The 121,896-nt window shown below is 42.7% G+C and overlaps 4 protein-coding genes across 6 annotated transcripts; all 4 read left to right on the top strand.

Annotated features, from left to right (window-relative positions):
* The first annotated feature begins 8,450 nt into the window (after window positions 1-8,450).
* LOC122413516 (uncharacterized) lies at window positions 8,451-23,994 on the top strand. The gene is made up of 4 exons (XM_043423924.1): window positions 8,451-8,515; window positions 13,647-13,724; window positions 19,009-19,278; window positions 19,626-23,994. Exons 1-4 carry the CDS (start codon window positions 8,495-8,497, stop codon window positions 23,706-23,708), a joined length of 4,452 nt encoding a protein of 1,483 aa, XP_043279859.1. The 5' UTR covers window positions 8,451-8,494; the 3' UTR covers window positions 23,709-23,994.
* Window positions 23,995-51,117: 27,123 nt separating this feature from the next.
* LOC122413518 (probable WRKY transcription factor protein 1) lies at window positions 51,118-56,104 on the top strand. Its single transcript, XM_043423927.1, has 4 exons — window positions 51,118-51,274; window positions 52,235-52,471; window positions 54,501-54,912; window positions 55,112-56,104. The coding sequence occupies exons 1-4, from the start codon at window positions 51,254-51,256 to the stop codon at window positions 55,285-55,287; spliced, it is 846 nt and encodes a 281-aa protein (XP_043279862.1). The 5' UTR covers window positions 51,118-51,253; the 3' UTR covers window positions 55,288-56,104.
* An 8,727-nt stretch (window positions 56,105-64,831) lies between these two features.
* Window positions 64,832-70,589, top strand: LOC122413517 (adult-specific cuticular protein ACP-20-like). The gene is made up of 4 exons (XM_043423926.1): window positions 64,832-64,858; window positions 65,838-66,341; window positions 68,476-68,791; window positions 70,231-70,589. The coding sequence occupies exons 1-4, from the start codon at window positions 64,844-64,846 to the stop codon at window positions 70,374-70,376; spliced, it is 981 nt and encodes a 326-aa protein (XP_043279861.1). The 5' UTR covers window positions 64,832-64,843; the 3' UTR covers window positions 70,377-70,589.
* A 36,671-nt stretch (window positions 70,590-107,260) lies between these two features.
* LOC122412997 (pro-resilin-like) lies at window positions 107,261-117,372 on the top strand. 3 transcript variants are annotated; one of them, XM_043423053.1, is made up of 4 exons: window positions 107,261-107,588; window positions 114,217-114,609; window positions 116,878-117,196; window positions 117,279-117,372. In XM_043423053.1, the coding sequence occupies exons 1-3, from the start codon at window positions 107,553-107,555 to the stop codon at window positions 117,151-117,153; spliced, it is 705 nt and encodes a 234-aa protein (XP_043278988.1). In that variant the 5' UTR covers window positions 107,261-107,552; the 3' UTR covers window positions 117,154-117,196; window positions 117,279-117,372. The 3 variants fall into 3 exon arrangements, with proteins under 3 accessions (XP_043278988.1, XP_043278987.1, XP_043278989.1); XM_043423052.1 differs by having other exon boundaries at window positions 107,262-107,588; window positions 116,878-117,372; XM_043423054.1 differs by lacking the exon at window positions 107,261-107,588 and adding an exon at window positions 112,597-113,001 and having other exon boundaries at window positions 116,878-117,372.
* The last annotated feature ends 4,524 nt before the right edge of the window (window positions 117,373-121,896 follow it).

Genomic DNA, 121,896 nt, shown 5'->3' on the forward strand with positions numbered 1-121,896 from the left:
TACGCGACGCAGCGCATGCTTTTGAATATACTTATACACTCTCCCGTGTTATATACTTTCGTCAAGAGAGTTTGAAGAATATCATTACTGTCGAGCCTCTTCTCTCGAGGTGTTGCTGGCTTCGCGCCTTATTTCACCGAAGACGGAATTATAAGCGACTGTAAAGAGATACCGTAGTTATCCGCCCTTTTCTCATCACGATCCTCACGCATCGAAAACACCAGAATATACGTATAGAAAGGCTCGTACACTTTGTGCTTGCACGTGGGATTGTTCGTGTTTCGAAGACAAGCTCTCGCTTATATACTCTTAATAATCGTTCTCCGCGTCTCCCCGTCGTTTTCCATTCTCCCGAACGCCCAAACGAGAGCGCGAAGACTCGGCTGAGTGAGATCGTTTTCGCCCGCGTTTTCTCTCAGCTTTCCACACCCAACCCCGCGCTCCGAGCCGCCCTCGCTCTTTTTCATCCACCGAACAAACTTTCAAAAGGGTTGTTTGCCGAAGGTTATGGAGAGAAAGAATGGCTCGAAAGCGAAAACAACTGAGTCGACAAGTCTTGGTTAAAGACTGATGCGATTACTTCGAGAGTATACGGAATAAGAAAAGCGAGACGCTGCTGGCGAGGAGGCAGAAGTTTGCTTCAGTAAAAACGTCTACGTACAGATCGTGCTATCATTCATTTCCCTGGCACATTCTTGTCTGTTGGTTAGTTCGTTAAGTATTTATGTCCAGGTGTTACATCGCGATAATTAAATAACCCTCGGCGCAATAATGAGCGTTCCCAATCCACAAGACTATCAGTGACTGTACACTGAGAAAAAATTTGGTTGAAAGACTTGAAAAATGTTAGATTTAACTAAAATATTCCGTCTCATACGCATTGTGTGACGAAGAAAAAATCCGACTATCAAAATTATTTATTATTTTGCACAAATCGTGTTGGCCAATACATTTCAAGAAATTTTGGGTCATACCAGTATGACTCGATTCACAAAATATTTGTCATTCATCTCGACAAAATCGTCTAGGTTGCTTCAGTATACTTGATATTCGAATAAGTATATCATAAGAATGGAAATTAAGCCTCAATTTTTTCTGTCAGTGAATCGGAAGGCGAAGACAAACTTCGTGGAATGAAATTTTTGACTGATTATATGTTTGTCAGCGGAGTCGTGTATTGCGCTTCGTCGATGACAAATTCCAAGCTAAGGCTGTAGCTGCTAGACAGCAGCAACGCAGCGGTATTCCGCGATCAATTTTCCTATATTATGGGGAAAATCTACATGGGGTATTACCACGCTGGTAGATCCCGAGCTTAGAGTCCGACGGTAGAACGAACCGTCGCACTTTATGAAGTTTGATGCAAGCTTCGCGCTATTAAATTCACGTTCGGAGGTGCGAAGCGAGCTACTCCGTGCTATTAAGGGTGAAAGAGAAACAAGGGGAAAGTGACGGAAACTGAGTGCACATCATTATTTTCCAACGCTGTGGCAAGCGTCAGCTCAGGTAAGTCCGGCTGATTAATCTGCACCAGAGTGCTGGAGAAATAGCGCGGAACACAAGCCGTTGACTGGGAGCAAGCTCGCATGGAGAAAGACAGTTGGAGCGAGAGAGCGAGAGTGAAATGTGAGAGGATGAAGATAAAGCGCAGAGAAATAAGACAGGGCTCAGGAGTGCGAAGAAGGACAGGGGGATTATATCGTTGTCCACTGTTGTTCGGAAGCCTCGGGGGCGAGTCGGCTGGAGTGTGTGTATATACGAGGTCAAGAACTCCCATCAACCCGACCAATATCGCTGAACGCGATGAATGAGAGTTCTCACAATAGCGTCGTTGAACTTTCGAACTGAGTGACAATTGACAGTATTCTCTTTTCCCAACTCGCTTTGTCGCACTCTACTTTCAATCCCTATTTCCTGTTTCAATTGCGCTCTCTGTATTTCCCGCGGATATTTCCCCCGGTACAAAAGGTACAACAAAATATTTTGCCACTCTTTATGAGCAGATACGTACAGGGGATTAAATATCTATCTCTGATATTTATTCGCCTTTTGTTTCACCGTTGCTGCTCAAAATCGATATTCGTCGAGTTTCTGTTTGCTCCAGGGGGGCTCTTATGTCGTGAAAACGCATCAAGGGCCGGAGATTATCGGGCGACGGGAATAACGGCTCGGTCACTCGAACATCGGGCGATTGCATTGGTTCGATTGTAAAAAAAATTGTGTGGGAGCCTTTAGCACGAAAGCTTGATTATCGAGGTCGATTATATCGCGAGGAGGAAAATGGTCCGTTGGTCAGCTCAGTTTTATAGGAAATACTAGAGATTTCATTGATAATTAAGGTAGCGTACAAAAGGAGGGGGTTGGGCCCCGTCGCTCCTTTTGATCAGGTTTCCTCAATGGCCAGCCCCGATGACAATCGGTTGGCATTATTCCGGCAAACTTGTTGTGTGCCGTTATAATGAAAATGCCTCTGTTTAATCGTCCGTGCCCAGTGGTTTATGAATATTCTCGGAGATTCTTGAGACCGGCATGGACGATTAACTTCGGTACTTGGATCAGCAAATGGTAGAAGAGCAGGCCAGATTCGCGCCTTTCGCTCGAATTACCAGGAGCATATCTGCTGTTGTGGAGGGGAAGATCAGGCCGCAGCTAACAGCGCGCGGTTTGTCGACAATATACCTGACTTGCTCGTGTGTCCAGCGATGTGCAGCAACGGAGATTGCACCAACGGAGCATCAGGCCGTTCCGAGGAAGGCGCGCGGGCGAGAAAGTGCGGCGAAGATAGAGGAGAATTTCTGTACCGTCGAGGTGGGCGCGCGCGCGCGCGCGCGCTACCTCCGTGGTTAAGGACGGAATGCCGAGAGCAATCTGGCGTGTAATCCGAAATCAGAGAAGCTGCGATATCCACGCTTTCCTCTCGTCTAACCGTCCCTTTTACTCCTGTACCAACCTTTACTAACCTCCTTCCTATTCCATGGACTCTCGGCGCTGCTTTCCTCTGAAATCGCTCGAGAGCTTTCCCCCCAACTCTTTGGGGGCACTCTCTGCTCTCTATATCCTCCTACCATCCACTTTTCCTCATCCCCCGGACACTACTGCTTTTCTCAACGATCCACGCCGCCTCAGCCAGCAACACACGCTACGCTGCTCCTTCCAGCGTTTCGGCTTCTCTCTACTCGCTGGTTATCGCGCATTATACCCGAGGCTTTCCGCAAATATCTCCGCTCCCCCTCCTTTCCAAAAAGGACGTTGGATAAGTTCCCCTCTCGCCCTCTCACTTTCTCTCCGCCTCTGCCTCTCTCTCGCTCTCTTGCTTCAACGCTCACTATGTCCGCCGCGGAAGAACGATCCGTCTCAACGCTAGCCTTTCCTGCTGGCTCTCCTCTCTGTTGCTTCTATCCTGGAGAAACTCGTTGGAAGGAATAATCCACTTGGATAGAAGCTCGAAGCTCGGGATGGCACATGGGATTAGGCGCTTTTTGGTCGTAAAACGCTCAACGTTCCACAATACCATTGCGCGCACTGACTTTCCCGTCCAGTTGTATATCTACCCGATGAATTATACGGCGAAGGTATTAATCTTGGAATTAGGCTCCCTCGGTTGGGCTCGCTATTGGGTTTCTCACATCCCTGAGCTCTCGGATTACTTTTCGATGAGCCTTTTTTTCGAAGCTCCTTCATTTTTGCCAAGTTTTTCGACAACGGACGTGTTTTTCGACGACAGCACCTTCGTGAATGATCTGTACACTTTTATTAATTTTCTGCACTCCGAGTTTCTATTTTTTGTTTTTCTTTCTCTTTTATTTATTTCCCCAGTAGCTCTCGATCTCGATTCGCTTTCTGCGAAATTACGAAACTCGTGACTCGTCGACGCTCGCATGTAAATATACTGCGAGACGTAACGGTTTTTACGAGGCTGGACATTCGACATCCTCGAGGCCATCGCTCTGGATACATGACGATGATGCCCCCTCGTCTCCTTCTTCCTATCGTCACGAAACGCTCTTAAACACACTTTCACCCGCAGACGTAGCGCGCTTCGTGCCGCCGGACAATTACGACGATACCTTACGATTCGCCAACGGCTCTCTTTGACCGTCCGCGATTATACTCGCGTCGATATTCGAACTCGGATTCACACGATAACAGGGACGTTCGCTCGGTGTAATCACGCGCGGAGACTGTGGAAACGTCGTGAAAATTTTCAATCAATTTGTCAGTGAGAATAAAGTGAAACTACGTTATCAATTTTCACATATAAATGAGCTGATTGAACAATAAACCACGGAAACGACGGTGAAATATTGATGGAATCGGTACAATTAGCACGGGACAATGTTCGAAAGATAAATTTCCAATGAATCTCTGATGGAGCTCTTGACCTTCATTCGAATACAGCAAGCCCATGAAATTCTTTCGAAACAACAAAAGCAATAATGCCAAGGTGGGCTGGGCACGAAACACGGGCCGATAAATTATGAGGTCGTTGATATTAATCGAGAATGATCGCGTTCTCGAGGCGCTTAACCACGCGGTACAGTTACGAGGAAGTAACCGCGCGCGAAGAGCTGCTCGAATGGACCGAACCCAAATGCTCGAAAATTTCTCACCGGAGGCTTCGGGCTTGTTGTCGACATCAACCTGTCTCGCCGTAGGGTGAAATTGTCTGCCCTGGGGATTCGCCACACGGCTTCACTTTCTCTCGCGGCTCAATCATTTCTCTCTCTCTCTCTCTCTCTTTCTTTCTTCGTCTCTTTCTCCTTTTCCGCTCCTCCACGAAGCAGGATGGCTCGAAAAAAATTGTCAAATTTATGAAAAAAAATGTGCTTTTTTGTTTTGCCAATGAATCGTATCCAACTATAAATAGTCTTGAGCATCAAACTCGTACAGGATTTTATATGGCAAGATGCGTGAACGTATAAGGAGTGAAGTCGCGATCTTCGCGAGACGCGAAAAGTAGATCTGACCGTGATTTCTCGCGTTGTAAATAAGTTGGAAAAAGAGAAGGAAAAAATGGTAAAAAATAGATCACGCGCGGGATCGAGTGCGGTAAGTTCGCAGCGAGTGCAACAAAGGACGAAAAAAGTGAGAGCATATGCGCTTGTAGGTTGTGGGAACCCAATGAGAGCGATTGCTCAACGTCAAACGAGCCGAAGGAATTTTGTTTTTGCCTTCTTCTACTAATTTTAAAATTTTCTATGACACCATTGATTTGTGCTTATGGAAGAGGAGTTTCGCCGGCACCATTACCGTGTTTTTCGACCTCCGATTCATTTATCTGTAATTCAAGGTACCACGTTTATTATAGAGATAACTTTCGGAGAATTTGAAAAAAGGGAACTTCCGAATTGTCAAAGTGAACCCTTTAAGGGGTCTACCCTAACTAGAATTATCAAAAAACCGATTTTTTTACTGCATTTTTTGAAAGTGTACACATTTAAAAGTATCAGACGAAAACTTTATTAAGATTTGAGCAGCCCAAGTGTACTTTTGAGCGACGTTTACTTGGCTGCTGTCTGAGCGCGCTAATACGCACCGCCCAGTGCGGTACCGCGTACCTGTCTTTGTTTAAACGCGTTTTTCTCAAAATTAAATTTTTTTTGCAAAAGACGATGAAAAACGCGCTTTTCGTAGTTTTTGGAAAAACGGCTGCCATTTTGTCATTTTTGAAAAAATAAAAAATCGTATGATATGCGCTATAGCCATTTACCCATTGAATCTAAAACCGCTTTTATTTTTTTTCCGATCATCCGTTCCAGAGATTTTATCAACAGCGCACAGCCATCTTTCTTTTGGATCTGTCTTCTCTCCCATTTTTCTCTACGAAAACTGAGTAAAATAAATATAATAAAAAATTTTCGTGTATTATAACAGTGTATTTTTCAGGCCTAACACTTTTTATATCCATATTTATCATTCATACCGGTCTAAAACATTCGTGAAAATAGTCTTTTTGTGCCCGTTTAATTAGGCTAATTAAAATTCATTCTACCACAGAGAAATGCTTTTCTCCTGAATATTCTATGAAAAACAAGTATCTCAATATACGCTCCCGTCAAGTCAAAATCTTATCGTTAATCATTAATTTTCTGTTCGGTATTCGTACGGCATAGCTGTCGAGTTGTAAGCAACGTCGAACATCCAGCAGAAGCAGAGAAATAAACATTTCTTTTCTCTATGAATTAATACATATACGTAGAGATTATACGAGAAAATTAGACTGCTTCCGTACAAGTACGTCCGTGTATGTATATCCATATAAATCGCGTAGTACGAAAGGAGGAGCAAACAAGTTCTGTTGACCAGTATCAAACCATCGTCGTCGTCGTCGTCGTCGTGGAGGAGCAGCGTGTATGCGTAATTCTTCAATCAATCATTTCGATAAGATCGCCATGAATTTAGGTGAAGGAGAAATAGAGAAAAAGAGTGAGTGACAGGGGGGCGAGGGATCGAAGAAATTCGAAGGATCGAAAACTCAGGATCTCTGGTGTTCTCTCGCGGGACGTGGAAATAAACGAGAGCTCTCGCGGGAGCTGGCTTCTCATTGCTCTCGATCTTTTCTCTCTTCTGACTCGGTTGCGCGCACCATCGAGATCTTCGTCACTTTCTCGGTGTTCGGGATCTCGGCTCTGCGGTGATCCTCATTGTCGATATCTCTGCACACTCCCATACCCGTACAGCCAGCGCGCATACACGCCCGTTCTCTCTTTCTCGTTTCCTTTCTCCACCTGTTAGCAGCGACAAGTGAGCCAACCGGAGCAAAAGATCCTACGTCTGTGTATACTTCTCATTGTCCATGCGCTTCCTTTTTCTTGTTTTTCCTTCTCTTTCAATTTGCACTCGAGGGAGAACTAATGCGCTTGGCTTTGCAGGGGAATGCGACGAGGACGCGAATTACTAGTTCGAGGAAAAGGAGCGTTTCACATTATTCGAACGATCGGTGTACGGAGTTGATCCGCGGCTGATGGACCATTGTTATGAATGCGTGCTGATACTTCGTCGTCATCGCATTTCCGGTGGCGTAGAAAAATGCCTCGTTCACCGATCAGTCTGGACCGAGGAACAAATTTCCAGAAATTGGAGACTCGTTTCCGAAACTCCAAGTTCAAGTCCAAGTTACAGCGTTCAGGGGTTACTACCAACATAATTGAAGATGAAGAATCTTCATTTTGAATATCCCGGCCAGATGGTCCGAGAGTTTAACCCGTAGACACGACACTGGTGCAAATTTGCACCCACGGAAATTTCGAGTGTCTAGAACTTCAAAATTCTTCAATTTGGCCATTTTTCTGTAACAAAATGTTATCTTTCAATTTCTTTAATGATCGTAATTGATTACCAAGGAATTGTTACCCCCAAGAAGTCTCGTCGTAAGATTAATTCCATAAATTCATGGACGAAATAAAAACGTTTTGAAAAGTCCAATTGCAAATTTGCACCTGTGTGGCGAGTCTTAATATTTGAATGATACTCGGATTTTTTGGGCAGCTCTCTCGTCGAATTTCTTCGGAGAATTCAACAGTGGAAGGTTGTTGAAAATTTAATGAACAGTCATGCTCCATTGAGTTTTGGTAGATGGGCACTCACACGTGTGCATATCCGGGAACAGGAGAGAAAAGAGTACCGCAGAGACTTGGCGAGGCTGAATGTTGCTCTCACTTGGTCACCACGGGTAAGAATTTTGCTTGATTCTCCTCTCACCTTAACGCTCTCTTTCTCCTCGAGGTGGGTGCCTCCCCTTCTCTGCTTTACCCCTTTCTTTTGGCGTTTTGGCGGAGGGAGAATAAGCATAGGGCGAGCATGAGTGAGAGGATGTGTTGGTAAGAAATCGTAGCGTTGGCTTGATCTCTGTTTCGCTTGTGTTTTGTCCGATCTTTCTACCTCGCCCCTTTCCCACTTTTATCTTGTTGTAGTGCAGCATCTCTCGTTACCGCAAACGTGGTCGTCGTTGTCGTTGGTCTGCGCCCAAGATGGTCTTCCACACCCGAGCAATCGACGTGATAACTTTGTCTCTCTTTCGCTCTTTCTTTCTCTCGCCGCTGCGTGAAAGTGCGTGTGGGGGATAAACTGGAGCTTCGTAAGAGTTAAGTGAAGTGAATCGTTGTCGGCGAACCAGTGCAATCGTAGCACCGTATCAATACGGTCCGCACTTGAATATATTCGAGAGGCTTAAAGAGTCTGAAAAAGTGTGTTGTCACTGAAATATTCAATCTCTTTCGTACCCAAATGTTATCGAAGGTTCTTCAATTTTTTTCTACCGGAAGTTGATAGTTTTCGAAGTTTCCGAATCACTCTTAAACGCATCGCGGAACAATGTTTTCGTTTTTTTAGCCCTATCAAATTGCGCTTTGTAAATCGTTCGTTCATCATATTTCTGACTATTTTCTCGTCTCTTTGAACGCGCGAGGGTGCTACACTCGACGAGTTTTCTTTCGCAGTTGTCCCCCGGATAAAGAAGGAAGTGAGACGAAGCCGAGACTTCCATGGTTTCAAGATGCAGCTCCTCCTTTATCCTGTAAGTTGAAAAAAAACTGAAATGTATTTCAAACGGGTATTCCCACCTTAAATTATTGAGATTCGAGTCGATGTTTTTCGGCTTGTTGGCAGACAACGAGGCATTTTTCTTGTTTTTTTAGCTTCGCATATTCACTGCTGATGATTCCGTACTCATTGGACAGTGACACGAGCGCGCTTATTTTTTATGTCAATCCTTGAATATAACCCCGCATGTTTCACCGAAATTAGAAATTTCAATAGCGAAATTATGGGATTTTGTTGAATCACAAATGTTCTCGATCCTAAAAGTTTTACGACGACGTAGATGATTTCATTTCTGTTGAAAATTACTTATTCCTTCTATAACATTTTAAGTGCCTTGGCATAAAAAACATGAGAATACTTTTCTCCACGAATGAAGCTTACTTCTGGGAAAAATGATTGGCAACAAAAATGAAGGAAGATTTTTTTATCACGACGATAAAGGATTTGTCGGCCTGGACACATTTTCATTATCTTCTAACGCTTCGAGATTATATGCCCGTGTGTAATGGCTCATCCTAACGTCTGCACCATGGAGAAACGGTTGCGCGAGCCCCACGTGCGAAAAAGGAAAGGAAGTAAGAGAAACCCGGTCTTGGATATCGAGAAAAAATCCCCGCGTGTTTCGTTTTTCCTCGTCACAAGTTTCGTTGCTACCTCTTTATGCGGAGTTTTTCCGACGAGGGAACCGGCTCGTAAACTCCTCCTTCCTGTCCCTCTCTCTCTTTTTCTCATTCTCACACAATGTCTATTCGCTTTTTTCCTCATGTACACGCACATTGATGCTAATTAAGTTGTACTTACACGTTGTCGTTTCTCTTTGTGACTTGAAATTTGTGCACGTGTTAATGCCTGTCTGTGTATCTAATAAAACTGATTATTTATTGCACCTCTGAGTGGTAGCTGTTCGTGTATGCAGCTGGATCAATTTCACGGCCATTCATTTTCACATTCCCACGTTGAATATAATCGAGATAACCAAGTCACCACTTTTGTTGTAGCCTAATTACCTGTAAGAGTCTCGCATATTTGGCGATAGAAATTTCAGTTTGACGCTGTGAAAACGCCACGGTTCCGGAAGCGCGTTAGTCACAACGTCGACGATTCTCGTCTGGCGAACTAGTTCTCAAATTTTGTGCGTATTTTTTCAAGATTTTCAACTCCGATGTCAATGAGCTGCAGACTTTACTTTAGATTTAGTTACTTTTTTCTGACTATTTACACGGCTGAGAAAATTCTAAATAAAACGTTGTCACATACAAAGTTCGAAAATGCCCAATTGTTTTTTGAGCATTTTGTTTTCCATGGTCCATTCTCGACAGAGCAAAAATCGCGTCGTCTATGGCCCCGGAAACGATTCCCTGGAGTCAATTACATTTATCTTCTTCCTCTTTTTTCACCTGGACCGAATTTCTGAATATAAAAGCTCGTGTTATGACGGCCCCGCTCCCCTGCTCTCGCCTCCATTTTCGCTTTTGTTGCCTGTCTCTTCCATCCTCCTTTTTATTTTCTTTATTTTTTTTTGCTCGATTTTCTCCAACGTCGTCCCGATATTCCCGTTCGACTAGCTCGGAATATTGAGATTGATATCAACGGCATACTTATGCATCGTGCAGTTTCCTACTATGGAGGCAAAACACCCGTGTACCGGAGGAACTTCTTGCGAAAAATCTGCAATGTTCTCATCTATACGTACGCGTATACACTGTCGTTAAAAAGTTTCTCCGAGGAGTCTCGCCCCTTTTTCCCACAATTTACGATTTAATTTTGAATAATATATTTGAGGAAACACAGTCGGGCCGTATCAGTTTGAAAATGACTGAAAAACTACTGGAATCTTTTCTTAAACGCGATTATAAAAATGCTCGAGAAAAATGAATAATTCAGGGGGCATACGAGGCGACGCGTATCTTCTAAATGCCACGAGAAAAAATTGCTCGATCTTTTGTTTGTTCCAGTCGTTTGTTGTCCCTGTGTGCATCGATTCTCAATAACAATGAGCAACTTTTCTTCAGCATAGGAGAGAATACTTTGTTGTAGAAAACACGAAAAAGATCTGAAATACCAGATCGATATTCCTCAGCGTTTTGAGTGTGCTGTCTACACGAAAATGGCGATGCTTCCAGACTTTTGCGACGTAGTGTACGTTTTGTACGGGGGTGGCTGTTACACAGAATGAGTTTCACACTAAGGGGAAGAGCCAAAGAATAGGAAATTTAGCGAGGATAGAGAAAAACGTGGAAGATCCGATGGGTTCTTGTATTCTCTCTATAATAATGGATCGTCGAGCATATTTTGCCTGTTTGCTCGTTGTCTTTACGTTTATGTTTACGACTCGAGATTCACTATTGTCCATTCGTTTTTTCGAGTGCTGATAAATAGGCGATTTTGCGTGCTCCTTTCTAGTGTGCTATGCGATGAAGAGGCTTGTTTTACTATTTCATTTCCTTACAATTTTTCTCATTTTCCTTCTGCTCTTCCTTATTCCCAGTAACTACTCTTCCCTTCACAATTTTCTTAGCGCGAGAAGAAAGTTCGTTGGAAACTTGGGATCGCCCAGAGTGTTATTGTTGCTCGGTCCAGCGGGACATTCGCTGCCTTCCTCTTATATTTATATCTAGTTTTACGGACGTGGCTGTGCTCCGAGTGGATACAGCGTGACTAAGATCAGACGAGAAGTTCGGTTTAACTCTTCTTCCGTGTACTCCCGAGTGTCTCTTTCCCGGGGAACCTATGGAGTTCAAATAATCGCAAAGTTTAAACGCCTCGTCGATTTTTATTTCATGACACTCTGAAAATTTATTCTTATCAAATAAATCGTTTCGTACTTTTGTTTCACCCTTTTCGCTTTCGGAGTATTGGAAGCACCGCCCTGGCGGAGCGTTCGATCACCTCGAGCAGGGGCCGCGTTCAGCGACCGAATGACCTTCCGCTCGTTGTCCGTGCACCGGCAAAGCACCTTGTTTGTTCCCCCGAGCTCACCGCAACTCTAGACCACCGGATCGATAGAGAGAGGAAGTGATTTCGATTTTGAAAATATTATGTTCCCGCGCGTTATCGGCGAGTTTAGTTGAAAAAAAAGACCGAAATTTCCTGGCATCTCGTGCATGCACACGATGACAATCGAGAAAGCGGAAGAAACCATAGCCTCGTAAAGCTTGCTTCGCAAGAGGTCAGGACAGTCAAATTAATTTACGAGATGATAAAAAAACAAAGATGAAAAAGAAAGAAAGAAAAAGACAGAAGCGCAGCACGCTCCGGGGCCGCGAGGAGTGACTAAAGTTGTCTTTTTAAGCTGACAACGGTGAGAGTTTGCCCAGATATATTAGGCTATAATTCGCCACGCAACATTAATCCTTACGTCGGGCGGTATATATGTGTACATAATTTATTTGCGTCCAAAGGATTGCGCACGAAGTAGTAAAGGAAGGGGAGCAGGCGACAGCAGAAAGAGGTTATGTACGGAAAGATCCAAAGGAAGAGAGGGAGGGACGAGAGAAAGTGAAGCCTGCATGGATTATGGTTGTAAGAGGGTCTTCGCTATGCAAATCACGGATGGGTTTGGTTCGTGAGAGGACAAACGAAGAGGAGAGGATCCATATAGGCTGAAGACGCCGCGCTGTGCTGGAAGAGACAAGAAAGGAGGCTATTTCCTTGTGTGTGCGGGCGCGTCTGCTGCTGCTTGTGTGTTGTGGCTCGCTCCTGGTCTGTTTGCGTGTTTACGCACGAGCAAATTTTGCTTGCCGAGTAGAGGGTAGAATCTCATTTTAGTCTTGGAGGATGGAAGGAAAGCTCGTGACTTGATGCTTCCCGAGACTCTGCCCTTTACCCTGAGCGCGCGGGTGCCCTGGATATCCTCCCTGGCTATCCACGAATCGACGCTTCCTTCGCTCCAACCGAAAGCCATTATACATACTGGACTTATTCACGGTATGTATGCGGAGTCTCGGCAGAGGTAAATCTATGAAGGGTTCTAGGTGAGATGCTCCAGGAACCTCAACCATTTGGACTCGTCGAATGCTACACGATTCTACCGCCGTTTTTTACCTCCCGTTGAACTCATTTAGCATTCTCGATTTCAAGCTTTCCATTTTTAAAGACGAATCCCTTGCGACTGTCAAGAAGAATTTCGATCTTTCGCCTTTGGGAGCTTTGAAGTACTTTAATCTCGTGCTTCAACGTTTGCTTGGTACTAAAAACTCGAAATTTTCGCACTGTCACTCCAACGTTAACGGCAACAGCTCCCGCCTCAAGCGTCGTGTATGAGAGCGTCGTTAATTCGGTTATTTTGCATTTTTTTGAGGATTATTCATTCGTCGTGATCGTTATTTCGCTATCAACGTTCGAATACACGAAAACGTTTGGAGGATGCGCAAAAATACTTTTTGACGAGCGTTATTTTCGGCTCTCTACTTGAGATTTTATGCACAGGTTGAGCACACTCTGCATGTACGTTTATACGGGAACTGTGAACTATGTGAGCGTGAAACATAATCCTCTAGCATACAATCGACCGTCCTATCGTAATAAGAGTGTAAAATATTCAATATATCTCGTGCAGAGATGCCTTTTTTACTGGCAATTATTAACAATTAAGCTAATGAAAGAATTCTGCGCGAAATTTTGTGAAATAAAATAGGGATTATTCTGCGTATCTCTTCTTCAAATATTTGGTTGATTGCATATTAATGTGCGCGCTCGCAGCTTTTTCTTCGTTTTGTTTTTTATCCAGCGAGTGCTGAGCAAGATTTGAAAAAAGCTTTTAGTGGACGGGAGTGGGCTTCTCCGAGGGTTGGCAAAATCTGTGAGTTGCATTAAATAATAACGTACGAGCGCAGATTAGTTTGGCGTGTTCGTATGGTTTTTACTTAAATTCGTAACTCGAACATTCGTTTCTCGTGAATTATTTCGTTGTTGAAAATTTGTCATCGTACTCGAAGCGACGTCGCTGGGAATAGACGCTTTGCAATACACATCAATGCTATCGCGTGATCATTATTTTCGACAGGAATGATGATCCTGAAAATGTGAAGACCGAGCTAATGCACGAACGAAAGCACGAAGATTTATCGACTCTCGAATGAACGCATAATTTCTCTTGATTACAGGTGAGTCTGATCCTGCTCGTGACCTTTTCCATCGCGACGCCACCGCCCGGCTACGTAAAACCAGCGAACAACGATAAGGTAAAATAATATAAGCTGAGGACGTGAACGACAATGAAATGAAAAAAAATGAATTAAATCCAAGTCATGAAAGTATCGTGTAACACATTAAATTATGAGGAAAGTAGTAAACCTCGTGGAGGTCGAATTGAGGATGAGTCCATTCGGCATTATGGAATTTACATTCGCTAGAGTGTGGGCGATTCGTTAATCTTAACCGCGAGCTCTCAAGATGGTAAACTTCAAAAAATACGTCATAAATCGATGATGAAAAACGTACGCGTTGCAGATATGAATGTATTTCTATGGCGCATGAGGTTCGTCCATGAAAGGAAGACTCGAGGCTGCATCTCGCCCTGACATTCGACGTGTTTACGAGAGAAATGTTTTGCTGGTTTGATAGACCAGTTCTTTGCTTAACTCGTGTACGTTCATCGAACGAGACACGTACATGAGTGTACGAGGCTAGACGTTTTTCACGTGCTCGTGTCACGTGCCACTTGCCTATAAATGTAACGATGCAACATCGACGAGAAAAAAGAAAATTATGAAGACTTAAGAAAAATGAAATCAGACCTCGCGATGTTGGAGCATCTGCTGGGAAACTGCGAGCAAACTGGAGAACTTAAGTTTTGGGTTTTAATAGGTTCGCGTCGGGTCTTTTTCTCGATCGATTCAAAGCGTTTGCTTCTTGATGGAATTCTGACGTACAGTTATAATTCCAGTATGCGTCAGTCAATATGTTTGAGATTGAATTTCTAATCCAATTTTCAATACCAATATCAACGTTCGTTACCTATTTCCCTGTTGAGGAATACGATTATCGAAGTGATGGGGAAAAGTGTCGGGATTATTGAACGGGGTTTCTGCTTTTTCAATTAATGTTGAACACGCTTGTTACCAGCAATTTTTGTTTGTGTACCGAGTTCTTCGCTCCGTTCAAATGTCGACTCGATTCGGTTCAATCGAACACCAACCACGTTCAACAGATTCAATTTCATAATTAACAACGTTGAAAAAAAGGAATTGAGAAACGTATGTTTGTGATCGAAGAAACAAAGAAGGGGGAACCAGGAAAAGCATACGCCGCTGTTGAAAGGTTGCTTTTTGTAACATTCGGTATCCGGTAATGGGGAAAAAAATCATGCCACACCCATTCGACGATTGGCAATGTTCGCAGTAAAGTAGCTTAGGGGGCTTGGTCCCCAATCCCCGCATTTTTTTTTATGGTTTACGTTAGCAGTGCCACCGTGGTTCCACTCTCATCAATATAACCATTCCCTTTAACGGAATGAAAAGAGATTCGCGAGCTCTTGCGATCGCCGGTGAAATGGGAATTGCGAATCCTCTCTCTTTCTCTTGCGCGATTCCCCCGTTTTTCTGTACTTTTTCCTCGTTCGATTCACGGTTTAAAAGCAGTAAACATTCACCGTCTTTTCGATGCTATCGTTTTATGTATCTGCTCTACTTGCAGCCGATAAGCCCATGCGTAAATTACTCTTGAAAGCCAAAATCTTCGAGTTCTCTCTCCAAATCATAATAAAATCATAATTTTATTACAAATTTACGCATCACCACTGTCTCGTTATATTAGTGAAGGGAACATTCCACTCTTAAACGTCTCAAATGAAAGGATTCCAAAGGAAAACCATTTTCACCTGAGACGAATCAACCGCTTTTTATGGACCATTTATTCGTTGAAAATCGAACCTCGAGCGGCAAGGTTGACCAACACATTCTGTGCAATGCACCGATGAACGCGAGCCTGACACAACGCCTCGCCTGTTCCGGTAACTCGAAACGAAACAAACAACAATGGCGAACTTGCTTCGAGTAGATTTTCAAAAGAGTCCTAAAAATTGAAAAGGATTCCTACAAATATATTGGCATTTTATAAATAAATTTGTCCAATTACTGTTGCTCCAGAAAGCAAATCGATTCACCGACCGTTTCTGGGGTTTCGTACTACTTTTTCAATATCCAATTCTCGAGGGGACGGTGGAATATACGTGGACGGAAATTCAGGAATTTTCATTGTTCTCGGAAGTATCGAGAATTTGAAAAAAGACCGGAAATGCAAGAAAAAACGTAAAATTCTGTTCCACTCCGTTATAAATTCCCACGATCTGCTCCGTCCCGTAATATCACTATTTTTGTCAAGTGTATTTCATCTCTTTGAAGCGCTGCGTTACAAACGAGCTCTCAGCTGGAATGATAGACGTGGGCATTTACTCGTACAATTAATTGATGTTCTATCTCCCGTGCAGTATGTAATTAGCTCGGTATACAGGCGCAGGTACATGTGCAAATATCGGGGCTAATACAGCGCAGAGGGACTGCGGTAATGTAGCGTATGGACGTTGTCAACGTCGGTGGTTCCTAAGCCGCTGTGCTAAATCTAGCTCCGGGCGTGTGACATTTACACATGAAGAACTTGCACAAAATCAGCGCCGCTATTTTCCTCGTACAATTTGCATTGAGCTGCGAAATGTATATCAGTTTGTCAGCGCATGGCGGCGAGCACAGCCTCCCAAAACTCTTGATTTTGCTATTACGTTGGAAACCGTCGGATCGTACACCCAAATTCGTGTGATCATAAAACGAGCGAATATCCGAGTGAATTTAATCGTAACAACCGCGTCATTGTCTTAGCTCACAATTAACTCGTAGTGACCACACACTCTCTTTGAGGTCACACACTCACCGGCGCTCACTGGCGCAAATTTGCCTTTCAACTTTTAAAAACGTTTTTATTTCATCCACGAATGCGGGGAATCAATCTTACAAAGAGACTTTTCGCAGGGGTAACAATTCCCCAGTAATCGATTACGATGGTTGAAAAAATTGAAAAATCAAGTTTTATTACAGAAAAATGGGGAAATTGAAGAAAGGGATTTTGAAGTTCTGGACACTCGAAATTTTCGCGGGTGCAAATTTGCACGAGTGTCCTTCGCGAAATGGTTGGACGTCCAAGTTGAATAAAATACAATGCAGCAATCACAGTCATAATTATAATAACAACGTGAACGTTATTCGTACGTGTAATCGTGAAGATCGCTGTTGGATACACGAGTTTAAAGACCGGTACGCGCTCGAGTGCACCTGCATCGTAACTTCAGGAGCTACAAGTTATTCTAGTTGTACATATGCACTCTCTGATACAGATGACTCGCGCGGTCGTAGTTACATATAGAGGAGAGACACGGCTTCTTACTCGCAAGTAGATCTAGGCCAGAGATTTCTATGCCCCGAAGGTCGAGGGCGTACCTATACGGTCATGTATACGCAGGTTTATGTACCGCGTGAATTTATAAGTAGATGTTCATGCAAGACGACTCAAACTGAGAACTCGGGAGACATCTTGTCACGTGAATCCTTCATGAGATATTTCAGAAGAATCTTTTCAGTAGTTCGGGGCGTAGCGGGGCTTGAGAATTCCGAAAATTCACTCGAACGTTGAATGAAGATATTTTTGGTGTGCAGGCAACACTGCAGTAGTTTGGTCCTGGTACCGGAGACGCCTAGAAACACTGACTTTCACGCTCTTTTTCGAGGGACGCGCTCGTTGGAAGGCGACGTTTTGAATAAGTTCGGTTTCGTTGGACGAAGAATGTACTCGTCGATTAGTGCATTCTTGCGTCAATGAATTTCGCTCTTATTCAATATCTTTGAGAGAAATTATGATTTTTTGGTATCCACGTTCGTACTCGCCGATGAATATAATTTTCTCCGACGTCTACGTCACCGGGGGCATAGCGTGCCACGAGATTCCTCCGATCTCGTGTGGGCGCTCGCGGAGCGCTCTTGATCGAACGAGAAAGGGTCAAGGATAACGGAGAGATGGAAGTGAATGCGATCGGACGATCTCGCGGTGGTACGCGGACTGCCGGGCGTGGTAGACGCTCGTTCCCCGCGTCTTTGTGGCAGTCTCTCGATCTTCTTTGCCGGAGAAAATCGAAAGTTGTCCTACTTTTTTATTCTCGTTGCGGGCGCTCCGCGCCGCGATCGCTGTTGCAAGGTCAATGAGGTGTGAAAAAAATATTTCCGAAGGATTATGAGCGTTGTCGGAGATCGCTGGTCGTATTACGGACAATTATCTTCCTGAAATCCCTCAGAGAGCCGTCAAATCGGAAGGAACTATGACGAGAGTCATTTTATCACCAAAAAGAATGTTTACTTTTACTGCTGTTGAGGAACTAACGAAATTGCGAAAACCCTCGGATATTCAGTGAATGAAAAGCACCGACGCACGTCCCAAGTTAAACCGCGTGATTGACTCGACATCGAAAAATGCACGTACAGCGTCTCTTCGTAGTAAAACTATGCCAGGCTTTCAGCGTCGTTCGCACATATTCTACGAGTAAAGACCGCGCATACATAGATTTAGTCTCGGGCAATCGCGATACAAATATATTTTATACGTATAGTGTCGAGCTGGTGGATATAACGCGAGCGATATACACGCGCAGGGAAGTCCACTTTCTCGTGGGAGGCACTCCAGTATAGAATCTTCCGAACTTCCTCCTCGGTTCCCTTTCGAATATCCCTCTCACTGTGACTTCCTTTTTGCCTCTTTCTCGCTTCCAATATCTTCCTCTCTCTCTCTCTCTCTCTCTCCGGCCTCTTGCTCTCTTTGTCTCTTCTCTCGTATATACTTCGAGTTTACTCTCATACTGAGAGAGCCATACTCTTCTCCTCTCTCCAAGTTCGAAATCCGTTCCCATTTCCCATCAGGACGTCCGTGTACTCTCAGCCGCGTCTATACACACGCGCAGCGCTGTATCCACTCGCGTGATAGTGGTTTTACGCGAATGTGCTCTTGTGTCAGACACGTACGTGCATCGGCCTCGCGCTGCGTGCGAATGTGAGCGTTTTGATGGGTAAAGCCCGTCTATGAAGTGTGTAGGTAGCTTGACAGAGCAAAGAGTATCGTTGATTCTTTCTTTTACTCGCGTCGACACAAGAGTTTATATATATAAAATACAGTTAAACCCACGTGTATATACACTTATATGCGCACGTATGACAGATAGTGGTAGAATCTCTAGACTCGAGAGAGCGTATCCCCTCTGTGCGAAGTGATAGAAACTTTTACGAGCAGAGCAAGAAAAGGGACTCTCTTAGTGCGGAATTGAAGAGAAAAATAAGTCACAATGAGCAATAAAATTAAATGAAAATTTTCAAATTAATAACAAGAGATATCAAGAGACTGAAAGATGAAGAAATATCGATGAAATGTTTTATCAATTCCTCTCTTTTATCCTCTCTTCATCGGTTTGCTTAGTTTGCATTGTTCTGATTTCAGGATCCACCGAGATACGAATACGGATACGAGATCGCGGATGACGATGGGAAAGAGAGCCAGGGAAAAAGTGAGACAAGATCTGGGGAAATGGCGAGCGGTCGATACTACGTTAATGGCGAGAAATCCACGACGGACGTCAAGTACTATGCTGACGAGTGGGGTTATCATCCCCTGGTGAAGTACCGAGCTAGCAACGATCATAGCGTTGCTACAACCCATTTCGCTCTGGGCGAACACGTCGTAAAGTCACTTCTCAATGGGAGCCAAGTCGTTAGTATTATTACCGCATTTATATACAAGAGATAGGAGGCCTAAAATTCTCATTTCATGGATACAGTATTATCTTGTCTGTTGACGGGAAAGATTTTCATCCCCCGAAACATAGTTTATGTATTCACTCTTCCGCAATGAAATTGGTAAACTGCGTTTTCGAGTTATTCTATTTAATTCTTCATTGCTATGTGACAAATTCTTCATGACTCCCTCGTTATCGAAGTACCAAAGTTCAGTTGAGAGATTTTCGTTCGCCGTTGAGGTCAGACAAAAATGATGGACATTTGTTGAGAACTGTTGAAATTAACATGCGATTTTCACTTGTCTCTGGTTTCCATCCAAAGGGCGGGGAGGTGAAGCTGCTTCCGCTGAAAGTTCGTCAGGAACAACCTCATCGACACCAGTTTCGTCGTCGTCGTCCTGTACAACTGGTGCAACCGTACACTTCAGAATTGACCGAAGCTGCCAGCAGTAGGACTCCTGAAGATGCTATTTTCTCGAACCTGCCTGATACTCACTCGATCGACGATACGTCCGATGTCAATTCACCGTCAAATTACGACAGTCAACGAACCGGCTCAGCTGGAGATTCGAAGCTCGAACTCGGGATTTCCTCGACGCTAAGCTTCGAGCAAAATTTTCATAATTACGTAACTCTACCAAAACCGAGTTTGGAATCTGTCGAAGAGTCCAGACGATCGACGGCTGACGTGAACGATTATGTCCGTCAAAGGACTCATGCAGGCTCCATAACCCGAACCACTGGTATACCTGATCATCGAACTTTCACCCCGTCGAACATTAACCTGGATCCATCCTCGACGGCGAATCCCTGGTCGACCGAAAAGCTCCATTCCCAGAACGATAATCTCCTACGTGCAAACGAGGATAGCAACGATTTGTTCTCGACTATATCCGATGACGTTCTGCAAGTTGAAAATGCTGGGAGCTTCGGTCGTCGAATAAAACCAACCTTGACCCCGTTCAATGCCGGAAATCTCTCCAGGTCGAAGTCCCATGGGAAAATAGTCTCAAGTTCCCCCGGACCCTCTTACGAGGTCTCCGCGTCAAGGTCGACGCAGCGGTTTTCCGAAACGAGCGTCAAGCACGGAGCTTCTTCGTACGCAGCTCATTCGACGAGCGCTACACCGCCGCACACAAACAGCGTAACTTATTCAACGCTGATTCCCAATGACTCGGAGCTCTTTATTCCCACGCCAAAACCGGAGTTGGGGGATCTTCATAATTCCGTCGGAACAGAAGCTGCGCTGAGCGACTTCGAAAAGATCGTGACCGATGTCCGGCACGGTGACAATGCCGCATCGAGCTCATATTCGAGTGTATTTTCCAAAATCCATCCTAACAGTGGAGATCAAGGTACCGGACAGAGAGTCAATTCTCTCCTAATCAGTAATTCGGAACTGTTGCGATACGAAGGTGAAGATAAAAACGCGAGTTCGCAGCGAGAGATGGGTAGGTCAAGGAGACCGGGACTCTCGAATAATGGGAAACGAGTGGATCATCAGTTGTACGTGACTCTGAGACAATCGTTAGATTCGGAGATAGGAGAGTTGTCACATGTTCCTTCAGCGACACCCCCTACGTTGTCGACCTACAGTTCCAAGCCGATCGTAGTAGCTGAATTGCCGAATTACAAAGCTGACAAGGGTATCGAATACAGCACGACATTCCCGTGTCATCAGGAGGAAAGCACCACGATAATGCCAAGTGTATCGAGCACATTTCCATCAAGGTTTGCCGAAGATTCGGTGGCTCTGTTCGTAACACCGGAGCATCGGGAACATCAAAGCGCTATAACAACATCATCGGTGATTTTGAATCCTATACAAGCCGGTGTATCCTTGGTGAACGCTGATCAAACCGAACTCATAAGGGAGGGGAAGGAGGAAGGCGCATCACCTGCCCCGGTAAACGAAAACGTCGAGGGAGATAGTTCGGCGGAGCCAATGAGAAATGTTCCATCTGGGAATGGTAATGAATTAGGAAAGATCGTGACAGAGGAGACAAGATCAAAATTTTACGGGAGCATAAATCCTGCGTATGTCCAGTCGACATTTCGTAAATCGATGGGAACGAGTGAGACTGGGATAAATTCAGCGAGCAATGTGGCTCCGGTGGATGGAAACACGGAGGATCAGCAAATTGAGATTCAGAAGTCGGTGGAGATATATCACAATGCTCCCGTGCACGAAATACATTATCCGCCTCAAGTGATCACACAGGTATCCGGCATCAATCACCTCCGTGAGCAAGAGGTGAAACAGCATCGGGAGAGCATTGCTGAACTGTTACATCAACGAGATGAGGTGAAGGAGGCCGGGGAGACGAGCAGCAGTTACGTCGAGTTACAGGACGTCGGGAATGCCAAACAGTTTCATAGCCCTGTCCAAGTATATAACGGTGAAGAGAAGGCGAGCCATGAATCTCGCGGTACTCAGTTATCGTCCGAGAACATTCGAGATTCGTCGCTCATCGGGGCATCGGTTTATCACGGTAATCACGTTAGGCAAGACAATGAATTGCTCGATTATCCGATCGAGCAGAATAATGGACTGCCAACATTGCTACCAGGAGGCGAGGATGCTCCTAAGATAATCAAATTGATAAGGGATAGCATACCGGAAGTCAAGTATACACCGGCTAAAACACCGCGTATAAATGTAAAAGTATATCCGGCCGTGCCGGAGGCCATTGAAAATGGACGGACTCATGATTGGCAGCAAGAGGTCGTTCCTGCCCAGGAACAACGAGACCATCCAAAGGCCAATACCGCGGAGCAAGCCAAGAGGCCGCAATCTCAGCTGCAACAAATATTGAGCGAAAACGAGAATGTGCAGCATTACTTCAGTGGCAACGAGTGGAGTAATTATCAGTCTCAGCATGATCGACAAGTACAACAGCAGCAACAACATCAACGGAAACAACAGGCCGGAGAACACCGAGATTTTCACGGAAATTACCAGGTTCAAGAGACCATTGACGAGCCTAAGCAACCTCTTGAACAACAATCGACTGTCCAGCCTTGGCTTCAATTTCACGAGGCGTCGGGGTTGAAAAATATTCATGGCAATACTGGCAACGTCGGTGCAGATGGTTCAACAACGTTTCACAGCCTGCAGCAGCTCCACTCAAGTGGACCGACGCAGGAAAGAATCGTAGAAAAGACGATTCACGTGCCGCAACCGTATCCCGTGGAGGTGCCCCGGATTATCGAGAAAAAGGTTCCCTACCCGGTGGAAAAAATTGTCGAGAAAAAAGTTCCTTATCCGGTTGAAAAGATAATTGAAAAGAAGGTACCAGTCCCGCATCCTTATCCCGTCCACATTCAAGTACCGGTCGATAGGGTTGTCGAAAAACAAGTGCAAATTCTTCAACCTTATCCAGTTCATATTGAGAAAATAATAGAGAAGAAGGTACCGTACCCAGTTCAGAAGCTCGTGCCACAGCCCTATCCCGTTCACATTCTTCAGCCTTACCCGGTAGAAAAAATAATCGAGAAACCAGTTCACATTCCTGTGACAGTTGAAAAAATCGTTGAAAAAAAAGTGCACATTCCGCAACCTTATCCCGTACAGGTACCAATAAAAGTGCCTTATCCGGTTGAAATTACGAAATATGTTGAAAATACGGTTCAAGTGCCTTATGGTGTCCGTTACGGTGTCAGCTATCAACAGATTATGAAGCCACAGTCGTACAAAGGTTTGTACGGGGGTCAGAGTACCGTGTCAGTTCCTTTGTACGGTGTATCCTTAGTGAGTAATCACAATCGTGATCGTGAGCGTCCCAACGTCACCCAAGATTTCCAAGGCTACAATTACAATAAGCCAGCAATACCGTTCATCAGTGGATTAGTAGATCCAACGAACATTGATCTGCAGCGAAGCAACGGTAACGCTTGGGAAAAATATGCTTACGAAAAATCGTCAGCAGGACAGGAGCATCATCAAACTTTTGGCAAGAAATCTTATCTCGGTCACCCCTCGAAGGTTCCGTCCTTGACTTATCCGTTTAGAAATTATTCAGGAACTAATCGAAGGCAAATCTCCCATCGACACAACAATGCACCTGGTCCTGAGCAACCCATCAGCAAAGACGAGTACGTCGGACCTGTTCCTCTGTTGAAATATAACTCGCACCATCAAATCGTAAGATCGCGAAGTTCCACCGATCAACAACAGCAGCATCAGTCATCGTTCAAGCCGCAGCATTCAACTGCCGTCACCCGTGCCTCGTCATCGGCAGCTTTATCCGATTCACCGAGACGAACGAGGCAGCAGGATAGTTCTTTTCATCTGCAAACGGGCCCAGGTGCTTTCAGACAGTCCAAGATCGAGTATGGATTCAAACCCCCGATGGTGCCTTCCGTCCAGTATGACGAGAAGACGGCGACTAAAGTGGAAAAGTGACATTGAAGAAAAAATAGGCCTAAGAGCCCTCATTTGTATATTGCTTCACTCCCTCCCATCGCTCTCCAGCTTGGTCGTCGTTATAATGAAATTTATTTAAATGTTTAATCCCTAAGTTATTTATAACACGAGCAGGTAGGATAAACGAAAGTGCTTTTGTCGGATCTTTGGATCAGTTCGATGTTAAGGTCCGATTTTTCGCAAGTATTGTGTTCACCTCATCGTTAATCATGCTCGTTCGATCATCTTTTTTGTACATTTTTCTGTATCATAAATAGTTAACAAGTTAAGTAGTACGAGTGTGAGAAAATAAAAAGTAATTTTTTTTTACATAATGGTACGAGTTAAGGTAGTAATTCCGCCTTCTCACAGCCTCCCTTAGCTTACTAGCTTCCGTCACAAGCTGGACTATAGCTTCCTATAAGTGTTACGGCGGAGTCTTTTAATTATAGCAAAAGAGAGGAAAAGGAAGACATAAAAAAAGGAGAGAAGAAAGTGTAGGGAAAAGCAAGGTTAGGAGATAAAAGCACGAAGATCGCGCGACTTGTTCGAGGATAACTCGAGAGACGTAAGTGCGTTCGCGTTGGTCAATGGTTTCTGACTCCCTCTCTCTCTCTCTCACACACACACGAGCGAGCGCGTGAGGTTTTACCAAACCATATACTACTGTTTGATCCAGGAGAAGAAGGTGGCCGACCGTCATGAATCACCTGCCGGGTTCGGCTTATAGGAAGTTTACTCCCAACGACATATATCGGACTCGGACATGTATACTTCTAAACCTACACAGAGAGGCCCGTACTCGTGTTCACTATCACAAGAGCGCCTTCTCTCGAGTTCTATCTCACTCTTTTTCTCACTCTTCTGGGCATAAGCCTCCGGATATCCGTACCTTATGGTTCCCCATCGACTTTTACGACATATGGACCAAATGGATTTTATTTAGGTGCCCACGCGTGCTCCGCCGTACTGCTTTTTTATAGCTATAGCATTATAGGACTGACTATATATTTATGGAGGTGTGTGTCTACGTAGGAGAAGGTAACGTCGTACGGAGTAGCCTCGTCGGGCGATGATATCTGTAGCCGGCAGCATCTAGCCCCAAGGGTTTTTCGTGTATTTAGATGGCTAGTGCTAAATTGGACCAACTGGTGAATTTCAGCGTCTAAAATGGATGGCCTTTTTACATCAATTGACGAGAAGGTTGAAATACGTAAAGGGCTCTCCATCCGTCTTGGGTCCTCGACTATTAATGAACGAGAGCAAAGACCCGATAAATTTCAGCCGAAACGCTCCCATATTGAATATTCAAATGGCACTAAAGATTTCAATTATTCGTACGAGTAACGAATTTATCTCCTGCAAAAGCTCCTTTGATCAGGGATCATATTTTTTAGGTACTTTTTTTCGTCGATCCAACTCGGAAAGGCATTGGTCCAACTTTCCACGAATTCCAACGTCTACACATATCTAATAGAAAAGACCCACGTCTCCAATCCCGTTTTCCGCTTTTATTCTCTCTTTCTCCTCTCTCTCTCTCTCTTTCAGCTCGTATGAACCCTCGTAGTGGCAGCTCGAGAAGCTCTTGCGCACCTTAAGCACAGAGTCTTGGTCTGACCCTGCGGGTTTTCGTTCGAGGTTTAGAGCTTCACACCACTACACGCGGCAGAGTTCGAGCGTCCATTAAATCCACGACGACAACGACGAATACGAAGACGAGGAGACACTCGAAACATGCCAGTGCAGCACTACCGGAAACTACAGCAACGGAGCAAAGCACATTCCATCCTCGACTCAAGCCAGTTCCAGTTCAAGAGCCGACAACGCAGCAGCCACAATATCGTGAAATTTTCACGGTCCTCTCTTTCTCTGCTTTTGGCTATATGACCCTTTATATTGATCCTCGAGAACGTCCATGTGCTATTCTACCCTCATTTTTCGAACGTGGCTAAATTGAGCCCCTCATCGTCGCGTCTACATTTTCAACGTCGATACTCATTTTCAATCAATCATCCGGGCTCGGAGCAGCAGTAACCGATTGTTCCCTTACACCCCAATGACATTTCATTAGTATTTTTTTCGTCTCGAAGAAATATTGGAATTGGAGTTCACAATACGATGAGTTGTCTGGAAAAATATCACACTCGAGGCAACCATTTTTTCGTCATCGACTCTGCGAAGGACAAGGGACCAAATACGACGGTTTTCTTACAAAATAATAACACTGCGACGTCTCCCAAGCATGTTTGTATTTCAAGTAAATATTATTTATTGCCAGTTCCAGCGTAGAACCCCCGTCTATGAAGCTAATGGGTACTAATCCGGACAAAGACCCTTGTGAACATCTACATATGCTGGGATACGTTTCCATGACAATGAGTGATCCCGCTCCATCCAAAACATTCATGCTTAATCTCTCCTATAATAGTGGCGATGAATAAAAATTCGGCATATTTTCTATCCAGTTACTAAAACACGATCATCGCTATTTGGGTAAATTATTCGAAAAAAATGTTTGTCCGACAATTAAAAAATCGTCTGATGCGACAGATAATCGTGCTTAATAATCCGGAAATTAAAAGCAAAAATACAGGGAGAAAGGGAGAAGCAGAATTCGCGGATAGGAAAAAAGTTTATACGACAGACGGAATAACGAACGTGGCTTTAGATGGAGAATCGAGAAGAGAGGAAAAAAAATTGTGTTATCAATTGATACTCCAGTTAAATCTTCTCTACTCGCTGCACGGCCGTTTAGTTTATACAAGGGAAATGTTCGTTCGACAGTTTATTTTTGCATTGGAATCTCTTTTTTTATTTCGTTTTGATTCTATTATTCCTTTATTTTGTTCTATTTTGTGTTTTCTTTTACCTTCTCTCTTTTTTCATTTTATCATTTTTTTTAACGTATCGTGACCACCCGCGCCATTGATCCGGGCAATGCCAACCGATCCAGAAACTTTGACGCCCGTATATATTTGATTTATCTCGACACTACGAATTGACTTTCGACTTTATATGCAGTCACTTTTTATTTTCGATGCGCTTTTTTCACTGATCGTTAAGCTTTTTTGTTTAGTTTCTTTTTTATTTTTTGTTGCGTTTCCCGATATAGTTGACGTTTATTTATGATTCGATGGGAGCGGAAAAAATGTGTCCGTCAACGTATAAACTCAGCCGGACAGATGCCTCCGTTTTTGTCCGTATGATTTTACTCTGTTGGTACGATTCGTTGTTCCAGTATCTCTGATTCATCGTGCGATTTTCATTTTTGTCGTTGTTGTTGTTGTTGTTGCTTTTTTTACGAACTGACGAACAAGTATTTCTTCAAAAATATGTCCGTGCGTCGAGTTCGTCAGCTCGGCTCGTTGGTTTATTTACTTTTTACGATATTTTATCCATTTAACCAGATGCGCATTTTTATCGTACGCGTATGTGTTTTGTATTGGAACTCTCTAGCGTTTCTCTGCTGGCACAGGCAGCGCGAGGCTTCGCTGCTACTTTACAATGATATTTTACAGCTGAGTGTCCGCATCGCTGAACTTGACTGCCAATGAAAATAACTCCACATAGTAATGGATTGAAAGGAAACAAAGTATTATAATCGAAAGTTTATCGGGAAAATATATCCGTCTACGAAGTACCCTGGCCTTGGTAAATATCCAGGCGATTCCCATGGTAATGCAGGCTTTATAAGCGTGAATAAATGATCAAATTGAATATGATGGATATGAAAAAGTTGATCCTGCGTATATTGATTTTTGTCCTTTGTTGATATTTGTTTAGCCGCGGGTAAACTTTGGTTTTTTTAATATCGCTCATGCTTGAAGCCCTCTCTCATGATTCCTTCGTACGAGGGTTTTTTCGCCCTTGTGGGTATAAAACCAAGTTTTCAGCTTCAAGGATTCGATCGTTTTTCCTGTCAGCTGCAGCTGAATTTTAAATCAATGATAACAACTCTCCCGACGCCTCTTCTGCTTGTGGCACCCTTGAAACCGACCTGTCCTGGGAAAATAAAAATAATAAAATTTCCACGTTATCGCCGAATGGTGTGTGCTCGCGTGAAAATCATTTTGTCGTATATGAAGCTTGCGAATATTGGCAGGTGATAAAAATGTAGAAATCATTAAGCGAAATATATTCTGATCAATCTTTCGCAAAATAACAGCAATCGAAATTCCTTTCGATCATCCCATTCAATCCTTTCACCGCAATGACAATTCGAACGAGGGATCGTTTTCATCAGCATTTATGCTCAAGGCCCTCGTCGGAAAGCTTCGTTACAAATCGTCCATCCCTCAAATTAATGTGTTTCAATGCACTTGCTTCAATCAGTATTACAAAGCTCGTTAATCAACTACTGCTTTGTACATGCTGATACTGAGCTATAATCCCGTTGTTCGTTCACTAATAACTTGTCAACATCAAACGTAAAATTAATCTGCAAGGGAAAATCTATATTTGACTTTACATCGAATGTCAGTGGTCCCAAAGTTCATCATTCACTGACAGTTTGGATATTTAGGCAAATATAGGATTATCACAAGGTTAAACATATGATTAAACGAATGAAATGGTTTTAGATCAAACTGCAGATTCATTATCTCCGAAAATATTGCAGTTAAATGAAGAAAATTTTTCCAATGACATCAATTGCTATTGAATCAAACATTTTTTTTCCCCAGTGTACAGATTCTAATCTCTTCTTTCAATTTTACCTTCGAATATTCCTCAATGACTTCCTCCTTTGACTTGAATTATCGACCCCAGAAAGAAGTTCTTTCGAGGTTTCGATTACAAGTGATCGAGAGATGCTGCAGCGTTTCGATATTTATTTTCTCAAAAATGATAAAACTTCCGATATCTTCCAAAAATGGTAATTCAAGCCAACGATTTTTTATTCTCTCTCCATAGTCCTTTTAACTGGCGCGATTAAAAGATAAGCGTCTCCGACCGCGAACGCAGGCGAGCGTGTTTTCGTGCGAGCGTGGTAATCTACCAACAGGCTTCTGAACCCGATCGAAGCGAGTGCGATTGAGGAAAGGCACGCTGCTGGGATGCTCGACGAGAATTGGCGAAAATTATAACACTCGAAAGTCCCGCAGTTTACAGGACCAGGAAAATCAACAATATTCGACCTTGAAATGTAAAAGTAAAATTTGTTGACTGCACGTCAGAATTCTGGCTACAATTTAGCGACTCGGTCATGAATTTGCTGTTGTGCTAAAGTAAATAAGAGAAAAAACAAAATATTGTATGATTTGATATAGCTTCGTTGAAGAACAGTAGCAGTCCATCTCGTGTGTACAGTCGGGAGTTCCACGATGCAGTCCTAAGTAAGCACAAGGTGGTTTGGTGGTTGCCTGTTTTTCTTGACCCTAACGGTGGGACGGAGCCGTGAAAGCGGAAGTGCGCAAGAGGATGGAGAAGAATAAGGGAGAAAACGAGGGTTGAAGATGGCAAGGAGAAGCAAAGGTTTTTCGGTGAAAGTACTCCGTTAGGTAAATATCTTTTCCGAGCTAACGTCCGTTGTGTCTCTTTTCATCGTTCTCAACCTCCCCATCCCCCCTCGTTTTCCTGCTTTCTCACTCCGCCATTTCTGCGAACTTTTCAGCTATTGCTATAACTCTCCTGTCGACAAGGAGAAATACGTATATATTACGTGTGGGATCCCTCGGTACAAAACAGAAGGGAGAACAAACCAGAAAAGCTACACTTCACATCCGTTTCTTCCTTTGGGCATTTGTTGAGAAAGGGTGGAAGAGGGAAAAACTCTCTCGGATCTTGCTCTCTCTGTGTGCTCTTCCCTCCCGTGTAATCCTTAGCTTTTACTACCTTGCCAATCCTCTAACAACAGAAGCTAGTTTGTGATTTTGAGAATAAGAAACATCACTCTCTATCTCCATGTCAACTTGTGCCTATTCTATATTTAAGGTTTTTACTCTATCTCTCTTTCACAAATATTGAGATAAGCTTGTCTTCTTTGAGAATACATCGCTTCGGTTGGTTTCTGTAAATAGAAACGTTGAAACGTTACGTCAGTGGGGGTGCGTCATTTGGAAATTGAATGCGGAAGGCAATTCAATCGATGAAAAAAATAACAGTGAGAACTTTCAGTTTTGAAGAAGGCTCCGCAGAGAGAGAATCGGATATGCGAGGCATCGCGTGTTCATAACGCATCGAACCTGAAAAATGTATTTTCCCTTAAAATGTATCAGCTCAAGTTGGAATGTTTGTTTTTGCTAAGGAAATTGTCAATTCAAAAGCTGCTCCACAAGTTTTATTTATCCAGAGAACGCGCGTGTGTTCGGAGCAGCGAAATGTTTTCGAAAGCGTTTTCATCGGAAAAGTGATTGGAAGAATTTTTGTTTCTTTTTTTTTCGTTAACACCAAGCTTTTCTATGCATCGAGGGGGAAAAAAGTGAGTAAATTTGAAATAACGAGAAATGCCGGTCGTTACGAACGGGATGGCAAAGCAGGGACGGCGGCGTCCGTTCGTGGGAAATTTTACGAGGGGGTACGATGTGCAAGAAATTTTCATTGAACGACACAGCGCGGGAGACACGCAGCACTAGCCAGAAATACCTGTTGTCGGAATGAGCTCGTATTTTTCCTTTATTTTTTCGTATTTTTTCTTTTTTCTTTCGATTTTTGTCTTTGTTTTACCGCAAACGAGCATCACGAGAGCGCGAGTGAAGAATGGCAATGAACGCGGGCAAAGGAGAAAGAGGAAGAGGACAGCGGGAACGAATTAACTCTTGGCCGCGTACGCTCGTCTGGATTACGAAAATTTTGCAGGCTGTACCGGACGCTGCTCCTGTTGTCACTCCGAGAGCGCTCTGCAACGTTCGCGCTTTTACATCCGAGATAAACTCCTTGCTTTTTTCTTTCTTTTTCTTTTGTTCATGGACTTTTTAAAATGCGAGCCAAATTGCTAGCGTGCGCGGCTTCTCTGGTCATTTTATATATAAATACTTATCGTCTTTGTACGGTTAGTTGAATATCTGTAAGGTAAAAAGTAATTAAACACGATAAACAGAGCCGGAGCATGCGCTCTTTAACGTTCACCTTTTATGTCATTTTATCCTGAGCATCTTCGGTCCTGCGCTTCGGTTATTTAACAGAAATTTCCATAAAACGAATACCTCATCCAATTTTCTGTCTGATTAAAATTTGATAAAACTTCCTGATTGTGTGCTGAAAACGGCAATTATAAATGAGGAACAGTTTCAATAAACGCGAACACGCGGACTCGTTTGTTCTCAAATTGCGAAATTCACTCGGTTTTTGTGAAATGAGATTTTACGGAAATTCGGGTGCGTGAAAAGTGAACGGGGAACAATGAAAGAGAGAGAAAAAAATTTCATTCCATCCATCGCACGCGAGCGTGCGAATATTTTCATTCGTTTTTATATCTTTCGCAAATATAACCTTCGCGAATCGAGAATCGTTTCGGTGGATTCTGGCCCGGTGGTTTATGCGTAACAAGTGAAATTCGAGACCGGAAGAACGAAAGTAGGTTAGCGCGAACGGGCCCGCACTCTTTGCTTGTATACCGATGCGTTTACTGATCCTCCCGGATAGCGTCAGCCCGAAAACCTCGCGCGGTGAATAATAAACACATCAAGGATGATTAACAAGAGACGATAATATCGTTATGATTGCTGTAATTAATTTCATCGTCATTTTAAATTCTGAAAACACACTCTCGAGCCGCTCGAAAGCTACGAACGCGTTATACGCGCATATAACTTGTTTCAACGATCCCAATATTTTAACTCTGTCATATTAGCACGATCAATTGCAATTGCGATCGAAACACGGCGGTTTCATTGAATAATATTCGTAACCGCAGTTAGATTTTTCGGTAATTATGCTGAAGTGGGGCTCCACCTTAAAACGCTTCCGAACAACTTTTTACGAATTCAGAACTGTACTACGGCATGGGAACTCGTGTTTTATGATGGGGAAGGTGGCGATCATAATCCAAATTTTCATAAATTCGAAATTTATGGAGTTCTGAAAAATACGTCGAATCAAGGCTGCAGTTCAAATCTTCTCTTTTTGGACGTGTGAGCGGAATCTTTGGTAGATTTGGAACATCTTTATCATTTCGTCTTTTGATTTTTTTACCTCCTCTTCGTATTTTTTTTCAGATTCAAAAAGAAAATTTTAAAAAAGTCATGCGCCAACATAATATTGCTAGTTATCATGTTTCTCGTTTATCAAGAACGTGAAAAAAAAAAATCAGCCCAATCATAGATGGAGCCTCACTTCTGCATAATTACCGATTTTTCTAAATCGTTAACCATATCCTCGTTCATTCAATTTCACCACGGTTTTGGCCAGAGCAACTAATTTCAACGCTCGACTCATTTCACAGCGCTCAAAACTACGAACAACGTTTAATTCAATTCGAAGTGGTAGAAATTGAATTTTCAAAATCACAAACATTCCCTTCTCCACTGTAGGAGCTTGGCATAAATTGGTTTACACGTAACTTATTTAATTTCAACCACGTGCATTCGTGTAAATATTTCAAGAACTTCATACTGTGTTTATTATTACGATTATTATCACTACACTGTTGTCGATAATGCAATTATTTTTGTTTGTTTTAAAATAATAATAATAATAATAATAATAATAATAAAAGTTATTGTTTATATTGTTATTATCGTCGTTGCTGCTGTGAATGTCATCTCGACTAAAATGTATGGAATTTATTCGTAGTGTACGAGGTGAACACGAAGCAAGAAAATAATATTCATCAGCGCAAATGAAGCAAAAGAATAAAAGCACAGAAAAGGCTTTTGTCTCTCTCGCTTTTTTTCCTCGGCTTTTTCCCTCATATCTCTCGGATGACTGTGTAACAACGTGCGTGCTCTTCATCTTCTTCTGCTACCCTTTTGAGCAATAGCTAACATGCTAAATTGCTGAAGTGCATTATAACAGCAGACACCCACGAAAATTTACATACACAATTTGTATGGGAAATTCCAGGTGAAGAGAAAATTCGTTTAAACGAAAAAGCTTGAAGGGAAAATAATTGCTACACTCGAAGGTCCAAACACCTGGGATTTGCTCAGTAGGTCATTAAGGTGCTCAGTTGATTTCTTAATGAATGAAGAATTTAGTTAATCCGCTAAATTAATATTCGATTTTGTAATGTTTGAAATAATTTCTCGTAACGATCCACCTGGGTCGAGTCCATGATCATCGTTTACGAATCGAATTTACAGAAATGTCAAGGGCCCTGTCACACGGTTTGAAAAATATTTGATTCCACTTAGAACTCCTCATGTACAAATGTATTTATGTTTAAATATGTATATATATATATAAATACACAAAATAAATACGTTTTCACTCGACACGCCCAATTTTCATGAACAGAAATAGGGAGAAAGGGGGGAAGGAGAGCGAGGCATATATAGAATATTACCATTGCAAATGGCAGTAGTAAACACTGAAAGGTCATAAATATTAATAAAGGTCTGTTTCTACTCTAAGGTCCTTTCGAGATCTCCGGCTCTTCCGTTTCCTCTGGCCCTGTTTCTCCTCCTTTCTCCCTCTTTCTCATTCCCTTCGTCTTGTCTTTGGTGCTCATTGCTCTTCTCTCCACTTTGCTCCTCGTTCTGTTCGTCGTTTCGTCACGAGAGGCCCCTGCCACTGTATGGTCTTCTCTTTTGCTAATATCGCCCAGCATCCTCAACCCTTTTCAAGTACATTGCGGGGCTTCACCTTTCATAGAGATACGTGAGAGACCGCAGTCTGGCTTTCTCGAATGAGTGCTTTTTCCTTTCATCAAATAATCAATTTGTAAAACATTAAATCGACAAACTACTGCAAATAATCATTTCTGCCAAAAATATTCGTTATTAAAATCGCAAGCATCAACTCCGCTCTCGAGAACGTTCGTTTTTGTAATAAATTCCTCCATCTTCTAACTTTCCTTGTAATTTCTCGACTGCAAATTTTATTTAATCAACGTTGCATCATTTTACATGTGAATTATAATCGTGTGTAGAAAAAAATGAGCATCCAATATTACTCAAGTCATTATTACCGTAATATAATAATGTTTTAACGCAGTGTATGCAAAAGTTTATACATTTTTGCATGTAATTCATTTTCTCTTATGCTCATACGTACATGCATACATATAAGTGCTCTTCGAGATCTGTTACTCTTTCCCAATTTAAAACGCACCTGCTGCTTTGGTGCTGTGATACACACGCGAGAATCTTACCGCAAACGCCTCGAGAATCATCAACCGCCAACTCACGAGCTCACGTTCACTTCGTGGATTCCCGCTGCGGTTGGGCTGATCATACTTCGGACGTGTGTTCGGGACTTGAGGTATATTAAGCATAAAAATATGAGAGATACAATATACACGGGGAAACATGGGGAATTCCACATAAAATGGACTCTACTATTCGACTATTCGCTACGATTATCCAATTTTTAACTGTCTTTCATGGCTGAGAAAAATTCAATGTCGAGTCAGTGTTGCTCGATCTTTTTTGCTGATTAGAATCAAGGAAATCTTGGAATCTCTCGTTTCCGAAAAAAAATAACACTCTTCACGACTTTAATGTATTTTATTTTCAGTCGCTGATACGAGACGAGAAAATTTGATGGGAAAAGTTTGCATCCATTTTTCAAAAGTATATTTACTTGTTCATAAACGTCTGCGGGATGAACAAAAATGTTGAATAAAAATGGAAGGTGGTGAGTCGTGTGTTATGTGAATTTGACTCAAGACAGTCCATATAATCATGCAGAACTAAGATGGATTGATCCTCGCTGTCTCAGTCTCTCCGATGGTTCGTGAAAGCGGAAGCGAAAGAGAATCTCTCTGGCTCTCTCAGTTTATGGCCAATAAGCGGAACGGAGGCGAGAGTCTCCGTGGCTTCAAAAAATCCATATTGATGAATCGTCCACATTGGAAGAGTAGTGGAAAAAACGAGGTGTACGAAAAGATTCGTGGAGCGAGAGAGAGAGAGAGGAGAGAGAGAGAGTGAGAGGATTCGGGGAACGCGTGAGAGGCGAAGATGAAAGTCTCCCAAAAATATTGTTCGCAGCAGCGGTCCAAAGAAGTTTGGTCCAGTGCGGGAGTGGTCAAGAGAGGAACGACATTTTAAGCATCGAGCCAGCACTCACTGCTCGATCACTTAGTTCGAGTTCGAGTCCCAAAATGGCAAGATGAGGCTAATACATGAATAGCATTTTTCACTATTATTATTTTAAAACAATCGTTAATTGGTGTGAGAATTCTTCGAATATCGTGACCGCGACGATACCTCGTGGCTGTACAATGTGTCCGTCGATGTAAATCACCAATTAATATTAAACTTGTTAATTAACAGTATTCTTGACACTTTCGTGTGATAATACAACCTGCATAATCGTTAGTGAGTTTGTTTTTACTTCGTCGAAATGGTAACCCTTAATTGCGTGAGTACTGACGAAAAATATAAATATTCTGCGCCAATGAAATTCTGTTCAATTGATTATACTCCGCTCTATCATCACCTCTAATGTAAATCCTGTATTCATGAGTTTACCGCGTGGAGTAACTAATCGCATAATTGACGAGCGCCACCAGCTACGCTTGTACGTATATATGTACATAATTAGAACTGTATCGACAACATCTAGCAGCGAATAACCCCTCCCTTAAATCTCCAGAGATTAAATAACGGGGAGGGAGCAAGAGAGAAAGGAATCCGAGGAGAAAGAGTGAGGAATAAGGACGCTCGTATGTCGAGGGGGGTGGGTAGTTTCGAGGCTGCTTAATTAATAACATTCGTGGATTTGCAATCAGTCAATAATGGCAAATGTCAACAAGCATTGATCACGCGGAGAGTGAGAAATAGTATTGAAATTAATGTGGTCATCTGGCACACACTCACACACACACACGTTAATGTCAATGTTTCATTCAAATACATTGTCCTCTGTATCGCATAATGCATGTATCAAATACAAAACAATAATTGTTCACGATACGCCTGACAACGTATTTGACTCGACATCTCCTCGTCCATATTTATACGACACATATATCAACTCGTGCTGCAGCTCCCAGGCAAGAGATTCTCTCGACCGTTCATCACATTCTCTCCCTTCTTCCATTTCTTCGTTCCTTCGTCTCTCTGTCTTGCTCTCGGCGCCTAGACTATGGTATTTTTCATTTCATATTAATAGGAGAAATAAATAGGACGATTCGACGAATCGAGGTTTTTTTCCGTTTTCCCTTGGACTCCCTTTGGTCGGCTCTCTTTTAAATTCATAGACGAAATAGTCACTTGTTTTGTACGATGCTTAAATTTGGATCGCAATGCATCGGATGTTTCATTAACGAAGTTGCATTGTTTTGAGGATGGTTCGCGCAGACTCTTTCAGCGAACGCGTTATCGAAATTGATTTTCCTCTTTTTTTTTCTCATTGTGCGATTCGATCCGTGGGCCGAATTCATTAGAGCACGACGCACAATGATTCCCGATTCGAAAATTGCTGCGCGCACACCCCTCCAAACATTCGACACGAGCGAAGTGCAGCCTTTTTTCCAACGGAATAAAATTCACGCTATTTATATCTGTTTCAACTTTTACTTTTTGCTCTGCCTGCTAGCCGAAACGTGAAAAACTCCAATTTGTCCGAAACGGAGAATCTCGTTTTGTTTCAGCGCCCCACGTTACAGAAGTTCCTCGTTCAATTATCGTTACAGCGCTAACAACTTGGCTCCTCCGCACAACTCCCATTTCTGATTCGAGACATTTTTTTATCACGGGCTCGATCCCATGCTTGTATGAACCGTGCATTCGTACGAATTTTGTTAAGTATTCAGCATAAAAAAAGCACCATCGTTATTGTTATCACAGAAAACATGGATCAGTCAAAAAAGCAGAATTTATCGTTATTTTCTCCATGTGAAATTCCATTGAGGAAGTAGACATTGAAATTTTTCAGTTGGTAAATTCAACGTCACCCACACTATTGAAAACGATTACGAATGGAGGTAGAACCGGTGCAACGGCTATAGATATAGCCAAAGTATTCGAAGGGGGTGTGGTGGGCGATCCGTTAATTCACCGGACGACATCAGAGTTATCCTGAGTGTTATCTCGACGGGAATAACTATGGTGAATAGGTCCGTTGAGACACCGAGAGAGGAGCAGGAGAAGAGGGAAATTCACAGCTCCACGAAAACTATATAATTGCGCGTCCGTTATCCACACCGTTATTCCGGGGGTGTGTGTTTCCCCGATGATAATGGGCTTCTCCGTGGCATTTTCCGATTGAGCTCATTTGGCCTCATTTCGCTTTGCATCTCGACCACTCGACCATTTTCATTTTCATTGGGAGGTAGAAAAATATTCGTATTTTTCTTCCTCTCTCTCTCTCTCTCTCATTCTCTTTCTCTTTCCTTGATTCTCAATCCTTTTTCACTCCCCCGCAACGTCGAGTTGTCGGGAATCATAAATTCAGAAATCCTTCAAGTGCCAAATGTCTATAGACTGCGTATATCCATATATATAATTCTTAGATAAAAGGGTGTTCCTATTAACGCAGACAATAATTTACGACGACTTTTTCTCACCGGACGATTTATACGATCTTTTCTACTGCAGAATCCTGTTTACTCACTCTCAGTTGCACCGAAATCCAATCTCTTGAATTCTACTTTCCAACGTTATATATTTTTTTCTCCTTGATCAACGTCGTTAGTTAAATTGGAATTGTGATACCGTTTTATACATTTTTCATCCAGTTGCATGCATTTTACTCTCCCGCCATCGACCAGATCCCCCAATTTTCCGTGGGATATCTCTCATTTTTTAATTGCTGTGTTATTAATATAATTGATGACGATCGCGATCCATAGGCACGGAATACTGAATCATCATTTCAGAATTAGTCATATTTCAAGGTGCAAACTTTCATTATGCCCGGGGGGCTAGAACCTAAAATAGAAATTCAAATATCTCGGTGTGAAAGTTCTTAATATCGTGGGCGTAATAAAACGACGCGACGAGATACTGGCTTAGCGCGATACTCGAAAAACGACTTTCTCCTAAACTAAATAATTCGAGAGGAAGAGTTTTTCTCGAGGCGTTGACGAGAAATCACACGAGAATTTGGCCTCCCATTAAACGAACAAACGCTTTATGACGAGTATCAGCATTGTTCCTCCAATTTCTTCCCCTTTTAAGAGCATAGTGAATAAATAATCCACCCGATTCACGCAGTGACTGTGAGAAGGCGCGGCCTAATACAAAGAATCCGAATGTGAGAATTCGCGCAATATTTTAACTTACCAAATGACCGCTTTTTATCCAACCTAATTTCTTCATTTTTCTTCTTCATCGTGCTCTCTTTTATTCTTATCCTTCCGTAGCTCCATCGTCATTAGCGGAATCGGGTTTTCGATTTTTCTTTCTTGCTCGCCCTCATCGTTTTTTTTCCGCATACTAAATATACATAGGCATACGCAGACGTTGAAGCAGAGACACAGATACATAAAAACTTATGTACGTATGGATAGGGGAATGAGGAAACACGCCCCCATCGCCGGTATTTTATGTGTTCACCTCGGTGTGTATCTACGTGGTTTAAACTAACGATGCCCGATTATTCTAGGCAACGCTGTGCCTCCTGATAACGTATCACTGGCACGCCAGTTGGGCCGTTTCAACATGGCCTTCAGGAGGGCCCGGTATCGTGGCTGAAGTGAATGGATCGCCGACGGACGCTCCGCTGAACATACCCGTTGTTAAACGTTCCTCTAATCAGGCAGAGCTCGCTAACGAACTGCCGTTGCCGGGGCGTCCCGTTGGTACGAGCAGCGTCGTCGTCGTCGTCGACGCCGATAGCCTGCCGAGCAAACTCGTGGAATTTCCCGCGGTCGGTTCTTCCGATCGAACGCATCGAGAATACGCAAATCGTACGGCGGAAAATAATTTTAAAGCGATCGTTCCTCCTGGGACTTCGCCCGAGGAAATGATGATTGAGCAACTTCTGCTTGGGGACGACGCGACAAAGTCATCCGAAAGGGAACGAACGAGTTCGAAGCAGAATGCGCCAAAAATTCAGAGACGGAAAGGACGTTTGGCAATCGTGATGAAATCGTTGATTTCAACCAGAGAATTGGCAGCGTTGAATCAACCGATCGCAAGGGTGAACTCACCGAGTTTAATCAAACCCAGGACTTTCCCCACCAGCCGTCGGTTTTACTACGAAGGAGCTTCCGCAGCGACCGAACAGAGTCGACTGAATAATAATGGAGCTCTCGCAGGCGTAACTGGAGCGAAGATTGCCCAGGAAAAAATCAATGCGATTGATCGAATCGCGATCGACCCATCTTCGATAAATTCTATTGGTATCCCTGAGAATGACGCTACACGAAGTCACCATCACCACCACCCTTCGATCTCATTATCAAGAGACAAAAGACAAGCTCAGCTCCCCGATGCTCAAAGTCTCGCTAATTCGGAGGCAAAAGTCCACAGAACCGAGACGAATGACGATAAGATCACGTCGGATTATGACACCCGAAGACTGTCCAACGGAACGCGGCTGTTATCCACTTCGGAATCCTCGGGACGTTTGAGCCTTTACGACGACAGGAACAAACCAAGTGGCACAAGTTCAGGCATTACGAGCTCTCTCGACGTCACGAAACTTTTGGACTCCTCGAGGCTTCATCAACAATCGAGAAACACAAAGCCTCGAACAATCGTACAACATCTGCGTGCTAGTGCTGTCCCCAGGCAAACTCATGGCTATTACAATTCTCCGAGATTACCGAGATCGCACAGCTTTCACGAGCAACAATTCAGACACCCTGAGCCGCGTTTTTCCACGCGTCCGCTCCTCGTAGACCCACGATATCGCAGACCCCCCGTGGCTCACAGATTCGATCATTTTTCCAGATCCAACTCGAATCCTAATCAGCTGAGGTTCGTCCCATTCCACGGAAAAAATACGGAGTCGTTTGAGGCCGCGGGCCCGAACGACGCTGCAGTTAACGAAGTCGTTAATCTCTCCGGAATCGATCGACTGACCCAATCGGACGTCGCCAACTTTTCTCATTTCAATCCCGAACAAATTGACAATTTGCGCCAAAGTTTGAGCGGCGTTTTTGACAAAAGTTTTTCCCCGACTCGAGTCAACGTACTGCCAAATGTCAGACCGATCTCACCGAACCAAGTTTTCGTTGTCCCACCCCGGCTCATCTACGATACGAAAATATTACCAGCTCCATTTTCGTTCCAAAAATTCATCGAAAGTTCCGACAACGCTGTCAATGCCAACGAGGGTAGTCAGCGAAAAGTCAACGATTCATCTTCACCCATCGATAACGGAGTACTTGGCGACCACGAAGTCGACGTCAATTTGGAGGAAAAACATGGTAAGAATAACTCAAGGCTTGTACAAATACTTTTCCAAGTACCAAAAAATCTTTTTCTTTCAATGCAACAGTTTTTCCATTACGAAAAGAATATTTTTTCAAAGTCCCCAGTTTTTGTTTCAATCATTAGTATTCTGTAAACGAACATTTCATTAAAATGCACTGAATTCTGCCAATTTTGAGTGAGAGATTGAGTTATTTTGAATTTTTAGTAATAAATGAACTCTTGAGTTTTTCAGGTAAATATGCATGTTGGGAATTAACAAAAAGCTGATGCAATGGGAAGTTATGTTCTCATAAAAAAAAGTCAGTTGTTTATAGCCGTTTGACTGTCGGAGTCATGAAAGAATTATGTTGGGATAGTTGAGTCTGGATCGATTTAAGAATCGATAATGAATCGATTTTTTTTCGAGTTGATAAATAAAAATCATGCCTAAATACACCTCGAAACCATTGGATATTGGAACAAGATTCTCGGACGTAAAGAAAGTAGAAAAAGACTAAAAAAATGCAAATATTTCCATTGAATTTTGTCATAAATTTTCAATAAACTGATTCGTCAGGCTCGTGAAGCTCTTCGGAGCTCTAATGCTAACGAAATCAAAACGAAAAACTTTGGGATCGATGCTTGGCGACAGAAAAGACGGTTTAAGTTATTCCATCGGTGATTTTTCAGCAATTCCCGTGGGAGAAGATTTGAAAGAGTCAGTCACGAGCTCGGAAAAGTTGGTAACGCCTTTGCCACCGAGGACGAGCCAAGTTTCGTTTGGAGTGAATCAGCCGAAGGTGCCATTGGTTTCAACGGTGTTCCCGGACGAGACATATCGAGTTAGGGGGGCCGAGGAGATGGAAAATCCATCGAGAGTACCCGAGTACGAGACGTTTCAACGTGACACGGATGAACCACGAGTGAATCACAAGTCACCGAGTGAAACGGGTGTGAAGGATCATCCTGGCAACATACGATCGAGTTATGACAACTCTGGGAGCACGTATGCGAGCAAGGACCAAACTGGAACGGGAAATGTCGATCATTCCCCCGTTATCGAGGCCATCAATGATGAATACCCGAATCACCAGACTACGAGACACCCCGATGTGTCGAACATCGAGTCAGATGTGCGAATACCAACCTCCCAATTGCATGCTAGACAAAATGACGATTATTACGAGAGAGGAAGTAACAAGTGGCGAGGAAACGATGATAATGATTACGTGAGTTCTCTTCCACCGTTTCATCTCTCATTGTATTAAAATAACTTTTTTTCCAAACGTCCCACGATAAAGTACGGCGAAGGTCCACTTTTTTGTGGTAAATTATACTTTAAGGTCGCCTGACAACGATAAGCGAAGTTCCGGGACCTCTTACGGGGCAATTTGAATTATTTCAGAAATTTATCACAGATTCCGTTTATTTAAAAAAACATTACATTACAGGGCTTTGAAGAAAGAAAGCATGAAAAAACTTTAGTTTTTGACGTGTGACGAAAGCGGATGTCAGTCATCGCGTTTGGACTGCTGGTAACAGCTGATTGAATTTCGGGCAAATTCGAGAATCGCGGGAATTTTATTAAATTTATTTTTGAGACTGACTCACGTACTTTCATTCGTCTAGTAGCTTCGCTTTTTTAAACGAATTGATCATTCCTTTTTCTCAGTGGCATTACACCGATATAAACTTTCTTTCGCGAAATAAAAATGTTCATCCCTAGGTTATATGTGTATTTAAAATGTCACCGGTACCGACTCGATCATTAACTAGTCAAGTTGAAGTATAAATTCGATCTTTTATGATTACATTCTTGTGATAAAAATATTCTCAATGTAAATGTTTATTAATTTAATGAATAATTTAGACCTGAATTTAATCAACATAAAAAGTAGTTGTGAACTTGACTAGTTATAAAATGGCCGAATTACTTTATATTCTCGAAATCTTTTCGTTTTCCTTATACAATTTCACGTGAAGAAGCAAGCGGGAAACTGACGACGATTCTTTTCCAGCCTCGTTACGTCGCTAAGTACAAGTTCGGCTATCTCGTGAACGACGACGATTCGCGAAACGATTTTGGCCACGAGGAGATGCGAGACGAGGGCATAACGAAGGGACGTTATCACGTCAGACTACCGGACGGTAGAATACAGAAGGTCAATTATCAAGTGGATGACAATGGTTATCGCGCCGTTGTGTCTTATCAAAACGACCGCGTTGAATAACTGAATTTTCGTCTCTTGTCAAAACACACATGATTTCGAGGTCCAATTCTGTTGAACTGTCAGGTTTAACGGTCAGCTGGATAAAAAGAGTGCGAAAATTGTAATTAACTCGTGCCATTTTAAGGAGGATACTCGCGCCATTGAATAACACATTATTAAATCGCAACGTGCCAGGCGGGTATCGACTGAAAAATATGTGAAAAAATAGCAGCATTAAATAAAAACTTATAAATCAAACGAGAAAGCAATGAATCATTGGGACGGATGAGAAACGAATGTCTTGTTTTGTAGCAGCTAATTGCGACTTTGATCTAAAAATTGTTCCTTTCGAAATGGCGCGCGGCACTTGAGCGAGCGCCTTCCAGTAAACAAGATTTTACAGTCTCACGATTTTCAAGACACTTAATACATACATAGCCGTTCGTTTATGTATGTCCTGGGAGTAGGCTTATAAATCTTTCTCTGTTCATCGCACGCGTATGCATTAATGAAGTGCGAATGAGAGGAAAAAAAGCAGCAGCAGCAGCAAGAAAATAGGAGAAAAAAGCGACGAAGAGGAGCTCGGCAATGAGCGCGTTAGGTGAGCGCAAATTTCTTCTCGTAACACGCGGCGCGGTACATTTCGTAATTCACGTAACAACGCGCGAGCGAGCTCCGGGTTTGTCGGAGAATCTCTCGCTCGAGTGCTGTCGTTTACGTCTACTTTTTCGCTTTCCCGTGAGAAGGAACGAGCCGAACCTAGACGAGAAAAATAACGATGCACCTGACGTACACGTATATGTATCAAGACTCGAAGCAATATTTATGCACGTGCGCCCGCGTATACGAACAAGACTCGAAGCAATTTTATCACATTTTTCCGTACACCAATTTTCTTCTCAAAGCCAACGAGATAAAATAAGAAAAGTATATGAGTTTTTTACTGCGTGCAATCTTCCCTCGCTCAAATGATAACAATAAAATCATAACCGTTTCTCATTTCGTCAGACAAAAACTCGGAAGATTCTTCGCGTTGCATTTATTCTGATTGTTACTCTCTAGCGAAAATAACAGTTTACAATTTTCTTTTCCTATCGTCACAACTCACTATTTATTAGTTTTATTTTTTGCTGCCTCGCGCGGGGTTAACGTGACGCGGGTTGGTATTAATTTCCTTCGAGATTGAATTTTCATCGTAATTCCTCATTAAGGAGGAAAATGTGCGTTTTGTTGCTTTATTGTAAATATTTTGAATGTTTGTTTGAATAAAAACATTTACATTGGAACAGTGGAGATTTGAGTATCGCTGAAATATGAGAAGAATGACTTGTCTGCGAAAGAAATTAATGTGAGTGGAGGATGAGTGAGATAAAAGTTCCTTTGGAATTTTTCTCTCTTGCGAATATCTCGATTCGCGAGAAGTCCTTAAAATCAAGTATCATAAATAAAAGATGGTGAAAAAAATTCGGCCTGAAATATCATGGGAAAAAAGCAAAATAAAGTGGAGTTTGTCGATGCCGCAGAACGATCACCGAAGTCGCGGTGTTGCAACCGCGCGCTTCCCCATGTTGAAACATTTCCCAGTCCTTTTTATGCTCCAACTTTGAACTAACTCCGTGAAATCTCATTAAGTTGCCGACATCGTTCCCTCTTATTATCATTACAAAATTAATTACACGATCTATCCTCTGATCCTAGGGCTCGTACGAAACAATCAATTTATTTAGTATAACGTTGAAATTTCTTTGTGAAAGAATAATCGAAAAGACGAGGGATCCGGATTGCAAAAACGAGAGAGAGAGAGCGGGAAAGAGCTAACTACAAAACTCGTGACAAATTAACTAAAACAAACTTTGTACCCGTCTACGTGTTTATCAATATTCCTTTTGGGCGTTTCGCAACAAAGCGACAGAGCGCGTTGGGACGTTTTTCCAAAAATTGAAAATTCATTTCACAAATTTATGGCATCGGTTGGTACGTCGAAATTTCGGAAGAAAAACGAGCACGGGGAATAGAAAACAGGGGGCTGCATATTTTGCTGGAAAAAATTCGTATATTTTTGCATATCTCCACACGCACATGGGCATACAAAAGTGTGTACGAGTCGTGTATATATCATTGCATGATTCGCGAGAGAAAATTACATGTACGCATCTCTGGAGAGGAGAGGAGAGAGAGAGAGAGAGAGAGAGAGAGCAACGTTGGTACGAGGTTTTCATCTGTAACGAATGGAACGTGATGGTGAACCTTCCCCCTCTGCCCCTTCCCCTTTCACCCAGCTAAAAGGATAAGGGAAGTGCGGAGAGGGCACAGAATTGTTATGAAACATAGGGGAACACATACACACTCTTTATTTCATATTATTATACACATACATAAATAAATATCCATATTGTATGTATATAATTCAATGTAGGTACAGACGGTAGGTAGTAGCAAACGTACACGCTACTCTGGCCCGATGTTTCTCGGCTTCGTAACTAGAGAAATTAGTTGGGAGATCCCTCGCGTGAGCTGACGAGCTTCCCTAGATACAAACATACCAGCAACGTAGCTATCCAAGTACTAGAGTCTTCCCCTTCCATTTTCTTGTAGGTTCTTGGCCTCAGCCTCGAGTATGTATACAGTTTCACACAGACACACACGCGCGCGTATATATATATATGAATATAAATTATAAATGGATATAATCTTCATGCAGGTAAGTGTGTACGTGAATATATACATTAACAAACACCCTCACGCACGGTTATAGCTTGCAAATTGTTTAATCTTGAGGATTCGATGGAGGACTTGTCTGAGCGCGAAGGAGGAGCAGGCTCAAGATTACACCAGTACTTGGCCAGTTTACAACAGCTGGAATATTAATGAAGCCCGATAATATCGAGCTCATGAAGATCATTAGGACGATAAATATATTAGGTCGGAGATCTGCCTTAATTACGAATGATTTATTGAGAGCTCTCACCTTGGCCTCTGGTACATCGGATTTAAAAAATACCGAAGCACATTGATGTCGAGAGGGTTTGTACGAATGAGCGAGTGGATTCGATTTTTCTCTACGCTCTCCGGCGTCCTCCGCTCCCCCGATCAATTGTTAGTGTCGTTGTTATTGAATTTTCGTAAGGAGTCTTATAATTCCGTAAGGAAGGGAACAAAGTTTGTGCCAACTCGAAAGACCGCGATATCGGATCGAAGTGTTTCGTGGTAATGGAGCTTAACTCGCGCGCGCGCGCGCGCGCGACACCATTGAAAACGATTTAATTCAAACGCACCGAGGCTCTTCGCGGAGGCAAGATCCTCGAAAAAAGTGCTGTGCACCGCGGCATTAATCGAGCTCGAAGTTATTCCAATCATTGCTCTCCTCGATTATACTCGGTAATGCTTTTTCTCCTTTTTCTATATGGAGGTTAAGAACTCTCATATTATGTATAGAAAAGCGGTAAAAAGTTTACTGAGAACGCGCGAAAGGGGTGGAGCGAAGAAATTCGTCGATTCTCGTGAGGCAAGTGCTGGTCTTGCAGTTGGCAAACTTTTAATGGACTGACATATTTAAGACGAATAGACTCAGCCTCTGAAGACGGAGAAAAGGTAAATTAGAAAGAGAGAGAGAGAGAGAGAGAGAGAGCGAGGGAAAGCAAGGAGCGAGGTTTGTTGTCCAACTTGGAGGTTCGATGGCGGAGTTGAATTGGCGAAATGGGTGAAAATTCCAAGTGGATAATGGATTAGCAATGTGGGAGTACCGAGAGGCAGGGGAAACGCCATTTGAGGATGTGATATCCATGGAATGATAAAGCTTCGATAAATCATGGCGACATCGAGGCGATCGATCTTTCAAACCCCAACCATACTTTTGACCCCAAATTCTCGAAATTTTTTCCCACTACCTTGTTTCAAGAAATTCGTACTTTATAATACAAAGTATATAGATTCACTATTTTGTTTATTGATATTCGTCATTTGACGATGAAAACTCATGAAAATCTGGAAAGAATCGAGCACTCCCGAGTACGAAGTTGTTTTTTTCCAGTCCCCATATAAAACTGTAAAATCTCTCATAGCTTCCGACGAAGCAGCGATGTTGAATAAGATCTTACGAACTTGTGCTGAAATGGCTCGAACGAAAAGGGTGGAAAATGTCTGCGTGTGTCTCCCGAGGAGGTCAAGGGTCATATTTGTGCAGTGCAAGCTAGGGAAAGCGGAATTTTCGAATACTGGGGAGCTCGTAGCGTCATGGATGCACGTGCTTAAGGACATTGGAGTGCGGGATTGGAGGGTGATACGAGTGTAATGTGCACTTAGTTGGAAAGGGCAGGGAAAGGTTTCAGGAGCGTGGACGAAGAGTGTCGTACCAACGTGCTTTTTGAGTACGTATCGTTCGATGACATTCCGAAGGGTCCGCGGCTGGTGGAGGGCGTGCAGAGCCCTTCGCGCCTCAAACTACTGAAACTTACTGCTCGATAATCGCAATGGCAGTTGTAGGGTATTTGGAATGGAAAAATATATTTTTTTCGCCACTTTCATGTCTCTAAAATCGTTTGCTTTTCTGTAAAATTTATTCAAGGATTCGAAAGTTATTGATCAGCCTAGCTCGGTTCCCCTCTCGATGCCTCGCACTCCTGCAGGGATCCAATCTATACGTGTACCGGTCCAAATGGATCAACGTTCGAAATAAATGCAAAATAAACCACACCCGATGTACATACGAATGTACGCGAAATTCGTGTACGCGTATGTACATGTAAATAGCACTTAAGTTTAATAGTATACGAATAAATGGAGTGTTTCCGAGGTGGAAGCCTTAATTGCTTCACACGCAAGCACGGTCGCCTTAGATGGAACGTAAAGATCGAACCGAAAGTCCCTCTAGTTAAACACAGCGGGTAGCAAGAGTGGAGTAGCCTGTCGAGCAATTAATCAGGTACTTGAATGTCTGTGCGGATGTGTATTGCTGTACGTGTGTGTTCCGCAGGACTTTCGCCCTCGAGCCGATTAACAACAGTCGGTATAATGCTATTATATAAATAGCGAGTATACGTTGAACGTTTAGACGAATTAATGTGAAATGCCACGTGAAATTTCGCTGAAACTGTGTCCCATCGATATTTCTATGAGCGAGAAATTGTTCGAAAATTCAATGAAAACTATCGTTTAGGAAATTAAGGACGATTGACCGTTTCCAAAATATACTTTAGCCACATGAGCTTTGTTTCAAATTTACTCGAATCAGCGTCGTCTAACGACCGTTATTACCGTCAGCTTCCAGGGTGACATTTAAACCTGTCATACACTGACGCCGCACTCTCTTGTGCAAGGCGACGTTCGCGCATCGCCCAAAAAATTCACAAGAGTCAAAGAAGACTCGGCGAAATGAATGGCTAATGATCCAGCGCGATCCAGCCGCATTTTATCGCGATATGCGATCGGCTTATTTGTCAAGTCGCTATTAATGTGAGAATATCACGAAAATAAGGAGTAAGAAAAGAGAATTCTTGTTGTACGCTCGCGGAGATGTGCGAGGATAAGAATTAGCGCTAGGCGAATATATACGAACTATTTTTATACGCAGTTATAAAAGCGTAATGTCGTTCTCATCGAGTGTTAAATAATAGGTCAGACTGAAAACTTGGCTCTCTCGTCCGCGGGAGCTTTCGCACGAGGGCCTTTATCGAGGTCTTTATCAGATGCGGATGAGTCACGTCTCAAGATTTCGAGCGCTCGCACAAGCTGCTACACAAATGCACGCGCATGTGCAGCATTCCCGATTAATATGCATGTACGAAGAAATGTGGGTTATTGCATATTTGTATGAAGTTCACGCGCGTTTCAGTCGCGCTTCCCGGTCCTTTTGAGAGCTCGCGATTCGCCGGGATGCGGTAGTGGCTCGTTGCGAGTGCTCCGAGTGACTCGCTCGAGTACAATGGAACCGCGGACGATCGGTAGCGAGCGAAAAGTCATAATTACCACGAACAATCATCCCCGTCGAATCGGAAGTAGCGGCTCGAACCAAGTGACTGTACGCGGCGAATAATTAAGGCAAAAAAACTTCCAAGTGCGGTACTCGAATGTTTCGCTCGCGAGCTCGACCTCGCAGAGCCTTAATATCAACTCTCAATTAGCCAATTAGCCCATTAGCGTTGAACAAATGAAAAAAAAAATAAAAAAATAAATAAATAAATACTTAAATAAAGCTTAAATAAAAGGAAAACAAATTGAAAGAGAAGGAAGCACAGGAAAGAGGCAGGAAGAGGAGCAGGAGGCGAAGAGATATTGCGGGCGATCTCACGACGTGAGGTAATACGAAGAGGAGAGCAGAGCAAGTCAGCTTTCTCCACTGCACCGTGTCTCCATTACTATACCTATGGGACCGACATACATATAAACATAACCAGCAAATGTATGTGTAACATCGTCGCTCTATATTCGTGGGTATACCGATGCAAGAGTATTTGAGCACTTACACACGTTCCGTGTTCATATTTGTACGTGTATTATGTACCGGAGCAGCATTCCCTGGGTCCGAGTTTTCGAGATTCCTCGTACTCCATTTATACAGGGTGTTCTGAAATAAAAAACTTTGGTTTGAGTAAACGGAGCTCGTAAATTGAGGGAGAAATTATGAAAACCACGCTTTTTTGATGCTTTACTAACAGGGACTGGGAGCCCTCAAAATTTGTGGCTTTCTCGCGTGAGACTAAAGGAACGTTGAATGAAAAATGGAGCCTGAAAGTTCGGTTTTAGACGCCCGATATACTCGGCCACAAGCTCGAGAAAAATGCTTATTAGCTCACTTGCACAGCCATACCGTACGCTCAGCAGAGTTCCGAGCAGCCAAAATAACGCGGTTCGCGACGTAGAACAATAGGAAATAAAGCGTACGCTTGCCACACACAGCGAATTTTTCTCGCGCTGCGAGCAAAGACACGCTCTCTCGTCTCGTGTGAATCTCGTAAGCGTGTATGTACTCGAGCATTTTGCTCTGATCACGTGTATTACATTTATGCAGTGTTTGCCAGCGAAGCTTTTCAACCACGTTGATTTTCAGCTCGACGTGTGCTTCCTCGTACGCATTTATACGTGCGCGTTCATACGCTCAGGGATGTACTTGCACTCTTCATTGAAGAATGCTGCTTTTATTGTGCCGAGGATTGATGGCTACGACATTGCCATTCGCAATCAGTCAAATTCTTTCACTGCAATTGTTGCTATGAAATTATTGCTCTTTGGTCGAAAGTCACGATCATTGGATTCTACGATGAGGATCAATCATCACGGCGTGTTAAAACGAACCCCTTTCGGTTCAAGAAAATGTATGATTTCTGAAAGTCAATAGGAATTTTACTAGGATTCAGTGATCAGGAGGAAAAATATGATTTTTTGCTCGGAGCAAGACTGATCTGACACGAGAAGAGAATTTTCACGAGACTCGTGTAAGACGATGATGTACCGTGCCTTACTCCAGTTTGAGAATTCGAGAATTTATTGATGAGACATAACTTTAGAATTGAGGTATCGATGCGATAGGTTTCGAGGATTAACTTCATTGAATTAGAGAAGAAATAAGAGGGAGCAATCGAATAGAGCATTGCGATTATCACACTCAAATACGATATGATTATTCCAATCAAAGTGTAAATTATAAAGACACTTTAAGTTTTAGTAGATTACCTGACGAAATCTTGATTAAGTGCGTAATTCAAGTGAAGGAAAAAATGGATTCCATTAATTCATCTCCAGCACTTGTTTTTTTGATGACACGGATGTAAATTTCATCGCGTTAAGAAATCTTCTTGTTCTCGGGCAACTCGTAATTATAACATAAAATATCGATATTAGATAAACTGGTTGAATATTTCCATGAAATAAACTTTTCATGTCCTTTTTCACCGTCCGTCAAAGACAGCGTGACCATCTTCACTGCCAACACCAGTCGATATATTAATATTCAATTCAAAGAATGAATCATTCATCAAACAACAAGTTTCTTTATTTTATAACCTCTTTTAAAGACGGTGACAACGTAATTTTGTTCATTTTAACTTTTATTTTATAGAATTCGTCAAAACGAGGGTGTTTTTTAATTAAATCTTTTCAAGACTCGATCATCTCACGCATTTCAATGATCGAAGGAAAAACATTTGTGTCGACTCTATACAATCGACTCGGAATTCTAAAGATGCTAAAGAATATGAAAACTAATTTTTTTGTTATTAAGATGGAGCAAGATGAAAAATATTGGACAAAAAACCCGCCAACTTTGAGCTTTTCTTTCGCATTCTTTAATGAATGCACGTAAGATTTACCTGAAAATTCGCAAAGATGGTGAGCGTGTAACGTATTCGATGACTCGTGAAAATATGCTTGCGAATCTGTGACTGTACGTAGTGCAATGCACGTTAGAAAATGATACATTTATTCGCCCATTAGGCGAGTAATTTAGCGGAGTAGCCGAAGGATTATTTTTTCGTGGTTTCGTCACAGTTAGCTCCTCTCTCATTCCGCGGATCCATCCATCTTTCATACTTACGAGCTAATTTGCCTGGCTGGTTTTTCGCTCGTTCGACACTCGAAACTTGTGGTCGCGCGGTGGTATTTTACGAGAGGCTGTAACAGCGGGGCAGGGGGGCTGAGACGGCTGATCGTTGGGGTTCGCGCAAGTAATCTCGTGACGTCACAGGAAGCGCGTGGAAATAAAGTGAGAATTCTTCTCCCTCCCTCGGTCGGTTCTTCCCTCAAATGCGTGTAGATGGAACTAAAACTCGAGCGGCTATATAAGACAGCCTCGAAGCCTGCTCAGCTCCACATTATAACTTTTCCATTTGGCCAACCCGCCGCGTGTGTGTGTGTCGCTTTTGTATTCTTCATTTTCCCGACTGATTAATAATCGCGTCGTAACTGTGCTCGACTTAAAGGAACAAATCTAAATATCATGAAGGTCTTAGTGCGCCAGGTAAATGAATTTTCAATATTTATCTCCACTCTTCATTTATTTCGTCGTTACGATCCGACTGATCAGACTCAATTCGGTGAAGTGGTGCGGGAGATTCGAAGTCAGAAGTGCGAGGAAAATGGTAACTAAACCTCCGGTGGAAATTACAACTCTTTATCATTTTCGAAGAAAATCATTCGCTCGATTGGACCGAAGAATTCATTGAAAATTTGCATATGTCGATACGCAAGAGCGTTACAAATAAATAATGTCTTTTTCGACGTATCCCCGGCTTAGACGTGATCGAAATAGCACCCCGGAATGCCGAAGCTCGAAGTACTCCGCGGTTACGTCCATTTCATTAAATGAAGAATAAGCCTTGAGCCAACTGACGTATTATGCATGATTAATGTAATTCGAGATCGAGCGCGAGTCAACTAAAATAGGACGTACATCCGAGAGAAGGAGCTTATCGGTGTATAATCTCTCTCTCTCTCTCTCTCTCTCTCTCTCTCTCTCTCTCTCTCTCTCTCTCTCTCTCTCTCTCTCTCTCTCTCTCTCGGTAGCATATTAGATAAGCCAATGTATAGATCTTCATCGGGCTCTCTCGTGTGGCGATCCACATGAGTAATGAAGTTCCGCTCCAATGAGACGGATTTATTAATGATAATTACACGCTCGTAAGGCTCCTGCTCGGACAACATATTCGCAGTGTTAAATTTTGTAATCGATCGGTGAAATGGAGCCTTCTGAATCTGGATACGAGAGCAGTGATCGAGCGCTTGATCGAAAATTCGAAGCAGGATTCCTCGTTTGCCCGTTTCTCAGCTCACATTCCGTCGATAAATAAAGTTTGTTTTATCGCGTTGGAATTCACGTTACGAGTTTTATTGTCAGTTGTTTTTCCAAGTCTCGCGATGTGCGCCACGTTTATTGATAACGGCATAATTAATAGGGAACAACCCCCATTGTTTTTATCAGATAACAGCTCTGGCGTTGTGTTTCGGAGTGGTGCACTGCGAACCACCGCTGAACAATCAGTACGGTCCACCGGGTAATTTTCTAGGTGGAGGGGGTGGAAACAACAATAACCATCACGGTGGTTCTGCTCACGGTGGTGGCAGCGGCGGTGGAGGCGGTATAATCAACAGCTATGGAGCTCCGCTCGGCGAGGCTCCGAACGCTCACAATCCCGATCAAGATTACATCGACAGTCAGGTAAAAACGAGTGAATTTTCATTTCAGCGAAAAAATGCGAAAAATGTGGGCATCTTTGGTGGAAATGGCGAAGGAAAAGGGGCTCGGATGATCGTTTACTCGCGTTCGCAGGTTTTCTTCGTCTACGAAAAACTTTCGTTTCCAGACGACGCACTCGTTTATTTAGGAGACCGCGACGCGGGTGGGAACAATTGACATTTATGAAAGTCAAGAAGAAAAATGGCGCTTGTGCGTTACGCGAAATGTAGCTCGCGACTATTACGCGAGCTCACGCGTTCTCGGATAGCGAACGCCCATTGTTCCTACTCGCGTTACATAAAATTTGATTTCTCGATTGTTCAACCAGAGATTAACGAGAAAAGTGAAGAGTGTGTGAGTCAGCGAACGCTGCACAAGTTCTCGTATTCATTGCCACGAAAGGGTCAGTCGCGAATGCACGCTCCGAGGACCGCGATAAGAATGCGAATACAAAAAGCCAAAGTTCAAACCTCCATTGCCCTCGACTCGTTCCAGCGTTAAACAATTCACTTCTGCATATGTAAAGTGCGTGCTTATCTCGTGTATACCGAAGCACAATGAAAAACGAGATCGCTTTTCTTTTCTCATTTCGAAACTAGCTACCTGCACTCGCGAAATAGTATCCGCCGTTTCATTCGCCTGTCCTTCTTCTTTCCCTACGGAGAAAATTCTAGTACGTGCGTACGTGTAGCCAGCACGCGCGCGTGTGGGCGCACGCTTAAGTGGGTGTGACGGGGAGAAATGTTCTATACGGACGCTCTCTTTTGCCCCCGAGGAAAAACGTATATTGGACTCGAACGCTGGGGGTGGCTTTATCCATGAAAAATATAGGATGCTTGTAATGTAGCTAACAAAGCTATAAGATAGAGAGGGAAAATGGAAGAGAGAGCGAGAAAAATAGAAGTGAACGAATGGAAAGGGGCACGAGGGAGGATGGCGGAGAGGGGAGAAGCGGAGGAATCGGGAACTGTACGACATTTATCGCCAGTTGGCTAATCGTACGGGGAAATCTGAATGCCCGCATTACGACGAACGATGTTAAAGGACCTCGAAAGCGAGAGAGAGAGAGAGAGAGAGAAAGAGAAAGCAAATGGTGCACTTGTATGCATGGCGTGCAAGCTACTCCTGGAGAGCCACCCCCTGAAAAGCCTCTTTGGCCACATCGGAGCAGTTTCTCCACAGAGAGGAGGTTAAGGGAGAAAACGACTATTCTCTTTCTCCCATTTTTGCTTCAGGCATCCTTTATAAAATGGAAAGAAAAAAGGGAGAAAAGCAAGGAAGAAAAAATATAGCAACACCCCTCGCAGCACCGGAGCAAGACTCGTCTCAAAGCATCGCTATCGTGATTCTGGTTAAATCGAAATTCCACGAGAACGTGATTCTTTTCCATAATCCGAAGCACGTGTACACGCACTTGAAACAAAAAGATGAAAGTACTGAGGTAGATGGAGACTCTCGAAATGCCCGTATTGTAATGTACGCTTGTATATACGAACGTTTTTACCAGCTCCTCTCGTGTTCCGCATCGACGTGTTTTGTGCCCGAGAAATATTGCATCTCCGCGCGATTCAAGCTAAAGTCAGTAAAAGTGCTTTTATGAGGACGAAATGCAGCGACTAGTTTTGTTAAAATAAAACTCGAGCTTCGAGATTAATTGTTTGAGGAGCGTTTCACGAGTAACTTGAAACCGAGCAGGTCAGCGTTGGAACTGTCAGTTTAATGAGCAAAAAATAAAACTGACTGCTGAAGCGTCAATACGCGATGAATTGTTTGGGAAATTTCACAGAATAAACCGGATAAAAAATACAGCGAGATGTGCGGATCGCGCATATTTGCGAGGACGCGAAAATCGTCCGAACGTCGAAAACCGCTGCTGATAGAAGGCAAAAAATCTAAAGACCGAAAAACCCTGAGAAAAACAGAACAATAAAAAGTATTGGAGCAAAAATGCTCTCGCTCGCAGCGATATTACGTTAGAATTTTATTGTAAATTTGCTTTCCTATTTTCCAGCCAAAATCGTACGAGTTTGGTTACGCGGTAAAGGACACGGCGACGGGAAACGATTTTGGTAGAAGCGAAACGAGCGATGGCGAGACTGTACGAGGAGAGTATCGAGTACAACTTCCGGATGGAAGGACTCAGATAGTTACGTACACGGCCGATTGGAGAACGGGATTTCACGCAGACGTTAGATACGAGGGAGAGGCGACCTTCCCAGATCAATACAACAACAATAATAATAACAATAACAACAACAATAATGGTGGTTACAACAGTAATGGGAATAACAATTATTATAACAACAACAACAATAATAATAATAACAATAATAATGGTTACAACAATAACAACAATTTTGGATACAACGGCAACAATGGCGGCTACAATAATAACCAGGGATTCAATGGCAATTATGATCGAGGTACGATATTCCGATTGAGTGATTCGCTTCAATATGATAAACTGTCGTTTGGTAAAATCGTCAAAAATTGCGTGTTTCGAAATGTAAATCGGATAAACGATGAATAGAACTCTCTGCTCTTACAATAATTGAGATTTTTTTGTTAGATAAATCGATTGGACGAATGGGAAGTAAAATAAGTTGATTTTCATATTTGAAGGTAACCCAGGAGGCTACAATTACAACGGTAATTACAACAGTGGTGGCAACAATTATCAGTACAGCGGTTCGAATTCAATCGACAATTACAACGGCGGTGGTTACACCGGAAGTTCAGGAGGGTCTTTCGGCACGAGTGGACCGAGCTCGAGCTACGGTACACCGAACTTTCACTAGAGTCTCTCGTTCGGCGACGAGTCTCGAGGGAACAGGACCGAGGGATTTCGAGAGAAAGTCCGAGGGAATAAAATCGGGCTTTTTGGGGGAGGGGGTTGGGACGCAGACTCTCGAGAAAGCTCGTGGGTCACCACTAGTAGAGCCATCACGCGCAGAAGGAAAAGACCACACATTGAGAAAATGGAGAGAGAGGGAAAGAGAGAAAAAAATAAAAACTCGGTCTCGTCTCTGCCCATGTGTGCGAGTACGTTTTCCCATGTATGGATATCTCTCAGTGCACGGTGTGGCTGCTTCAGAAAGAGTGAAAAATGAGGAGACGACGACCGGGAAAAGAGTAAAAGCATGTGGTCTCTCGAGCTTGCGAAAAAGATGGAATCAGAAAAAAGAAGAGCAGAGAACGAGAGAGAGAGCGAGATGGCGATGATGTAGCAGGGATATTATATAACGTGCTCGACGAACGATGATCGACGAGCACATTTTATATGAAAAAGAGACAATCGAGAGTGCTCTTTTGGCATGACTATATACATACTTAAATACATAAAATACACGTCCACATATACGTGAGTGTATGTATGAATACATATGACAGCAACGAGGGCCACAAATACATATATTTTTATATACATATACGCTCGTATATACAAATATATAGCGAGGAAGTGCGAGTTTTTTTTCACAGAGATTCTCTCAAAGATGAATGGGTCTAGTAAACCATACTCGTGTGTACAGATTTTTATACTCTTTTGCAAGCCTATATTATGTTTCAATAAAAAAAGATATCTGGAAAAAGAATAGAGTTTAGATTCCGAGATGTTTTTGGTAGGGCCAGTCTATTCGTGGGCTTTTTATCGATCAATCACTGTGCCATTCCTAAGTCGTATTATCTTATGTTCTATCTCGACGAGTTTGAAGGCTTTTCAGATTCGTTTATACAGATCGAAAATATCTATGAAATTGGTGTAACTATACGTTCGATAGTTTTCACAGCCCACTGAGCTTTGGCAAGATTGTGAGAGATTGTGTATACCGTACGTCAAAACTCACTCTCGAAAGTGCTCAGTCACGAGGCCACGATTGCATCCAATTATAGCGGTGATCTTATCAATCTTATTTCCACGATAACTCCGAAAATGTGGGTCAATTGAACATCGCGTTGCCTGATGTCTGATGCTATACAAGCGATAGTTAACGATCGCCGATAATAACTCGTCTGGTTTTACCGATTATTTAAAGGTGCTGTTTTCATCTGAATCACAAAATTAGTATTTGCAACGGTGGCCTGTTCTACAGAAGATTCTTTAATTTGTACTCTCGCCTCCTGCAGCAGCACGTGGGACCCAGCGTCATCGGAAGTTCGATCTCTTTGTAATCAACTCGAAAAATTTGATTAAAATCCAGCCCGTTTTGGGTACCGATCACCCTCCATTGATTCCTGGAGCAAAAGCTCCTCCGAACTGCCAAAAAATCATCACGATCATAAGGATTTTAATCTCAGGAATTTGGGAGCGAACGGCGAAAAAAAGGTTTGCGCGAAGTAATTGTTTGGCAGGTTGGTTATTGCACATTATACACTTCGCAATATATTTCATGGAGCTTTCACTCTCATCAAGGTGTTTTGCAAGAAACGTCATAAGAGAACATCACAGGAGAATTCTTGGCGTGTGTAACTAACGCTCTCATTAATTGCACAATGAAGGAGAGCCTCCGGATGATCTGTGCAATCGTACAACTCTCCGTATATCTGTATAGAATATCGTTCTGTTTCAGCCCACGATCATCTTATGGCATGTGCGCACCTCGCGAGGATTTGCGTTGCAGCACTCTCGAGGCTCTCGCATTAAAGCGAAATTAGCCACGTTAGCTGATCCTCTTTTCAGCTCTCGTTCACTCTCCGGTACATCCACGTATGCATCGCAATCGTCGCACAATAAATATGCATACTTCCACGTGCTTTTGTGTACTAAAACTTGAGACAAAACCGTACGGTACGAGAGTCGAGGCTGCGACCGTACGTACTCGAGCTATTGCAATCAGCACGCGATGAAACAGTGGGAGTGATCGACGGTTGATCGTATCCTGCAACGATTTTTCTCCGCATCATCGAATCTCGCTTGTTTCGTCACGGTAACGAAAAAAAATGCATTTGCGTAAAAAAATCTCGTTTGCATTATTATTTCCTCGATTCACTCATTACCATTCCAAATTCCCATGAAAAATGAGTTCACCGGAGACTCTTATGAAGCGAAACTCTGACGAGACTATATCGTACTTGCGTCGTCGTTGATCAAATGGCACAAAATCTACAACTTATTTTTCTCGACACTGAAAAATCGAGCGAAATCGTTGAATATGAAGAGCCCGAGAGACGACCAGGGAAAAAGGCTGCACAGACCACCAGAGGGGAAGGGAAAAGGGCGGGGGGAAGGGAGCGGTCTCTAATAAGGCAACGACGATCTGTTGATTATGCCTGTGACGACCGCATAATTATGACCTGTGAAAGAAGTACTTGTGGTGTGTGTACGTTACGGGTAAATCCCGAACTATGGATAATGCCAAATTAAGCCGGATAAAGCTGAGTAGTGTATCAAGGGTTTTGGATAAAGTACATTCGAAACATAAAATACGATTAATTTCGGGCCTTGTCCGTCTAAACTTTCATCCAAATCTCTCTGGAAGAAGCTGGAGTTGTAGTAAAAATAAACGAAAAGTGAGCAAAGTTTGGTTTGTTCCAAACAATATATTTTTGTCTGGAAGAATAAATCGATATTTTTATTCGTTGAAGCACGACGTACTGTGGTGACCTTTAACGTTTGTTGTAAATAAGTTTCATATTGTTCTTCGTCCATAAAAAAACTATTAGATTCATTTTGCTTCAACGATTCAACGAAATTGTCGTAAAATCTCTTTTTAAAAATCCAAAATTCATCTTTCCTGTCAACTTTATCCAGCCATTACAAACATTGTGGAATAAAAAAACCTCGTCCCATCGTCCGTTCATTATGCCACCGCTGCGAAACCTCTTCGCTAACAGTTTCGATGATTTTTATACTTTAATTAACACGAGCATACGAGAACGCGGGAACGTAATGTGAGATTTGTTGGTACAAAGCCACGTGGATGAATCGACTAGGTAACGGTAATATAATTGAACGTATCGTTCGTTCCCATAATACCCGTATCATTTCATTAAGCCTCCTGGATTTCGCGGAGTACGTGGCCACCAAAACACGAGATATACCACTTAGCTCTCGGGTATCCGATGTAATTACGATTGAGACTGAATCGTAAATAAATCGGATAATTCGATACAGATTATCCCATGAAAAGCACAAATTGAAAAGATAAAGTAATGACGAGAAGGTTCAATCGGGCAGATTGTAACTTCCTCGTTACTTAATATGCTGACAAATGTCGATTTCCTATTCGTCCTTTCTCGTCTTTCAGTCGAACGTTAACGAACGAATTTTTACGTGTTTATCATACCGTTAATAAGAGAAAAAAATTCAAAGTGAGTTTTTTTGTTACGGAAACGAATAATGAAAAAAACTGAAGGAATCCTCATTACTGAAATACGAAGGTGCATCCCGAATAATGCAACAACGAAATTTCACTTTTTTCCCTCTTCGAGTATGAGAATCGTGAACGAAAGTATGAATTTTTGTTTTTTCAAGTGCACACGCTGCTGGCGACCGCATCGCAGACTAAATTGCTGCGGCTCGGTCACTCGTAGCGAGAGTTTCATTCGAAATTAATAAAGCTCGCGCGACAGTGCTTCCACAGGATTCATGAAAATGCGCGGCGAACTCGACGCTTACATTTTCCATATTTTTCCTGTCCCATTCAACGAGTTATTCGGTCAGAGGAGAAAAATCTCCGGCTCTCGTTCCAGCATTACAGTTGTCTACTGCAAATGTTATTCCCACTGCGATCATCGTCGTTGTTCAATATTCACAATTCGTAAATTTCGTTAAACTTGCGAGATATTGAAAGGCGATAAAAATATTTTGGAATATTGGATTTTCGGGATGCTTGGAGCAGTATTGGAGACGAAACGGATGCGCGACTTTCGTGGGCATTTCGGCGTGAAAATATTTTCACACCTTTGTGAATTCCTTGGATCCCCTCCTCGACGCATATACAGAGGATGAAAATACGAGACGAAATTGAAAATAGCTCGAGGAGCAAAGTGAGCAACGCATGTTTTTCCCATCAATCATTTTTCGTGTTGCGCGCCGCGCCGCACAAAACCGGACACTTTTCGTCATGAATCCACATCGATTGTCCATTCAAGCGGATTTTACGAGATCGAGGAAGAAGCGAGGATAAAACGATTCGCGTTGTCACATCCGTCGTCCGATCCGCTGCACGGGAGGCTCCGACTTTTTTCGCGCTCGCGCATACGCACGCAATTTCAGCGTGGATGCGCGAAGATGGTAAGAGGCAGCTTTGTGCGCGGAGTATTTTCGGGGCTGCTGGGCACATCGAGATTCCACGAAGCTCGAAGAACCGATCGATTGTTAAGGGAAATGAGGATTCGTCGATCGTACATTCTCGCGTTTTGGAAGCTCGGGAAAGCTCGTCAGCAGAGGTCGCTTCGTGTGACTTGAAAAAACAAAATCTTAGATACAACGAGAATGAAAGAGAGACAGCAAAAGCGCAAACAATCCCGGCGTAACCTATTTACGAAGCGTGAAACACAAAACCGTTAATTGCCAAGATTTGAGATATGAGACGGAAGCCAATTCGCTCCAAGTGGAACTTTCCTGCGCGCGGGTGCGACCGAAGCTCCGAACTCTCAAGTCTCGAAATATAATGAATTTATATTCTTGTGCGCGAGAGCGCTCCACTGAGCCAACAACTCTTGGTATACGAGTTTAAATAAACACGTGTAATGATCGCGCGTATGGCGAACGGAACGAAACTGCAAAACGGAGATAATGGATAGGAGTAAATATTCCACACGAGTTTGTGTCTGTGCATGCGCGAATAGTAAAGAAGTCGCGAGGCCGACGATTCAGACGAATGAAACAATGAACATGAATAGGAGTGCACATTAATAGGAGCAGTTAAAACGAAACAAAATAAAAATATTAAGAAAGTGAAAAGTCACATGATCGGTCGCTCGCGAAGCGAATTCGATGCTCTCACGGCTTTGAGAATCTTGATAAAAACGAACAATTAAATTGCCCGAAAAGCTCTCGCTCCGGGTGCGCATCCCTCTGTGAATAATTATATTGGAAGAAGTGATATTTCATTAGCGATGGAAAATAGAGTGGAGGGAGAAAGAGCAGAAGAAACGTGAAGGAGCAGGAGAAATAGAGACGATTAATTGGAAAGGCGAGTGTAGCATATACAGTTAACAACGTAATCGAATGAGATCATAATTGGGGAACTTCATGCTTTATACCCTGCAAAATTGAACGTGCACACACGCACGTGGGTGGCACACGCTCGTGCTGTACACACGTGTGTATCGGCTTATAAGCATATATCACGTACATAATGCAGCGTGTCAATGTATTTCTGGATGCACATAGTAATACGAAAACATCGAGCATAAATCCATATAGAGAGTAGAGTGTAGAATTAACGTTGGAAAAACGAAAAATCACCGAAATCAGAGAGCTATGAATACGTTTGGTATAACTGAAGCAATACCAGGGCCATATTCGTGCCTAGAATGCACTCCAATTTATTATCCAGAGAGCTGGACAATTGCAGTTTCCGTTATACAATGTTTAACTTTGAGCGTGCTAGTGTTCCGGTCGCTCTCCTCGTGTTTGTACATAGAAATGGTTTTCTCTGTGTGCTGGGCGCGGGGGAGGGCTCTGTATATGTTTTTCGTCTCTGTTTCTCTCGGCTCTCTCGTTCCACGTTTTGTCCCGAGCCCATGCACGGACCAGCATGTGTAAAATCCGGGCTGAACAGATTTTATGCGAGCTATAAATTTGTCCGGAACTCTGCCGGTTGTCCGGAGCGTCGGGCTTTCCAACACACGTCCGTATCCACCGTCACACCCGAACATTTGACAAATGTCTATTGAACCCTCTCTCCTCGAACCGCCCCCCCGCTTGCCTCGCTCGGCTGTACACACTTTTGGATCCGGACTCGCGCGCACACGGACTCGCCTGTTTTACGACTATGATTTTTCCGTCCACTCCAGTAATCCTCGTCGTTTTAATTGTGGAATAATTCCATCGGAATTTCCTTCAGTTACGGTTTTAGTTCGGATGAACTTCTCGATTTGAACCTATCACGAGGACGTCGACGGATTTAGGTACGATTGTGAAAACGCTGCTGAAGAATATCGAGACCGCTTTCGCGGCGGGTCGTCTCACGAGAAACCGAGGTCACGCGATTGCCTCACTTTTGCGCTAGCATTCATTTTCACGCCTGTCCAATGCGGAGCCCTTCCACTCAGAGATTCATTTATTAACCACCCTACGATTTATCCACAGCCGGGCAATAATCCAAATTTTCTATTACCCCGAAAGCTTTTGATAAATAAAACATCGAGATCATTTAACGAGCGCGTATACGCGAGCATGTGAAAAATATTCACTCACACAAATAAAGTACTTTTCGCCGAGATTGGACACGCTCGTTGCCCCGAGAGAAACGGGGGAATACATTTTTTCATATAAATGAGTGGATTTTTCGTACGGATTCTCGTGGTATGTCACGTGAGAGAAATTTTCGTGGCGAATAACATTCATTATTATGGTAGTAAAGCAGAGAATTACAACGGATGCACCGCCATTTAAATTGCAGCTGCGGAATCTCTTTTGCTGCAGTTAAACTAACGTCGCTGCTACTTTTTGTTGTTGTTGTTGTTTTTTTTAACTGACGCTTTGTTCATTCGAGGTCGTTGGCAGGACACACGAAATTTTCTATAAAACAAAAATTTTCAGGAAAAACCGATTCGGTTAACTGAAAAATGTTCGTTCTGCAGTCGAGAGATAAATAAGTGTCAGGAAACGATCGATCGGCCTGCTCGCTCAGGGCCGAGTTCTCGCGCATACGTAAATAACCTTATTTCCACTATATACGCGACGAAACTTACTGAAACGCGCGTGGGGTCGCGTACACGCTCCTCTAACTAGCATGACGTTTAACAAGCCCCCGAGCATAGTGCACGGATGAGACGATTCGGGCTATCTTACATAACTGAAAATATATAATGAGAAGGAAGTCGAGAATATCGATTGATCTCGTGCGAGCTCTGGCTTACGCTCACTCACTGCATGCAACTCGAGGCTTCAGAAATCCCTTTCGTCCTCCTCCGCCCCTCGCCTCCCTCCCAAAACCCCTTGTCGTCTGTTGCATTCTGTACAGCATGTGTATCTCCCGAGATATTTATCCGCACGCGACCTCACAGAACTTCTTAGCATCGATCTTCGTGCGCTGCTCTAGCTACAAAACTCCTCCAATCCATGAATAAACGTTTATATACGTATAAACCGGCTATTTTATTTTCCCCAAATTTTTTCTCGTCCACATTTACGTCAGTAAACATAATAACGATAAACTCCTGTAACTAATAGAGATATTATGATTACAAAGAAAGTGGGAGCTAAGGACGCAGCGGAAAAGCGTGTCTGCGGTGAAAACGATGAATAAAATATTTCTGGTATATTAATTATGCAATTTTCGTGCCACGCAAGCGTTTATGCTTTTCATATTGGTTTCACCTGCTCCGTAAATTTGCTGTTTCTCGTTAAATTTACATGCGCAGACTGTTTCCGAGAGCAGCTCTCGATGCTCGTCACACATCTTTTAAATTTGCGGATAGGAAACTACGATGCAGAGCGAATATAACGAGGGTATCGAATTATTCATTATTTATTCTTCGTATTCGATTATTTTTCCACCCGAACTCGGATCAATTCGAGCGAACAATTGCGATAATCGCATAAAAATTCGTGTTACTTCAACAAATGAACAGTGATTTTGGCTTATTATGAATTGAGGCTTTTGAAACAGTGATTTATCAATTTTTGGTTGGCTCGCGGGAAAATCGATGGTATAACGGCGCTCAAATTAATACTGATAGTTTTCCATTCAACCGGGAGTAATTAAAGGGATAACGAGAAATCATAGCGTCGGTCAAGCAGGCGGGGAATTTACGGCGAGTTTTACACACCGAACACTGCTCACACGCGCATTTCACAGCAAATGGAAATGAAACGATACGTTTTTTGTTTTGTTTTGTTTTTGTTTTTGTTTTTTTTTTTTTTTTTTCGTGCCCGAGAATGGAGTTGAGCCCTCGGCGATGCTGCATCGGAGATAAAGTTTTTTAGAGCAAATAATTTTTGTTTAATCTACTCTCATCCGTTGCACGAACAAATGAAACGTAAAGGAAAGTTATCTTGATATACTGCAACTCTGCATTAGTGAAAAAAATATTTTTAATGAGCGCGAGAACTCTGATGGTAAGAACTTTATTTCGTTATTTTAAAAAATTAAACAGACGTTTTTACATTCCATGAATAATAAAGTAGCAGCGACGGGAGTCAGTTTCTCTTATTATTTCACAACCGACACAAATCGGCTCGAAGCATGCTAAAATTTTAACAGCAAAATGGTTTCCTGGGCTGTTTGTTTTTTTTTTCGAGGATTTCGCTTTGTGGAAAAAAATATGGTTTTTCAACAATGAGAAACTGGGAGAGCGACTCCTCTGCGTTCGCTGTACACGAGGGAGCTTAGCAACGAAAAAACCTGTGAAAACTGTGCTCCGTTTTGATTTTTCCATGGATGAATTCTCGTGCCTGTTTCCTCGATTCGTTACGAGATGGTAACCGGAGATTGAAAAATCCCAAAACTTTAAATGAAGGCTCGCATATCAGCCTCCGCGTGCTGGCAAAGAGTCGAAAAATGTAATTTTTTTCATGGTAATAACGCCTCTTGATTGGGTCGAAGCAAAGGAGCGTAACGGGATAAAAATCCGATGAAAAATAGTGGGATCGAAATATTGGCGAATAAAGGAGGATTCGCGATCGGCGTGATCCACCGGGCACGCACGACCGATTAAAATTCATCGTGTATACCGGAGATTTGATGGAGAGTCATCGGCGGCGTGATGCTGCTGTCGGGGCGCCCATAACTCATCCTCTCCCCCTTTATGAATCTTTGTAGAAAACGAGCGAGAAAGAAACGACAGAGAAAAAGAGAGAGAGAGAGAGAGAGAGGATGCGAAGTAAAATAGAGAAAAATCGTGTTGCGAATGGAGAAAGGGAGAAAGATGAAAAAAGAGTGAAGGGAAGATTATTCCGAGCATTTCCTCGCAGCTTCATTTTTCCCTCCTCCTCATCCTCCTCCCCCGAGGATGACTCCCACAGAGTGGCATGACGTATAATACCGATCATCACCGACGGGGGCATCATCGCGTATCCTAATGCACTCCCTAGTTATAACTCCAACACGTTCCTCCATCTTATAACGTAACAGGCCCCTCGTTCACGTGGATAAACTGTAACAAAGAATCGTCCGAGTATATAAGCCGAACGATGGCTCATCTTCTCAGTTCACTCGGACTCTCGGTACAAACAGCAATATGATTCACCTTCAGGTATGAGATTTCATGATCCAGATACTAATTAATAATCGTCTGATAAGCGGCCGACCGAAATCGCGATTACAAAAATCATATTAACTGCAAGAATGATGTCGATGAGAGGGCAAAAAACGTTGTTCAAAATTCATTGGGTATGAGGCTAAACTTGACTACTTATTAATTCAATAATTCTAAGCAGCAGGTAGTTTCGCTCCCACCTTTGCCCCAAATGTTTTCTGACCTTCGAATAAAAAAGAGTCATTAATAACACACGACGAATGTGGCGCTAATAGCGTTGGAATGATCGTGGAAAATATAATAAACTCGAAGAAATCGAAAATCGTTCGTTGGAATGAAAACAGTGTTAATATCCCTAATTATTACCTCGACTATCGACTGATTTTCATTAAAAGCAATAATATAATCACGCAGCATGCGAGAAACGGTTATATTTTTGAAAAACATTAATAATTCACGGATAGCATGCCGAGTTTTCAACGATAGAAGCCCGAAACGTAATTTCGATAGCGCACATGGTCGTAGGAAGATAAATTAAATTTTCAAACGGTGCATCATAGCGAATAATGCATGAATATGATTTAATTTCGTGCCGGAATAATGCACGTGGACTGGATTAAAACAAAAAAATAAACATCATTTCTAAGTGCCAACGAATTAATAATGCTGAACGTACTTATTGGAATTCTATATTGCTGTGCAATAATCGGCCCAAATTCATCGGATTGCAGCTAATGGAATTATGATTTCCAATGTAACGAATACTGAAAGAAAATAAAAATACGAATATATCAAGCAGGATCTTTAATAACAAGTGAAAGAGTAAAAAAAAAATCTGGAGAAAATGCGAGTTTGATAGTTTCTTCGGCTCCGAACTCGACGCGCAGTTAATGAAGCATCGAGAACGATCCGTTTCGAGTGTAATGCATTGAGCGTTGATTGTATTGGTGGAATTCTATTATCTTAAACGTTGCAGTACATCGGGCTTTTATTAGCGTGCATTGGACGCACGGTCGTGGGGGGTCTCTTGCCGGAGGTTGGGCCAAACGGTGGTTATCAGTACAACAGACCGAGCGGTGGTCAGGATTTTGGTAACATCGTCGGTGGCGTTGGGGAGCTCGGTGCTGGCAACAGACGATCAGGTTACTCCGATCGTTTCGGTTCTGGTTTTACGGGTAACGGTTTCGGAACGAGACCCTCGACGGCTTACGGTGTTCCGTCCTCGTCTTCCTCCTTCGGCAACAGCCCTCTCGCTCCTGGCTCGGCAGGCCTTGGTAACTACAATAATAACGCAGCTCCGGGCTTTGGCAATCGACTGACCGGAAGTTACGCTCAATCCGCCGGTGGATTTACCGGTGGACCACAGAGCGGAGGTTATCAGCAGGCAAACGGCGTAGGAGGATTCCCCGGCGGTTATCAGACGACCGGAAGTGATGCGTATTACCAAGGAGCCGGACGATACAATGAGGACGAAGGCAGAGTGAGTAGAATACTCGGATTAGAAGCTGCGAAAAGCTTTTTCATCGGAACCGTTATTGGTTCGTTGATGGGATCGGTCGCGAGGCTTTTATTGACTTGGCTATTCAGGTGACTCATTTTACCGAGTGCTTTTTCACCGGGGCAAAAAAGCTGTTGGAGAACGAATCCGAGAAGCGACTTTGGCTTCATAAGAATCGTCTCAGCCGGTCTATCTGTACACGAGTCATCCATTTCGAGGTGACTCGTCCGACGTAGGAATTCTAACTGTCCTAGCAAAGCTTTTTGCTCCTATTTCCTATTGTTTTCCGGTGCGCGGTTTTGTGACTGTCAGCCCTGTTAACCTTTCTCAAAGTACGGAAATGAAAGGGGAAGAAGCGGATGTGTACCATGCCGCACGGTGATTAAATTTTCTTCTCTCTCCGCGCGACGACGACGACAACGATTTTTTTTTTTTTTTTCTCGAGAAAAAAACGATCACGAGACATTCCTGAATTTCTCGGGATGCAATATTTTTTCGATTACTCAGTGCCGGAATGCACGTGCGAATGATTATTGGGGGGGAAAAAAAAAACAACAAAAAAAACAGAATAAACGAGATAAATGCATTGTAAAATATATGCGGCTGCAATTAAGCCTTCTCAGTTTGCAGACGCGTATCGATATGTTTTCCACCAACGTATCAAAATTCACGTTTTAATGCTCTCGAATGATAATGGAATATTTTGCTCGATCGTGCGTGTAACTCGGGGGAATCCCATGTACCGTGAAAATAATTCATATTAGTCGGCGGAAATTTTCACGATTGTATATACGATTCGTGGCTTGTATAATATATCGCTCGTATAATAATATATCAATAATCCACGAACACATATAGAATCGTATTTTTCAACTTTGCAGGCTTGTTTGGATTTTACCCAAGCAGTTTCGGGCGGTGCGGTATTTCGTCTACGTATTCGGAAAACGTGAAAGCTCCGTGTGCGTTTTGTTATCCGTTAGATATTAAACATTCATCGGAATATTCGCATTTGTTTTTATATCTCCGTGAATCACTTTTCGGACCAACGTTTTTCCTTTTCGTCTGGTTTCGTGACTTAACTTCAGACGGGTTTTTCGAAGCACAGACCCAGGAAGAATCCGTAATGTACTTGTGGGTGATCGATGTCATTGGCTCACTTTTTTCCGGCGTTGCTCCGTCCGCGTATTTTTTGCTTCTTCCTTACAGCCGTTCTCATAATTATTCATTTTTCTCTATCTCCTCTCCGGCTGGAGTATTTTTTTGTTCAATTTTTATTATTTTTTCGCATTCCCTTATCCTCTCGGCAACACCGATGTGCTACGGACACTCGAGCGGAGGCAAAAATAAAATGAAAAACCGATAAAAGAGGGCAACGAAAACGGAGCTACAATTTATCCGGCAGGAATTGCTGAAGATTTTTCAAGTCTGCTCTTCGACCGTTTCAACCGACTTTCTCTCCGTCTCCCCCGCCGCTCTGCATCCCTCTCGCATTCTCCATCTACCCTTATAGCTTTGAACCTTTGAGTCCATAAATTATTCTGCACCCCGATGCCCTTGTTCCGATCGCTATACTCCTACATACAAATCGATCTGACTTTGCTCGTAACAATCACTCTTCTCTAATTAGGATATAACACTTTTTCTTCTGTTCTCTTTTTATTTCGATGCATTTGGGATGTTGCGGAAGGGAATTTTTATTGATCTTCGTTCGAAGAAATTCGAGCGCCGAGAATAAACTGAGAAAAAGTCATTGGAACGACGAAATGTGGGATTACGCGGTGCCAATGAAACATACGATCAGCGCAAGCTTAAACATGGTTGAACGAATCAAACAATTTCAGATCGAACTGCAGATTCAAACTCGGAAAACATTTCAATCATTTTTTGTCCCTCAGTGCATTCGGAAAGGTTTTCTGACGCATCTCGCTTGCGTCCTTTTGTTTCTGGAGTGCCAAAAATAATTGAGCACAAATTCGAGTCCTTTTCAGCAGGCATCGCCTTCCAGTTTTGATTTTCTCACGTTCTCATACACGTGGAAAGCTACCGATCGATAGATCCGCGAGGATGAATGCCCCTACAGATATATAAAGACGCGAATTTACTCGTCTGTCTACAGCCCCGACCGTACAGCTTCCAATACGAAGTACGTGATCCTCCCAGTGGAAACGACTACGCCCAGCAGGAGAGCAGCGACGGTAACGTCGTCCGCGGCGAATATCGGGTACTCCTGCCAGACTCGAGGACTCAGATCGTTAAGTATACGGCCGACGATGCTAACGGGTACAACGCGGACGTACAGTACGAGGGACAGGCACAGTTTCCACGCGGTGGAGCCGGAGGAGGGGGAGCTCAAGGTGGTTATAATCAGTTTGCTCTTGACGGAGGATACCCCAGCACCGGTGGATTTGGTCCGGTCAATAATTATCAAGGAGGTGAGTTCGTAATCCTTACATTTCATGCCCTGAAAGGAGCTTTGTTCCTCCAGGATTCTGGCTCGCGTTGATTAACCCAAAAGCTCAACACTTTTAATCAATTCTCGCTGAAACAAAGTGCAATGTTGAGCTAAATTAAACTGTCTTGGGAGGGAAGCAGAGTTCGATAATTTCCGTCGTCGCAGGCATGACGACAACGTCTTCGACAAGTTTTAATACGAAGGAAGACACTTGGTTCATAGAACTTTCTATTCAAATATATTCCAGGGTGGGAAAAACGTTATTAGATTTTCGTCTGCGAAGCTTTTTTCGCTCCCGTCTGCCACGGTCTTTCACGTCCGGCCGTTTTTCGGCCTGTTGAAACGTTCGAAATATTCTGAAAACATTCACGCCACCGTTCGAAACCTTCGACTTGATATTTCCGTCATAAAATCGTGGAAAAATATATTTTTTCGTATATTTTCTCTCCAATAAATGAGAAGGAACTTCTCAACTTTAAGACTTTTGACTCTGACACGAAAGACCCAGATTCACATACGATTTTCCTCCGAAATATAAAACGTGCATCCTAATTACATGCTGCACAGGAAACGAAGATTGCTCACAACGTTTTTTCAATTTTTTCATCCCAAGTAGAGCTCATCGACATATTCATAGATTACTGAAACTCCAGGAATACGAAGAACGTCGTAGACCAAGATCACTTCGAATCGAGTCACCGGAGTGTGAATACCAGTTGAAATACTTCGGATAAAGGGAAAATTCTTTGTGAAGTATAGTGCAGTGTAGTACGTCCTGAAACCCGTTAATTCCCTGGAGCGGATTCGAGCATTATTTTTCCATACACGAAGCGTTCATTGGTCGCCATATATTCCCGAAGCAGATTGAAATTGCATTGAATCTCGAATTCAATAGCGATTGAGTGCACAATGCTCTGTGTATTTTTCTTATTGGTAGAGCTCACAAATTTTTAATGCCCAGGAATTAAAAATGGTCCCATTGTCAAAAAAAACGTTGCCTCGACATGTGCCTTCGTATCATGCATGAATTGTGGATCGTTGCACGAATATTACGAATGTATCGGAGGGCGGGGGGCGAGTAAACGAGAGAAGCGGAAAAGGAAGGAAAAAAACGGTGCGAGGCGGGTGGGGAGTCTCGAGGGTTGAATACGTGCCTCCAGGAAGCGCAAACTCGACATTTGCACGTTTCTTTTTTCACCTTTCTCGTATTATCCCTCTCTATTTCAGTCACTCAACCTCCCCCGCCCCCCGCCTGCTCCTCCCGGCAACGTTTCCCACCTCGATCTCTCTCGTTCTCTCTCACGCTCTCGGATTTTTTTCACAGATTTGTGACATAACGCGGAGAGGCCGTGAGTGAGAGGAAAAGATAACGGGTTGGCAAAATCATAAATATAAATGAGATTTTCGTGTTGGCGACAGGTAGGGGTGGCTTTGCCGGAGGTCTCGGGCCTGGTGGGATCTTCCCGAGTGGCGGAGGCATAAACCCTGCTGTTGGCGGCAACACCGAACCTGCAAGCAACACCAATCGATACTTACCACCTGGTAACTCTGGTTATGGCAAATGACCGTAAACAATAATCGCGTCCTTTCTCGCATCATCTCTCCTCTCTCTCTTTCTTCCTACAACAATCCAACGCACTCCATAGTTCTGCGTGACACTCAAAATCTTCGACACATTCAAGCATTATACGTGTATCCATATTTAATGATCTCGCCTGTTTTCCCAGCGGGGACTCACCTCCCGATGCTGCGAAAAAATAATAAATAAATGATAATCAAAAATATATTTTCGACGACTTATTTTATTCGCTGTTTATTCACAGAATAAATGAGATTTTAACGAATTATAGGGAACGGATTACTCTGGGTTATTCGTCAGATTTTATTCATTTTTGAACACACAGAGACTGTGTCCACGCACATTGGTTTGGGGCGAAATCATATTTTTAACCGACATTTATCCACCTTGTAAGGAGGAATATTAAAATATTCATTTCTGAATGAGTAATATTAGACTGATGGATCTTCGAACGTTTGCATTTTTCTGAGATGAAAATTTCGTTGACGTTCGTGTTCTGTGAGTGCAGCTGTGATCGTGCAAAGTTTCATGGTGTTTGGCAGCTCCGTCGAGACGTGATTGAGTTACGAGCAAACAGAATTCCACATTCGTAATGTCGGTCGAGCGGTAAGAATAACGTGTGCTGTATTAAGCCTTGTCAAGGTTGTTCGATTTAACATTTTTCTCTCTCTCTCTCTCACTCTTTCCATGATCTCCCTGCTCCAACTCCCTTTCTCTCTCCTTCTTTTCCTTTTTTCTCCGGCTCTATTCCTCTCTTCGGAAAACACATTAAATCCTCCCCTGCACAGAGAAAAAGAAGAGCATGGATAAAGTCGATGCTTCCAACCGCAAGAGAGAAAACAACCCCTCGAAGAGCATCTCACGAACGAGATTAGAGCAAACAGAGTCAAGATACAAACAAGTATTTCAAATACTATTTCATTCGAAATACTCGGAATTATGGACACGAATGAATGGGCATTCGCTGCGTTAACCAGAATTGTCAAGTCATCGGAGTTTCATCACTTTTTTCCTAAAAACCAACAATCTCAATTTTGTTTCGATTTTGTTAGCGCACCTTCCGGAATTCGGGCTATTCCTACCCTTCCACCCTCATTTAAAGAGACCCTAATGGAATATTTAACCACGTGACGAATAAATTGTGCACAATTCAGCATAATTAAGTGGTCACCGAACCAAGTATTGGCTTCGCTCAAAGCTGTGTCCATCGCTTCGCGTATCGAGAGTCGTGAATATCGATGAGAGCAAACAACTTGACTCGTGAAAACTTATTAATTCGCGTGGGGATAATTCAGTGCGATGCTAATGAACCATGAATCTCAATAGAAACATCCTTTGTGCATCCATCATAAGTAAGTGTGTGTGTGTGCGTATAGTACCTACGTACGCATGCTCCCGGACAGATGCATAATGGCGTGAAGCTGAGCGAGGAGAAGTTCGTGACCCGTCTAAGTGCATTAGACACAGGACCAAACCTCCGTAACACTCATTGGGGTGAAGCGCTACCACTCGGACAGGGCAATACATTGCGTCCGCCGTGGGAGCAGTTTCAAATGATGGCCATTTGTCAGAAACGTGTGATAAGCCGAAGACTTCTTGCCCTCTGTGCGCTCCCGTCCACTTCATTTCTATTCTCTCTCTCTCTCTCTCTCTCTCTCTCTCTCTCTCTCTCTCTGCCTCCGCATTTTACTTCACATTCTTAACAAACACATTTATATTTATGGGAATGTCCGAGCTCTGGACTCCCTGCATGGAGCGCGTTTCTTACAAAACGACTCTAACAATAGCTAAATAAATTGCAATAGCGGTAAAACAACGCCCGTACGAGTCCATCGAAAGATCGGGGTCGAATGAGCACTGTTCTCGGCACCAAAGTCCTTAGCGAAGCTGCAGGATCAATACCTACCGCTTCATCCACAGCTCAGTTACGAGTTGGATTTTCGGAATTTTTCACTTTTCGAAAATCCGGATTATACGGGATTGGGGACAATTTCTTGGGGGAATTGTGTGATATTGGCACGAACTTCTTTCTTCTTAGAGCGGCTTTTCAGCCAGATTTTCAAACGATCCCATGGTTGCATGACGATCCTATGAAAAAACGTAGTGAAAAGATTTTTTATTTGGAGCCAAAACACACGTAAAAGGACACGGATCGCTGGATCGTGAGAATCTTCAATTTTTCCCAAGCAGCTTGACGCTGCTCCCTCGCTCGTGGATCTTCATTCCCAATTTTTAAAAGGCGACTTTTCCATGCCAAAATCGATTCGAATAAGCATCCCCGGATCATGAGGATCTCACACGTGTTTACGGACGCGTGCTCGCGCCCGATTGCCAAATCGCTGCCACCGGATACGATCTTCCCCATTTTTTACTCCCCACCATTCTTAATTTTGGCAATCCCCCTAACATTGTTAACGCAAACGAAATGAGCCACGATATTCACGAGCAAAAGTTGCTTGACGAGTCTCTAGTACGAGAATCGAGCATTGCAGCACGTAAATTGTCCCGAGAACACACGCTGAATTCGAGGCTTTATTGTCGGATAAATCGCCGCTCTCGTGTCACGCTTTGAGACTCACAGAAATGTGGTGTTAAACTGTGAGGAAAAAGAAAAAGGAGGCGAGCGAAACAAAGAGGAAAGCAGCAACAAAACAGCAAGGAATCATGCAGCAGGAGCTGCCGCGGTGAGCGGGGGAGTAGGAGAGGCAAAGAAAAAAGTCATAAAACGATTGAGGATTGTACGAGGTTGGATTGGAGCCAGACAAGCGACTCTGTAAGCTCTAGCAGCCCTGCGTGTATCGACGTATACACGCTGCACACTGTTTAATACAGGGTAACTCGAATGTCGATTGAAACTTTTGCAGAATCGGCAGATCAAAATGAACTCGAAGGGTGCGATGATGAGACGGAGCCAAGAGTGAGAGCGTCGGGGATTGAAAGGCGGATGAGTGCCTCACTTTTTTCATCGGAACGTCGTATCAGGAGCGGGGAAATTTGACGGTTACGAGACTTCTTGGTCTGCCGTTTATTCTCGAAGATTAAATTTCCGAAGGTTTTAAAAGCAAGGCATGAGCGAAGGGCATTCGCGCATCGTTCGAAGTACGCGAGAAAGCCCAAGCTTTTGGCACACGTTGTAGATCGCTTCTCCCGATTTTCTCACTGGCTCGTTTTCTCAACCTCGTTGTATACCTGTCTCGTGGTACGACGGGCAACCAATTTAGAGCCGGACTGCTTTCCTCCCCTCCCCCTTGGCCCGAAAACTCGCAGCCCCCTCTCCCGCATTCATGGACTAACCAATTATTGAAAACTAACCAAAGTCTAATTACACAGGAACACGCGAGCTTTACCTGTCCTTTGGTGCTTCCCTACGAACGCCAGTGACCGAATTATACTTGAGTTTTGACACACCGTTAACGATAAATGGACGCGTGGAACGAGCGGGCGAGAGAGAGAGAGGCTCTGAAAGAGGAAGAGAAACGCAGAGAGAAATCGGTGGTGCTCGCGAAAAGGAGGACAAAAGAGGGTAAATGGGTAATGGCTAAAGGGCTATGAACGGGCAAATTTATTTCCTCGCTGTATATTTCTACCGATGAACAAAAGCTTTTGTTCACCACGAGCTTATAATTAACGTGTCAACGCGCTTGTTTCACACAAAAACTTCGTAAACCCCCAGTAAATTTGTGTTTTCACGATCTCGATCCAACGATGAATCCGCATCCTTGCTAAATTTATGATTATTCATGAAAACACTTTTTAGAAAGCTTCTCTCAGTTAGTTATCTCTATATTCCGTAACCCCCACTTTTACGCACTTAAACTCGTGTGATAACCCTATCGATGTTTAGTGTACTCGCATTGTTCGAGGCGTGGAGCGACTTATTTTCTTCGAGTCAAGACCGATCATAAAATTTCGTACATTTTGATCTAATTTTTGCCTGTATACATTAAATTAATGAAGCTACGGGATAAACGGTTTCAATGTTATTCAAAAAATTAATTTAACATCCTTATTCCCTATAAGAGTCATTAAGGCAGTTCAAACTTGGGCTTACCCTAGTGTTTTTTAATTATTAATTAGTATGTGAAATTTCGCAGATTGGGGTAGTTTCGATGAGCTTGTTTGGGGAAATTCCGGACGTTCTGCTCTTATCCCATATCGTTTGATTTTTTTCAAATTCAGTAACGTCGTAAATACATATGAAAAAAAAAAAAAAAAAAAAAAAACACCAACGTACGATATTAAGTGCATAAATGTAGCAGTGAACGATGTGAAAACAAAAAAGTTATTTTTGTTTTGTAAAATATGAAAATTCACCATCCGAAAACTGGATTATGCGAATCGAGGGTGAAATTTGGGCTCACAAAGTTGTACTAGCGAAAGTATCAGTCGAAAATATGTTTTAATGCGATTTAGATTCAGCCCAAAGGCAGTCCGGAATTATCTCGGAGGTTCGGGGTTGTTTTTTGCTAAATACCTACCAATTTTTTCATCTATTTGCTAAAATTTACATCGGAAATCATAATCAAGGAATAAAATGAAAATTTATTTTGTAATTTCACCATGTGCGGTTCCCTTAGGCGGTCGGAATTACCCCAACTTCCGCTGGGACTGGCGAGAATTGATAAAATATGAGTTGAAATATTATTCCAGCTCGTTCGATTTTTCTTTTTATTGTCTCATTTCGTAATAATTTCTATAAAAGTATCTTCGTTAAGTTATTCCAATATTTAATCGTCTCTCTTTCGCTGCACTTGCAACATTCACAGGACAAGACTTTTCCTCTTCCACAAGGTGATTAACCATTTTTTTTCCCCCAAGAAAACTCAATTGAAAAAGGTTACAGGGTGCTTAATTTAATGTAGTGGGCGCCAGTGAGACGGCAACCCGTCGTGCATCGTTGTAACTTTGGTAAAAGGAGGCCAGGCACAGCACACACCACGTATAACCTGCGGCTCATGAGAATCTGTGTGTTTAATCACACTACATCTTTCCCTAATGAGAATGAATTCCATTGAAAAGAAAAGTTTGAAGAAAGAGAATAAAAAGCTTTCCGTTGTACTCGCATGTAACCTTCGGAGCATTTTTTCCATGTTTTTCAGCCCCGAGAAAAAACCTTCGCATCTCTCGACGCTTACAATAAGAGCGAAAATATGTTGCTGTCAAAAAAATGCATGACGAAATTACTCGGAGATAAAAATCGTGGAATTCTAATAATAATTAACAACGAAAATTCGGAGAAGAAAATCGGAACGGAGCGGCTCGGGGAGGGATGTGGAAAAAGATGAAACAGAGTGGACGTCGGATTGGCACAATCAGCTTTCTTCACGGGCCATTATCCCTCTATAATTACAGGACGTAGCTGTTTCCCCTTTGTCCTGCGACTTTGCGCCGGGCTCTTGATCTCCTTTTACATGCACCGCGAGGCTATTCTTACTCGCAGTTGCTGTGTGCAATCTCCTAACTAGAGTTCTCTTATTATTCCCCCATTCTCCTCGTTGTGGTCTAAAAACTTTGACGAAATATGCAACTGTACGCCACGCATGAATATCATTGAGAACAAACGCATTACGACTGTTTTCTTTAGTGCTTATCGAAAAAATCAATAACCTCAAAACCAAATGAAAGTTGAATTTTTTCAACAATTTGCTTCGCAACGGCTCGGAGATTTTTTCTTTGCCGATGAACTTCAACGATTCTTTCGCTGACTTCGTTCCTTCAGTTCCAATTGTTCTATTAAGGCCTTATATACACTTGCAGCGGGCGAAAAAACGTGATTTTCTTGATTTTTTGTTCAACAAGAAAATAAATGTTTATTGAATAACTGCGAACGAGATTCATTAATACATATGTTCAAGTACTTGTATAATTTTTTTAAACGAAAAATTTCTCAAAATGGCGCAACTCCGGCTGTATTTCAGCAACACCTTTTTTTGATCAGTCGCGGTGGACATGATAACCAAAAAAACTATTGATCCGATCCATACCAAATTCATACCGCTTATTTATTATAATAATAGCTTGGGCCTGGACGAAGAATTTGTGAAAAATTTGATTTAAAAAAATGGCGACTGTTTTAACAAAAAATTCATTTTCTGAGGTACTAAATTTTCGGTTTTTTTTTGCTACAATTTTTTCTTCCCAACAAAATACGAAATCCTTCGTCCAGGCCCTAGCTACTATTATAATAAATGAGTGGTATAAATTTCGTATGGGCCGGATTAATAGTTTTTTAGTAATCGTGTCCACCGCAAAGGTATTTTTCAAAAATTTCCTGACATTTTTCAAACACTATACTTAAAGAATATCTAATAAAAAAATATTCGATTTTTCCGCCCATCACAAGTGTACACACGAGGCCTTAATTGTATTTGGGAATTTAGCACCAATCGGAAGCCGAAACCCTCGCAATAAATGCTTGCCGATAATTTATCAATCGAAATTCGTTGCGCGATGGTGAACGCACATTCATCATTCGATTGGCTCCGGGAGCGCGAGCCAGTAGGTGACGGAATTTATCGAATGATTGACGCAAATGTGATCGGATTTCGCGAAGGTATACATGTGTCGATATTTCAATAGACGCCTTGAGCCAAAGGTGGTGGAATTTTGGCTATACATCGACCTCACTATGATCATTGCCGGTATTACTATTATAATTATATATCGTGGTGGTTGCTTATGTACAGAGGAAGGCGCGTGCGCTCGTTGCTCGGTCAGATGCAATTTATTGGTAGCCAGCAGGACGAGGCACAGGGAATCGTGACGCAACAGAGTTGGTTCTGCGTCGAGGTATTTTCGTCTCTGTCTCGCAGCAGTCGTCACTCGGATATTCCGTTTGATTCAAAGCCGCGCGCGCGCGCGCGCGCGCGCATATACTATGGATGTGGATTCTCCGAAAGCTTGATTATGAAGCCTCAAAGGCGTACAAATCGAAATTTAGCCTGAGCGAGTACAAAAGATCGGACCTGCTGCATCGGTTTTTCGAGAGCCAGTTGTCCATAGGCGTGTAAACCAAAATCTCACGTCCATAAGGCTCTATGAATATTAATGAATTCCCACACATAACGCGTGTACCACATGCTTGAATATCTTGTCCCATTCCGCTCGTTTCCTGAATCATGCAAATACAGATGCGAGGCGAGGCGAGGAGCCGGTGGAGCTAGTCTCGAATTTCTATTGAACCAGAATCGATCAGGCATACGATTTGGATTTCGATTTCACATGCTGCTACACCGAATCCCCAAATGCATGAATCTCGTGTTGATGCAAATACGCATATGTTCTGGGTGTAGTTTGTAATGCACGCTTCTCCCGCGATGCAACCTCTCTGATGCCGTTTCGTAACTAAGGCCTCGGATCGTTTACCGGAAGTCCTCCCAGCAGTCCGACTCTCCGTCTCTCTTCCTCCTCCTCCTGCTCTCTTTCTAGCTCTTTCTACTGTTGATCCTAGCAGTTAATGGAGAAATCCAACGGCTTTATGCCGACCGACCGCTCGAGAGCTTTCAGTTTCGACCAACCGCAAAATTGATAGTATCAATACTATATGAACTTGGGATGTATTCATTGCCTCGATATATTGTTACGTGGCCTCTGCCAAAAGATACGTAAATGATCATCCATCAAAAATTCAAGAACAGAAGCCTTCACTGAAATATTTAGCAGAATTCGGGTTCGTTCGAATATCCAAAAATATCGTGTTTCTTTTTTTCATTTTTTAACTTCAGCATTATTCGGCTTTCTCATTAGATTAATCGGCGGAAAATCGAACACGGTATCAGCGTGTTCCCGGAACGTCTCCCACCCCAGTGGGGGTTTTTTTTAACTTTGTTTTTTTTATCGATAGCTATGCACGGTACGAAATAAAAAAACGTATTTCTTTTATCCATTGCCATTCTCCTCCACGATTCTCTTTATCTTCTTTCTTCAGAATGTGCCTCGACAGTTCGGAAATAGATATACACTTTGATAGCCTTTATCATCTTCTCCCTCGCATTTTTCTTCCGAGCCTGCTGCTTCGTCCTATCGCACTATTTTTTCCATCAGGAGGTAAACCTACGTGCAGCACACCGAGTCACACTTTTTATAACATCTTGTCACGGGATCGTGTTAGCGAAACAGATCGCGTCGTCGCCTCTCCTCGTTCTGTTATTCCGACCGATGGATTCTTCCTGTCTCGTGCATTATCAGCGTCACAGCCAGCCTCCACCGACCGCACCACGCGAATACTTCCCTCGTAGATTCTCCCACTCATCACACGCCCTTTTTTCGAGATAACTCGAAACTAAAAATAACTTATAAACATTAACATGGAAGTATGATAATTTTTCAAACGATTTTCCCAAAAAAACAGTGATTTTTGTCACATTTTATGAACAATTACAATTTTTTTGGAAAATAAAACTCGGCTCAGATGATAGATAACAGACTCGGCATACGAAAAATGTGCCATGAAATATTTAGCTTGGAAAATGGAAAAATATTTCATTTCGTGGCCTGAAAACAAACCAAGCAAAAAAACGTTTCTCTCCAGCTTCATCGGAACATTCGAATGAATTCTCTTCACGATTTTAGTATTGAATTTATCGAAGGCAACTGAATTTACATGAGTTAATCTATGTGTATATTTTTGTATTCGTATAATAGATGGGTGTGTAAAAGTGCGTATCAAAAGTGCTTTCATCTCTTGCGTGTTCATTGCAGCAACAATGAGGCATAAATTAATCGAGTATTTCTTTCTCCCTCCCTACACCTTCTCGAGGTAGCGTTACTGCTGGGTTTCACCACTGCACTCGTTCAACTACTTTTATGTTTCATTATTTTCACTGCTCACTTGGAGTTCACGCGGACGAGCCATTGGCTCATAAAATAAACATTTGTTAGCACGGTTATAACCGTGATTCGAAATCATTTTGCTTTTTGTTTAATATAATTTTACTATTTATGGAAAATCCATCAACTTGATCATTTTGACATGCTCTTTTTCTTCTAATTCAATAATCTTGTTAGCGAACCGTGATTTCTCTTGGCCCACGAGATAATCGAATGCTCCAACGGTGCAAATTCATCCAAAAATATTTATCTGCAATGTGCCCATAACTCATTAATTATTGCGCCCCTTAATCGAGTAACAAAATATCGTACGTTCGGACAGTTTTTCTTGGGAATGAAACGCCGATATTTCGCAAGTTCCATAAATTCTCATTCCCTGAAACTCTTTCACAAACGTTACAAACTCTAGAGAACTGTTGAACGCAGTTGGATGTGTGTTTTAACTGGGACGAGCTCATCGATTAACGAATTCACCGCAGTTTTTACGCACATTTTAACGAACGATATTTCCTTGAGTATTCTGCCACGATCTTCACTCAATGAAACAAACTTCAGGAAGATTCGGATTCCTAGGCGTATTTTGCCTGCAGCTATAAGTTCCAGTAAACGTGATAAAATTGGTTCAACTTAACCAAGAACAATACGTGATCCCAAGAAAACGAGACGAAGTGCGCAGGGTCTATTGAAACAGTTCAACTGCGAAACGAAACGTTCGAGATTCCGTAGAGAGCATTTCTCCAGATAGAAAGACCCAGTTTTCCTCCGACCAAAGACAGGTCGCAATGAATTCGAGATTTATTCACGTAATCAATGCATTCGGCATTCAAATGATTTCATTACCGAAATGTCGATTTCAAAACCCTGTGCACTCTCATATACGCATATGAAATGCGAATTTCATATGTCGCTTGACTTGTTAATGCGATTCCTAAGAGCACTCAAATTTCATTACTAAATCCACGCTTCACCACATCGTTCGATTAAATTGGGTTAATTTTGGTAAAAGTTTCGTGTCTTCGTTTATGCCAAATTACGTTAATCAGGTCGTCGAATGAAGAACTTATTTCATAAATTATTTTCGTAGTTTCCAGTTATTCAATCCCGAAGACCTCTCTTCTCATAAGTATTTCAAAATCATTACGAAAATGTGGATCCAAAGAGCATCGTTACAAGCCGTGTACCAGAGAGAGAGCTCATGAAAATTGAAGCGCATCGTACAATTCGTCGAAGTTAAGCCCCACTGCGCAATCGATCGAACATAGAGTCAACGAAAAAGTTCAATAACAATAAGCCCGAGATGGAAATCCTTAACACGAACAAAGTCCTCGGATCGATTCAAGTCGAAGCCTAAGTTGAATGAAAAAGAAAAAATTGCAGAGTTTTGTGTTTACTTCGGCTCGCCGAGGTGCGACTCAAAAGTATACGAAGCTGTACAAGTCGACAGGGAAGCAAAAAAAGAATCAGAAAAGTACAATACAGACGGAAAGAAAAAGGTGAAAAGAGAGGGAGAGAGAGTTAAGTAAAGATAGAGGTTTTGCAACAAAGTACAAATTGGTCCTCGTAGCGGATGTCTCTCACGACGGAGACTCCGAGCAGCTGAGCTCTGCTGTGGGTACTTTGCCCAGCAAACGTGAAGTGTATCTACATTATATATAGTTAGTACGTATGGACAGCTCTAGGCTTCAAACTATTTGAACAATCTTCCTCTCACGTAGTCACGAAAGCTCTTCTTCCCTCTGGTATAGCGAGCTTCCCGGTTACGTATCGCAATGCCAGCACGAGCCGTGAGCAGCCCTTGCGCGAGCGAGGTGCCCCGTGCGCCGCGAGAACGAACGGACCAAACGAGAGCGTCAAGGCGCGAGAGACCGATAACAAGATTCCCGGAGTGTACCAAGAGAGGGAATTTCCCGCGCCCTTTTCATCCCCCTTTCGCCCTGCCCCACGAGTCTAGATACCGCGAGCACAGAGAGAACATACGAGTGGGAGAACGCGACATAGAGTGAGAGGGAGTTTCAACGTGAACAGACAATCGAACCTATCGATTGCCCTTCTTCCACTTCGCACAGGATATTCTACGTTAAACTTATCGACCTCGCGAGGCATCGATCGTTGAATTTCCGTTCAATGTCCAATTACCTGGGACGATGGGAAATGGCTTTGGAGCAGAATTTTTTGTTTTCAGGCTCTCTCGAAATGGCTCATATTCTCGAGTTTGCATCGTTCCGTCAAACGATCCAGTTGGTTGTCTTTTTCACAGGAATTCCATTTAGCGTCGTACTGCCTTAAGATCTCATGCAAAAAATCATGGTAATTGGCTCTACAGCATGAAACGCGTTCGATCGAAGCTCATTCGTCTAATTTCGTCGATTTGGACACCAACTTTTTGCAGTGGAACAATCGAGCTGTTGTTAACCAACCACTTTGATCGTTGCTTGAGAATCTACGATAATTGGCAGTGCTTCGGCGCTCGCAATTCTAGCTCCGAGCGCATCGATTTCCTCGATATTGTCTCGCTCATCGTCAAATAGTTTCTCGATGTAAATTACTGATGTAGGAATACTTCGAATAGCATGAGGATAAAAAATCATTTAAACAAACTAACGAAGCTTGGATTAATTCGACAAAGAGATGCCCGTACATCGGACTCCAATGTAGATACGCTTCAGCGTCTACTTTTATTCTTAACTTCCTTCTCCCCTAGCTTTCTCCCCTGAATTACACGAGCAGCGAGCTTTAAGCCAAACAATTCGATTGTAGCGTGTTGTGACACCGAAACCTTCCCTTCCTCACCTCCTGACAACCTTTCACAGAGCATGCGAAAATACTCTCTGTCGACGACCAATAAATAAAAGAGTGTAACAATTGTTTCGTTCTTTCGTAGTCTCATGCCTGCAGTATTTTGTTGCTCAAAGTATCGATTCTAATCCCCAACGATTCCCATCCTTGCGTGAGTTTCTCCGCCGAGTGAGAATTTTCATTCAACCATTATTTTCTTTTTCGAAAGCGGGGAGGAGCAAACGTTTTCAAAATTATTAGCTCCAATCGTATCCGCGAGTGACGAGCCTCGACAGTTTTTCCTCTGTTTCGTCCGCCACGATCCCAAATAGAGCATTACCGTTTTTCCCATCCCACCAATGACCGATTCGTCCTTCCAACGTAAGCGAGCCCATACATGGGACGTATCTATGTTTATATACACGGGATTACTATCCAACGATTCTCGCGAGGTAATTGATTTCGAGACGACGCCTCTCGTTACTGTCCCTTTCCTCCGGAGCTACAATCTAGAAACGAAAACACGTTTCCAGCTTCGCCGCACTCCTTCCTGCCCCCGCCCGCCGCCCCTGCCTTCTCATTCTATTCGTCCACCTTCCTCATTCTCCGTTGCACCATTTTCCTCGGCAAATCCCGAATTCACCCGTGCTCTTGAGCATTTGCGATCGTTGCATTTATACCACTTATATATACACGTATACGTACATGTGTATTAATACAATTATAAGGAATAGGTGCACGTGTGTGTGTGTGTGTGTGCGGCAAGATAAATGTGTCAGTGGATACGTATGAGCGAAGCCAGAAGTTAACTTGGCTCAGCTCCTAATCGGAATTTCCACGCGTCTCGCATTAGTACCTATAGTCTCTCCGCCTCTGATGAGGATTCACTACCATCTGCACACACACACACACAAACACACATACGGACACACAAAGCTTGCTTTATTCCCAACTTTTACACCTCTCTCGCTCCTCAGCTTTTCGCCCCTCCGATTCTCTCCCTTCTGTGTCATTAAACCCCTCGCAGTGCTTATTCTCGTAACCAGATAGTTGTGGTTTAGTTGGCAATTTGAGTCGTGTGCGCTGGCCTTCTCGATCATTTTCGAGAACGTCTCTCACTTCAGCGTGTACTTTAAAAACACTCGTTTCGTTCGAACGTCCATTTCACTTGACCACATGAATGTTTTAATTGTAAATTTCAAACTCAAATTCTGTGGCGATGCTGGCAACATTAATTTGAAATCATTCACTTGAAAGTGAATAAGTTCAAATGAATTCTTCTCTCCATTTCAGGACTTGAAATATGATTTGTGTTCTGTGGAAAATCGCGCGGGATGATTGCGATTGAAAGATCCAGAATTTTAGAGCTGCATGAATCATCGCGCCCTCGGATTCGATGATTTTTCACTAATTTTATGATCGAACTTCTCGAATGATTATCGCTTATCGGAATACACAAAATCCTAGTGAAATTCGTACTCTTGAGAAAGCTAATTCCAACAGGCCCGCATTCACTCGTATGCGCATATCTCGCAATTTGTGGATTGGGTAACGTTGCCCCGTGACATTAATTGGCCGGTAGCGTAATTTGTGACAATTACTGTAGCAATCAGACTGCATGCATTGCTAAGGACCATCTAATCGCAGCCACGGATGGAGTGCATTAACAGAGCAGACTCGACGTACTTCAGAATACTCACGAGAGTGCGCCGCTCGCGTTTCGCGCGGAACAGCAGTTGCGGTTAACATACGGAGCCATCCCTGAATCTCTCAACATCCGACATTCGAAATATCCGAGTGATAGTGGTAATCCAGAATTAGATATTTCACAGGAGGTTGACTTTGGAGAAAATTTGAAAAGCCGAAGTGACGAGGGAACCGAAAATAAACGTGAGAGAAAATCGATATTGAAGGGATCATGAAAAATTCATTGATCTTATCCGAAGGAGCGAAAAGCAAACTCTGTCGTCAGTGGAATGATTGCACGAGAAATTTTTCAACGAACCGAGCTCAAAAGATCGGTATTTCAGACCTCAGCTCATAACGAATTTCCAATAATCGAATGTACAGAAGTTCCTACCACGAAAGGAATAAATTTTGATCTCGTGACTTATCAAGTTGGAGCTGAACGTACGAACTCTCGTCAATTCAACGTCTCGCGTGTTCGCCAACTTATTTGCATAATTGTAATATTACGTTGAGACGATGACACTTATAGCGAATGGCAAATGGCTAGCAGTAGTAACAGCAACTATATACGATTGAGCGAGTGCCAACATTGTGTAACACAATCTGCTCAAGTTTCTCTCGTAATCCTCTCGCAGTAGTAACGTATATACACGTGCTATGTACATATGCATGTAAATACGTATATCGTTGGCCCTAAAATCCACAGGGATTCGTGTTAATTTGAACCGGACGTAAATTAGGAATATTTTGGATAATCCAAGACTGGAGAAGTTAATATTAACGTCCTGACCCATTTTGAAACTTTCAGAAACAGCAAATTGGACATACTTGGGTCTGAATGGATCCTGAATTATTGCAATCTGTTTGCGATACAGCGAATTTGAATTCCGTCCCTAAGAAAAGTGCTACCACAACATCGGATTCGTGAACTCACCTGGTCGTCGACTTTCAACTGGAGTTAAACAAGGCTCTTAAAGTTGGTGAACTTTGTGGGAGACAGAGAATTCTCGATGGTGTTAAATTGATCAGGAAATGGCAAAAGGTTTTCGTTCCGAAGGGGATCAAGTATAAATAATAAATCCAGTCGATAAAACGAGCTCGAATTAGCATCGCCTTCAGGTAATGCATTTTATACGAATAATGTGCAACTCTGTTGTGTGTACGTCTGGTAACTAACGTGTATATGCAAATGAGCTCGTTGATATCCGGAATATGTTGTGGACGTTTAAACTTGGAAGTAACTGTGGCAAAGCTGTGTGTGTACGTACACACGACCTTCGACACGAGAACAGCCTCTGTCGAGTTTTACCAGAGCGACACTCTCCTCGTCAACTGTTTAATCTCTCTTTCTGTTTGTAGCCTTTAGCTCGACTCTTTCAATAGGCATTGCTCTTTCTTGACGTCGATGGACGAGTGTATACCAGGCACTATGTGTTCGATACTGGTGTGCGAATGTTGAAAATGTGTTTATTTATACAGGAATATAAATGAATTCAACTGCATTTCTCCTTCGCGGATGTCTCGAAGTTTGAGAAGCCTACTATCAAATTTTCATCTTGAGTAGCTGCTCAAATAATAATGAAATTAATGAAATATTCAAATGGAAGTTGGAGCAATTCAGAGGGAAGAAGAACGCGCGGAGTAGAAGGGAAAAGAATGTTGAAATATTGAGCGAGCTCGCTAAATCCTCGCGGCTGGCTTTTCCTCTCTCTGATTTCAAATGAATATTTTTTCCCTAGTCATATTTCTCATTGATTCACTCGAAAAATTCGCGTTGTCCGAGTCATCATTATCATCGACGATAGCAGAGTGGTTCCTGTTATTATAACGGTTAAGGTAGTTCGACAGCTAAGTGCCGTGTAAAAAATAGGGTGCAACCCCCTTTCAAAAATCATTCGAATTATCGTTAATGATCAGTTAAAAAATATATCGATATTTTACTAAAATTTCATAATTCCTCGTCATTTTGGAATTTTCATATTTTTTCTTTTGCGTACGCCCCTGCTGGAACACATCATCGTGCCGTGTGCACATATACGAGCATACAAATGAAGGCTCAGAAGCGCGTGAATCGTGGCAACACTGTACACAGTCAGCTGTCCGAGACGAGGGCAGCGTAATAAAGTATAGTGATAATCATGGCTTGTCTCACGGGACAGCGCTGCCACTTCGCGAACCTTGAAATTCTCGGACTCAAATTCTCATACGGTTTTTATTGCAATCATTTTTTTATCAAAAACTGGACGGTAGATCGTGTTCTTTTCAATTTTTCCTTCAGAAGATACTTTAACACTGTGTTTTTTAAAATCAAAAAATCGTAAGAACCGTTCTTGAGTTATTTCGATACACATTTTTTGTTTGACGATTCGTCAAACAATCATTATTTTTTTAAATCGATTCGTTAGATTTTTCTGCGCGACGTATATTTTTTTCAACATTTTCGTAAGAAATCGGATTTCGCTATTGAACAAGCTGAAAGAAATTTTGGCTGTATTATTAGTTCTTGTTTGCACGCCCTCGTATAAGCAGATTCGTCGCTATTCCACACTTTTATCATTAGCTTCATTATTGTTATTATACGAATATTGTTATTATCATATTAAAAAAAAAAAAAAAACATAGTAATGATGAAACTGATGTTTCAATTAGGGCCTTGCGCAACGGTTCGCTGTCAGTTAACAGCGATGGCTCATCCGTTAAGTGGTTAAATATATATGTATAGACGAATCGGTGAATCGATGATCAGCCGTGATTGATGGCAATGACTAAGAGGGTCGTCAAGGGTTCGCCTGGCAGTGATTCGTGTTTCTTTCCTATCTAAATTGATCAGAGCGTATTATTTCTATTATTTTTTCTCTCTTACTGATCAATATCTATCAATAATTTGTTCGGCTACCGTGTCTTTCCTCGTCCCCCCCCCCCGCCCCTCTCTCTCTCTCTCTCTCTCTGTATCGCTCTCTTGAAATATTTACAGCACCATAAAGATTTGTTATTGTCGATAAACATCGGAGGAGCTGTACACTGAATAACTGAATTTTGTTTGATCGCTCATTCTACGGATGAATTCATCAATGTTCAAAAATCACAGGAGGAAATTGGTAGTCGAGAAAAAAGTTTACGAAGAGGTTGAAAATGTTGGGATTCCGTAAAGGCGGAGTACATTTTTATGTAAAGATGAAAAAGTCTTTGACTTGCTGAGCAGAAACGAAGCAAAGAATATTTTGTGGAATTGAATAAAACGAAAAAACTGAGATAGAAATTAAGTGGAATATTCTTGTAAGTTATTTCATGGTTCAAGTTTGAATACAGACGAAACCACTTTTTTCCAAATCAAAGGAAAAATCTTGTGCCCCAAGAATAGTGACGTTGAAAAAAAAACTGCAAGACAACAATCTGGCAATGCTCCTTCGCTGATATTTCGAACGCTGTTTTCAAGTATCTTTTCAACGAAACGAGAGGTTTGATAACACACGACTTTGCTCAGGAGCATAACATTTGGAGTGTTGAAAATGCGGGGTCGAGACAAAGAGAAATAGTGAGGAAGAGAGAGGAGCAACATGTGCTCAAAAGCGTGAGAATTGGCACATTATATATGATAAAAGCGACGTAAGATGTAACGATGAGAATATAGGTGAGAAAAACATGATTTCTTTGTGCCGAAAGAGATCCGCATCTATATTATCGATGCTGAATAACGCAGAAAAGGATGAAAATAGCCTGCATAACGAAGCCTCCTTAAAATAAGACATTCGACTGGAATGCTGGAATGCTCGTTTCAAACGCGAATAAAAATATAAAGAGCGAGAAGGAGAGAGACTCGATTTAGTATACCGAAAGAGAGCAAGAGAGAAAGGGAGAGAGAAAAAAGTGCTTCTGGCATTACAAAGAGTGCTCAATCTCAGAGTCGAGTCCGTAACCTTTTGAGGTCTGTATAGCCCCCCGTCGATGACTTTAGTACACGATGATCACAGGAGCGCAAACGTACTACGTGTACACTTGATGTACTGTGAAATAAATTTGTACACTTATACTTTTAAAGCTGCTTGTATATGCGCGATAAGCAAGGTTATTAGCCGCAGATAAAGCGAGACAGATGCGCATATTTTATTACGCGGGGATTGTGCGCATCTTTAATAATAATCCGGCAAATGCACTGCTGTACGAGAGTTAATGCTAGTTTCAAAACGGAGCGATTATTCTTAAGTTATAGGACAATTATCAATAGCACACTAGAATCGTGTCAGAGTTACTCGGGGAAGTGAGCACACAGACAGCTTTGACAAGAAAATTGTGGAGTTTGCACACTCGCGATGCGGAGGAAGGGTAAGAAAAGAACGAATGTCGATGGCGATAGATCAAGTTTGATTCGATGGATAAGTGGCTCTGGAAAAGCTTCCAGTTTTTCTTCACTTATATAAATAACGTTCTGTAGAAGCCCAGCGGATTCGCGTTCCTACTTAAGCGATGCTTAAGGCAAATTAAAGGGGGGAAACAACTCTGAGTAATTGTCATGGTTTTTCACACTAATTTGAATTATGATTTCACGCCGGATAATTGCGAGATGAAGAAACGATTAATGAGTTTTATGGCTTCGAGTGGTGGCTGTTCGTTTGAGAATGCCAACATATTTCAATGGGACGAGTGAGAAAAGAAAAAACAAAGCAACAGCTCTTGATCGTTTTGTCAATGGTACTGAGGATTAAATTGCTTAATCATAGGGGGGACTCCGAGGAACTTGAAGGGCCCTGGAAAGGCCTCCTTCTTCGTTGAATCCTCTCTTGCGCTACGACACAAAGGAACGTCTCTGTTGCGGTTAAAACCCAAACTAGGAACTTACACTTCGTTAGGTTCGTCCCTGAAGCGTGGTCTGGTATGCGAGAACCTACTTCATCGTGCAATAGCCCATCGTACCTGACTAACTCGAGGAGAAAGGACGAATCGTCCTCTCCACATGTCCTTGTACACTGCGGTGGTTACCAGAATTCCGAGAGGACTCGCTATACACACGTCGTTGAAGAAATGTCTAAACGAAGAAATTCTCGTTTCTCATTTGCTCGCTGGCCCTGCCTGGATTTTCTGAAACAACCATATTTTCCTCTTCTCATTTTAGCCTGCTGGACCAGTCAACGAATCGTTGATTTTCTACACAATGTAGATGGATCAATGAAATCGAATGGAGATGAAAAAAAAAAAAACGAAGGATCGAGCCCCGAGGATTGAGATCCGATCTGTCATTGGTTCAAAAGTCCTGCACAGCGAGTTTAGAAATCGCATGAACGTGTGTGCCTCCATCCACCGAAATGTCATTGAAAACAATCGCATTCCTCGATTACGCATATGACGTCCCGAGAATAAGAAAAAAAACGTTGATATATTCTTTATTGTTTGAGAAATTGTTTAGTAAACAAAATCCGAAGGTCTTTGAGGCGTTAACAATGGGTTGCGTGATCAAGAGATCATAAAGTGGATGATTCAAAGGAATACATCGAAACGTCGATGAAATGGATGCTGAAGGCTCATTGTAACTCCGGTGGAATAACGAGGCTTCCTCACAGGAACCTTTTCGAGTCCTTGGATCACGATGTTACGTCGTTCTATATACAACTTAAAGAGAAAATAAAAAAAACTTGGCTCGTCAATTGCGTAAGCGATTATCGCAAACTGGGCAACCTTCGTGACTCTAAAGAAGAAGACGATTCAAAACGAATAATAGAAGCATTTGGCCATGAGTTGTTTCATTGCGAGTCTTTCGTTCGGTTCAAAGACTCGAGGGAGAAAGAAATAGAAAAGGAGCGAGGGGGGAGGGGAGGGAGAGGTCATCGATAATGCACGTATGAACCTTCGACAGACGGAATTAATCCTTTCGAAAATAAATCCTGAGGCTTCTTTTCATTAGCTCATTGGGGAACGGTGACGCCGGATTTTTCATCAACAAAAGAGAGCAAACGTGACGAATCGCTCTGGTCGATTGCGCACGATTAACGCTCGTCTCGATTACTTTCGTTTGAATATCAACTCCGAATATATATAACTGTGTGTACAATATCGGCAAATTGAGGCCTCGAGACGTCGATGATTCATCAAATACTTCGTCGGGGTCATCTACGATGAGTATAGAACGATTGAAATAAATCATGGCATGAATAATTCTCGATTTTTTTCCATCACAAAGAGTTTGGAGATTCGTATTAAGCTAGGAGAATTTAAGAATGTCAATTAACAGCATCCACGTTCAATTCAAGCGCGCACACGAACGAGCAAAAATTCAGCGTTCTCTTAGCCCAATCATGGGGGAGAGACATTCGCGCGAGACTAACTGACACAAATAATTAAACGATTGCTAGATAATAAAAAATTTGGTCGAACCTTACCACGCTACCTTTTCGCGTTGAATTATTCTTCCAACCGAGACTGTTTTTCTTCATTCTTTATGATCCTTAAGGGAGTAATGATCCTTAAAGAAGCATCGAAAAGGTTAGCTTTGAGAAGAGCTGAGGGCAGCGTGATGTATGAAGGCCTCTAATTTCTCAAAGTACATCTCTCCGCTACTCATTCATCTCTTTCCCTCCTTTTCTTCGTCTCACGGAAGTCTCTAGTTAATTCGTGAACGTGTTTAGTTCGTTGCACCGCGCTCTCCTCGTGTACAGGCCGACTCTAAACGAATGGTCCCAATTTTGAGAAAACTCATTAGACGAACATGTTTTTTTCACTATTCATTAGCTACTCGCTTTTAAATGCCCGTTCATTTAGACAAATAAAAAGACCTTTTTCTCGAAGGGTCCTTCATTATTTCGGCGTTATTGAACGCTCTGCCATTTATCCTGGATCGCACTATATCATATGGCAGTAGGAGTGCAACGCTAGCTGAATAACCCGCGCGAGTCTCTCACTCTCAAGCATAGCCAGCAGCGAGAATGACTAATTGCAGAGCCAGAGGTCTGACTATGCGTATACCTCGCGCCAGCTCCTTTCACCCTTTACCGTTTTCTCTCTCTCTCTCTCTCTCTCTCTCTCTCGCTCCCTATTCCCCCCATTCTCATTCTCTTCGTTCAAAGTTATTGTTCAACGACTGTAGCTAATTTATTCAGGATGTTTCTGTACTTATATATGCACATATATATATAGAAGAAGTAGAATCGCGGAAAGAGACGAATTTTCGTGGAGATAATGGACCGTCTAGTTCTCGCTCGGGAAACACTTTGTGATGACAGGCTTTTGGAAAGGGGTTTTCATAGCGGAGAGTCAAGAATTTTAGCGGTGTATAAAATAATCGTCGAGACCCGGCTGTTTGAAGTTGAATAAATTCATCTTTCAGCAAAAGAGGAAAACTGCACGGTGTCCTGAGCGCGCAGTGCCTCGCGATTACGTGTAACTGAACGGTGCATTTCCGATCGCTGCTTCTTCATCCGATTTCCAACAATGATTTTCCTTTATCCGAGAATTTTTGGTGCCGGAATAAAATCTTTTCTGAGGATTAATCAAACTGAGAGAACAATTATTGCGACTCGGTTGCGTGCGTTCAGCTTACGGATGCTGCATGCCAATTTACACGGGAGGGAACATCCACCCACGAAGGACATTCCTCTCGAGCTCGATACCGAGAGGCGCGGCAAGCTTGAACTCGCCAAGCCTCAACCAGTGCGAAACGAGCGCGCGCGAATACTCTCCGAGTTCGATATAGAAAATCTAAAAGAATGTGAGAAACGATGGATAATCTTAGCAACGCTTACGGATCACTTTTTCCCGCAATGCAAATCAGACATCGCGAGGAATCGCTTCGAATTATCATGGATCCGGTTTCTAAAAAAAGAATAAGAAACGTCAGTTCGTGTGTCGTTTCATATATTTCCAGGATAGAATAGAATAAGATAAGAATAGAATACTCATTAAATTTGCGTTTTATTAAGTTCTTACAACCGAAAAACGAGGATCCAAATAATTCGACATAATTTCAACCAAAAATAATCATTTTGCAATTCAATTATTTATTGAAGTTTAAATTTTTCGACAAATTAATCCACGGAATTCTTGTGAAATATGTGATTCTCGTGAACTCGGATCCTAGAGAAAAGACAAGAAATACGAGTTCGTTGCGTATATCTACGAATTCAATGAAATACTCATTCAATTTACATTTTATTAAGCTCTTATAACCAACAGGCAAGGATCCAAATATTTCATCATAAATTCAACCCAAAATCTTGAACTATTCAAAGACACATTTGCAGAAAATCAATCATTTTGTAATTCAATTATTTATTGAAGTTTATGCAAGCACGATTGAATTTATCGACAAATTAATCCCCGGAATTGCTGTCAAATATATGCGAGCTGAATTCGCATAATTTGTTATTGAATATCTTGGCCCTGGGTTTCCCTCGGATAAAGCCCGGCTTAATCAGTTGTCGAAACTAGAATCCACTTTGGCCTATTCAAAGGCATTACCATGGCAGAAAGCAGTGACAAGGATTTGTCCATTTTGTCCTCTATCCGGGTTGTTTGTTCGGCAACTATCCTATGGGAAGGGACGAAGTTCAAGAGAGAGAAAGATAAACAGATACACACTGTGATAAAGACGCGGACGGAATGATCGAGGAAAGTAGACAGAGAGGAGGGAACAGTGAGCGTAAATAGTAGGCAAGGGCTAAGACGCTCCTTAAACTTCGTGAACTTCACCGATCCCTGGGATCACGATGAGAACGGTCTGCATAGACAGCGAAACCACGAGACTACCGCGCCAAGTTGTACGAATGTGTATAGATACAGCTCTACCGGTGGATGATATAAATCGATAATTTACAGAGAGGCAAAGCAGGTACGAGACTTTATTATTATGCTGCTCGCTTACCACGAAATTCAGCTGCATTCCGGGGAACTTTTAATCGGTCGAATCTTGCGAATGTTGAAAAAATATAATGATCGAACGATTCCAATCGACGTGACAATCGAATTTTCATCTTTTTTCACGCATGACTCATGAAACTGAAGCTTCTCGAAATTTCAGTATTAATTTTAACTTCTAACGTCGTTATCGCAAGAAAGTTATTGACGTTAATCAATATAATTATTGATTGACATTAAACGAGCAGAAAAATTTCGTATATTCTGTTCCAGAACTTGCATCCCGGAAGCGAAATTCCGAACAATAATAGCCGTGAAAACCTCAAAACTGAAATACTCCTGGAAATTCAATAGGGCGAAAGAGAGGGCTGAAGATAGTCGAGGTAATTTATTATTTATTATTCTCTCATCTCGAGCTTTCACAGCCTTTGAAACTGCGAGGGGGTTCGAGCTTTCATTCTCGAACTTTATTTACAGGGATATGAAGCTGCTTATATAGAGCTAAGCGCGTGCTGATGGAGAAAGAGAGAGAAAAAGGAGGCAGCGGAGGAGCAGGGAGAGAATAATTTTACATTATCCGAAGAGATGGAGCGAGCAAGGAAGATCAGAGAACATCGAAGAGCATCCAACTAGACAGCGCTTGCCAAGTATTATAGGTACTTTCTGACTTATGCTGAAGAACTCTCGCCACGTATTATAAGAGTATCAGTAGCAGCCATAAGGAGGCAGCAACATCAGCGTCAAAGTCGAAGCTTACCAGCTCGGCTGTAACTCATCACCCCGAGATAATTACACCTCGGTATATAGCTACGGTGTGGCTCCTGTTGCTGATGAGGAAAATTGATATCAGTACATGTTTGCATATACGTGTATGTACTTGTAGAGAAAACGTGAAAGGGAGTTGCGAGGCAGTTGAGCGGGGGCTCAGAGAAAAAGACAGGAATGATCGAGAATTCGACGCCAGATCGTCGGTGAACTAGCAGATTACACTTTAATTAACTTAATTTGACTGTTTCGAGATTTATTTTCATTCGTACGACATTCATCAGATGTATTTCCATCGAAGGATCATTGGAAACGAACTTTCGAGTGCCTGGTACGAACAGCGCTAAAGAAATGAAATGCTCGAGTATTACTTTTCCACCACTTTCAAGTAACAGGAGAGTTAACAAATTTACTTGAATCTTGGTGCAGCAGCATAGAACGCCGACCAAAAGTACAAATAATTATTCTCGATTCGAGCGAATCGATTGAGTTATAACGAGAAAGTAACTTAAACTTCGATGGATATTTCTTCGAGATAAAACAATTCAAGTTTCCACAGTACAGAGTTTTGCAGCGGGAAATAAGCTGCAACTCTACGAAGAAACGAGAAATAAGTTCATTTATAACGCGCAGAAAACGAGGCCGAAAATTCTAGAGGAAAGTACTACGAAATAGTGTCTCGGAGACAGTATATGCGTACTGGATTGCAGCATTAATTCGAAGAAATAAGAATTTTCCTATTCACCATAGTAAAACGTCCAATACCCATAACTTTTATTAAAAATACTCAAATAAGAGTCTTTTTCTCTATAAGCATAATAAAAAATCTTTTCAATCACTTCAAATGTTTATATTATTAAGTATGCTCGGGCAACCCTGAAAAAAAATGCATTTATGGTAAAATGTCACACGTATTCGTGTGTATATTAGTGTATTTATCACAGAATTTACTGTGTTGACAGTCAAAATTTGTGAATTACAATACATTTCGACTTATCAGTAAGTGTTAGTCTGACACGACGAATAACACTGGAAAAAAAAACAAAATATAGTTCTCACGTGCCTCACTTTTTTCTATCCACGTAAATAGAATCAAAGGGAGGAAAAACAGGAAAATTCAAAAAATACCACACTGTTTGTAATCGGTGGCTAAATACTTTGAAAATTCTTGAAAAATGATATATTCTTCACTATACAAAACGAATTCTTTTTCTCTGTAAACTCGTCGAAAGGATCTTGCGGAAATGTAAAGACATTTCTTATCCAAAATAGTAGCAGGTTGAAAAAAAAAATTTGTCCCACGTTTTTTCAAGTTGTCTTATTTTCTCTAGAAAATTTGTTCGAATGCGTATTTCAGTCGTAGTCCATTACCGTGTACCAACTATAAACGTTGTTGAGGCTCTTGGTCGTTGGCATAAAACATGCGATATTATAAAGCTACGGTATGCATGGTCGAGACGAGAGGTCTCAACTATCTTCCGACTTTTCTGTTATTGTCCCAGCGGGGAAAAGAATTTTTCATCGCCCTTTCTCTCTCCATGATTCTCCTTCACTCTATCCGTCTCGCTTGCCAACACTCGAGCCGGCTCGTTCTCCGTTTTCCTCTTTTTTCTCTTCTCGTTGGATCCGCACGCGGAGAGTTTCCCTTGACACTTTATACAGACTGTATCGCTCGGTCTCTCTTATTCGTGCCGCCAAGTTTATATGGATACCTTGGAAATATGGATATAACGGGCGATATTACGGGGGACGAGTGCCGTTATTTTATACAAATACGAGAGATGTGTACTCGCATTTTTATTTGCATCTACTTTATCGCGAGCTCGTTTAGGCTCGTTTGCTTTAGATTGTACACACTCGTATTTACATCGTTCTTTTATGAATTGCGAATATTTTCTTTGTAGCATATTTTTTCTGGGAGGCTGCGAAGCAGCGTTCGCATTTTCCATACACCGAGACTCAAATTAACTTTGACTTTTCCACACAGCCAATTCAGTTTATGAAAAAGGCTAGAAAATCCCCGCGTTTATAACCGTGCCATAATGATATATACTTTTCGAGGAACCTTGCGAAATCGCCATTGATTGTGAGAATTTATCGGAGTATAAAAGATCGTGAGTTAGCCTCGCTACCAATACTTTACTCTCTTTAATACGAATCTTTCGCCTCTTAATGGAACTCTCGCCATTCCACCTACGATGATGATGATGATGATGATGATGATGATGTTGCTGGAGAAATATAATCGACCTCTCTCGGATGCTGCTCTACTCCGCGATCTCTTCTGTAGGATTTTATGCTCTGAACTCCGAGGCGCAGCATCCTCCCGTGACATTAAGAGGGCACACCTAGATCTGGCACAAACGTATCGAATGCAATCGCTGCTGATCTACAGTCCCTTCGGCAGTTCGCACGCAAACTCTTTTCATAAGTCTTCATATTGTATTTATGCGAGTCTCTAACGTACAGGGACCTTGTAATCGCAATATATATAACACACATTAATATAACTGTATGCGTGCCACCTGTATAATAAACTACTCACTCCAAGTCAGAAGCAATAAAATCATCATCTTTATACGACTTCATTAATCTCCCAACCGGGCCCGAACCCGATCGAAATGAATTTCGAGAAAAAGTTTAAACGTGACGCAATTTTACGATACTTTTTCTCCTGGACGTGTATAATAATCGATCGTTTAAAACGAGGTCGTGATTCATTCAGCGATGGAATGCTCAGCTGAGTCTTTCATTAGTGAATCTTTGGACTAAAATTTAATCTTCTGTCTTTGGTCACGTGGATCTGTAAAAAAAGGCGAAACATCAAAAATCCATGGATCGAAGCACGTGTCAGCTCGCACGTGCGATGTTGAGGGAAGAAATGCTATCGTGAGCAACGAGGATTACGGACGAGCGCGTACACGCGCCGATTTTAGTCAGAGCCGTCGAAAACATGTAATTTTTCGTTAAATGGTAAGAGCGCCAAGGGGGAGGAAGCCTGAAAGACGTTCGTCTAAAATCATAATTCATATCCACGCTGAGACGCGAGGGAGAAAGAGAGAATGGCTCGAGAGAGCTCTCGAAAGGGAAAGAAGTATAAGAAAACGAAGAAAAATAAGAAGATAAGGGGGCGCCCGGAGCGCAGATGTCTAACCCCATACCCATAAATCTTGAACGGAATACCTCGCACACCGCGATGTGGACGCCTACACAGCCACGCAGACATTCGCACACTCGTACAATATTTTGCAGACTCCCGGTCGTACAGTCTTAAGCTCGTAAGCGTGCAAATGACCTTAACGTATGACCGTCGGAACATCAAACGCGAGATATGCACCCTTGCATCATCTGTACTACGATCGGTACAACCTTACACACTCGAAGTCTCACATAGTACGAAGTGTACGAGGCATTTGCTCCCGAGATTGCTTATAAATACATCAAAAGTCCGATTACGTGTACAAAATAATGAGGCAGAATCGAGTAAATCGATTGGGATTATTAGCTTTATGATCGCATAATTAGCTGGGGGCTAAAAATAACAAAAGATTCTTGGAAAATGAACTCCGGCAGAGGAGTTGGTAATTGGACGATAAAGTTGCAGCTCGATGGGGCAGAAACGCATCGACTTTGAAGCATTTACTATTCCATCATCATCAAATATCATTTTCATTCGCTATGCTTCGTTAGAATGTTTGTATCATTAAGGGGTTAGCAGTAACTTAAATAGGGATTATTTAAATCGAGATTTCTCACGTTCGTAAAATATTAGACGTCAAATATTCAGTGCCTGTAGAGACACATCTGCAGTACTCGCGTAGAACGGCTGTCTCGATATATTCTCGTTAAGATTAAACCACAAGATTATTAATTATCATGGCGCCCGGGTTATCGTTAACCGTATTTAATCGTTTATTACTTTTATCGCTCTCCGCGCAGCTTTTCCCAGCCTTACCCATTACCTTTTGCCCCATCGATATTTATCGTTGCACTCTCGTCATCGGAGGCTGTACATGCACCGAGAGCCGTTGAGACATATACACGTCATATGCCACATTCGCGATTATATGTCAAAAGTGCGCCTCGTAAAATCCGCGAACCCTTTAAACTCCCCGATTTGTGTCTGGAGAGCGAACCATCACCGCTGCTGGATATTTCGATCACGAATTCTGGCCTCGTAAAACCTATGAAATTCCCATTGGTGCGCATATTCTCTGCTGTTCCAGTGTGTTCCAGACAAATATGCGGATTGTTGTATTGAGGATTATTTGCTTCGGTGCAAACTTTACTAACGTTCGATTCACCCTCTTTCTTACCGTCGATTTTCTACTATTTTTCATTTCAATATTTTTTGCTAAAACTTCAAGTGTGCTTCGTCGAAAGCCCTTAACGAAGGCGGACTGCTCCAGATTTGTGGACCCGAATTACTGCTCCGAATGTCGCCCAATTTTTCACTTGATTCCGTTGAGCTTCATCCGTAGATGAGCCTTTAAAGTTCCACACGAGAAAAGAGCTTGGAAATATGAAATTATTCTCATCGACCATGACGAAATGATGTTCACCATCTCCTCGTATACACTCGTCATCGTCATTAACATTGTTGCACTGTAAAGGCAGCAGTGGCCACAGCAGCAGCAGCAGCAGCAGCAGCTATAAGTACATAAAGAGATCGTGTGGTGGGTCTAATATTTCGTCATCAAACAAAAGAAAAGTTTGCGAAATATCCGGTAAATTAACAAAACCGATTAGATCTTGGTCGGTGTATTACAAATGGCGAGAGAGGATTCTGGGCAAAACTCTCCAGCTATTGTCTCTATACATATTTATATTGCTAAACAAAACACTTGTGGAGATTACATTTATGTACCGAGGCTCTTGCAAGCGTGTATTATACTGGAGCGATAAAATAGTATCAGCTCACGGGACCTCGTTTTACGTTTGACACGCCAACGCGAAGGAGCCACGAGGACGAGAGTTTTGAAAAGCCTCAAAATTGCACTCCTCAACGTGAGATAATGACGAATCTTTCGCAGTTGCAATCACGGTGATCAGTGGCTTTTGCCTGCAACATTTATTCCTCACATTTTATTGAAATTCCACTTTCAATGAAGCCGCATGCGAGCTCGATTAGGATTACCGAAAAGATCATAATTTCACGTCACGAAGTCAAAGTTGCATGTTATTCGTAATGTTTTATTGTGTGTAAAGCGAGAGGGCTGTGTGTTACGTGAGAGAGATCGTGTTCTGTATACACACGTTTCATTATTCTCTCGTTCCCTTTATGATCGCGTCGAGGTCTGAATGACTGTGAGCTTGCTAGCTCAACAGAGCAAAGTGATGCGCAGCGTACAAGAAAATATAAATGTACGAATGGCTCCGTGTGTGTGTGTGTTTGTGTTGTGTGGCAAAGTGAACTGGGAGACGACGACATCGCTTCGAGCCACCTAGATTCTTGGCAAGCAGTAGGTCATCTCCGAGCAGAGCAAAGTTTTCACTTTCATTCGACCGGTGCACTCTTCGAGCACGCGGTGTGTAGGTGTGTATATATGCACAGAATGCCTGTGGCCATACGCAGATGCTGCACTCTCCTCAAAGGTGTAAGTACACCTGCAGCATGGAGATTTATGTATGCCTTTATTAGCAATTGATTGTAGTAACGTTGGATATATATATATTCGAATGAAAAAGGAGATTCTTTTGTTTCGTTCGAGTGATTGAATTTTAAGGGCGTCGTAGTTTTGTGCAATGCGGAGCTTTAAAACTCCATTAATTCGTAGTGAGGAGAGAATTTTCAAGCATAAATTTTCAAGCCGATACAGAAAACAAGTGAAAAAATCATCGCGTTCCTCGGCTTGAGAACGAAACGGGCAATGATGAGCGTAGAGAATAAAAACGAGCTGGAGAAAAGAAGGCAAGAGAATAATATGAGAGCGAGGAGCAGAGTAGGAGAAAAGGTCTGGGAGCGTTTTGCCAAATGGAACGGCTGTGTAACGATGTTGGAAGAGCTGAAGAGAGCCACGATTGGCGCACGCTTCGCAAGGCAGTCACCGGATCTCCGTGGCCCTCGAACCATTTTTCTTCTCTCTCGCACTCCCCCCCGCCCCCTCGCTTCGTCACTATTTCTCATTCTTCGATATACATCATGTACACAAAATATCGCAACGATTATCGAACAAAAGGCAATCCTTGGCGGCACATCGCCAACTCGATCCTTCGCATTACGCCCTTTTGTACGACACACACCGCTCAGGAATACAGACACGTGTCTATATTTGTGAGCTCTTCATCTTCAATGGAGGAAGATCGAAGAGCAACGAAAAAGGTCATACTTTGAAATACTCTGGGAGATGGAGAGAGACAGAAATTAAATAGAAATATATCGTATATATGTATTCTGTGTATCCACCGAGCATATATACTATACGTTTATATATAAAGATTGAAAGAAGAGCAGGAGCAATGAGAAGGCAACGGAGTTCGGTGGAGGTCCCGACCCCGGGGGCGGAAAGACTCTTAAAGTCTCGTTCTCGTTGGCGAAGAGATTGCGCTCTTTAAAACGTGCTTTTCATCCTCATCCATGTACCCAATGCTTGTTACATATATAAATATATTTATAGGCTTTTCGGTTCATGTACCAATCGTGGAAGTCTCATTGTCCGCGATGCTCCCTCTTTATTCTCTTTCTCTCGCACTCCTCTTGACAAATACCGATACAATACAATTAAAAGTATTTATGCATATACCGGTGTACGTAAAGTGGGTGTATAAAAGTCACGCGCGTCCTCGCGACAACGTGTCTTGGAACATCGGGGAACGGGAGTTTGCGAGCGCGGAATTGAACGAATTGCATTGGTTAAAGAAACGTTGGAGAACAAGAAGACGAGACGCCGCGATCGCACCTAAACCTTGACCTTTCGAAATATCTAACTCCTCGTAAAAGAAACGATTGTGCGACGTCGTTACACTTTGGCGATGGTGTACAGGCGACGCTCCGAGAAGAACGACGAGCTGAGAAGCCACTTTTCGATTCCATCTTTTTTATTCGTTTCGAGGCTTGCCTGCTTTTACGAACGACGCGCAAGAATATTGGCGGAACCGATTTACTCGCGGTTTCAAATCGATTCATCAACGCAGATGTAAAAGCGCAAGTTCATCCTCGACCTTCGCGATAATATCCGCAGGTGCATGAGCCGGACATTCTTACTTAACGCACTTGCCCATCGCCATCCCCCTCGCCCAGCGGATACGAGTTTGCGTAAATCTCTCGAGATTACTTTGCAACGGTTTATTTTATCCACAAATCGCGAGGCGTTAATGGAGGAAGTCCGTAGAGAATGAGATACGTCGTCGTGCCAGTTTCGGTTCGTGCCTGCGCGTTCAAATATTATGATAATTTCTTGACTTTTTCAAAGTGGATAATTTGCCTGCTTTCCGTTTCGTTCGTAACGTTTTCTTCGGCGTGATTTCGTTCCCGGTAATAAAGAAATTTTACGGGCTTGAATATGAGGCGAGGGAAGGAAAATGTGAGCGACCCGCACGGGGGCGAAGCTCCCGACGCCTCCGTCATCTTTTCATATGATAATATGCTCGCAGATAAGCATATAGGTACAAAACGCTGGGCGCATGCACGTCCTCTCACTTTCTTCAGTGTATTTTTTTTCACCTCTAATGATGGCCTCATAGAAATAGAAGCAATAGGCATTTTATTTGCAGTCGTAAGTCGAGAATATCATCGATGAGAAAAAAAACGTGGGCGTTGACGTATATTTTTCGCAACGAATCGCAATTCATATTGATTCATCCTGGCTACACTTTATTGAGCTCGTATTTGCATGGAATATTTCAGAAAATTCTTTTCCGAGGCAGTTTTCGTACGACGATGATATGGACTCGCCGGCAACGGTGACCGAGGATCCAAGGGCCTGAGAACGTCGTAAAACGAATTCGATTTTTCCTGCTCTTTCGCACTCCGACCCCTTCGAGTACAGCATTTTTCCAAGGAAATCATGATATTTCGATGGACCTGAAAAGATGGCACAAAAAAAATTTCGCTCTACGCGAGAAACGAGAAACGAGAATCGTTTGTTTTTTTTTCCGCACCTGTGCCGGTGTGAAGAAAAATGTGAAACAGTTAATGTAACGATGCTGGGAACGATTGCGTTAAGCAAGTTTCAGTAATAACTAGGTAACCAGCTATTATACATACACGCGAAGCGCAAGCAAAAAACGACAGGAAAAAAGGCAAGTATCTACGCGAGCAGTCATCCGGCCTGCCTACACTCTCGCGAAGCCTCGTCCATTTATCCTCTAACTCGATAAACGCAAGACGAGAGAGAGAGAGAGGTTGAAAAAAATCGGGTGGATCACGCAATATAAAAATGATCGATTACTGCACGATTCTTTGCTCCAAGGATTACTTTACGGCTAGAGAAATCGGTCCTCGATAGCAGTTATCACTCCGGCAAATATTGCATCAACGTTTTCGCTGCTGTGCTTGATGAAATACTGCGAAAGCGATTGGAGCTCGCAGAGAAAATATGTCCGATGTTCTCTAAAACTTGAGACGTATAAATGTACAAATAAATATGTACGTAAGGAAAACGTAAACCGCAAAGAGGAAGAGGATTACTCAGCGCGATGGCGGAGCCCTGGGGTACATAACAAGATTGCCACACGGAGAGGCGCATAAGCCAAGAAAGACTAGCAGTAGCAGGAGAACCGGAGAGATTAAATGAACGTGCGGCTGCGTGTCCTCGGGAATGCATCTCGCGTTTCGTGACCGCCCACAATCGTTTTCAGCCCTCGATTATTACATTACGATGACAAGACTCATCTCTCTCGTTCGTTTCCTCGCGTGCAGCATCGCTCCGACTCTCGTTCTTTTCCATGGAGATTCCGGGGCGAGTGACGGACGCGACTCGGGCAAGGCTGAAGTGCAAATGCGGTCTGGACGCGGGTTGCGGAAAGCGAAATGGGCTTTGGCACTCGAATGGAATTTTGGAAGGTCGAGGCTGCAGTTTTGATAAATTACCGTGAAAAATTGCTCTTCGGAAAGGGCTTTCCGCAATGCATAATTATCGAAGCGCGCGATCTCGGAAGACAATTTCAAAGAAATGCGGCGAGTTGGAGTGTGAAAAAGGCTTGTGATTGTAGGATTTTTCAAGGCAAGCGCTTCCAACGCGCGAACGAAAAGCATTTGAAATCTCGTAGTCGCGTATAGCCACCGGTCATTCCGGCGATTCGTGCTCTTTCGCATGGACTAACACGAGAAAGCAACGGAACGCAAACGCGTCAATGTCCATCGAACTGTTGAACCGTCGACGATTACTCCGCGCGTTCGAAAAGCCCTTCATTCTCTGTCTCTTGCATGCCACCCTGCTCAGCCTCATCTCGCCGATCAAACGTCAATGTACGTCGACTCGTACTACGTAGTGCATTGTCACTTTATTCTTTTTCCCTGGGTTTTTGTATTTTTCTATTTTTTTTACGAAATAGAACGTCGAACGTATAAACTTTCGGTATACGAACTCGTCCGCGGCCCACGCTTTATTGAATACCTCGGGTTGCCCGGTCTTTTGTCGATTTGTCTTTTTGCAAGAACGCCGCGCGACGCGGACACGTGGAAAAACGTTTGGCAAATAGAAATTTCGACTTCTAGTTTTAATTCCTCTTCGTTTTGTTCGAACACGAAGGTATTCGTCGTCTCATTGCTCCGACGTTGACATGGAGTCTCGTTACGCGAGCCTGAATAACTTCAACGGCCAATAAAATATGGAGACAAATGATTAAGTTTTAATGTTATGCTGGCTCAAACAGCGAGGAATGTAGAGTTTACTTTTGCGAAAAGTTCTCAATGCGGACTACAAATCAAGCCCGCACATCGCCCGCGAGTTTTGTATCCACTTGAGATTCTGAGAAAGCCCGAAACCCAACCGGTTCAAATTTACCAGCTGGTCTAAATTTGCACCAACTTCTCTACCATTATTACTATGCTTGGAATCCCGCTTAAAGAGCCCGTAAACTTTTCGTCACACACCCGCATCGTGTTACCCCGCCGCCGCGCTCTCGCTTTATACAAAGTTTACTCACTCACCGCGAGCAGCCTCAAACGAGGCTGAGTCGCAGAACGAGAGAGCGCGCACTCCTCGTGCCACGATACCTGAGCGAGAACGCATGTGTGAGACGGAAAACACGCCGGCAAGAGCCGTTCGACCCTTTAGCCAACATTCTCGTGCGCCTTCCCGTAAACCTGTTTCAGCCCCCTTTTTACCCTGCTCGTCCGTGCAATCACTCATCCCCCGCGACCCGTGTCGAACCATGTAAAAAGAGCTTTAAAGCGATGTTTTATTACGTCGCTGTGCGTTCGTACGAATCTTTGTCTACCGTTTATGCGTAACCTCACACCGGAAATGATGAAGCTTCGTACACGGCGTATTAGTCCGCGTATGTTTACTTTACTTTCCGAACTATTTTTACTGCCCGTTGTTCGTTTTCCTTCCGCGTCTGTGCCTTCCCACTCTTACGATCCAAGCTTTAAAAGGATGCGCAAAAACGTGCGCGCAGCTTCGGCGGAAGTGCGGGCGGCTGAAAAACAGTGGAAAAAAATGAAGGTCAGAGGGGAAAACGAAATTGCAGAAACAGCCTCGCGTCAATTCGTTATTCGGCGTGATTCCGGCCACTGAAAACTGACAAACTCAAATTTTTTTCCTCCCCTTGAGCAAAGTGACGAAATGCAGTACGTGGATTTTTCTTCGTACGAATTGATTTATCGAATTGCAGGATTAAATGAAACTTGTTGAAATACATAAAAAAAAAAGTCATTACGATCGTGAAAATATGAAGCGTTTGCTCATTCTGGGTACACGAAACACAAAGTTCCACTCTGTCGCAAACCGCAGACTGAATTTCATTAGCATCTAACGAACCCGCGATTTGGTGTAACGAACGATATTTACTCTGAACAAATCCATTTGCTCCCACTCAAAGAAACTCCATTAATGTTTCACCTCGTGCAAGATACGTCAATCTCAATACGATGATGATGATGATTTATATCGAAAGTAACCTTCGACAGGAATTGGGAGGATTCAACACTCATCAACTTTCATGGCCACTCGTCAGCTGCAATGCGATAAACAAAGGAATATGCAGGATAAAAAACGATGCTGATGGGCGAATTGAATTCGTAAGGAGAAAAGTGCTTAACAAAAAATTAATAGGCGTCGACGACCTTGTAGCCGGTCTTGAGAAATGGCAACCCACGACGTCTAATCACTGGCAGTTAAGTTAAAAAACTCCCAATTCCCGCAACGATCGAATCAACTTCTTTGTTTGTGAGCTAACCCCAATAAGTTTTTACGACACATGAAAATCGATGCGGCTGTCAACCGCGTTCCAACGTACTTTCCATTCCATCGATGTTGAGAAACGTTCGTTGCGTTGGCTCGAAATTTTGATGAGCACGATCCGATATCTCGTTTCCTCTGTATTCAGTGGCTAAAATTCGATAAATGCAAACTTGTAAATCAACACGTTTGCGATAGGGGCTTGTAGATTTAGGGTAGATCTTGCGCCGCAGTCAGCATAACTTTGAACATCGTAATGTAGAATATATATTGCGCGTGGGAGGCTGGTGTGTTACGAGTGCGATAAAGTAACCTCGAGAGCTCTTTCAAGATCCTCACACGTATGCACCGCGTCCAACTATGAGGATATATAAAGCCCCGTCGATCAATCAGCAACCTTAGGAACAATGATGGCATGTGAATTCGCGAGCTCTCGCGAGAGCGGATCCTCAAATTTCTCAGATAAATTACGTCCCATATGTACCTTCGGGTCTAGCGGTTACCATATAAGCATATTTCGAAGGTCTGTAACAATGGAGAAAGAACGATCGGAGAGTCGAGATTTCGTACGAACGATAGATTTATCTCGTTGCAGCGAGTCACTCCGTCGCACTTTGTCCCATTGTATCCCCCCATTCACGGATTCAACCAACGGCGAGTTGGTCTATCACAGACTCATTTCTTTATACGCGTGCTAAAAATTGGTGCTAATTTGGATTATAAATTGTAGCCTTGATGCAAAGGAAATAAATATTGTTATAATCAAACAGTGATGCCAAGTTCCATCGAATCAAAGGTATGTGTCGAGCAAAGTGCCCCTGCTGTTTCTCAGCTCGTTCTGTAACTGCGAATACTTGGTGCGAAGTATCGATAAATAAACTCGTCTTCGAGGCGTACTAAATAACCCGGCCAAGCAAACACGCTAATTGCAGTTACCGAGCATTGACACAGCTCAAGAGAGTTTCCAAGTTTTTTTGCGCTCCTCGAGAGAGCAGGTCAGTGAACGAAATAAACTGATGCCAGGAAGCAAGAAATGTTGGGTGGGCGGAAGTGCTACTGTCGTATGGGGAAAAAAATCTAATTGGTCAATCGAATATGATCTCAGACTGGTGCGAGAAACTCTTCGAGGCCGAAACCTTCGAGCCAACTGTCAACGTCGAATACAATCACGTCAGTATATACGTACTGAATTGCAGCATTAATTCGAAGCAATAAGAATTGTCCTATCCACCATACTAAAACGTCCAATACCCATAACTTTTATTGAATAGACTCAAATAAGAGTCTTTTTCTTCGTAAGCGTAGTAAAAAATCTTTTCAGTCACTTTAAATGTTTATATCGTTAAGTTTGCTTGGGCAACCCCGAAAAAAATACATGGATAGTAAAATGTCACACGTATTCGATGTATATTCGTGTATTTATCACAGAATTTACTATTTTTATTGTAAAAATTTGTGATTTACAATATATTTCCGCTCATCAGTAAGTGCTAGTTTGACAGGATGAGTAACACTCGAAAACAAAACGAAATATAGTTCTCACGTGCCTCACTTTTTGCTATCCACATATAAAGCTGTTTAGAATTAAATGGAGGAAAAATGGGAAAATTAAAAAAACAATAATCGGTGGTTAAATATTTTGAAAATTCTTGAAAAACAATAAATTCCTCACTATAAAAAAACGAGTCCGTTTTATCTGTGTGAGCGTGAAAATTTCTTCGAGAACGAGGTCACCTGAAAAAGAAGGGTGGAGCTCAAAAGACATAATTTACTTTTTGTACTCGGAAGCCTCGCATTGTCTTGAGAGCAGCAAGAGTCGGATCGCAGTGATAGTGTATTCGAGGAAAAATCCTGCAACTTAAATTAGATGACATCGGGCACGAGCGCGAGTATCTGTCAAGCTTCTAGAGTTATCTGATTTCCTTTCCTTTTTCCTCGCCCTCCCCCATTCGAGTTCTCCTTTCCTCTTCCTTTTGTTTCCATCTCTTCTCGCCGTTAACTTTTCCTCCTCCATTTTCGCCGCTTCCCTGCTCATTTTCACAATTTCTCATTCTTCCACCGTTAATTCGCGCAATTTTTCCATCTCTTTCTCCCTTCGTATCGCTTAAATCTCACTCTCTGTTTCTCTTTCTCATCGTCAGAAACGCGTGGAGCAGCAAAGTTCGAAGACTCTCGAGGATGCGTCCCTCAGCAGTCGACTGAGGAGGCACGAGCGCAGGCAACGTCGAGGAGACAGTTACGTACAGGAGTGAGAGGTGTATCATGAGGATTCGCGCAGGAAAGACATAAGGCGAGCGAAAAGACAAAGACGCAAAAGGCGCGTCGCACAACGTAATGTGTGTATATTTACGTGTACAGACATATCTAGTACGCGTACACGGAGGACAGAGGTCTCTGGCAAAGGGAGTTGGCCCCTCTTTCCCAGTGAGTTATCTCGCTCTCGCTCTCTCTGACTCTCGTGCACGTAGAGACCGTTGGACTTTTCTGATCCACCACCACGTCCTCTTCTATCCTTGCTTTTCTCCTCTTCGAATTCTCAACTCTCGTCGAGGAGGCGATGCAACCGTCGAGGGAGATCACCTCTTATTAGAGATCTCAGGCTATATAAACAAGGAGTTACCGTTACAACGGCCAGTTGCTTAAATCTTTTATCGAGCGAAGACAGTGTGATCGGTGCAGGAAAAAGACGAGAAACAACAATCGTGCTAATATATTGTGGTTTTATTATCAAAAAACTGGTAATTCAGGGGCCTCGAATGATAATAAAAAGCTGCGATACTGTCGACACGTTGAAATATACGGATTAACGATCAGGATATCGAATCGTCAGTGCGGGACCTGGTTTTACGGGCTTTCCTCCTTTTTTTCGTTTCGAGCCACTCAGAGAAAAAGCCTTTCCGTTTTTCTCCCGATAATCGATGACCGAGAGAACGAGAAACATGTTTCGAATTGAGGTACGTCCACGCTATCGGTCAACCGCAAACGTGCTTCCGCAATAGTAACCGCCGATCTCCTCCGCTCCTCTGTATATTTACATTTATAGGGCGCTTCGTGACGAATCGAGTCCCCCGAGACTTATTTCAAGGATTTTTTCATTCCAGTGGAAGAAAATTCGGAGAGAAAAGTCTCGTTCTTTTCGTTATATCCGGGCCTTAAATTGCGAGTGACACTTTAGTTCGTGCGCGGGAGTGAGTTTCGGCCATGATTTTGCAATGTTTCAATCAAACCAGCCATTCCCACGAGCTCGTATCCGAATTCACGTTTTGCCGTGAAACTTTTCCCATCTCCCCCCCTCCCCACCCCCCGCTCCCGGAAGTGCCCGAACGCGGATTTTTTTATCCGTAGAACTTGATATTTTTCGTTGTTCCAAATTCCGCATAAATTTTAAATTACGGCTGACTAATTTGGCGTGGAAAACACGACGTGCGAACCGTCGAGCGATATATTTGCCTGTATATGGAAATTCGCCATCAGCAATACGATTCTCGAGTACACAGGACAAAGTTTCATCGCGGTTCATCCCGCTGAGAGGGAGAGTGTGCGGTGACCAGAGATGAGGGCTGGAGTAGGTTGAATGGAAACAACGAATGTCAACATTTCAACGAATATTCGCTATCATACGATCCCACGGAGCATGTACATTCCTCAGCTGACTATCGAAGAGGCGCATTTGCAACGAGCTTTCGATGTAACTCCGTTCCACGTTACTCAGCCTCAGCCATGTTTTACCTCTCGATAAACGTTTCCCTGTGTATTTATATAAACGCGACCAATCCTCAAATTTGCATTCGATACACCTGTGGTACAGAACCTAAATGCTTCTATACACATGTATTCAAATACGCAAACGTGCATAGATTCGATATCAAACAAAAGGATGTAAAGAGCTCGTTTTTGGGAAATAAAGGATGCTTCGAGGAGCCCTTTTGTTTTACAATTTTCTACTATCGTACGAGTGTGCGTATGATCGATACTAGAAAACGTCGAGTTTTCACTCGGATTGCGATGCAGGTGAAAAGAATTTCGTTATATTCTCTCTTCGAGTATTCTCCTTCTCAATTGTCGCACACTGTACGTTCGACGATGTACGACCTCGGCATGCACATTTCGATTGGTTCGGGAGTGTTCGTCGGGCAGAGCGAATGCATGAAGATACCAAAGAATTTTTAACGCCCAATGGCGTTAAAACACACGCTTGTTATTTTTCCGATAGTTTTCCCTTTCGCGTATTAAATTGATTCTTCCGATGATGCTCCAGAGCTCTTGAGCCTTTTAATATTTTCGTTTACGATACATCGAACGAGTTTATTCCTCCGAGTCCCGATTCAAATGTCGCACGAATGCGCTCCCTGCGCCTAAGCATCGCAATTACAGTCTATTTGTTCATCAAGCGTACCGTGGATTCATTTCGATCGATCAAAGCAGGCTACTTTGGCCTCGAAAGTTTTACTTTATCGCGTAAAAACGTCGAACGAAAACGACGAAAATAACTTGTCCGAAATCCCATCGGCGGAGTCTCCTCAAAAGTTTTGGTACGGCAGCGCGTTATCGATTAAAAAAACCGAGTGACGTTCCCCGAGCGATAGAACCACACGCGTTCGTATCGCGAGAAACAAAATATGTATAAAGCGTGTGTAAAAACTGTTCAATAAAATCGTACTTCAAAAGAGAATTTCTATTGGAAGCAGTCCCAGAACTTTCTCAATATTTCACCGCGCTGCTCCAGCCGCCGTGGCTCCATAGAAAATCTATTTTGCACGAGCACGAACCGAGAACACGCCTCACCTAACAATTGTTAGTAATTCTTTAAACAAATGTCAATAGATTCTCAAATACGCGGTGACCTGCAAAGCCCTTCCGTTCATCGTCGTTGTGAAATACTCACTCAACAATACCGCGAGAAAAGAATTGCGATGGAGAGAGAGAGAGAGAGAGAGAGAGAGAGAGAGAGCAAAAGGATACTCCGTAATTAAAAAAGTTGGGAGCCTGCATTTTTCACCAGGTTTCGGGCGGCCCCCGCGGAAGGGCGCCGTTTTCGTCAAATAAGCGACGCGTACGTAAATTCCAATTGAAATTTGAATCGCCTTATAAACATCCGTGCGAATGTGGAGTCCTTTTGTGTGCGTGTAGGTCATGTTTAACTACCAACTGCGCTCAGCGATGCGATCCACCGCGACGCAATGCCTCATAAGCATGGACTTTTCACAATTCCCGTACGTTTTCATGCACATCGGGACGCGTATTCCGTGGTCGTGCCAAGACGCGTGCTCTACTCCGACTCGGGAGCAAAACTGGAAAGAGAATGCCCCTTCTCTCGGGGAATTCTCGATCCACCTGCCCTCGATTCTCTCCGAAGTTAGCGAGGCGAAAGATAGTAAAAATGGGCGAAGCGGGGAATGAGGAGGGGGCAGGAAGAAAAGGAAGAGTTGATAGGAGCCACTGGGTCACGTGCTCGTGAGCCCACGAAGCGACGCGAGCTCTCCTTTTCGTTTCCCCTCCCCTTTTCCATGTTAGGTATGCGGATACGTATGTAAAATGTTCTTGAGTCGAGAATCGATCGGGGCTTTAAAATATTGGAAATTGGGCGAAATTTACATTGGTAATTGTCGGTAATTAAAGTTCCGCGAATCGTTAGGGGGCCCTTGAGAAAAGCGAGGGACGTTTACGAGTCAAGCATACGTAAGTTGTGTCGAGGCGGGAGAAAAAATAACAGAGGCTCTGAGTCACGGTTGGAAAAGTTTGGCGAAAAAATTTCACGAATTTGACGAGCTTCGCAAAAAGCGAGCCCATGTTCCCCCCACTTTGATCAAAACGACTCCCCTCGATGCCTCAAAGCCTTCGAAGTGTTCTCCAATTTATAGCTGCCAAGGTGAGAACAAGAAAAGACTTTTGTCACCGGACCCACTTCCCTTAACGTGCTCTGTACAATCCCACGCTAAGGTAACGCGAAGAAAACTTCGAGTCTCAGGTGGACTCGTGCATTCGAGAAAATCCCGGGGAGAGCCGCGAGTCACGCATATTTATGGGTGAACATAAATATCATGAAGCCTGAGACTTTTTATACGAAACTGATGGACCCATCAGACTTTGTGCGTCATTCCCGTATCGATCGATCATTATTTATGAACATACGAAACTTCTGCTTTGCAATATAAAAACCATTAAACCTTCCATAAATTGGTATTGTAAATTGCATTGTACTGAGCGATTACTTCCGAATTGTTTTCAATCGAGCGCTCGCCTTCTCCTCCTATTAATTAAGGGGTTTACTCCAATTAGAATTTCCTAAAAAGCCATTTTTTTTATTGCCTTTTTCGAAAGTATACACATGCAAAAGTATCGTACTAAAATTTTATAAAGATCTTTTATAAAGAGCAGTCCAAGTGTACTTTTGAGCGACGTTTACTTGGCTTCGTTTGGTTTAAACGCGTTTTTCTCAAAATTACGTTTTTCGACGGCTCGTTGATAAAATCTCCGAAACTATTCAACCGATTCTCACCAAAATTTTACCACGCGTTCTTTATGACTATGGCTGTAGCGCGAATCATACGAACTTTGAAATGTTTAGTGCAACTATTTGTTTATTTGCAAAAAACGATGAAAAAAACGTGCTTTTTCGTAGTTTTTAGAATAATGAACGCCTATTTGTCGTTTATGAAAAAACAAAATCGTATGATAATCTAAAACCATTTTTATTTTTTTTCTCCGATCATCCGTTCCAGATATTTTATCAACAGCGCACAGCCATTTTTTTTGGACCTGTCTCCTCCCCCATTTTTCTGTACGAAAACTGAGTAAAATAAAACCAAAGAAATTTTTTTCTCTATTTCAAGAGTGTATTTTTTAGAACTAACAATTTTTGTACCCTCATTTATAATTTATACAGATCAAGAAAATTCGTCAAAATGGTCTTTTTCTTGCCCGTCTAATTAAGGTAGGCCCCTAAAAAACCGACCGACCTAATTGAACTTTAATATTGGTAAATAAGTTTCCTTGTTGCTGTTACGTAAATAACGAGAAAGCAGAGGAAAAGTATTCGGAAAATCGAATAGCAATGGAGCCCGAGAAAGCTCGAAACGTTTTTACAGGTCCTCGATCTTAAATATAAAAAATTAGGAGACTTCGAGGCCGAGCGTGCAACGGTTACTGCTCGATATATAAATACCCAGGATCGTATATAAAAACAGAGTTCATAACGGACGTGGAAACACGATATACTTGTGTCGTCGATGCTCCCGCTGGTGTATTTTTTACAGCCCCGTCATTCGGAGAGTATCTCTCGTAGACCAGCAGTCTTAAGGAGAGATATAGTTATAGGAATAATCTCGCGTCCAGGAATTTCGTACGTAGCAAAAGAAAATGAAGGAAAAGAGGAGGCGAAAGAAAAATAAATAAGTCGAGTGCGATAGTGTCGCGAGGAATAGGACGCGACGTGTGGATTTATACACTGGCAGAGTTTAATCTTCTTCGAGTTTTATGGATGTCAACGATGAAGGGCAAACGAATTAATCACCGTTGGTACACGGGGGATGAAAGACTGCGAAGCATATCTCAATCTCGACGATAATAAAAGCTAATATCGTATTCGTGTATCTCTATTCATACGGAAAAAAAAATAGTACACACTGCGCTGCCCGGAGGCCCGGAAAAAAGGACTGTTTATTCTCAGTGAGGAGTGAGCGAGAAGCTGTTGCAGATGTAGAAAATGGGAGAGTACACGAGCGGAGTTTACGACCGTCGCGTTAATAAATTACTGGCCGCGTATGCCATTCCCGACAAATACATTCGATTGGCTCTTATTTACATTCATATATTTATCAGCGCGATATCCTCAAAGTCGGTAAATATCTTATGAATTATTAACAGCTCTGACAGACGGTCTTAACACCGCGATAAACTTCGCGGCGAGTCTCGGGAGCCACCGGTCCAGCGAGCATTGTTGCTCGACGTTCGGTTCGTGACTTTTCAAATAATCGTTTCTGCGTGTTGCCCGAGCATCGGTTATTTCTCCAGAGATTTCTTTCGCTCGCAATAAATGTTGGTACTAAAAGTATGATTTTTTATGGAATTGGATCGAGGCAGTTCGAACCGACGGGGTGATTAATGGAATGGAAATACCGACGGTTTGTCTGTGGTCAATGAGACGTTTCCATGTTCAGAGGGCAACATCAATAACCGCAGTCGATTTGCGCAGAGAAATAATCACCGTTCGGCGAATATCTCGTCCTTTGCTCCCGTTATTTTGAGAAAATTCGATAGAACAAGCGCGGGAATTGGAGATAAAAGAGACAAAAGTTTTTCCCGGGACAAGAGCGCGGCGGTCGTCGTAAAACTAGTAAATATATGCTCGCCTCGCAGGAAAAACAGGTGAGTCGATGTTCGAAAAAAATCCCAAAGACGCGGTGATAAAAAAGTTGGCTAAGATGCGAAGAGGCTTAAAAAGGGGGGGGGGGGGGAGACTGGATTTTAGTTGGCTATCTTTTACTAGGTTGTTAAATATTTATGAAAAATTTTCATAATTTACCAAGTTTTTCCGGCTCAATTCCCTCTCGTGTCGAAAGGTAAAGAGCCCTCGGGAGAGCAACGAGGAAAGTCAGACCGGGAGAGAAAGAGAGGGACCTATGAGAGACTCGCACAGAAGGAGCGAAAAAACACGCTTGAGGGAATAAAAATTTGTAACATTTTTTCCGTCTTAATTCTTTGGCGTAGCACAAAATAAGCCAGGATCGGTGAAACGCTCGTGGGCACAACATTCTTCCAGTTCATTATTTTAACGTCACGGGCATACACGCCGAGAAAAGTTGCCTCAAATGCACAATCATTGTTTTTTCATAACCAGCATTATTAACTCCACCATTTCCTTTCACTTCGTAGCTTAAATATTGAAGAAAAAAAACGAATGATTATTCATCGAAGGAATATGGAAGATGCACAGAAAAAACTCGGTCCTCGAACTCAACAAGCAAGATCTACGAATTTTGTATCATTGTAATCCGAGTTCCACACTTGTCTCTAATCCTCAACGAAAGTAGCATTTCCAACGCGCATTTAAGACTTCACCCCCTGTATGGCTTCGGTGCCATAAATAGTCGAGTAACACATCACCGTTTCGTCATGCATGCAGCAGGTGTGCCGAAAGAACGATGAGTTTGATACCATCTGGGTAAAGAACAACATTTCGGCGAGTCGAATGAAAATAATTCATTCGTACGATCCGCAGCACGAGACAACGTAACCTTTTTCTGAATTCCATGTTCGGAGAATTCGTTAATTACGTAGCTCGATCGAATATTTCGGCTTGGAAATTTGAGTTGGTTTGAAATTTTTTCCAAACTTTTCACGACCAAAATAGATCGGGACGTTACAGGTTTTGTAATAACAATTAAGTTTCGAGTCATTTTTGTAGTGATCATCCGAAGATGATTTACAATGAATTTTCTTCAGACATCTCACGTCGATTTATTCTCTCGACGTTTGAGATTTTCATTAGAGAACATAATGGACAATTTGAGCTCAATAGGTAAATAAATTAGTCACCGTAATTACTGTAATTAACGTCGAGTTTTTCATTCACCTCGGCAGCTGACGTTATTGATGATGTGCTGGACAACGATGAGCAGCGTCTTGGGTGATCTACCGCCAGGCACAAGACGCAACACTTATTTGCCTCCGGAGCCTACGAAAGGATACAATTACAACACGCCGAGCGTACCTTTCCCGAGGCCAACGCCGTCATTTCCACCAGGGCCGCGTCCAACCCCTTCGTTTCCGCCGGTCACGACGAGACCCACCAACCGCCCGGGCACGGGTCCGACGACTCGACCCTTCCCTAGTCCAGGCCCTAGACCAACTCCGGGGACGAGGCCAACGCCCGGCGGTGGTGGATACCCTACTCCTGGACCGAGGCCGACGCCGATCTTCCCCGACTATCCTGGACAACCGAGTAACAACAATGGAAATCACCTCCCACCGGATGTGAGTTCAGAATTGTTTAGTTCATTTTCATCATCGTTTTTGCTGTCACTCGACTTGTGCCTGAAAAAATCGAGTGGATTAGCTTCATATTTCCGTCGAATTAGCCATCCGAAGGCTCAAAAGGAGGCTACGCGAAGCCTCGTTTTTTCACAACACCATTCGAATGAAAATGCATAAACAAATTCCGCAACGTTGATTTCTCCAACTGCAATATTATTAGCAATTTGTTCCACGTCCATTTTACGAATTCGCGAATTATGCAAGACAAGGGGAAATCATGCGCATAGAGGCAGTTGGGAAGCAGAGAGGAACGCTGTTTTCTCATCCAGCATGAGAGGTGATCGAACGATCGTTCGATCCGCGAGTTACTCTCTCACGTAATTCTCGACGCCGTAGACCTCTCGCGCGGAATATGTAACTCGATGTAATCGTTTTTCCATCGTCTTGAGGTGATGTGCAGTTTGCAATATCGCGCAGTGTGATCACTGTTAATCGCGGGATAAAGCTGGTCCGGAAACCAAATCGTGGGTCGTTTCATTATTTCGAGTTTCCGTGTGCCGGGTTCCTTCAAAGCCGTATTTTTTTTGACACTTCTAATTTTCTAGTAGCGAAGAATCGATGAAGGGTGGAAACTGATATTCCTTCCAACGAGCCTCGTCACTGCTTGGACTGATAAATGCCTAGTTCGTAGATCGCTCGAGGCTATAAATTGTTGGAGATAAAAAAAATGTACAATTGTAAAAGAGAGTTCTCGCGTGAACGGAGAAGCGAGATGAGGGGGGCGCGTCGAGTGAGTAAATCGATGGGAGATTTTATCTCTTCGAATGCACGGTAATTGCCAGAGAAAAGTGAAAAACGACGGTCACATAATGTAGCGATAGCTCATAAGGAAATCTTGTGCTTTGTGGGTTGTGTCGGTTCGCGCGTGGTAATAAATTGAAGAAAAAGAATTGATTTAATACCGTATTACACGATCGCACTTTCATCCTCATCATTTCGAATATTACAACGTTCAAAGTTACGCGCGCCCGCTCGCCGGATGATCAAAGAAACTCGGTGTATGCACAAACGCCGATCGAAATACTCAACGTAGGAAGAAAGAAGGGAGAAAGAGAGAGGAGGAAATGTACGAGAAATAATCGTTGCTGGTAGCGATCCGTTGGATGAGAAAATGTGGAATAAATTCATTGAGGGCGAGGTGACTCAGCGCAATCTCTTCTCCACGCCTTTGCAGAAATTCTTTCGATCATAAAGATCATATGGAAAAATTTATAGCTCCTGAAACCTTACATAATTTCACTATCGTCAGGCATTCTCCATTCTTTTCACCATTTTTTATCCGTTTTTCCTCATCAAACGGTGCCACTTTGTTAAGAGGTCTACCCTAATTATAATTTTCAAAAAATCATTTTTTTACTGAATTTTTCGAAAGTATACATATTCAAAAGTATCGTGGCAAAATTTTATAAACATCTGAGCAGTCCGTAAACGCGTTTTTCTCAAAATTACGTTTTTCGACGGCTCGTTGATAAAATTTCCGAAACTATTCAACCGATTCTCGTCAAAATTTTACCACGCGTTCTTTATGACTATGGCTGTAGCGCGAATCATACGAAATTTTGAAATTTTTAGTGCAACTATTTGTTTATTTGAAAAAAACGATGAAAAAAAACGTGCTTTTTCGTAGTTTTTAGAAAAATGACCGCAATTTTGTCGTTTATGAAAAAATCAAAAATCGTATGATATGCGCTACAGCCATTTACCTATCGAATCTAAAACCATTTTATTTTTTCTCCGATCATCCGTTCCAGAGGTTTTATCAACAGCGCACAGTCATTTTTTTTTTGGACCTATCTTCTCCCCCATTTTTCTGTACGAAAATTGAGTAAAATTAAACTAAAAAAAATGTTTTCTGTATTTCAAGAGTGTATTTTTTAGACCTAACAATGTTTGTATCCTTATTTATAATTTATACCGATCAAAAAAATTCGTAAAAATAGTCTTTTTTTTGCCCATCTAATTGGGGTGGTTAAACGATAAACTTTACGTTTCAAAAGTCATCGGGAGTCACGAAAACACTCGAAAGTGTCTAACTTCGTCCCTTTTCGCTCCCCGAAACCTTTTTTATTCCCTTTTTCCTTAAACATTGAAACTAAATCAAGAATAATGACGCACGGCGATCATCAAGCAAACCCCGAAAGATTGCCCGATTGCTCATCCTCACAGCCATTCCAGGAGGAAAATTATGAATCGTTCGTATCTTTTCAGCATCCTGATCATGTGCACGAGCCTGGTATGCCGTTCGATTTCAACTACGCCGTTAAAGAGGACGCCTTTGGGAATGATTATTCGCACAATGCGATAAGCGACGGTGACGTTACCAGAGGCGAGTATCGGGTACAATTACCGGACGGACGCACGCAGATAGTGCGTTACACGGCCGATTGGAAACACGGATTCAGTGCTCAGGTCTCTTACGAAGGTACTCCACGTCTCGATCTTCAACGACCGCCGGGCCAAGGTGGCAACTTCCGCGGATACTGATACCGACCAAAAATTGTGCTACAAAATTTTATTTCGCAACTCGGTATTATTACGATAATTATTATTTCCTTTATTATAAATATTATTATTAATATTATTATTATTATTATTATTATTTTATATAGATATTTACATAATTATGAAGATTTAAATATTGATCATGCGAAAAACGCTTTGGAAAAAAGGAATGAAAATACAGAAGAGTATTTGCCCGACAAATTGATATTGGGTCGAGGAATATCTCCGGGGAGAATATTTTGTAACTGAAAAACTTCGTTATCTCAGCCGTCCTAAGTAATTCAATGCCAATTACCGTAAAGGATTAAGAGAACGTTACGTTTTGTAAAATCAACCGAAGAGATGGACCTGAGGATGTAAAATTTATTCTGGAATCGTAACTGTGAGTCGATAAACTCATGAAAAATTAGCGATTAATATTCGAGGACGTAAAATAAGGGAATTTATAACGAATACGAAATAAAGAAAAAAGAATAATATAACGAGCGTCGCCTCAATACGAGAATCTTCACAGACCTCGGGGACCGCAGTCTCTCTGTTGAACCGAAAAGTTTCTTACGTTAAATAATTAAAGCAAGGCGGGCTGGAAGAGAGACGATTGCACGAGAGAATCGATAAGGAGGACGAGACGAGCAAAAACGAAATGAGATAACCCGAAACAAATGTAAGATTTCTTGAACGTAACTGCAGTTATAATACACGTGTAACCGGGACGGTAGAAGATGTCGTGAATATCACGTGCTCGAGGTCCATGTGCGCCGTCAACGAGGCAAAACGAGCCATTCGGCTGGTCACCGAACTATATACGAATCACGATAAAGACGAGGGCGGGCCGATTAAAGTCGAGACTCGAGATTACACCCGGGGGGTCTTAACAAAGTACACGTCGTTACAATGCAGAACATGGAAGTGTGCACAGGGTGTCGCGGAAACCGGCTCCGCTCGGCCCACTCTCTATATACGACACCGTGAACGTCTTCGCGCCAACAGCTCGAAAAAAAATCCTCCGGAATTCTCCCCTCGAAATCTCCGATCCTCATCGTCTCGTTGTTATTCTCACAGAAATCCACCGGCCGTGCGAATAAGTTTGCGTTTCGAGGTTGGCGAACTTGCAGCTCCGATCGACCTTTGGAAATAAGAAGATCGAGTTTATGTGCTGCGAATGTACCATTTGGACTGAGAGTCCTCACGAGTCGCTGGGATACTCGCGCACTTTTAGTACCGAGCGCGGGCCCGCGTAACCTACACAATTGCACACATCCTCCTGGCTCTCTCGTGCTGCATGCCTTTCTTCTTCTCCACCGCACTCGGGTTCTGTCGTTTATGTGAAACAATAGCCTACCTTGAAGTCCCGCAACTGTGTACGGCGTTGCTCGCTTACCAGCAGTTGTATTTGGCATTCGGGTGTTTATAATTATGGGTACGCAAGTGTGAGCTCTCGGCTTTGCTCTTTCTGGAGACGAGACGAGATTCGCACTGGCGTAGAATACCAAATATTTGGGGTGAGTACTTTGGCGGGTGCGCGATCGAAAAAATCTGAGGACATGGCACACCGACGAGCACTCTTCCCCGCACTTTCAGCCGGTTTTCAAGTTTTCTTTTTGTCCCCCTACGAACTGAAGTCTCGGTCGACAAAACACGTGAGCTAATCTCAACGACACGGGCGCGCGCGCACACAATTGCACACGAGAGAGATGCAGAAAACTTACTTTCACTGCTTCGTGGGAAGAGCGAAGTGAATTCTCTCAGGCCATTACAGCGGTTTTCATTCCGCCGTTTTGCTCCGTGAGCTTTGGAAAAACGTCGCGCGCTCGAAGCGAGTGTCGAGCAACCTTCGACGAGCCCTTTCACATTTTCGGGCACTTTCCCGTCGCTCGTCCGATCAAATTGGTGCTTCGATGCAACGAATGAAGAAATCTATCGCTTATCATTTCTCTTGGATCTGTCGGACGACGGAAAGTCATGCGCCGGAAGTTCAACGCGAAGTGAAGTTTAACGCGTTGCTTATCAACGTTTTTGCTCCTCAGGCTCACCGGCCCATGCACTTTTCATCACAAATTTCAACCGTTAAATTCGCCACGGACTTTCGACGAGTCGACTCTGGAGCAAACCTTTCGAGCTTCAGCGCAAATCCGCAGCAACCCGAGACGTCCGTGCTGCCTGCATTTTTAACGCGCGGCAGCCAACCGATCGAAATCCGAATGCGGAAATACCCTGACAAAATTGGCATTCCGTACGTGACTGTAACGATGATTATTCGACAAAAGTGAATCGAAGACACGAAGCGTGCGGCCCAATCGTCACACTCATTTCGCTAAAATACGTTACCGAGCTATTTTGCGCAAATTATATTTCTTCGAGAGAATTTTTAAGAATTTCAACTTTTTACCATCAACGTAATCCTCAAATTGACTGGAAAAATATCGAGGCAAGCCTTCAGTAATGCGGCGTTTCACACACATTTTTACTCGCGTTTATTTACTACATTTTCTCATCTCCGATAATTGTGTCCAATAAAAAAAAAATAATATTGTAGAAACGGTAAAAGCGTCGAAACAAAAGTAGCAAATTTCCGTTTTTCAGATATCTATGAAACGGCGCATCGCTTTGAAGAGTACAAAATTGTACATTCGTGAGACACGGTAACGCATGACAATTTTTCCAATTAGTGATTCGTTTTTTCCGCCCCTCATTAGAATGGTATCTCGCGTTCCTCTCATTTCGCGCGCGACTCGCCTCGTTCGCATGTCTCCATTTGTAACGAAGCTGCTTGTAATTTGGACGAGGGAATGGAGCAAGCCTTGTGATAGTCTCTAATCAAAACCAAGCCGCGCTTGATGCTCTAATTGCTGGTTGAGATATTTCGCATTTGAAAGAAAAAAAGGGTTTTTTTCTCGATACCAGGTACCGCAGCTTGAATTAATTCGATGTCCCAGAGCTGCAACATTTTTTACTTTCTTCTCAGCGACGTCGATTCCTCATGAGAATTTGACCGACCTGCACGCTTCGTTTTCCAAAGAGCCTCGAGAAGCGCTAATTGCGACGTTCAGCTTTTCAATCGAAAAGAATCTCGAAAGCATTTCATCAGTGTTGGTGAAAAAAATATTAAATTGCACTAAGCTCGGTGGCCGGAGTCAGCACGAATTGTGTTTTATGAACGAGAGCAGCCTCTGTTTTTTGATGTGTCGTTCCGCGTCTCGGGGCACGTACATGAAAAAACACGAATCGGAGGAGTAAGAGGAAGAGAAAATGAGAACGAGGGGAGCATCGCTGATGTCTTTTGGGCGCCGTCAGCTCACGGTGAACGCTAAAAATCGGAGCATTTGGCGAGAAGCTCGCAGGAAAGTTTACGCCCACGATAATGTTGGTAGGCCCTCAAATTATTGGCTGTAACACAAATGAGAAATTAATTTTTCTCCCTCAATGGAATATCGAGTCCACGAATAATTCGAGCGCATAACAAGAAAAAATAATGAGGATTCGTCGCGATCCGTAGGATGTAATACGACTAAATACGAAAGAGGATCGATCGCGTGAGTATTTGTCTCTTCAGTTATCGCTTGAAATGTCAACAATCGAGTGAATTTACACCCTTATACATATGCACAAACGCTCGTAAACGTACATATCTGTATACACAAACGCGTGTGTCCACCGGTGTATTAACGTGTAGTCAACACGTTAATTGGTACACATGCGAATGATCTCGTTTTCCTATTGTCTCCCTCCCACTCGCTTCGCCAATTAATGACGTAACCGGTTGCCCATCCTACGTGATTTATTTACAGCACACGATCTTCCTATCTATTTGGTTTTATATAAACGTGTGTGAAATCGCATTTCGGATTAATGCATTTTTCATTGGGACCATTTAAATTTGCATTCGACACGCTCGAACGCTCGTAATGTTACGCTAATCCTTTTTGTCCAATCATTTTACTATCTCTATATCTCCACGTGCTCATATTTCTATATACAAGTTCGTACGTATCCCCTGTATAATGGCTTGCCAACGCTCGCGATTACATCTCCATTTACTCCATTGATACAAATGCAGCTGCAAACCGGTAAGGTATTTCCGTCTGTAGGTTTGACTACTTATGACTCGAGAATACGAATTTCAATCAATATTTCATGGCAGACTTGTGCGATTCGCGATGTATATTATATGCGCCGCCAGAAACGGACTCTTTTGGATGCTCTGAAACTTTTGGAATCTTCCTGATGCGCGACGAATCGTTAGAAATTCCCATGTCGAAAATGGCCCGGAACGTGCTCGTGACGTCGAGTGGGGAAGACCTGTTTTCTTATTTGGGATATTCTATTTTGAAGTATCACAAAAAAGAAGAGGAAAAACGACGAAAGCTTATCCCACGAGCCAAGTTTAGGATCCACGAGAAAATGTCAATTTTCTTTGTGAAACTGAAAAGTGTGCGGAAGTTTTTTGTTACAGCTGGAGAACCCGCCGGTGCAGTCTTTCAAACTCTTCTCATACTTCGGACTTTGCATGAAAATAAATTTCGATAAAAATTTACAAATTCCTGTCCATTTCCCTAGTCGACTTTTCAGGGAATTATTAATGTTCGAATAACAGCGAATAAAAATGAAAACATTTGATCGATAGACTGTGACAGCAGCTCGCGCGGTTCGAATTACTACCTCGTTCATCGATCTCGGAATAAAATCGATCAGAATAACAAATTTTGTGAACTTTGTACGTCGGAC

This window comes from Venturia canescens, chromosome 7 (genome assembly GCF_019457755.1).
Source record: "Venturia canescens isolate UGA chromosome 7, ASM1945775v1, whole genome shotgun sequence".
Lineage (NCBI taxonomy): Eukaryota > Metazoa > Arthropoda > Insecta > Hymenoptera > Ichneumonidae > Venturia > Venturia canescens.

Coding starts and splice junctions, on each gene's coding strand:
- LOC122413516 (XM_043423924.1), top strand. CDS start 8,495: ATGCAGCTCCTCCTTTATCCT. Junction 13,725..19,008: donor AACCAGCGAACAACGATAAG/GTAAAATAATAT, acceptor TTCTGATTTCAG/GATCCACCGAGATACGAATA. Junction 19,279..19,625: donor TTCTCAATGGGAGCCAAGTC/GTTAGTATTATT, acceptor TTCCATCCAAAG/GGCGGGGAGGTGAAGCTGCT.
- LOC122413518 (XM_043423927.1), top strand. CDS start 51,254: ATGAAGGTCTTAGTGCGCCAG. Junction 51,275..52,234: donor TGAAGGTCTTAGTGCGCCAG/GTAAATGAATTT, acceptor TGTTTTTATCAG/ATAACAGCTCTGGCGTTGTG. Junction 54,913..55,111: donor CAATGGCAATTATGATCGAG/GTACGATATTCC, acceptor TCATATTTGAAG/GTAACCCAGGAGGCTACAAT.
- LOC122413517 (XM_043423926.1), top strand. Junction 66,342..68,475: donor ACAATGAGGACGAAGGCAGA/GTGAGTAGAATA, acceptor GTCTGTCTACAG/CCCCGACCGTACAGCTTCCA. Junction 68,792..70,230: donor GGTCAATAATTATCAAGGAG/GTGAGTTCGTAA, acceptor TGTTGGCGACAG/GTAGGGGTGGCTTTGCCGGA.
- LOC122412997 (XM_043423053.1), top strand. CDS start 107,553: ATGACCGAGAGAACGAGAAACATGTTTCGAATTGAG. Junction 107,589..114,216: donor GAAACATGTTTCGAATTGAG/GTACGTCCACGC, acceptor TCACCTCGGCAG/CTGACGTTATTGATGATGTG. Junction 114,610..116,877: donor GAAATCACCTCCCACCGGAT/GTGAGTTCAGAA, acceptor GTATCTTTTCAG/CATCCTGATCATGTGCACGA.